At 36.7% G+C, this 144,179-nt stretch overlaps 5 protein-coding genes, 1 long non-coding RNA gene and 1 other non-coding gene across 9 annotated transcripts; 2 read left to right on the forward strand and 5 right to left on the reverse strand.

Annotated features, from left to right (window-relative positions):
* Positions 1-5,835: 5,835 nt before the first annotated feature.
* Positions 5,836-32,355, reverse strand: OR4N2 (olfactory receptor family 4 subfamily N member 2). The gene is made up of 2 exons (XM_004054795.5): positions 32,281-32,355; positions 5,836-8,648 (listed from the first exon to the last, which is right to left on the reverse strand). The coding sequence occupies exon 2, from the start codon at positions 8,637-8,639 to the stop codon at positions 7,716-7,718; it is 924 nt and encodes a 307-aa protein (XP_004054843.2). The 5' UTR covers positions 8,640-8,648; positions 32,281-32,355; the 3' UTR covers positions 5,836-7,715.
* Positions 32,356-38,851: 6,496 nt separating this feature from the next.
* On the reverse strand, positions 38,852-42,623 carry LOC109023100 (olfactory receptor 4N4-like). The gene is given in 2 exon segments (XM_055362253.2): positions 38,852-39,811; positions 42,555-42,623. Coding segments are annotated over 2 exon segments (1,029 nt in total).
* A 12,787-nt stretch (positions 42,624-55,410) lies between these two features.
* OR4M1 (olfactory receptor family 4 subfamily M member 1) lies at positions 55,411-116,916 on the reverse strand. 3 transcript variants are annotated; one of them, XM_031001852.2, is made up of 4 exons: positions 116,803-116,867; positions 109,564-109,586; positions 108,907-109,001; positions 55,411-56,381 (listed from the first exon to the last, which is right to left on the reverse strand). In XM_031001852.2, exon 4 carries the CDS (start codon positions 56,350-56,352, stop codon positions 55,411-55,413), a length of 942 nt encoding a protein of 313 aa, XP_030857712.1. In that variant the 5' UTR covers positions 56,353-56,381; positions 108,907-109,001; positions 109,564-109,586; positions 116,803-116,867. The 3 variants fall into 3 exon arrangements, with proteins under 3 accessions (XP_030857712.1, XP_030857711.1, XP_055217493.1); XM_031001851.2 differs by lacking the exon at positions 109,564-109,586 and having other exon boundaries at positions 116,803-116,916; XM_055361518.1 differs by lacking the exons at positions 108,907-109,001; positions 109,564-109,586; positions 116,803-116,867 and adding an exon at positions 63,138-63,227.
* On the forward strand, positions 78,945-79,045 carry LOC115930730 (small nucleolar RNA U13). The gene has a single exon (XR_004067341.1). It is a non-coding gene; the product is annotated as a small nucleolar RNA U13 (small nucleolar RNA).
* LOC134757179 (uncharacterized) lies at positions 80,342-83,062 on the reverse strand. Its single transcript, XR_010130876.1, has 3 exons — positions 82,987-83,062; positions 80,925-81,020; positions 80,342-80,424 (listed from the first exon to the last, which is right to left on the reverse strand). It is a non-coding gene; the product is annotated as an uncharacterized lncRNA (long non-coding RNA).
* Positions 93,502-99,410, reverse strand: OR4Q3 (olfactory receptor family 4 subfamily Q member 3). Its single transcript, XM_019009339.3, has 2 exons — positions 99,310-99,410; positions 93,502-95,567 (listed from the first exon to the last, which is right to left on the reverse strand). Coding segments are annotated over exons 1-2 (966 nt in total). The 5' UTR covers positions 99,312-99,410; the 3' UTR covers positions 93,502-94,603.
* A 4,707-nt stretch (positions 116,917-121,623) lies between the features above and the next one.
* LOC101142728 (olfactory receptor 11H12) lies at positions 121,624-122,604 on the forward strand. Its single transcript, XM_019010535.4, has one exon. The coding sequence runs from the start codon at positions 121,624-121,626 to the stop codon at positions 122,602-122,604; it is 981 nt and encodes a 326-aa protein (XP_018866080.4).
* The last annotated feature ends 21,575 nt before the right edge of the window (positions 122,605-144,179 follow it).

Genomic DNA, 144,179 nt, shown 5'->3' on the forward strand with positions numbered 1-144,179 from the left:
ATTCTGCTGTTAATAGTTATGATTGCATTATGAAATTTTTGCAGTGTGTTTTTCAGTTCTATCAGGTCAGTTATGTTCTTTTCTATACTGTCTATTTTGTCTGTCAGCTCCTGCATTGTTTTATTGTGATTCTTAGCTTCCTTGGATTGGGTTTCAACATACTCCTGTACCTTGATGCTCTTCATTTCTATCCATACTCTAAATTCTATTTGTGTCGCTTCAGCCATCCCAGTTCAGTTAAAAACTTTTAGTGGAGAGCTGGTGGAGGCATTTGGAGGAGAGAAGGCATGCTGGCTTTTTGACTTGTCAGAGTTCTTGCACTGGTTTTTTCTCATTTTTGTGGGCTAGTGTTTTTTCAATCTTTGACATTCCTGTCCTTTGGATGTTTTTTTTTTTTTAATCCTGTTAGATGACTTTGAGAGTTTGATTGTGTTATAAAGTGGGTTCAGTCAACTGGCTTCATTTCTGGAAGATTTTGGGGAGCAAAGTTCAGCTGTCATCTCCCCAACTACATGTTTTAATTCTGGGGGACTTGTATCCTACCCTACTTTGTTCTCTGACTTCTCAAGATTATGAACAGACTGTAATGGGGGTGCTAAGATACTCCTGGACTGCTGGTCACTACATGTTGATGGAATGGTGCTAGTCAAAGGGTTTTGTAGTGTGGTGGCAGTGGGATCTGTCCTCGTTCACAGGTGCCCTCAGCAGCACCAGCACCAGCAGTATTAAATCAGGATGCCTGCTTATCAGCTGCAGCAGACTGCTAGCAGGTGCTGAGATGCCTGCCTCCATGAAGGCATTGACAGCAGGGGTAGAGTCAGCATAACTCGGGGGGGTCAGCAGGCCCCCATTGGTGACTGTGTGCATTGTTGCACTGATGGTGGTGTTAGTATGGGGGCAGGGCACTGGTGGGTGCAGGTGTGTGTGCACACTCTGTGGCTACTCAGGGCAGGGGAGGGTTCATTGTTTTCAGTGCCTAGTTTCATTCTGGTGGCAGTGTTGGCACAGGGGCAGGTCACTGACAGAGGCAGGATTGGTGGGCTCTGTGCCCACTACAGCTCTGACTGCAATGGCAGTATGGCAGAGGAAGGGGAGCAGAGTGCACTCCTGCTGGCAGCAGAGGCAGGGCAGGGTGCACGTGCTCACACAATCTGGTGGGGAAGGGAAGGGAAAATCCACCTGCACACATACAAGCCAGCCAAATGATGTCAGGGGGCAGGGGCGGTTGGCCATGGGCTTGGAAGAAGCTGCAGCAGAGGGAGGGAGCAGGCAGGTTGGTGCATGGCCCTAGGGGCCACCCCACTGGAGCTCTCCACCAATCAGATATGGTCTGCCATTGCAGAAGCTAAGATGCGGGTCCCCAGGGAACCTGAGTCTGCACTGCAAGCAGGAAAAAACCAGGCTGGAGCACTGGGAGAGGTCAGCAGACCAGGGGGTACTAAGGTTGTATCTGCCCTATCTGATGGGAAGACTGCCCTGCCGAATTCATGTCTGACAGTTCCCCTAGGGCTAAAGTCTCCTATGAAAGCAAGTCAAGTCTGGAAGGATGGGCATCCCTGGCCATGCTCTGCTATAGATGTTCCTGCAACAAACCATCTGGGCTCCATATTGGCTAGCGTGCTGCTCCTACCACTCCTCTAAGCACCTCCCCTGCCAACTCTGTGTCTGTAGTGGTTGAAGGGTCTCCTCCCGGTGGGATTCTAGAGGCTTGTGGCAAGAGTAGGTTGCTTCTTGCCAGTTCAACTCACCCATTTCCCTAAAGTTCTTGGGGGTGAGGAACGAGTCCCATTGCATGGTAGCCCTACCCAGCTTCTGCCCAGCTTTTGTGTCTTGAGGACCTGTTAGGACTGTGCCAGTCATCCCAGTCCCACAGTGACAGCTGTTCTACCTGACTGCAACTAGTCAGACATCTTGACCAAATTGGAAGTTTCTTACAAAGCTGAGCATAGCCTTACCATATGATCATACTCCCAGGCACTTACCCAACTGATTTGAAACATGTGTACACAAAAACCCAGTCATGAATGTTTACAGCAACTTCATTCCCTAACAGCCAAAAATTGGAGACAATCACAATGTTCTTCAACGAGTGTATGAATAAACAAACTGTGCTATATTTACAATAGAATGTTATTCAGCAATAAAAAGGGCATTAACTACCAAGCCATAAAAGCATGAATGAATCTTAGATGCATAATGCTAGCTGAAAGAAGCCAGTTTTGAAAGGTTATGTACTGTATGACTCCAATTATATGACATTCTAGAAAAATTAGAACTATAGAGACAGTAAAAGACTGGTGGTTACCAAGAGTACAAGGAGAAGAAAGAAGAGTCGAATAATTTAAGTTGAAGAACAATGTAGGGTGAAGAAATTATTCTCTCTAATATTGTAGAAATGAATACATGACATTATAAATATGTCAAAAACTATAGAAAAAAACTTAATTTGTGTAAGTTTTAACAACTATACTACAACAAATTGAATAACCTTGAAGAAATAGATAAATTTCTGGACACAATTTGTCAAAATTAAATTAAGAAGAAATAAAAAATCTTAAGCGATCAGTAAGGAATAAAATTGAATCAATAGTTTCAAAAATCTCCCAGCAAAGAAAAGCCCAGGACCTAATGGATTCTCTTTTAAATTTTAACAAACATTTGAAAAAGAACTAATACAAATTTATTCCAAACTTTTCCAAATATTGAAGAGGCAGGAACACTTCCATACTCATTTTAGAAGGCCTGCATTACTCTGATACCTAAGCCACAGATGGATACTAAAAGAAAAGTTCAATCCAGTATCTCTGATGAACATAAATGCCAAAATACTAACACATTAAATCTAGCAGCACATTAAAAGGATAATTCACTGTTATCAAGCACAGTGATATTTGAACACATGCAAATCAGTAAATGTGATATACCACATTGGCAGAATGAAAGGCAAAAACCATATGATCACCTCAATAGATGCAGAAAAGGCATTGACAAAATTCAACATCCTTCATGATAAAAAATTCCAACAAATTATGCTTAGAAGGAACCTACCACAGTGATAAATGCCACATATGACAAGCGTACAGCTAACATCATATTCAATGGTGAAAAATTGAAAGCTTTCCTTCTAAGATCAGAAAGAAAATAAGGATGCCCACTCTCACCGAGTCTACTCAATATATTACTGAAAGTACTAGCTAGAGTAAGTAGGTAAGAAATAAAAGGCAACCAAATTGGAAAAGAAGAAGTAAAATTATCTGTTTGCAGATGACGTGATCTTATATCGAGAAAATCCTAAAGATGTCCTCAAAAAAACCTTTTAGAATAAATGAGTTCATAAAGCTGCAGATTAAAAAATGATCTGTTTATCAATCATGTTATTTTAAAGAGATAAAATGTACATTAATTATTCTGTTTGTTATAAACAGTCAGAACTGGGCAACTACTGATGTATTCCCAGCATTCCCTCACAAAGGAAAAGAAAATCACAGATTGCAAAAAATGATGAGATAAATGGCAGAAGTTTGTATTTCATCATTTTTTTTAAAAAATCAGTTATTCTTAAAACAATAAATATAAGCCAAATTAACAGTAAAAAAAAAATGAACATACAAAAACTAGTGGTATCTCTAAACACTAACAATGAATTATCTGAAAAGGAAGTCAAGAAAACAATCCCATTTATAACTATAAAAAATTAAAACAAAATACTTAGGAATAAATTCAACCAAGGAGGTGAAAGCTCTGTACACTGAAAACTATAATACATTGATGAAATAAATGGAAAAAAGAGAATTAAAAGTAAATATATCTAAGTACATTAATTTAAAAAATTAATATTGTTAAAATATCTAAAATAATTAAATTACCTACAGATTCAATCCAGTCCCTATTAAAATTCCAATGGCATTCATCATAGAAATGGAAAAAACAAAACCAAATTTGTATGTACTTGTAAAAGACTCCAAATAGCCAAAGTAATTTTGAGAAAAAGGAACAAAGCTGAAAGCATCACACTCACTGCTTCAAACTCTACTACAAAGCCATATTAATTAGAACAGTATGGTACTATAAAAATACGACACATAACAATGGAACACAGTAGGGAGCCCAAAAATAAATTCACACATATATGGCCAACTAAGATTTGACAAGGGTGCCAATAATACACAATGGGAAAATAAAAGTCTATTTAATAAATGCTGTTGGAAAAGATAAATAGCCACATGCAAAAGAAAGAAACTGAAGTCTTGTCTTATGACATATACTAAAACTAACTGGAAATGAATTAAAGATTTAAATGTAAAACCTGAAACTGTAAAACTACCAGAAGAAAACATAAGGAAACAACACCTTGACAACAGTCTTGGCAATCATTTTTTGGATATGGGCCACAAAAGCACAGGCAACAAAAAATAAACAAGTGGGACTATATCAACTAAAAATTCTACTGCACCACAAAAGAAACAATCGACCATATTAAAAGGCAACCTATCAAATGGGAGAAAATATTAGTAAACCATATGTATGATAAGGGGTTAATATTCATAATATATTAGGAAGTACACAAGTCAACAGTGAAACAACAAACAACCTGATTTTTTACAATTGGCAAAGATTTTAACAGACATATTCCCAAAACAGACATAGAAATAGCCAACATGTATATGAAAAGGTGCTCAACACCATCAACCATTGGGAAAATGCAAATTAAAACCACAGTGAGACATCACCTCATACCTACTGGAATGGCTATTATGAGAAGACACATGATAACAAGTGTTGGTCAGGATGTGGAGAAAAGGGAACCCTTTTACACTATTGATGGGAATGTAAATTGGCACAGGCATTATGGAAAACAATATAGATGTTCTTCAAAAAATAAAAAATAAAACTTCCATATGTTCCAGCAATCTCACTTCTAGATACATACCAAAAGGAAACGAAATCAGTATCTCTAAAAGATAACTATACTGCTACGTTCACTGCAGCATTATTCACTATAGCCAAAATATGGAAACAACCCAAGTGTACCTCAATTGATGAATGAGTATAAAAATTGTGGTACATATATGTGATAGACTGTCATTCAGCCACAGAAAGAAGGAAGTTTTGCCATTTGCAGCAAAATAGATAAACCTAATAGACATTACTGTAGGTGAAATAAGCCAGACACAGAAAGACAGATACTATATGATCTCACTTACATGTAGAATCTGAAAAAAAAAAAAAAAAGCTCATCGAAGGAGAGAGTAGAACAGTCGTTGTCAGAGGGTTTTGAAGTCAGAGAAAAGGGGAATATGTTGGTCAAATGGTACAAACTTTCAGCCGTAAGACAAACACATTCTTGGTAACTAATGTACAACATGGATGGTGATTAATGTGTTAATTTGATTGTGGTAATCATTATACAGTGTATATGCATATCAAATTATCATTTCATATACCTTGAATATATTTGTCAATTAAATATTTATAAATTTAAAAATCTACAAAAGAAATCATTTCAATTCTATACAATAAAAAATAACTATCTGAAAGGGAAATTAAGAAATTAATCTCATTTCCATTAGAACCAAAAAATAAAATATTTAGGAGTAAACTTAACCAAGGAGGTGAAAGACTTCTACACTTAAACTATAAAACATTGATGAAAGAAATTAAAGCAGATGCAAATAAATGGAAAAACTTTCTGTTAATGGAATAGAACAATTAATATTGTTAAAACATCCACACTACCTGAAGCAATCTATAGATTCAATGCAATCTCTGTGAAAATCCCAACATCATTTTTTAAAGAAATTTTTAAAAATCCTAAAATTCATGTGGAGACACAAAGACTCATGAAGTGACATGGAGAAGGGAAAAGGTGGCAAGAAGGTTTTATTTAGGAGGGAAGAAATGTGGTTACATGCTAAAGGTTACACCCAGTAGGGAGGACAAAGTTCATGTTATAGATGAGAGAAAGGAGAGTTACCAGAGTAATTGCCTTTAGTAGAGAGGAGGGGATGGAATCTGGTGCACAGGTGGAAGGGTTTACTTCTGTAGGAGCAGGATCAGGTCACTCAGTCTCAGGAGAAGTTAAAGGAAACGTAATCACAGATGCAGGTTGTATAGTGGTAGTGATGGGAGATTAAGGAATTCTCACCTGCTACCTTTCTCAGTAAAACAGGAAGCAACACAATAAACAGAGTGAGAATAGAGGATTATTTGAAGATTCAGACCACTTTTTCTATAGTCTGAATATTTTTACCAGGTACAAAATTTATATTCCTAAGTATAAACTTTGGTTATTATCAAAAATAAAATATTTTAAAACTCAATTTTTGATCCCCTTGCATTTGGGGTTCCAGATGTTTTGGATGCTGCCCATTTAATGTACTCATCTGAGATTTGAATATGTAGTAAGCTAGTTAAAGGGAGGCAGTAGGAGAGGTTTCTGTTATACTAGCGGGCGATTTGTTAGGTCCAAAGTGATTCCGGATCATCAACTTGATCCCAGGCACATGGCTAAAATTGTAGTGTTTTTCAGACAACAGATGGCTAAGATTGTAGCAAGAACAACTTCCCTGACAACATAGGTCACCTGTGTTAGTCTGTAAGGCATCTCTGGATGTCCAGCCTATAGTCTGCTCTTTTAGACTTCCCAGTGATTTTGTGAACACCTAACTCTAGATATTAAATGATGTTTTGTTTAAAATAGCTAGAATGGTTTCTTCTCTCTGACACAAAATCCTGATTGGTCTACCAAAAGAGTGTCATTATTAAACTTAGAGTGAAATCAATTGGCAATAAGGTCAAACATACAGCTAAAAGTCATAAAAATTTTCTAGGATTAATAATGAAGCTCTAGAAAAAAAAGTAAAATGTTTTTGTGATCTTTTTCAGTAAAAGTAACCAGCTTTCTTTTGCCACTCTCTGCTTGTTTATGTAAGAAAAATTGGTAGTTTAATATCTTTCAAAGTGCACTTACAAATATAATATTTTCCTCTTAATGATATTTTTCAAGTCTTTGATATCTGCATAGAATCTTGAGTTTACAGCGCTAAGTCATTTATGACCCTTCAGTAGAGGACTCACTCTTTTGCTTAAAGCCACAGAATGGCTTCTTATTGTAATTGTAATAAAATGAAAACTCATATTTACTATGTAGGCCATATGTTTTTGACACTACCAGTATCTCCAACTTTAAGTTTAATCATTTTCACATTAAATTACTATATTCCGGGTAACATGGACTTTACTGTATTCTTCAAATATACCAAGTTCATCATCATCTTTGAGTTTTTGCACTACCTGTGCCCTCCGTCTAGATTACTATAACCACAAATGTTCGCATGTTTGTCTTCTTCAGTTTATCCAGATATCATCCAAAACGTCAGCTCTTCAAGGCCTTTTTTGATTATTAAACACAAATTGGTTACTCCAAATCCAGAGTCACAATTTATCATTTCACTTTTCTTTTTAGTTTTTACAGAGCAGTATCTCTTCCTGAAACTATGCTGTTTATTTTCTACCTTAATGGCGGTCTATTTTTACTAGGTTGTATCTCTTGGAGAGCAGATAGACCTTATCTGCCTCAGTAATTTCTTTCTTCAGTTCCTAGAATAGTCCTGACAAATGGGAGGTATTCAATGATTGCAGTACTTGGAAATAAATCAATTTCAGATAAAATTCTACAGTCTATTTTTCTTTTTTTTTTTTTTTTTTGCCCTTTTTCAGGCTATGTGTTTATTAAGCACCCTTTTCATGGAAGCTTTCACTTCCTGGTTGCGAAGGGTATAAATGACAGGATTCAACAAAGGAAAAATCACTGTGTGGAAGAGAGAAACCACCTTGTCAGCTGGGAAAGCCCTGAAGGGGCGCGTGTAGATGAAGATGCCAGGTCCAAACATGAAGAGTATAACAATGATATGGGTGGTGCACGTGGACATGGCCTTGTTTTTTGCCTCAGAAGAAGACCCTCGTATGTGACAAAGAATGACTGCATAGGAGGCCAGAAGCCCCAGAAAGCACAGGAGTGTCATCAGGCCACTATTGAAGACCATCAGAAGCTCCACCACAAATGTGTCGATGCAGGCCAGCTTGATGACCTGTGGGACATCACAGAAGAAGTTGTCCAGCTGGTTTGGGCCACAGAAAGGCAAGCGGAGGATGAGGACCACCCGGATAATGGAGTGGACAAAACCCCCAAGCCATAGAGCCAACATCATTGCACAGCAGGTTCTAGGGTTCATGACAGTAGAATAGTGCAGAGGCCGGCAGATGGCGATGTAGCGGTCAAAGGCCATCACGACAAGGAGTAATCCCTCCCCTCCTCCAAGGAAGTGCAAGAAAAAGAGCTGAGTGATGCAGCCTCTGTAGGAGATTATCTTCTTCGCAGAGAGGAAGTCCACCAACATCCGGGAAGCCACAATGAAGGAGTAGGATGCATCCAGGAAGGCCAAGTTGCCCAGAAAGAAATAGAGGGGTGCTGTGAGGCCAGGATCTGACGTTATGGTGAAAATAATGAGAAAATTTCCAGGGAGGATGATGAAGTAGAATATTAAAACTAGCACAAAGACCAGGAGCTGAATATCTTGAGACTGGGTCAGACCAAGGAGGATGAATTCTCTTATCATTGTTCTGTTCTCGCTTTCCATTTCCCTGGCCTGCAGTACATTAAGAAGCAGAATTAATTGTTATTACTATGTCTTCCAACTAGATACTAGTTATACAGCTAAAAAATATTTGGCACATACAGTACTTCAGCTAAAAACAACACTTCCCATCCCTCTCCTATTCTGGGGAAACTCCATTACCTTAATTTCTCCAAATTTAAAATGAAAAATGAAAACACAATATGGTTCTCAAAGCTACAGTTTTATTCCCATTCAACCATGTGCTTCTACAGAATCATTTTCCATGTTAGGAGTCTGGTATCCTCCACGCTGGGATTCCTACATTCTTAAATCATGGAAGTTTCCTAATGGAGACACAACCTAACTTCGAATCTGAAGGTCTTTGAGTTTTTGTGGATATACTATGCTTGAGGGTTAGCTCTTTTCTTGGGATTAGACCCTTTTTCTCCTTGTCCACACCACCCCAAAATTTTCCTAGACATTTTCTTCCCTCAATTCCTGTGTAATTCCCAGTTCCTAGCTGGTAACTCTCTTCCTTGCCCTCTGTCTTATCATCTAATTTACTTCTTATTATACTCCTTTTGGTCTGATATCCTTGTATGCTCTTTTCCCAGACTGTTCGCGAGAATCCCAAGCTATAGCTCCACTTTTGACCTAATACAGACACAGTGCTCCAGCTGTAACTCTGTTTGAGCACCACTCCTGTGGCCACTCCACACCTGCATGCAGCTTATTTAGCACTTTTTGAGTTTCAAGTATTAATAAACTCACAACACATTTCTTTCTCTGTTCCCAGTGTGACACCCAAGATACAGCCTTTTAACAAACAATATGCTACAATATAAAATTTGCAAGTATAAAACTTTAAAATATCATTATCTCAACTCATAAAATCATAGCATAGTTACACTGTAAGTAGCCATAAAGATACTGTAGTGTTATTCTTCCATTTCAAAGATGAGAAATAACCTGTAGTTATATTACTTAAGTTTAGAGTGAGTTTTATTTTTTGCTCTGCTTGATAAGTAGTAGGATAATGCAAGTGTATACTCTTCAGTTTAAATAGATAAAGAATTTTTTAATCACAGCTTCAATGAATGAATGTTCTTTTTGTGCATTTGGATAACTAAAAACAATATTGTTAGTCTAAAATCACTCCCATATTGCTTTGATTTGTAAGTTCAACCTTGTTTAAATAAAAAGAAAAACAATGTGCATTGTGAAGAAAATTCATATTTAAAATTCAGATTGTTTTCATGGGGTATACTCATTCCAGAAGGTGCACATGATAATCCACTGAAGTATAGAAAGAACATAGTAATTTATCTATATTTAGTCGGTGTATAACATTTTATATGTATCACTACATTTCGTTGTTTTCTAAATTCACTTTTTAATATTTATAATGGATAACATAGTACAATGGTTTATATATACTTTATAAATAAATATGCATACATTTAAGGTTATATATTCAAAAAATGTCTTAGGGGAAAAAATTTTTTAAGTTTGAAAATTACTGGCCTACAACAAAATACAAACTGTAATATAAAAGGATATTCTTAATATGATTTAACTAAACAGTGTATTTGTTTTAGATAAGCGCTCTAGCAGCCGGGCACAGTGACTCATGCCTGTAATCCTAGCACTTTGGGAGGTGTAGGTGGGTGGATCACGAGGTCAGGAGATCGAGACCATCTTGGCTAACACGGTGAAACCCTGTCTCTACTAAAAAAATACAAAAAAATTAGCTGGACGTGGTGGTGGTTGCCTGTAGTCCTAGCTACTCAGGAGGCTGAGGCAGGAGAATGGTGTGAACCCGGGAGGCAGAGCTTTCAGTGAGCCGAGATCGTGCCACTGCACTCCAGCCTGGGCGACAGAGCGAGATTCTGTCTCAAAATAAATAAATAAATAAATAAATAAATAAATAAATAAATAAATAAATAAATAAGTGCTCTAGCACATGGGGTGCGGAAGGAAGGGAAAATCTTTGACAGAAAATGCTACTGCAACAGTACCTAGAAAAGAAAGACAAGAAGATAGAGGATGAGGGAAGAAAGAAGAGAGAAATAGAAAATCAAAACAAACAAGCAAACAAACACCAAGACAGACAGCACATCCATATAGTGTCATCTTGGGGGTACGTATTTTAAGAAGCATTAAAACTATCTGCTTTATGTATCCCTAGAATGGAATAGAGTGGTTAATACAGAAATTTCTGGGTGTTACTGGCAGCCACATGTGGAATTTATGAAAGTCATACTTTGACACATCATCATATATACATATGCAAATACCACATGAACACACACGTATGCACACAAATACATACAAACACACACAAAACTGTAATAGGAAAAAATATTTTGTAGTTCCTTCAAATGAGCTTTTCTGCTCATGTCTTAACCTTTCCCCCTTTGCCAGCCATTTGTCTCAACATTTATTCTACTATCTACCTATATAAATATTTCCTTAAATCAAGAGCCCCTTCTCCAGTCGACGCTTGAACAATGCAGGAGTTAAGGGGGCAGACCCCCTGTGCAATAAAAAATTAGCACATACCTTGACTCCCTAAAAACTTAGCTTCTAATGGTTACTGTTGATAAGAAGTTTTGCTGGTAACAGAGACAGTTGAATAACAAATATTTTTATGTTTTATGTATTATATACTATATTCCTACAATAAACTAAGCTACAGAAAATAAAATATAACAAAATCATAAGGAAAGGAAGATATAAATACTCTTCATTAAGTGGAAATGCATCATCATAAAGTTCGTATCGTTGTTGTCTTCCCACTGAGTAGGCTGAGGAAGAGAAGGAAAAGGAAGGGTTCGTTTTTCTGTGTCAGGGGTGGCAGAGGTGGAAGAAAATCCACATATAAGTGGACCTGGTGGTTCAAATGCATGTTTTTCTGGGGTCAACTGTACTTACTTATGTGTTTTATGTATCCCACATGCTAACATACAGTGAGGTATTTCTTGATGTGTTAGCATTTAACAATATCCCTAAGACATTTAAGGATTTCTGAAGGACTTTGAAATTGAAGGTTATAAGTTCTTCCATTCTGCCTGTGTCCCAGCCTCACTGTTATTTTTCTACTGTTTCTTAACAGATGGGATTCTGTACTACTTGACATCTTGATCAACTTTCTTCCCTGTCCCATTTCCATCTTTCAATTATCTCTACCTTCTCTAAATGGTGGTTGGAATAGACGCAGAGACTAATTAGATGAGCCTTCCTCTAAGCAAAATAAAATAAGTTTCCACCAAAAAAAAATCCATAAATGATGGCATCATCAGAGTAAAGTGTTCTATTTTAGGCAAATTAGTAGAGAAAGTTCTGTCGAAAGTCTGTACCATACCCTCCTCACTGTATCTCTAATCCTTCTTGCCATTTCAGCTAATTCGTGGATTGATCAGTTTCTGGCCATGATGACACACTACAGAAATAGGGAAGATGAAGGAGAAGGGTTCACCACATTTGCAGGGTGGAGACACAGAAACATCTCCAGGCAACTCTGTGTGTGCGTGCCTGGAGTCTGAGTGTGGTCAGATGGGCTCCTGGAGCCAAGTGTTTAGAGATCCTATGTGCTTACTCCACTTCCTTCCTTATTTTTCTTTTTCTCTCTTTCTTTATTCATCAATAAGCAGTTTATTTTCTTTTTTTTTTTCTGGTTGTGATTTCTTTTCCCTGTTAATTTGTTGCCTGTTCTTTTCCCCTTCTCTGTTTCTTTCTGGCTCTATTTATTTTGTTCTCCTTAAATATTGTTCTTTATTATTTTTTCTTTCTTCTCTCTTACATTTATCTATGTTTTTTCACTCTGATATGTTTTCACTCTCTCCACTTTTCGTCTATGTTCATGGCTACTCCATTCTACCCCACACCTGTCTTGCTAATACATCTAAAAACAAAACAAAACAAAAAACAGAAAATCTCATTGTCATTTTCTTTCCCAACAAGAGTGAGAAATGTGTGTGCTTCCCACCATCTTCCATTTTAAATATTAAGTCTACAAAATGAAAATATATAATTCACTCTTCAGTAATAACCATTTACTTTTACGTGGTATTCTTGCAGTTGGCCAACGCTGAGTCACTTATCAACTACTTCATACTTGTAAGTGAACCTGATAAAAATGAGATGATTCACCTTTTTTTAAAAAAAAAGAAGTTAATTTCATTAGTAGCATCCTAATGAAATAAATATATTGAATACAAATTTCAAAAATAGGGATGTAATATTAGTAGTAATAACTTACTAACGACGCAAGGTTAGTAAATTATTTGAGTATGAAATAATAAGTTTTATATTTTCTAAAAAGTGTGAATCAGGCTGAGAACATAATAGAAAATTTAATTTATGCTGATGCTGATGATGAGTATATAAAGCACTAAACAAATGTATAGATTCTTAGCCAGAAAATTTATTCATCAATCAAATGAGATGGCCAGATTAAACGCCCTCTAAATTCCATTTGAATGCCAGTTTTTAGGCAATGTAATAACATAAAAGGATCCCGGGTTTGGGAATCATTTATCTGACTCTCATGCCTTGACTGAGCAATTAACTTACTGTGTGATTCTGGGAAAGTCACTTAGCTTTCAGAAGCCTGAGTTTTCATCCACCAAATAGTTTAATGTATTGACTCTTTGGGTCTGATGGGGGTAACATGAAGATCAAATGAGGTGATGATGGTATTAATATGTAATTCATTCAAGTAGGCTTCAACCAAAGCTAATCCTGAAAATATTTAGATGTTAAAAGTAGTTATATTGAATGGACAGAATGCTGCTAGATCTTTTGTCAGTGTCTTTGAGTAACCCCTGGGATAATGGTAGTTGCATAAATCTGAATAGTTAATAGAGAGAAGTTGTGGAGGGTCAGTAATGCCTTCATGTAAAATTGCCAGTACAGCTAGTGGTTTGTAGATCAAGCTTTTTTTCAGTTCTACAACTTTCTGTCAAAATTCTATGAGTGAATGATAGAACCATATGCAACAGAAGAAACTTTCATACCTGCTGAATGTGAAAATGAAGAGGTCAAGGACTTATCTTCTGCAAAATCATAAAATCTGTTAAGTTTTTCTCTGGAGCTTTTAGCCTACCATTTCAGCATCCTCCTCCCTTTTCTTCCATATTTAATAAGGAAAATAATACATACCAGTCATTTGTATGATTTTTGGTTTTTAACACCAGATGTCACTTCTCTTGAGTCTGTGGAAAATTATAATGGAATTAAAGGTTTTGTTCACCAGTAAAGTAATCCCAAGCATTAAATGCAGATGGAGATCTATTAGGAGAGAGAGTACATAGTGCCCCACTGCTGAATTTAGACCTTAGCCTGTGGCTATTCCTGCTAATACTCTGACCTGTCTATTCAACTGCAATCTAAGATATCAGGTGAACAAGTAAAATAGTTGCAATATTTTTTCTATTGTCCCTTTCTTCTTGTTTCTTGTATATATATGAAGAGCCCCAGAAATTTAAGCCTTCAGGGATCTTATGTTACTCTCACAAAGTAGGCATCCTCCCTCTCCTAGTAAGACTAACCAGTTTTGCCATGTTCATAAATGTTCGTTGCCACGTGAGGAACCTTAGATTTTAAAATCTCTCTATTGTAATGGAGAAAGTTCTTTTGAGATTTGAGACTACCATGACCCACTGAATGCTTCCAAAGGGAGTTATTAGGCAAGCTATATTAGTTATCAACTAAATAAGGCAAAGAAAAATACCAGAGCTTTGCAAGAACTAAATGTTTTTAAATGTGCTACATAATGCCAAGCTGACTTACTTTCTAGTTCTAAAACAAAAATTCTATTGTGAAAAAGACAGAACCCTATTCAGAAGCATATTTTTTAGTCCAGAAATAAACAGAAGTTTGAGAGAAGTAAATTTACATGTTATAATAAAATTCAAAAGGAGAAAAATATTAAATAAATGATGAGAGATTATTGCTTTGTACCACAAAAGCAAGCAGGGGTAGGATGAGGCAAAAAATACAGATATACATATATATATATATGACTAGACTCAAATTTTTCAATTAAAGCCTTCACCAGACTTTAGAGAGTGGCTGGCAAGATGGCCAAATAAGAGCAACTCCGGTCTGCAGCTCCCAGCAAGACCAACGGAGAAGTTTGGTCGCAGAAGATTTCTGCATTTCCAACTGAGGTACCCAGCTCATCTCATTGGGACTGGTTAGACAGTGGGTGCAGCCCACGGAGGGTGAGCCAAAGCAGGGTGGAGCATCACATCACCCGGGAAGTGGAAGGGTTCAGGGAACTCCCTCCCCAGCCAAGGCAAGCCGTGAGAGACTGTGCCGAGAGGAATGGGGCATTCTGATCCAGATACTAGGCTTTTCCCATGGTTTTTGCAACCTGCAGACCAGGAGATTCCCTCGGGTGCCTACACCACCAGGGCCTTGGGTTTCAAGCACAAAACTAGGCAGCCATTTGGGCAGACACTGAGGTAGATGCAGGAGTTTTTTTTCATACCCCAGTGGCACCTGGAATGCCAGCAAGATAGAACTATTCTCTCCCCTGGAAATGGGGCTGAAGCCAGGGAGTCAAGTGGTCTATCTCAGTGGATCCCACCCCCATGGAGCCCAGCAAGCTAAGATCCACTGGCTTGAAATTCTTGCTGCCAGCACAGCACTCTGAAGTTGACCTGGGACACTCGAGCTTAGTTGGGGTAGGGGCATCTGCCATTACTGAGGCTTGAGTAGGCACTTTTCCCTTCACAAGTGTAAATAAAGCCACCAGGAAGTTTGAACTGGGCAGAGCCCCCTGCAACCCAGCAAAGCAGCTATAGCCAGACTGCTTCTCTAGATTTCTCCTCTCTGGGCAGGGTATCTCTGAAAGAAAGGCAGCGTCCCCAGTCAGAGGCTTATAGATAAAAATCCCATCTCCCTGGGACAGAGCACCCGGGGGGAAGGGCGGCTGTGGGCACAGCTTCAGCAGACTTAAATGTTCCTGCCTGCCATCTCTGAAGAGAGCAGCAGATCTCCCACACAGCTAATGCAGTGTTTAGAGGAAAATTTATAGCACTAAATGCCAACAGCTTAAAGCAGGAAAGATCTAAAATCGACCCTCTAACATTACAATTAAAAGAACTAGAGAAGTAAGAGCAGACAAATTCAAAAGCTAGCAGAAGACAAGAAATAACTAAGATCAGAGCAGAACTGAAGGAGATAGAGACACAAAAAACTCTTCAAAAAGTCAATGAATCCAGGAGATCCAGCAGATCTCCCAGCAAAGCGCTTGAACTCTGCTAAGGGACAGACTGCCTCCTCAAGTGGCTCCCTGATGCCTGTGCCTCCTGACTGGGAGACACCTCCTAGCAGGGGTCAACAGACAACTCATACAGGAGATCTCCAGCTGGCATCTGGCTGGTGCCCCTCCGGGACAAAGCTTCCAGAAGAAGGAACAGGCAGTAATCTTTGCTGTTCTGCAGCATTTGCTGATGACACCCAGGAAAACAGGGTCTGGAGTGGACCTCCAGCAAACTCCAGCAGACCTGCAGCAGAGGGGCCTGACTGTTAGAAGGAAAACTAACAAACAGAAAGAAATAGCATCAGCATCAACAAAAAGGATGTCCACCCAAAAACCCCAACTGAAGGTCACCAACATCAAAGGACAAAGTTAGATAGGTCCATGAAGATGAGGAAAAACCAGAGCAAAACGGCTGAAAATTCCAAAAACCAGAACAACTCTTCTCCTCCAAAGGATCACAACTCCTTGCCAGCAAGGGAACAAAACTGGATGGAGAATGAGTTTGACAAGTTGACAGAAGTAGGCTTCCAAAGAAGGGTAGTAACAAACTCCTCTGAGCTAAAGGAGCATGTTCTAACCCAACGCAAGGAAGCTAAGAACTTGAAAAAGGTTAGAGGAATTGATAACTAGAATAACCACTTTAGAAAAGAACATAAATAACCTGATGGAGCTGAAAAACACAGCACAAGAACTTCATGAAGCATACACAAGTATCAATAGCCAAATCAATTGAGCGGAAGAAAGGATACCAGTGATTGAAGATCAACTTAATGAAATAAAGCGTGACGACAAGATTGGAGAAAAAAGATTGAAAAGGAATGAACAAATCCTCCAAGAAATATGGGACTATGTGAAAAGACCAAACCTACATTTGATTGGTGTACCTGAAAGTGACGGGGAGAATGGAACCAAGTTGGAAAACACTCTTCAGGATATTATCCAGGAGAACTTCCCCAACCTAGCAAGACAGGCCAACATTAAAATTCAGGAAATACAGAGAACGCCACAAAGATACTCCTTGAGAAGAGCAACCCCAAGAAACATAATTGTCAGATTCACCAAGGTTGAAATGAAGGAAAAAATGTTAAGGTCAGCTAGAAAGAAAGGTCAAGTAGTTACCCACAAAGGGAAGCCCATCAGACTAACAGTGGATCTCTCTGCAGAAACCCTACAAGCCAGAAAGAAGTGGGGGCCAATATTCAACATTCTTAAAAGAATTTTCAAACCAGAATTTAATATCCAGCCAAACTAAGCTTCATAAGCGAAGGAGAAATAAAATCCTTTACAGATAAGAAAATACTAACAGATTTTTGTCACCACCAGGCCTGCCTTACAAGAGCTCCAAAAGGAAGCACTAAATATGGAAAGAAAAACTGGTACCAGCCACTGCAAAAACATACCAAATTGTAAAGACCATTGAAGCTATGAAGAAACTGCATCAACCAACAGGCAAAATAACCAGATAACATCATAATGACTGGATCAAATTCACACATAACAATGTTAACCTTAAATGTAAATGGGTTAAGTCCCCAATTAGAATACACAGACTGGTAAATTGGATAGAGACTCAAGACCCATTGGTGTGCTGTATTCAGGAGACCCATCTCACGTGCAAAGACACACATAGGCTCAAAATGAAGGGTTGGAGGAAAATTTACCAAGCATATTGAAAGCCAGAAAAAAGCAGGGGTTGCAATCCTAGTCTCTGATAAAACAGACTTTAAACCAACAAAGATCAAAAAAGACAAAGAAGGGCATTACATAATGGTAAAGGGATCAATGCAACAAGAAAAGCTAACTATCCCAAATATGTATGCACCTAATACAGGAGCACTCATATTTATAAAGCAAGTCCTTAGAGACATACAAAGAGACTTACATTCCCACACAATAATAGTGGGAGACTTTAACACCCCACTGTCAATATTAGACAGATCAATGAAAATTAACAAGGATATTCAGGACTTGAACTCAACTCTGGACCAAGCAGACCTAATAGACATCTACAAAACTCTCCACCCCAAATCAACAGAATATATATTCTTTTCAGCACCACATCACACTTATTATAAAATTGACCACATAATTGGAAGGAAAACACTCCTCAGCAAATGCAAAAGAACAGAAATCATAACAAATAGTCTCTCAGACCACAGTGCAATCAAATTAGAACTCAGGATTAAGAAACTCACTCAAAATCGCACAACTACATGGAAACTGAACAACCTGCTCCTGAATGACTACTGGGTAAATAATGAAATTTAGGCAGAAATAAATAAGTTCTTTGAAACCAATGAGAACAAAGACACAATGTACCTGAATCTCTGGGACACAGCTAATGCAGTGTTTAGAGGAAAATTTATAGCACTAAATGCCAACAGCTTAAAGCAGGAAAGATCTAAAATTGACACCCTAACATTACAATTCAAAGAACTAGAGAAGTAAGAGCAGACAAATTCAAAAGCTAGCAGAAGACAAGAAATAACTAAGATCAGAGCAGAATTGAAGGAGATAGAGACACAAAAAACTCTTCAAAAAATCAATGAATCCAGGAACTGGTTTTTTGAAAACATTAACAAAATAAATAGACCACTAACCAGACTAATGAAGAAAAGAAAGAAGAATCAAATAGACACAATAGAAAATGATAAAGGGGTATCACCACTGATCCCACAGAATTACAAATTACCATCAGAGAATACTACAAACACCTCTACACAAATAAACCAGAAAATCTACAAGAAATGGATAAATTCCCGGGCACATACACCCTCCCAAGACTGAACCAGGAAGAAGTCAAATCCCTGAATAGACAAATAACAAGTTCTGAAATCGAGGCAGTAATTAATAGCCTACCAACCAAAAAAAGTCCAGGACCAGACAGATTCACAGCCAAATTCTACCAGAGGTACAAGGAGGAGCTGGTACCATTCCTTCAGAAAATATTACAAACAATAGAAAAAGAGGGACTCCTCCCTAACTCATTTTATGAGGCCAGCATCATCCTGATACCAAAACCTGGCAGAGACACACACAAAAAAGAAAATTTCAGGCCAATATCCCTGATGAACATCGATGCAAAAATCCTCAATAAAATACTGGCAAACCGAATCCAGCAGCACATCAAAAAGCTTACCCACCATGATCAAGTCAGCTTCATCCCTGGGATGCAAGGTTGGTTCAACATACCCAATCAGTAAACATAATCCATCACACAAACAGAACCAGTGAAAAACACCACATGATTATCTCAATAGATGCAGAAAAGGCCTTCGATAAAATTCACCCCTTCAAGCTAACAACTCTAAATAAACTAGGTATTGATGGAACATATCTGAAAATAATAAGAGCTATTTATGACACACCCACAGCCAATATCATACCAAATGGGCAAAAGCTGGAAGCATTCTCTTTGAAAACCAGCACAAGACAAGCATGCCCTTTCTCACCGTTCTTATTCAACACAGTATTGGAAGTTCTGGCCAGGGCAATCAGGGAAGAGAAAGAAATAAAGCATATTCAAATAGGAAGAGAGGGAGGTAAATTGTCAAAGTTTGCAGATGACATGATTGTATATTTAGAAAACCCCATCATCTTAGCCCGAAATCTCCTTAAGCTGACAAGCAACTTCAGCAAAGTCTCGGGATACAAAATCAATGTGCAAAAATTACAAACATTCCTATACACCATTAATAGATAAACAGCCAAATCATGAGCGAACTCCCATTCACAATTGCTACAAAGAGAATAAAATACCTAGGAATACAACTAAAAAGGGATATGAAGGACCTCTTCAAGGAGAATTACAAACCACTGCTCAAGGAAAAAGAGAGGACACAAATGAATGGAAAAACATTCTGTGCTCATGGATAGGAAGAATCAATATCATGAAAATGGCCATATTGCCCAAAGTAATTTACAGATTCAATGCTATCCCCATCAAGCTACCACTGACTTTCTTCACAGAATTAGAAAAAACGACTTTAAATTTCATACAGAACCAAAAAAGAGCCTGTATAGCCAAGACAATCCTAAGCAAAAAGAACAAATCTGGAGGCATCACACTACCTGACTTCACACTATACTACAAGGCCACAGTAACCAAAACAGCATGGTACTGGTACCAAAATAGATCTATAGACCAATGGAACAGGAAAGAGGCCTTAGAAATAATGCCACACATCTACAACCATCTGATCTTTAACAAGCCTGACAAAAGCAAGCAATGGGAAAAGGATTCCCTATTTAATAAATGGTGTTATGAAAACTGGCTAGACATATGTAGAAAACTGAAACTGAAACCCTTCCTTACACCTTATATGAAATTAACTCAAGATGGATTAAAGCCTTAAATGGAAAACCTAAAACCATAAAAACCCTAAAAGAAAACCTAGCCAATACCATTCAGGGCATAGGCATGGGCAAAGACTTCATGACTAAAACACCAAAAGCAATGGCAACAAAATCCAAAATTGACAAATGAGATCTAATTAAACTGAAGAGCTTCTGCACAGAAAAAAACAAAAAAAAACGAAAAAAAACTCTTATCAGAGTGGACAGTCAACCTACAGAATGGGAGGACATTTTTGCAATCTGTCCATCTGACAAAGGGCTAATATCCAGCATCTACAGGAAACTTAAACAAATTTACAAGAAAAAAACAAACAATCCCATCAAAAAGTGAGCAAAGGATATGAACAGACACTTCTCAAAAGAAGACATTTATGCAGCCAACAAACATATGAAAAAAAAGCTCATCATCACTGGTCATTAGAGAAATGCAAATCAAAACCACAATGAGATACCATCTCATGCCAGTTAGAATGGTGATCATTAAAAGGTCAGAAAACAACAGATGCTGGAGAGGATGTGGAGAAATAGGAATGCTTTTACACTGTTGGTGGGAGGGTAAATTAGTTCAACCATTGTGGAAGACAGTGTAGCGATTCCTCAAGGATGTAGAACCAGAAATACCATTTGACCCAGCAATCCCATTACTGGGTATATACCCAAAGAATTATAAATCATTCTACTATAAAGACACATGCACATGTATGTTTACTGCAGCACTGTTCACAATAGCAAAGACTTGGAACCAACCCAAATGCCCATCAGTCATAGACTGGATAAAGAAAATGGGTCACATATACATTATGGAATACTATGCAGCCATAAAACAGGATGAGTTCATGTCATTTGCAGGGACATGGATGAAGCTGGAAACCATCATTCTCAGCAAACTAACACAGGAACAGAAAACCAAACACCACATGTTCTCACTCTTAAGTGGGAGTTGAACAATGAGAACACAGGGAAACAGCGAGGGGAATATCCCACGTGGGGGCCTGTCACAGGGTGGGGGGCTAGGGGAAGGATAGCATTAGGAGAAATACCTAATGTAGGTGACAGGTTGATGGGTGCAGCAAGCCACCATGTCACATATTTACCTATGTAACAAACCTGCATATTCTACACATGTATCCCAGAACTTAAAGTATAATTTTTAAAAAAGACTTCACCAATATTATTTATTTTTCCTGTTGCCTCAGGTTCCAACGTGGCTCAACATGGCAGTTGCTGATCCTGCCTTTGCTTAAAATTTGGTACTTTGTTTATCACAAATTTTAAAATTAATTTTGATTTCTCAAAATATTGATTAAAATGTTTGTCTCTACTATTGAGTTTTTGGGCACACCTTTAAATTTTGCATGCGAGATAAGCACCTTACTCAGTTGCAGGATGTTGACGGTGATAAGGACATTAGCAAAGGAAATATTAAAAAGCTCATGAATACTGTTGCATAATTATTCTTAGAGAAAATAGTTTCTTGGTATAGGATAGAACAATTGCTAAAGGGAAGGTGACCTCCTACATAGCATGAAAAGATGCATCATGATCTTGGTATTTGTAATTTGTTCCCTTTCACTCTGCTCAACTAAAACAAGGATGAAAAACATTTTTCCATTAAAGATTATTAATTTTAAAAATTAATTGAGTCAGAAAAAATAAATACAAATTAATTTTATTAATTATATTTTAAAATTATTTTAATCTTTTCTTTTGCTTTAGAGAAAACACTGAGTTTATGGGTCACTTTACAAGTGAAATAAGAACACAGATTTGGGGGTAATAAACATAATTTGTCGCCAAATATATTTGTTCTAATTTATTTTACATTTCAAAAACAAAGTGTAAGAGTAGAAAAAGGAAAGAAAGAAGAAAGGAGAGAGAGAGAAGCACAGAAAAATTTACAATAATCAAAATAAAGATCAAGAGAAAAGGGAAAAGAAGACTAGCAGAGACATAAATGGAAAGATAGTCGTATGACTTAAAAAAAAAAAGGTGAAGAGACAGAGAGATACTAGTCCATGAGGAGAGCAAGACCATCCAGAGGCGAAACTCCTTATCCAAGGAATTCAGAAGTAATTAGACATCCCTATTATATAAAGCTGGCATCTGGTATGAGATTTCTTTTCCAAAAATTTGTGAGTAACTAGAATTTCTATACATCTCTGGAATGCATGTATTCTAAACTCATTGTGCAACTCTTGCTGACATCAAGGCACCAAAATGTCTATAAATGTAATTGTTTACCATGACCTATGTGGCTAACATGGTAAAAATTACCCTTAAGCTCCCACTTTAAGGTCCATAAATACCCTAAGGAAAAATCTACCGCAGTGGCGTACTCATTCCTCTCTTGCTGAGGAGCCCTGCTGCACTCCTCTGCAGCGTTCTTTCCATCTAATACAACTTTCCTTTTCAAATCTATACAGTTGTTGGTAAATTCTTCTTACTACCCACAAGCCAACCACACTCCACTGCCTGGGCTGTGACAGCTCGCATGGCAGTCCATATAAATGCACAGTCTACAAATCCATATAACCACAAAAAGAAAACAATGATAAAGAGAGCTGCACAAAGGAAAATAGAGAAAGGAAGCAAAATACATGAGGTTAGGTACGTTCTTAAGTGGAATAACAACCCCATCTTGGAGTAGGTTAGTCTTGCCACCAAAACTTTTAAAAATATGATTTTTTTCATAATTGTGCATATAATCCAGGATCTTACTCACCTCTTAATGTTCACTCTAATTCATAAGATAAAAGTAATCTGAAGATCTAAAATAGTCCTCAAAATGGAGACTTTTTAACCCTTCTAGGAAAGTTTTATCACCTTGGATAGATTTTTTCCTCTAGATAATCTTGAATTAATTTTACAATGAAAAGTATTACTGGTATTTTATTAAATTATATTCAATTTATGCATTGACATGTATATATTCAATAATATTGTTTTTATCCAACAAGAGTTTGTCTCTGAATTTATTCATTTTTTTCTTCAAAAAATATTACCACTTTTTATATGAACAGATACTTCCCAAAAGAAGACATGTATACGGCCAATAAGCACGTGAAAAAAAATCCTCAGCTTGACTATTCATTAGAGAAATGAAAATCAAAACCACAGCGAGATACCATCTCACACCAGTCAGAAGGACTATTATTAAAAAGTCAAAAAATGGCTGGGCACGGTGGCTCACGCCTGTCACCCCAGCACTTTGGGAGGCTGAGGTGGGCGGATCACGAAGTCAGGAGATCGAGACCATTCTGCCTAACACGGTGAAACCCCGTCTCTACTAAAAAATACACACACACAAAAGAAAAATACAAAAAAAATTAGCTCGGCGTGGTGGCGGGTGCCTGTAGTCCCAGCTACTCGGGAGGCTGAGGCAGGAGAATGGCGTGAATTCGGGAGGTGGAGTTTGCAGTGAGCCGAGATCGCGCCACTGTCGAGATCCAGCCTGGGCGACAGAGCGAGACTCTGTCTCAAAAAAAAAAAAAAAAGAAAAGAAAAGAAAAGAAAAAAAAAAAAAGAAAAGTCAAAAAATAACCGAAAATTCAAAGAGAATTTTCTTTTCTTTTTTTACTTTTATGGCATGACTTCTAATATTTTTTATATCCTTAACACTTTATATAAAAAAACAGTGGAAGAAGAATAATAACATTTAAGTTTACTTTGTTTCGTTTTTCAGAGTTAATAGTTGTTTCACATTCTCACCAAGATTTGGTTTTTAAATGCTGATCTTGTATCCTGCAACCCTTGATAAATTTCCTTGTAAATTCTAGTTCTTTAAAGATACCATAGTATGCTCTACACATATATTTCTTCTATAAATAAATAGATTTTTATTTTTTTCTTCCTAATATTAATACCTTTAAAAAAAAACAACTTTCTTTCAATGGTCAGCACATGTTGAATAGAAGTGGTGAGAGCATGTATACTTGCATTCTTCCTAATCTTAAGGGGGCATGCATTCAAGATTTCACCATATGTTATAATGGTTGCTATAGGTTTTTCATAATTGTCCTTTATTGGGCTGGAGAGGTTCCCTTTCATTTCCAATCTACTTAGAATTTTTTACAGACATGAATGGATGTTAAAACAGATGATTTTCTGCCTCTATTGGCAAGATCATATCATTTTTCCATCTTCATTCAGTGAATATAGCAATTAACTTGATTGATTTTCAAATGTTAAGCCAACTATCGTTTTCGGGATAAATCCCATATGGTCACAACTTTTTATATATTGTCATGTTCGGATTGCGAATACTTTGTTTTAAAATTTTATGTGTAGCCACGCAGGGTGGCTCACGCCTGTAGTCCCAGCACTTTGGGGGGCCTAGGAGGGCTGATCACGAGGTAAGGAGATTGAGACCATTCTGGCTAACACGGTGAAACCCCATCTCTACTAAAAATACAAAAAATTAGCCAGGCGTGGTGGTGGGCGCCTGTAGTATCAGCTATTTGGGAGGCTGAGGCAGGAGAATGGCATGAACCCAGGATGCAGAGCTTGCAGTGAGCTGAGATCGCACCACTGCACTCCAGCCTGGGTGACAGAGTGAGACTCCGTCTCAAAAAAATAAAAATAAAATAAAATCGTATGTGTATGTTTTTGAGAAATCATCTTTCCTTGTAATGCAAAATCCTTGCAATGCAAAATCCTGTGTCAGATTTTGGTATCAGGGTAATACTGACCTCATAAAGAAAGTTGGGAAATGGTATCCTTTGTTCTATTTTATGAATGAGTTTAGATACAATTGGCATTACCCGTTTCTTACATATTTTAGAAAACTCCCTGGTTGAGCCATATGAGCCTGGAATTTTCTTAGTATAAAGTTTTCAGCTCTACATTCATTTCCTTTTAAAATATATTCCTATTTAGATTTTGTATATCTCGATGTGCCAGTTTTGGCGAATGTGTTTTGTCATATTGTCATTCTTTATATTCCCTTATTATCCCTTCAGTTTCTTTAGGACTAATAGTGCTTCTCTTGTTATTCTTAATATTGGTAGTTTGTGTGTTTCTCTTTTAAAATTCATCATTCTACTATGGGTTTATCCATTTTGGTAATCATTTCAAAATACCAATTTCTGACTTTTAAAAGTTTTTCTAATGTTTGTCTACTTTATATTTCATTAATTTTGACTCTTTTCTTTTTATCTCTTTCTTGCAAAGGACATGATCTCATTGTTTTTATGGCTACATAGTATTCCATTGTGTCTATGTACCACATTTTCTTTATACAGTTTACCATTGATGGCAACTTTGCTATTGAGAATAGTACTGTGTTGAACATATGTGTGCATATGTCTTTATGGTAAAATGATTTATATTCCTTTGGATATGTACCCAATAATGAGATTGCTAGGTTAAATGATAATTCCCTTTTAAGTTCTTTGAGAAATTGCCACGCTGCTTTCCACAATGGCTGAACTAATTTACATTCCCACCAGCAGTGTATAAGTGTTCCCTCTTCTCTGAAACCTCACTAGCATGTTATTTTTTGACTTTTTAATAATAATCATTCTGACTGCTGTGAGTTGGTATCTCGTGGTTTTGATGTGCATTTATCTAATGATTAGCGATGTCGAGCATTTTTTCATATGCTTCTTGGCTGCATGTAGGTCTTTGAAAAGCATTTGTTCATGTCCTTTGCCCAATTTTTAAAGAGATTGTTTTTTGCTCGATAATTTAAGTTCCTTGTAGATTCTGGATATCAGACCTTTGTTGGGCGCATAGTTTGCAAATATTTTATCCCATTTTGTAGCTTGTCTGTTGACTCTGTTGACGGTTCATTCTGCTCTACAGAAGCTCTTTAGTTTACTTAGGTCTCATTTGTCAATTTCTGGTTTTTGTGGTCAATGTTTTTGGTGTCTTCACCATGAAATCTTAGCCAGGGCCTATTTGAGAATGGAATTTCCTAGGTTATCTTCTGGGGTTTTTATAGTTTGGGGTTTTACATTTAATTCTCCAATCCATGTTGAACTGATTTTTGTATATGGTGTAAGAAGGGGTTACATTTCAGTCTTTTGCATGTGGCTTGCCCATTATCCCAGCACCATTTATTGAATGGAAAGTCCTTTCCCTACTGCTTGTTTTTATCCTCTTTGTGAAAGTTCAGATGGTTATAGGTGTGCAGCACTATTTCTGGCCTCTCATTATGTTCCATTGGTTTATGTGTCTGTTTTTGTACCAGTACCATTCTGTTTTGGTTACTGTAGCCTTGTAGTATAGTTTGAGGCTGGGTAATGTGATGCTTCCAGCTTTGTTCTTTTTTGCTTAGGATTGCCTTATTTGCCCATTTTTAAGTGGATTTTTTTTTTTTTTTTTTTGCTTGTTGCTTTGTTTAAGTTCCTTATCGTTTCTGCATATTAGACCTTTGTTTGGAATCATAGCTTGTGAATATTTTCTCCCATTCCATAGGTTACTCTATTGATAGTTTATTTTGCTGTGCAGAAGCTCTTTTGTTTAATTAGGCCCCACTTGTCAACTCTGGTTTTTGTTGCAATTACCTTTGAGGACTCAGCCAAAAATTCTCTGCCAAGATTGTGGCTGAGAAGAGTATTTCCTAGGTTTTCTTCTAGGATTTTTATAGGCTGAGGTCTTAAATTTAAATCTTTAATCGATTTTGAGTTGATTTTTGTATATGGTGAAAAATAAGGGTCAAGTTTCATTTTCTTTGGTATCTTGGCTAGCCAGTTATCCCAGCACCGTTTATTGAATAGAGAGACCTGAGAGTTAGCTTGGTTGAATGTTCTTAGGCTACAGACTCAAGCCCACAACTTTCCTCAGTAGGGGCTTCTAAACAGAGAGTCATTTCTCCATTGCTTATTTTTGTCAGCCTTGTTGAAGAGCAGATGGTTGTAAGTGCATGGATTTATTTCTGGGTTTTCTCTTCTGTTCTATGGGTCAATGTGTCCGTTTCTGTACCAGTAGCATGCTGTTTTGGTTACAATGGCCTTATAGTTTGAATAGTGTGATGCCTCTAGTTTCATTCTTTTTACATTTTTTTTCAATTTTTCTGGGTACAGAGTAGGTGCATATGTTCATGTGGTACATTTTGCATGGGATTGTTTTGACTATTCAGGCTTTTTTGGCTCTGTATGAATTTTAGATCTTTTTTCTAATTCTGAGAAGAATGGTGTTGGTAGTGAGATAGAAATACCATTAAACTGTAGATTGCTTTGGGCAGTGTGGCCATTTTAACAATATTGATTCTTGTAATCTATTAGTATGGAATGTTTTTCCATTCATTTCTGTCATCTCTGATTTCTGTCAGCAGTGTTTTGCCATTAATTTTGTAGAGTTTTCTGGTTAACTGTATTCCAAAGGATTTAATTTTCTTTGTTCCTATTATAAACGGGATTGTGTCCTTGATTTCACTCTCAGCCTGGACATTATTGATGTATGGAAATGCTACTGATTTTTGTACAGTGATTTCATGTCCTGAAACCTTCCTAAAACTGTATATCAGTTCTAGTTGCTTTTTTGTGAAAGTTAGGGTTTTCTAAGTATGTAATTATATCATCAGTGAATAGAAATAGTTTGACTTCTTATTTTTCTATTTGGATGTCTTTTATTTCTTTCTTTTGCATAATTGCTATGGCTAGGACTTCAAGTACTATGTTGAAGAAGAGTTGCTATGGCTAGGACTTCAAGTACTATGTTGAAGAAGAGAATGTACATCTTTGTCCTTTTCCAGTTCTTAAGGGGAATACTTCCAGCTTTTGCCATTCAGTATCATGTTGGCTGTGGGTCTGTCATAGATGGCTGTTATTATTTTGAGGTGTATTCCTTCAAAATCTAGTCTGTTAAGGGTTTTTATCATGAAGGGATGTTGGATGTTATTGAAAGCTTTTTCTGCATCTATTGAGATGATCATGTGGTTTTTGTCTCTTATTATGTTTATGTGATGAATCACATTTATTGATTTGCATACATTGAATCAGCCTTACATCTCAGGAATAGTACCTACTTGATCACAGTGCGTTAACTTTTTGATGTGCTGATGGATTCAATTAGCTAATATTTTGTTGATGATATTTGCATCTGTATTCATCAGGGATATTGGCCTGATGATTTGTTTTTTGTTCTGTCCCTGCCAGGTTTTGGTATCAGGATGATACTGGCTTCATAGAATGAGTTAGGGAGGAACTCCTCCTCCTCAATTTTTTGGAATAGTTTCAGTAAAATTGGTAGAGTTCTTTTTTAAAATCTGGTATAATTCAGCTGTGAATCTATCTGCCCCAGGACTTACTTTGGTTCATAGGCTTTTTTATTATTGATCCTATTTCACAGCTTGATGTTGGTCTAATCAGGGTTTCAATCTCTTCCAGGGGTTCAATCTTGGGAGATTGTGTGTTTCCATGAATTTATCCATTTCTTCTAGATTTTCTAATTTGTATGCATAGAGTTGCTTATAGTATTCTTTGAGTATCTTTTGTATTTCTGTGGGATCAGTTGCAACATCATTTTTGTTATTTCTGATTGTACTCATTTGGGTCTTCTGCTTTTTTTCTATGTTAATCTAGCTAGCAATCTACCAGTTTTGTTTATTTTTATTTTGAAGGACCAATTATTGGTTTCACTGACCTTTTGTACGTATTTTTGCATCTCAATTTCATTAAGTTTCTCTCTATTTGTAGTTATATCTGTTATTCTGCTAGCTTTGAGCTTTGTTTTTTTTTCTGATTCCTTTACGTACAAAGTTGGATTATTAAATTCAGATTTTTCTAACTTCTTGATGAAGGTATTTAATGCTATAATCTTTCCTCTTATTATCTTATTTACTTATTTATATAAAAAATATTTATTTCCTGCTTTAGCTTCATTTCAGAGATTTTGGTTAGTTGTGTCCCTGTTTTAATTTCAAAGAATTTTTTTGATTTTTGCCTAATTTCAGTGTGCACCCATGAGTTATTCAGGAGCAAGTTGTTTACTTTCCATGAATTTGTGTACTTTTGAGAGATCTTCTTGATGTTTATTTCTAATTTTATTGCACTATGGTTCAAGAATGTGCCTGGGATGATTTCAGTGTTTTTGAATGTATTGAGACTTGCTTTCTGACCAAGCATGTGGTTGATCTTACAATACGTTCCATGTGCAGATGAGAATGAATATTCTATGGTTGTTGGGTGGAGTGTTCTGTAGATGTTTATTAGGTCCAATTAGTCAAGTGTCAAATTTAAGTCCAGAATTTCTTTGTTAGTGTTCTGCCTTAATGATCTATCTAATACCATCAGTGGAGCATTGAAGTCTCCCATTATTATTGTAGGATTGTCTAAGTCTTTTGGTAGGTCAAGAAAAACTTGTTTTATGAGTCTGCGTGCTCCAATGTTCAGTGTATATACATTTAGGATAAAGTCTTCTTGTTGAATTGAACCCTTTATCATTATGTAATGCCTTTCTTTGTCCTTGGTAATTGTTGTTGGCTTGGTTCATATGCTATAAGAATAGTGATCCCTACTATTTTTTTTTGTTTGTTTTTTGTTTACATGACAAATCTTTCTGCATCCCTTTACTTTGACCCTGTGGGTTTCATTACATATGAGATTGGTCTCTTCAAGACAGCAGACAGTGGTGTCTTGCCTTCTTATCCAACTTACCACTCTATGCCTTTTAAGTAGGGCATTTAGATAACTTACATTTAAGATTAATATTGATGTGTCAGATTTTGATCCTGTCATCATGTTGTTAGCTGGATGTTTTATAGACTTGACTGTGTAGTGCTTTATAGTGTCTATGGGCTATGTGCTTAAGTGTGTTTTTGTGGTGGCAGATGTTGTTCTTTTGTTCACGTATTTAGCACTCCCTTAAGGACCGGTAGTAAGGCTAGCTAAGTTGAAATGTATTACCTTAGCATTTTATTTTCTGAGAAGGATTTTATTTTTCCTTCGCTTATGAAGCTAAGTTTGGGTGGGACATGAAATTCTTGGTTGGAATTTATTTTCTTTAAGAATACTAAAAATAGGCCCCCAATTTTTTCTGGCTTATAAAGTTTCTGCTGAAAGGTCTGCTGCTAGCCTGATGGGGTTCCCTTCATACATAACCTGACCTTTCTTTCTAGATCCCTTTTCTTTTGCATTAACTGTGGTGAATCTGAAGATTGTGTGCCTTGTACATCTTGTACAATATCTAGCCCGGGTTCTCTGTATTTCTTGGATTTGCATATCATCCTCTCTAGCAAGATTAGGAAGATTTTCATGGACTATATATTCGAATTTATTTTCCAAGTTGTTTACTCTCTGTCCTTCTCTCTCAGTAATGGTAATGCATTGTAGATTTGGTCTCTTTATGTAATCTTTCTCAGAAGTTTTGTTCACTTTTAAAATTGTTTTTTCTTTATTTTTGTCTCACAGTGTTAATTCAAAGAACCAGTCTTTGAGCTCAGAGATATTTTCCTTAGCTTGGTCTATTTTGCTGTTAATACTTCCAACTGTATTATGAAGTTCTTCTAGTGAATTTTTAACTCTAGAGTTTCACTTTGGTTCTTTCTTAAAGTGGTTATTTTGTCTTTCAGCTCTTCTGTCATTTTGCTGGATTCCATGGATTGGATTTCAAATTTGTCCTGAATCTCAATGAGCTTCCATGACATCCAGATCCTGAATTCTATGTCTGCCATTTCAGTAATTTCTTATGGGTTAGGAATCATTGCTGGGAAACACATAATCTAACCTTGAATGACCTTGAATGTAAATGAGTTAAATGCTTCAATTAAAAGGCATAGAGTGGCAAGTCGGGTAAAGAAGCAAGACCCAACTGTATTCTCTCTACAAGAGACCCATCTCACATGCAATGACATCCAGGGGCTCAAAATAAAGGGATGGAGAAAAAATAGACCAAGCAAAAAGAAAACAGAAAAAAGCAAATGGTCTGATTCTAATTTCAGAGAAAATAGACTATAAACCAATAATAATCGAAAAAGACAAAGAAGGGTATTACATGAAGGTAAAGGGTTAAACTCAACAAGAAGACCTAACAATCCTAAGAATATATACATCCAACACAGAAGTACCCAGACTTATAAAGGAAGCTCTTAGAGACCTTTGAAGAGACTTTAATAACCACACAATACTACTGGGAGACTTCAACACCCCACTGACAGTATTAGAGCATTGAGACAGAAAATGAACAAAGACATTCGGGACTGAGCTCGACATTTGACAAAATGGTCCTAACAGATATCTACAGTACTCTCCACCCAAAAACATTAGAATATACATTCTTCTTATCTGCACATGGCGCATACTCTAAAATCAGCCACACAATCGATCATAAAACAATTTTCAGCAAATTCAAAAAATCCAAAATCATACAAACCACACTTTCTCAGATTACAATGCAATAAACATTGAAATCAATACAATAAAATACATCAAAAGCATATGTGAAAATTAACCAACCTTCTCCTGAATGACTTTTGGGTAAACAACGAAATTCAGGCAGAAGTCAAGAAATTCTTTGAAACTAATGAGAACAAAGATACTACATATCAAAATCCCTGGGGCACATATAAAGCAGTATTAAGAGGTAAGTTTATATCACTAAAGAAAAAACTACATCAAAAGATTGGAAAGATTTCAAATTAACATCCTAACATCACACCGAGAGAAACTAGAGAAACAAAAGCAAATCAGTCCCAAAGCTAGCAAGAGAAAGGAAACAGCTGAAATCAGAGGTGAACTGAAAGAAATTGAGATGCAAAAAACCATAGAAAAGATTAACAAATCCAGGTTTTGTTTCTTCAGAATAACACATCAGATTGATAGAGCATTGGCTAGATTAATAAAGCAAAAAAGAGAAGAGATAAAAATAAACACAGTCAGAAATGACAAAGGGAACATTACCACCAACCCCAAAGAAATATTTTTTTAAAACCCTCAGAGACTACTATGAACAACTCTATGCACACAAACTAGAAGAAATTAATAAATTATTGGAAACATACAACCTCCTAAGATTGAACTAGGAAGAAATTGAAACCCTGAACACACTAATAACAAGCTCCAAGATTGTGTTAGTAATAAAAAGCCTACCAACCAGAAAAAGCCCAGGATCACAGGAATTCACAGCTGAGTTCTACCAGATGCATAAAGAAGAGCTAGTACCTTTCCTCTGAAACTATTCTGAAAATTTGAAGAGGAAGGACTCCTCCCTAATTTATTCTATGAGGCCAACATCATTCTGATACCAAAACCTGGCAGAGATACAACAAAAAAGGAAAACTAGCAAAAAAAGGAAAATACTAGCAAACTGAATCCAGCAGCACATTAATCCACCACAATCAAGTAGGCTTTATCCCTGGAACACAAGGTTGGTTCAACATATGCAAATTAGTAAATGGGATTCACCACATAAGCAGAACTAAAAACAAAAACCGTCTAATCTTCAACAAGGCTGACAAAAACAAGCAATGGGAAAATCACTCCCTATTCAATAAATGGTGCTGAGATAACTAGACAGCCATATGCAAAAAATGGAAACTGAAACCCTCCCTTATACCATACATGAAAATCAACCCAACATGGATTAAAGACTTAAATGTGAAACCCAAAACCATAAAAACCCTGGAAGATAACCTAGGAAATTTCATTCTCAGCATAGCCCCTGACAAAGATTTCATGACAAAGATGACAAAAGCAAAAATTAATAAATGTGACCGAATTAACCTAAACAGCTTCTGCACAGCAAAATAAACTATCAACAGAGTAAACAGACAACCTATAGAATAGAATAAAATGTTTGCAAATGCACGCCTGTAGTCCCAGCTACTCGGGACGCTGAGGCAGGAGAATTGCTTGAACCCAGGAGGCAAAAGTTGCAGTGAGCTGAGGCTGCACCACTGCCCTCCAGCTTGGTGACAGAGCGAGACTCCATCCAAAAAAAAAAAAAAAGTAGTCAAGGCTGGGCGCAGTAGCTCACGCCTGTAATCCCAGCACTTTGGGAAGCCAAGGCGGGTGGATCACCTGAGGTCAGGAGTTCGAGACCAGCTTGGCCAACATGGCGAAACCCCGTCTTTACTAAGAATACAAAAATTAGCCAGGCATGGCGGCAGGTGCCTGTAATCCCAGCTACTGGGGAGGCTGAGGCAGGAGAATCTCTTGAACCTTGGAGGTGGAGATTGCAGTAAGCCGAGATCACACCACTGCACTCCAGCCTGAGTGACAAGAGTGAAACTCCATCTCAAAAATAAAATAAAATTAAAATAAAATAAAATAAAATAAAAAAGACATACACTTGGCCAAGAAGCGTATGAAAAATATGCTGAACATCACTAATCATTAGAGAAATGCACATCAAAACCGCAATGAGATACCATCTCACACCAGTCAGATGGGCTATTGTTAAAAAGTCAAAAAATAATAGATCATGCTGGTGAGGTTGCAGAGAAAAGGGAATGCTTATGCATTGCTGGTGGGAATATAAATTGTTTCAGCCATTATGGAAGGCAGTGGGGCAATTTCACAAAGTACTTAAAACCAAAGTAGCATTCAACCCAGCTATCCCATTATTGGGTATATACCCAAAGAAATATAAATCATTCTACCATAAAGACACATGCACAAGTGTGTTCATCATAGCAATATTCACAATAGCAATGTCATGGAATCAACCTAGATGCCCATCAGTGGTGAACTTGATAAAGAAAATGTGGTACAAATATACTATGGAATACTATGCAGTCATAAAAAAGAATGAGATAATATATTTTGCAGCAACATGCATGGAGCTGGAGGCTATTTTCCTGAGTGAACTAACGTAGGAACAAAAAACTAAATACTACATGTTCTTACTTATAAATTGGAGATAAACCTTGAATACACATGAACACAAAGAAGGGAAAAACAAATACTTGGGCATAGTTGAGATTGGATGGTGGCACAAGGGTGAGGATCAGAAAACTGCCTATCAGGTACTATGCTTATTATCTGGGTGATAAATCTGTTCACCAAACCCCAATGACAAGCAATTTACCTATATAACAAATCTGCACATGTATAACTGAACCTAAACGTTAAAAAATTAAAATTAAAAAAGTAAAAGTTATCCCAAAACAAGCAAACAAATAAGGAAAGCAAATAAAAAAATATTATCATTGCTTGGGGTCTGGTGGACTCATTTGGAGGTATGGGGAAACTGGCTTTCAGAATTGTCAGAGTTCTTGCACTGGTTCTTTCTCATCTGGAAGCATTGGCGTTCCTTTACCTGTGGTGTAATTTGAGTATAGTCACTTGGCTTTGTTTCTGAATGTTTTCAGATAGCCAAGGCTTTGTGCAGGGTCTTTATTTGTGGCTGGATTCTTGCCTTTGATTTCACTGGGGGATATTAGCAAAATATTTTTGGTGTTGTAGCAGTTTTGGCTGCAATCCAGTAGATGTCGCTTAAGAGTAATGGATAGTAGATAGGCTCTTGCTCAGGCCTGTGGTTCCCTTGTACTTCCTCACATCTACAGCCTGGTCTCCGGTGCAGGGAGGAAAGTGACCCCCTCACCAGGTCCGCTCCTGAGCCTTGGGGGAAGCCCCTCCGATCACCAGCACTGCACCATCATTTCTTTTGCTAGGTGTTCCAGGCTGCGGGGCTCCCTCAGGCAGAGGCCGCCTCAGGGAGATTAGACCACACGTTTTCCAGGCTCGTCCTGCAGAGGGAGGTGTACCCCGTTCCCACAGCAGCCGAGGAACCCACGCGTTACCCCTCTCAGTGCTCTGAGAGTGTGGGTTTCTCTTCCCGCTCTAGTGTGGGACCTGGGGCGAGCTCGGGCTTTTTATTCCCTCCCCAGCTTGGGGGAGCAGGGGACGGGACCTTGGCTGTGTCAATGGCAAAGGGCTTGTCAGTTGTCTCTGGGAACTCCACCCCAGAGAAATTCAGAGCCGCTGCCAGTCAGAATGAGCAGCCCGGGATGGGACGTTTGTGCTGTGGGCCCAAGCCCAGGTCCCTCCCTGGTGAAGAGCAGAGGGATCGGGGGCTTGTTGCGGGGACTGTCTGGCCTCCTCTCCATAGAGCAGCTGTGGCATGCTGGATGTGCAAGCACAGCAAGCAGGCTCTTTGTTCCCTCCCTAGCCTGGGGGGTGGCAGCAGTGGCAGACGGCCTGTCAGCTGCCTCTGACAACTCCACCCAGAGCTACTGCTACTGCCAAGGGGAAGGATCCAGGGGTGGGGAGGCTGTGCTGTGGGCCCAAGCCGGGCCATGTCTGGTGAAGAGTAGCGGGGGTCAGGGTCTCGCAAGGAAGACAATCTGGCCTTCTCTCCCTAGGACAGCTGCAGTCAGGCTCTTTGTTCTCTACCTAGCCTGCGGGGAGCAAGGAAGGGCCTTACACTCAGCTGGTGATGGCACAGAGCCTGCCGGTTGTCTCTGGGAGCTCTATCCCAGAGAAACTCAGGGCCACTGCGAAATGAAAGATCAGGTGGGGGTGGGGCAGTTGTGCTGGGACCCCAGGCCTGGAGGCCCTGTCCAGTGAGGAGTAGCTGGGACAGGGACCCACGTGGAAAATAATCTGGCCGCTTTTCTGTATGACAGCTCTTCTTATGACAGCTGCTTTGCTGAAGGTCTAGGACAGTTCCTGTGCTCTTCGATCCCTCCCCAGCCTGAGGGCAGCATGTGGGAGACCACAGTACCAGAAATCTCAGGCCTATTGGTTACCTCTGGGAGTTCCTTCCCAAAGAAATGGAGAGCCCTGACTGGTCTGAGTGTTCAGGTGGGAGTGGGGTGGCTGCGTGGGCGACCCAGGCCAGTGGGCTTTGCTTGGCTTGATGAAGCAAGCGGGGCCTGCAGTCAGTCTGCTCCTCAGCACCGTGGATGCAGCCCCTATTATAGGGGCATGCGAGAGAACTGGCCTCCCTTGTTGGTGGGGCTATGGCAGCCAGCACCAAGGTGCTCAGGGCCCCAAGGCTCATGGGGCTCCAGGTGAGCCTAGCTGCAGCTCTGCCCGGACTCCAGTAATCTCTCTGTGTTGGTCTGGAGGCCCCCCGGGGTCACGGGAGATCTCCTGTGCCAGGATTGCAAAGGCCCATGGCAGAAGTGTGGGTCCCAGGAGGTTCTTATTCACCCTTTCCCTATGGTAGGGAGCCTCACCTGGCTCTATGCCAATCCTGGGTGGACTGCTTTCCTGCCTGGCCCCTTTCTGCTGTCCATCGATTGCAGTTGCTTCCTTGATGAATCCTAACATGGCCTCATGGATGAGCCACTTGAAGAGCTAGTGTTTACTCACCACCCTGTCTCCCTCTCCATGAGTGGCACATGATAGCTGCTTCTGGCACCTCTCCCTATTCTGTACTTTTTTATTGATAATACATGAGCAACGTTATCCTACATGCTAATCAAAATCAGTGGTTTTCATTTCTATGGTTGATTTTTAAGGGTAAGCTTACTTTCATGCTTATAAGCCTTTTCATTTTTTCCTTTGTTCATTGCCCACATTTCCTTCTATGTAACTATTTCATATTCATTTAAGCAAATTCTTTATGTATTAGATAAATTTTTATTATTTATGTCAATTTTTAGTAATTTTTATTTTAATTTTTATGCATGGTTTCCCTCTTATACAGTCTTGGAGTAGGGAGAAAATATTCAATTTACATGCAAACCTTATAATCGTGCAGAAAATAATCTCCACATCTATATGCCATAGAAATATTTTCAGCATTTTTCTGCCTTTTGCCCATATAAACTTTTTCATTTTTACATATCAAAATATGTAGAAGACATCAAGATTTAATATATCTTTTTATTTTCATTTTCTTTGTCAAACTTCAATGGCCTTTCTCACCTCCAAGATTGCAAACTTTTTATCCTATATTTTACCACCATTTTTGTTTGTTTTCTGAAGAAGTTGTCAACATATAGACAGGTTTGTCAAAGACTTTTGCCACTAGCATTACAGATTCTATCAAATATACTCATACAAAATTTAATTTAGAAAAAATAATTAGAGAGACAATAACATGAGAGGTGCTCTCTACAATTCAGTTCATGCCAGACCATGGCTGATTGATGTGTTCCTTGAGCCAAGAGCTGGTAAAGTGGCTTCTTGTCCTCTCGGCCTCCTGGTTATTGCAGGGATAGGTCACCTAGCAGGTTAGTTCTACGGTGTTTTTCTGGCAACAATTTCTGTAATAGATGCCCAGCATAAATAATGGTCTTCTATACTTGAAAAATTTTATAAGTACCTAATTTCTCACATTAGACCCCACTATTAATACAGGAGTTATTAAGAAATTATTTTTAGGCAGCTAGAAAGGGTAAAAGAGTCCTCGGAAAGGTTTTTCCTTTTAATAAAAAAGCAGCCCCCAAACTACTTCTTTTCTAACAGAAAGCAGCCTGAAAAGCCATGCTGGAAGCCTAGGTATGTAAATTACAGGCTTGCAGAAGTACATGCAGGTGGCTAAGAGCCAGGTCCACTCAATATGACTGTTCCCACTCACTTTACTTTGTTGCCACATGTGCTGGTGTCATGGCACCAGCCAAGTAAAGCCACATGTGCAGGCATCATGGCGACAGCCAGGTAGAAGCCGCATTTGCAGAATAAAAGATTAGGGTGGGAGGTCCAGTCTTTTCATGGGTTGTGTGAATGACACACCTGGTCAAACGAATCCCCTGGGCCCTATGCAAATCAGACACTACCTCCTTGAGCCTCCCAATGTAACTGACTGCTTTTCCCGCAAGTGGGGTTATTCCATTCAGAGCCCGCCTCCCTCTGTATGGGGGAGCTCTTCTCTTCCTTCTTGCCCAATAAACTTTCCACTCCTTAAACCGCTCCATGTGTGAGTCCCTGTCATTAATCTGCACAGCATGAGACAATGAACTGCAGGTATTTCCCCAGACAATGAAGCTGCTTCACTATGTTGAAAATAACTGGAGTGATTTATGTAATCTATAATATAATCTGTAGTACTAAATATCTAATAATGTCTAATAATCATCGTGAAGCTCTGAAGAAAAAATAAGTGAAAAAATTCCATGACATTTTACCATCAAACAAATTGGCTTCCTTTCTTATCTCTCTACCAAATTTGAGGGGGAAATATATATTTTTTATATATTGATTACATATATAAAGAATATATATTTATAAATATATAAAAAATCTATTACTTATTTTATATGTATATGTAAATATACATATTTATAAAATATATATAAACATTAAAATATATATAATTTTTAATATATTTATATATAAAAGACTATAGTCTTTTTCACAACATACTTGCAACATACATTTGGTTTTTGATATTTTACAGCTTATTAATCTCTGCCTAAAATCTTGCTGATGTTGCTCTAACCAATAGAGGAAAGCATTGTAGATGAGCTGCTCCTTTGCTTAAAACTTTAAAATGGATTCTTACCACAATTAAGATATGAAAAAATTCTTACCTCAGACTAAAAGACCCTTGCAGTCACATAAAACTTAACTCCTAAATTTCTCACACTTACTCATTATACTTCAACCACTCTGGGGTTTCCTTTATATTCTTTAAATAAATTTAGTTTATTCTCTCATTATGCATAACTCTCCCCCATTGCCTACAGTGGTACCTGGCAAATAGGAGGTACTCAGTGAAAAACAGGACTTGTTAAATGAATGATATGAATTCCAGCCAGAATTCCTCCTTTTCAGTTTCTTATTATAAGGTCCACTTGACAGACTACATGTCGACTCAGTAACCTCTTCATGGAAGTTTTCACTTCCTGGTTTCGAAGGGTATAAATCATAGGATTCATCAATGGAAAGATCACTGTGTGAAAGAAAGAAACCACCTTGTCAGATGGTAAGGCCCTGAAGGGGTGCATGTAGATGAAGATAGCAGGTCCAAACATAAGAAGTATAATAATGACATGAGTGGTGCACGTGGACATGGCCTTGTTCTTCAATTCAGAAGCTGCCCTACGAACATGGCACAGGATGACTGCATAGGAAGCCAGAAGCCCCAGAAAGCACAGGAGTGTCATCAGGCCACTGTTGAAGACCATCAGAAGCTCCACCACAAACGTGTCGGTGCAAGCCAGCTTGATGACCTATGAGACATCACAGAAGAAGTTGTCCAGCTGGTTTGGGCCACAAAAAGGCAAGCTGAGGATGAGGACCACCTGGATAATGGAGTGGACAAAACCCCCAAGCCATAGAGCCAACATCATTGCATAGCAGGTTCTAGGGTTCATGACAGTAGAATAGTGCAGAAGCCGGCAGATGGCGATGTAGCAGTCAAAGGCCATCACGACAAGGAGTAATCCCTCCCCTCCTCCAAGGAAGTGCAAGAAAAAGAGCTGAGTGATGCAGCCTCTATAGGAGATTACCTTCTTCACAGAGAGGAAGTCCACCAACATCCGGGGAGCCACAATGAAGGAGTAGGATGCATCCAGGAAGGCCAAGTTGCCCAGAAAGAAATAGAGGGATGCTGTGAGGCCAGGATCTGACTTTATGGTGAAAATGATGAGGAAATTTCCAGGGAGGATGATAAGGTAGAAAATTAAGACTAGCACAAAGACCAAGAGCTGAATATCTTGAGACTGAGTCAGACCAAGGAGGATAAATTCTGTCACTACTGTGTTGTTTGCTATCTTTATTTCTTCTGCCTGTAGAATATCAATAAAAGAGTTTATTTTCAGGTGTTACATCTAGATTATAGTTCTTGAACTAAACACAAGGTATGCCACATTTATATTATTCTATCTATCTCAACAACCTGAGAAATCACTATTGTTTATGCTTCCTCATTTCATGATGGCCAACACCTGGGTCCTGAAGCCACACTCTTCCTTCTGTTTCAGTCCTGTGCTTCTGTTTAAGTGTTCACTCATGCAAGACTTGGGTGCTACTGCTCTGAATTTGTTCCTGATTTGTATGAGGCATACGAAAATTTTTCTGACTGAGAAAAAACTTAACCCCAGTTATTGAGGTCTTCATGTTTTGCTTTGAATGGAAGATGAGCTGGGATTGACAGCAAAGAAGAATGACAGAGCTTTTCAAGGGGACAGAAATGTTTCATTTTTAATTATAATGGTTATATGTATCTATTCTTGTCAAAACTTATTGAGTATTGAACCATACAGCAATTAGTACAATTTGTTTTATATAAATGCTACCTTAGGAATGTTTATCTAAAAACTTTTATAAAGGCAACTGTACTTACCAGAAGTAATTCCCTTTTCTCTATAGAACATCAACCGAATGAACTGGTCTAAATAAAAAGACTCTTGGTCACTCCGGAGAAAACAAGATCTGAGGCTTCTCTGTACAGTGGCCTCCAAATTGAGACTGTGCTCATGTTTGGGGATGTGCATAATAATTTATTGGTATGAAAGCAATAACAGGAGAATTTCCACACTTACATTATTGTATCCTATTCTTTGAAGTTTTATTTTTGAACGTCTTACAGTTTATATAGAATCGTGGTATAATTAAATATGAAATGCATAAAGAAGATATGTATGTTTTTGGTGCATGCTCAAAAAATGGTTTGTGGTTGAAATAAAAAAATTAAAAGCTAAAGATCTTGAGCTAGAACAAAACACTACAATGTGATACAGAAAAATATTTCATATGCTTCTGTTAAATGGCACAATTGTTTCAAAATAATGTGGAATATGAAGTGTAGAGTAGAGGGAAAGAGGTTCATTAACTAACTGAATGAGGAGACAGCGTAAGAGGAGAGGGAAAGAAATAAAAACAATAAAGTCCCAAATTAAGAAATCAAAGAAAATATTTATAATGACACATCTATTTGAAACATCAAAAGATATGCTTTTTAAAATATATCTAACCCTAATATATTAATTAATAGCAGAGGTTTTCAGGTATGGTCAAAATTGGGAATCATGAAAGAAGTATCTAGGCCAGGCACTGTGGCTCACACCTGTAATCCCACCCTTTTGGGAGACCAAGGCAGTTGGGTCACTTGAGGCCAAGAGTTCGAGACCAGCCTGGCGAAACCCTGTCTCTACTAAAAATATAAAAATTAGCTAGGCGTGGTGGCAGGAGCCTGTAGTCCCAGATACTTCACAGGCTGAAGCATGAGAGTTGCTTGAGCCTGGGAGATGGCAGTTGCAGTGAGCCCATATTGCACCACTGCACTCCAGCCTGGGTGACAGAGCAAGACTCTGTCTCAAAAAAAGTAGTATCTTACATCACATGTATGTACATCACACAGACACACATAAATACACACAAACACACGTATTGTATCCTAACCAAAACAGAAGCATAAAATTTTACATATGATACCCTTCTTCTTTTCTTATTTTTTTTTTTTGGCACTTGGCAATTTATTGACCTTCATATTTATCAGTCTTTCTGTGCATATAAAACCTGCTCATAGAAAAGTCAGGAATCGCTCTCTGCTTAGTCTTAAGTTGTGTGCATCTTGCACGTTATTATGCAGTTTATTTCACACTTTCAAAATTTGAGGATGTATTTGGGTCATAGGAGCAACTTTTAAGTCTCTCTGAGATTGGGGATTATAGGTTCTTGCCTGAACCTTGCATTTTATTCCCTATCTTCCACTTCTGCTCTCCCATTGACTCTGTAATATCTGGAGCCTGCTACCATCAAATATCTTTGATTCACTGTGTTCCCTTTGTGTACTTCCCTCTAAGCTGTTTTGTTATACCGGCAGTGCTCACATCATGCTCATTATGGATCCAGAGACCAAATATAAGTATTCATAAGATGGACATTCATAAGATGGACATTTTTGGCACTTGGCCACTTATTGACCTTAATATTTATCATTCCTTCTGCGCATATAAAACCTGCTAATAGAAAAGTCGGGACTCCGTCTCTGCTTACTCTTAAGTTGTGTGCATCTTGCATGTTATTATGCAGTTGGTTATTTCACACTCTTTCAAAAACTGAGGGTGTATTTGGGTCATAGGAGAAATTTTCAAGTATCTCTGAGATTGGGAGTTTTAGGTTCTTGCACTGTACCTTGCATTTTATTCCCTATCATCCACTTCTGTTCTCCTACTGACTCTGTAACATCTGGAACCCACTACCATCAAATATCTTTGATTCACTGTGTTCCCTTTGTGTACTTCCCGCTAAGCTCTTTTGTTATACCGGCAGTGCTCACATCATGCTCATTATGGATCCAGAGACCAAATATATATATTCATAAGGTGGACATTCCTCTAGGTAAAATGAATTAAGTCCCAGCAAAATAAAAGCACAGAAATTCCTGCAAAGACAAGCTTGGTCTTGTCTAACTATATTAGAAGAACATAACTATATTAGAAGGATCACTGTCAGTGGAAGCTGAAATAGAAATCTGAATGACTGCCATTCCCTCTATCCTATATTTCAATTTCAACAGAAACAAACTTTCATCTGCTCCTGACAATGCTGGAGCAGCACAGAAGAGGAAAGAGTAATGGGTGGCGGCACACGCATTCCAGCTAAAGGATGCCCTATGCACTGTTCATGTTTAGAGTCCAGGCTCTTGTTAGAATATTCATGGAGCAGGTGTTTGGAGACTTGATTCCCATCCACAGGCACTAATTCACTGATTTTTCTTTATATTTCCTCATACCTCCTTTTAAAATATTTATTTTATGGCCTTCCACTCACATCTCACTAAATATTTCTACACTTCATTTTTTAAGTTACACTTTTATTTAAGTTGATTTCTTTTTCTCTAATTTTATCTTCTCCCTTTTTCTCTCTCATATTTGTCCTCTAATGATTCCCCTTGCTTTTCTCTTGTTTCTCTTCTATTTTTTCTCCTTTGTTACTTTTATTTCTCAATGTCCTTGCAGTTTCCAATATTTTTCCACTCTCTCTTCTTGTCTTCTCTATTCATTTCTCCTTTATTAGATCTCATATTTGCCTTCCTATTAATTCTGAGAAGCATCACTATTGTTTTCTTTTGAAACAATAGTAAAGACAGCACATGAAGTTTCTTCACTCCAATTTTTCTGAGAGTTAAAAATAACTAACCCACCTTTCTGTACTAAATTACTTTCCTTGAATAGTATCCTCCTTAAAATATACTCTGTAAATACTTTTAAATTAATACCCATTACCTCAAATATTTTGTCTGTTTATAACGGATCTTAATAAAAGTGGCACTATTCACCTTTATGCTTGAAAGAAATTTCTCATTAATCGACCCTACCAGCAAAAACACATTTTATAAATGTCCCCAAAATAAGAATAAGAATGTGATGTCTATTAATATGTGCTATCTAGTTTGTAACCCATAACCTAAATAATCACTAATTTTTTGTGTGTTCTGAAAAATGTGGATAAAGTTAAAGAGTATTATCAAATCATTAACTGATACCAATGTTTATAATGCCATGATTTCTAGGCAAAGTAATGGATGCCATTTAAAAAGCCCTCATTTGGGCATCTGTCTATCTGGGTTTAAATTCTTCATCCTGCAATTTTTTTAACCCTGAGATCTTGGGAAGGTCATCTCCCTAGCCTGAGTTATTTTATCTCACTGTGTTGATTTATGAATATAATAAGATGAGAATGATAGCAATAATTAGCATATTGAAGTCCAACTAAACCAAAAATAAACAAGGAAAAAATGTAGATATTAAGAGGGCCTTTAGTTTCTAAGAAGTAAATATATAATATAGATCCTCTGTCCCTGCCTTTGAAATGAGTCACTAGGGTAATGGTAGCTACATAAATTTAAGAGATTACAAGAAAAGAATTTATGGAGGCTTCACTTCAGCCAGCTCTCAAAGTCCCAGATTGGTATATGGTAAAACTATTTGTAAAATAACCTCTCATCCCTGCAGGTGTGGGAACTAGACAGAGCTAGTCTCCTGCAAAATCGTGAAGTTGGTGAAGATTTTCTCTGCACTCTGGCATTTCTGCATTGGATATGATTTCTGTTCCCTCATGCCTTTCAGTTAATAGATATAGGTTTAGGACCAAGTATAAACATTCCCAAGGCAATGTTAATAAAGGCTTTATATATTCCTAATAAATTAATTCTAAATATTAGGAGAAACTGGAGCTATATTATTAAGAACAGGTAAAAGGTGCTGTGTTACCGAATTCAGATTCAACATATTAATCTATGTCTGTTATAATTTTGGTCTTTGCATTTCAAGGCAGCAGATGTCCCACCTGAGGTGTTACAATATCTGTTTCCATTTCTTCCTTCTTTATGTTCCTTATAAATACGGAGAATGGCAAAAACATTTACATCTCTAGTAATCTAAAGCTCTTCTCATATGGCAGATATAACCTCCTTCTAATAGAAGGAACAATAGCTGATTTTTCCTGACTTCATTCTTAAATATCTCTTCTCAAAGAGGAATATCTTACACTTTGAAATCTGCAATCAATTTGTGATGCAATGGAGAATAATACACTTTGGGAATTTGAAGGCTAAAAAAGCTGCAAAACACTTTCAATGGGAATTGTGGAAATGCCATCAAAATATAGTCAAAGAATGAGACTAGAAACATGTTATATATAAACAGTGAAGTATATATGATTTAAAAGTCACTATGTCACTTCTAAGTTTAAAAATCAACATTCTATCAGTGGCAGAGATTACAGAATAGCCAGCATGTTTATTAGGTCCATGTGGGCAGAAAGCCGAAAGAGGTTATTTTATTTCTTACATTACTATTTTTTTAAAAAAGTATATAATAGGAAATCATTGATATATCAAGAAAGGAAGTAATGTGGTCAGGTAGGTGGTATGTTAAATTCAGTATCTTTCTGGTGACAAAGAAACAGGCAAAGAAAAATAAGCGATGTTCACAAAGACTCTGGCATAATCCTTCTTGGAGAGGAGAACTGCATGTTGAAGGACTAATTCCTCACAAAGAGATGTATTCTTAAATACACTTTATTGTGTTCTTGGCATTTGTTGTTTTCATTTTAGGAATAAGTATCTCCTATGTTCCACTAAAGCAATGACAACTATGTTTTTAAGCTAAATATTACTAAACAGAAGAAAAGTAATTAAGAATCATATAGTAGAACACAATATAATTAAATTTCAGTAGATTTATTTTTATTTAAAAAAATTTTTTATTTTAAAAATTAAAATACTAAACAATTTTTCAACAAATATAATGCATAATCAAAAATATTTTGTTCTAATTTATGTCCAATTCAGAAAAAAATGTGGGAAAAATGGAAAATGAGGAAAAGAGAAAAAGGGAGAAAGAGACACACAAAATCATAAAGGTAAAAAAAGAGGGGGGAGAAATACAAGAACAGGAACAAATGCAAAGACAGTAATGGAATAATAGGAAATGAAAAGACAGAGAGGCATGAAAATGCATATTTTGCAAAACTATATGTACCAAATAAACTAAAAAACACAGTGTTTACTTTCTTAAAAGAAACAGAAAACAAGTGATATAAGTAAAGAAACATGTGGAAAAACATTCCCATCTTAGAGTATATTACAGTCTTTCTTGCTACCAAAGACTTTTTAAAATATGATTTTTTCATAATTGTAGACATAATTAGGGACTTTGCTTCCTAATGTTTTCCACAATACTTAAAGTGAAGATAGTCTAATGATCTAAATTAATCCTTAGAATGGAGGCTTGTTATTCCTGCTAGGAAAGATTTGTCTCCCTAGACTATCTTAGAAGCTAAAACCATGAACCAGGCTGTATTGTAGTGTCTACAATGCAGCACCGAACAAGACAGAAAAATGTCCCTGTTCCTGGGGATTTTACATCCTAATGCATGGAAACAGACAACAGACAAACACACCAGAGAGAAAACAACTGATTGTAATGAGTGCTATGATAAAAGTGTAAGAGATAGGGGAAGAGACTACTATTCCAAGTGAGCTGGTCAGGGAGGGCCTTTCTGACAAGGTGGCAACATTTCAGCTAAGATCTGAATGACAAAACTACACGATCTCTGTGAAGATCTGAAGATAGACTTGTTGAAAGCTCATGAAGGAAGAGACTAGTGCATTGAGAAGCAGAAAGGAGGCTAGTGTGGCAAGACAGTAGTGAGCAAATGGAAAAAAAGTATAAGGGAAATTAGAGAGGTAGAGCCGATATAGGCCAAATGGCAATCGGTCAACATACTATGTGTGAGATGTAACAGGCAGGAGTGTTCCTATCTGATTTACATGTTTAGAATGTTGTGCTGGCTACTGAGTGAAAAACGGGCTATAGAATGCAAGAAGTGGAGGCAAGGGGAACAGTAGGGAGCATTTGAAGTACTATTCATATAAATAAGAGATGATGGTAGGTTAGGCTAAGAGGTAAAAAAGAAGACAGAAGAAAGTATTTATACCAAAGATAACCTTTGGAGAGATAATCAATGGGACTTATTGAAGGACTGCATATGAGAGGTGTGGAAGCAAGCATAACTCAGAATTTTTAATGGTATAGCCACAAGGTTGGAAATTAGGCAGTGTGCTTTAAACATACTTGACTTTAAAAATGTATTAAATTTTTTAATAGGTAACATATTCACATTTTTAAATAAAAAATAATTCATACAGTGAGAAATTTCCTTCTTATATCTGTCCCCTATATGCCCATTTCACCCCATACCTCAAAATTGGAAGCTAATATTAATTTTTGTGTCCTTCAAGAAATTTATGTGCATTTACAAGCAAGCATGAAAATAAATTCTTGGTTGTATTTCTTAGAATATAATTTATATACATTAGAATACACATATCTAAGTGTCCAACTTGGTAACTTCTCTTAAATATATGCACTTTAGAAACTACTATTCCAAACAAGATAAAGAATATTTCCATCACTCCAGAAAGGTTTCTTGTGATCTTTGCCATCCACCCCCCATCTATCACCTTAATGAGCTTTCATATTCTAATTCCTAATAACGTAGATTATTTTACCTTTTCTTGGATTTTATAAAAACAGAAGTATATGATGTGTTATTTTGTATCTGGCTTTTAAACTCAGCATTATGATTTAGAGATTCATGTGTGTTGTTGCATTTTCTGTAGTTGTTTCTTTTTACTGCGGACTAATGTTTCATTATATACTTAACCCTAAGTTTGTTTATTATCATTTTATCCTTTTATGGACATTTGGGTTATTTCAAATCTTAGGCCACCAATAAGGTTTTCATTAGCATGCTAATTTAAATCATTTCATAGACATGTCTTGGCTAAATACGAGTAGGATTATCAGGTCATAAGGTAGCTGTTTGTTTACATCTACCTGAAATTACCTGAAGTTTCTATTAAGTTTTTCAGAGTGGTTAGCCATTGTAAATTCCCAACATCAATGTATGAGAGTTCAAGTTACTCCAACAATTAATTCACCAGCATTTGGTGTTGTGTTTTACTTATGCCATTATATTTTCTGCATTTCTAATACTTTGATATCTTATGCCTTCCTAACACTGGAAGAACGGTCCCTCCTATGGCTAGCCAATTCCTAGAGATGGTAAAAGCCTCACTTGCAACCAATCCAGAACCCATACTCCAGCCACTTCTTTTATCAGGCACCTATAGTGCTATTACACTCCAGGCCACTATTTCCCTTCCTTAATCACCCCAGGGCCAAGGACCAGACACTTAGAGACAGCCCCTGTCCTCCAGAGCCCACTGGAATTATTCAATCTAGCCAATCCTAAACCTGCTTATCCTGCCCCATCCATTTATTTCCACAGAAACTATGATAAAGGCTCTTACCCACATTTTTCCCATTTCCCCAATCACCTAACCAACCTCCTATTTCTAGGGATTTGTGAGTCTAAAAACTTCTTCCTTTCATGACAGTCATTTCCATGACAGTGTGTCTTACCATTCCTGATTAAAATAAATACCAGGTACCTTTAAAACAATTGGTGCAGCAGAAAAGGTCTACATCTTGATGGCAGCCACGTTGTTTTTGTCAGTAGTTGCCACAGGCTCCCAACATAAAATTGTGGAGCTCGGAAAGCTGAGTCCTCCCAGAGCTGCTGCATAGTCTAGAGTGTCAAGTGCCTGGGACTGAGCACCTGGAGGCACTCACTATATTTCTCCATGTTGGTAGAGCATCCGGGGTCCAGGAGAGAGCACGTGAGGGTGAGGATGTATTGGTAATTGGCTATATAAGCTTCTAGAAAGATTCCTCCAAAGGGGATGAGAACTGACTGCCTTCCTAGTGCCAAAGAGGAATCTGGTCCACTGACCAGGCAGCACTAACAAGCAATGGGGAAACTGAGTCATTTTTATGGACGTGTCTAGTCTCTAATATGTTATATGATCCTGGGGCACTAGATAAACCCTTTCTTCTTTTCCTTCTAAGCTAGTTTGTCCTGTTTCTCAGAGTAGTGGGAGCGTGCTCTGCCTGAACACTTGATTGTGTGTTATGGACCATTCCCTGCTGAGTAATGACATGCATATTTTCATGAACTTGCTAATCACTTCTTTATCTTCTTTTCTGGAATGTCTGTTCAAATTTTTTGCTGATTTTTCTTTACTTGAAGACAGAGAGAAACAGGGAGATCAAGAGAGATGAAATTTTCCTCCCAGTGTATGGTTTCCTTATTAATTTGATGATAGTGTATCTTGATGAGCAGTAATTTTTAATTTTTTGAGGTTCATTTGATCACTTTTTATGATTACAGCTGCTTTTATGCTGCTTAAGAAATCATTACTTATTCCAATTTTGTAAGCAAATATATTCTTCTATGTTTTCTTCTAGATACTTTATATTTCCAGTTACTACATTTAGGAGTATAATCCAGCTCTGAAGATGCTTTTATTTGATTATATTTTCACTGAGATGAAAACCATTTTCTCTTGTCATAATATAACTCTTCACTGGTTTACATTTTTGTTGTTAAAGAAGTGAGATCAGCCGGGTGCGGTGGCTCATGCCTGTCCCAGCACTTTGGGAGTCAGAGGCGGGTGGATCATTTGAGGCCAGGAGTTCAAGACCAGCCTGGCCAACATAACGAAACCCCTTCTCTACTAAAAATACAAAAATTACTCGAGCATGGTGGCACAGGCCTGTAATCCCAGCTACTCAGGAGGCTGAGGCAGGAGAACTGCTTGAACCTGGGAGGCAAAGGCTTTAGTGAACCAAGATTGAGCCACTGCCCTGGAGCATGAGATACAGAGTGATACTCTGCTACAAACAAAAAAAAAAAAAAAAAAGGAAAAGAAGAAGAAAGAAAAGGAAGGAAGGAAGGAAGGAAGGAAGGAAGGAAGGAAGGAAACCAGTGAGATACTATCCTGACTGCCTTTCCCTTGAAGATGATCTCTGCTTTCAACATCTGCTTAGTTGTCTTTGTTGATCTGCAGTTCTACTATGATGTGCCCAAATGTGCATCTTTTTTTTGTTTTGTTTTGTTTTGCTTTTTGTTTTTTTCTTGTCGCAGAGTCTGGTTCTGTCGCTTAGGGTGACACACAGTGCACTGTTGGGATCATAGCTCACTGCAGCCTCAAACTCCCAGGCTCCATTGATCTCTCACCTCAGCCTACAGAGTAGCTGGGACTACAATTAGGCATCACCACCCCAGCTAATTTTTTTTTGTTTTTTTCTAGAGACCGGGTTTCGCCATGTAGTTCAGTTGCTCTCAAACTCCTGGGCTCAAGCGATCTGCCCTCCTTGGCCTCCCAAAGTGTTGGGATTATAGGTATGAGTCACCACACCTGCCCCCTAAATGTGTATTTTAAAACATTGATCCTATTAATATTTCGGTGGGATTCCTGATTATGGAGTTTGGTGTCTTTTATTAGGTTTGGAAAAATGTCAGCAATATTTCTTTAATATAGCCTCCACTACATTTTATCTACCCTTTCCCTTGAAATTAATGAGATATATTTAGATTGTTTTGTTCTATTTTCAATGTCTTTTAGTCTCTTCCTACCAGTATGTCTCTTCCCTACATAATTCAGTTCCTTAGCTGTATATACTAAGTTACTGATTCTAATTTACAACTAAATACATTTGTTGAATTTTTAATCTGAATCTGAATTTCTCTTTTTCTTAAGATTTTCTGTTTATTTTTACAGCGTCTTTATCCCTCTTCATATTTTCATTCCTTTCTTTGTTTTTTTAAACATACCAAATCTACTTAATTTACATTCTATATCTCTTTTGTGGTTTTGGTCTTTCTCTGTGTTGTTCTTCTGATTCTCCCTCACAGAGCCTTGCTTTGTTGCATATTCACTCATGTCTGACTGTAAGCTCTTCTGCTTTTTTTTTTTTTTTTTTGAGACAGTCTTGCTCTGTCGCCCAGCCTGGAGTGCAGTGGTGCGATCTCTGCTCACCGCAACCTCCGCCGCCCGGGTTCACGACCTTCTCCTGCCTCAGCCTCCCGAGTAGCTGGCACTACAGGCACCCGCCACCACTCCCAGCTAATTTTTTGTAGTTTTTAGTGGAGACGGGGTTTCACCGTGTTAGCCAGGATGGTCTCTATCTCCTGACCTCGTGATCCGCCGGCCTCAGCCTCCCAAAAGTGCTGGGATTACAGGCGTGAGCCACTGTGCCCGGCCAGCTCTTAATCCTTGAAAGTCTATCTACAGAATATTTTGAGTCCTGGAATAAACATAAGAACCTCCAGAAGATATTGGTGTTTCCTTCTGTAAAGAGGCATTACAAGTCTGGAACCAGAAACTTTGAACAAAATTATTAGCATGCAGGGAACAAAATTATCAACTTGCAATGAATTTCAAACTCAAAAAATGTGTGATCCCACTTGTGTTTCATTAATTTTTCTTTTATCTCTTTTGCATTTTTGAGGTGGTGGGATTTTTTAAAAAGTTATTTTATACTACCCTAAGAATATATATCCTTTGGGATCTTAGGTAGTTTTGGAATATATCATTGGGTGAATATACCATGGTGTGAATCCTGGCCTGTGTCTGGTATCCGTCTGGAGCCCCACCACCAGGCTTGAAAATAGAATGTAAGTCTTTGCAGTAAAAGCTGTTCATTTATTTCTCTGGCTTCCGAATTTTATATTTTTAAAGTTGTTTATCCAAAACATATTTTTTTCTTCTTTTTTTTAGTGAGAGATCCACAGGATGGAAATGGAGTAGAGTTCTATTGTTTCTGCATTGTTACAGCAGATAACATTTCATACAGTTCTACCTTGCTTACCTTAGTTTTAGTCTTTATTTATTTATTTTTTTATTTTTATTTATATATATTTTTTTTTTGAGACAGAGTTTTACTCTTGTTGCCCAGGCTGGAGTGCAATGACACGATCTCGGCTCACCACAACCTCCACCTCCCAGGTTCAAGCAATTCTCCTGCCTCAGCCTCCCAAGTAGCTGGAATTACAGGCATGCACCATCACACCCGGCTAATTTTGTATTTTTAGTAGAGACGGGGTTTCTCCATGTTGAGGCTGGTCTTGAACTCCTGACCTCAGATGATCCTCCCGCCTCGGCCTCCCAAAGTGCTGGGATTACAGGCGTGAGCCACTGCACCCAGCCAATTAGTCTTAGGTTTATAGTTTAATAAGCCTAATATTAGATTAAATACAGTAGCCCCTCTTATCCACAATGTCTGCTTTCTGTAGTTTCTGCTGTCCATGGTCAACTTCAGTCCAAAAAATGTTAAATGGAATATTCCAGCAGCAAACAATTCATAAGTTTTAAATTATGCTGCATTCTAAGTAGCATGATGAAATCTCAAGCTCTCCTTCTCCATCCTTCCAGGGACATGAGCCATCCCTTTGTCCAGTGTATCCATGTTATACATGCCACCTGCACGTTAGTCACTTAGTAGCCACCTTGGTTATCAGTTACACACAGCATCACAGTGCTTGTGTTCAAGTAATCCTTATTCTATTTAATAATGGCCCCAAAGTGCAAGAGTAGTAATGTTGGCATATTGTTATAATTGTTCTATTTTATTATTAGTTCTTATAAATCTGTTACTGTGCCCAATTTATAAATTAAATTTTATCATAGGCATGTGTGTATAAGAAAAACACAGTATATATAGGGTTTGGTACTATCCATGGTTTCAGGCATCCACAAGTGTCTTGGAACATATCTCCTATGGATAAAAGAGGACTACTGTGTATATATATATATGTGTGTGTGTGTGTGTACCCAGCCTTTTGTCCTAGTCATATGTTTGACTGTAACTTGTTCTCTGATAATTTCATCAAAAGAGGACTACTGTGTATATATATATATATGTGTGTGTGTGTGTGTACCCAGCCTTTTGTCCTAGTCATATGTTTGACTGTAACTTGTTCTCTGATAATTTCATCAAAAGAGGTCTTAAAAACAACATTCTCAGATTTTGTTGCATATTTAAAACTTTGTGGCCTTTTTATTTAAATGCCAGTTTTGTGGGATATAAAATCTGAAGGTTACACTTATTTATGTAATGCATGTTGTAGCTTGTCTTCACCTGGACCTCTGTTTAATGGTAGTTATATTTTGGAACAATGCATGATAGGCCAACTGGCCTGCTTCCAATGGAGCTGGAGGGGTAAGACTTTACAAACCTTGTTAAAGAAAATCCCTGAGAAAAGAGATTGCCAGTGATACTTGTTTTGTTCTTTATATATTCATATGTTTTTAACTTTTAATGAATATATATTATTTTAGTAATTAAAAAAACAAAAAAACTTTAATTTTGTTTGAGCAATAAAGCTCTTTTTTAACCAGATGTAATAGTAAAGTTCTGGTTAATATTGAGATTAGCAAAAAGTCAGAAGATGAATGGGACTTGGGTTCTAAAGTCTCACACAAGTCAGTGTATAATTGAAAGTATAATCACAATACTGAGCTAAAGATAATTTACTCAATCGAGATACTGCTGATTTTAAACATAGTAGCCCAGCAGCAGTTTTGAAAGAAGGAGGAGTAGGAGAGACTGAAAGAAAAAAAAGAGATTAAAAGACATTTAAAAGTAACTGAAAGAAAATGTAGGAGTTATGTAGGGAAAAGGAGTCCTGAGGCATATTTTGTATTTGACTGCTGAGGATACTGAGCTATTTGGAAACAATATTCAATGACACAACATTGCCTATGAGGTTAACACCTATTTCTTCTACACTAAGCTGCCTTATCCCTGCTCATTATTTAAGTCAGAGTTTCTCAACCTGATGGAGTTCTTTATTCTCAGCACTATTGACATTTTGGGCCAGATAATTCATGTGGGAGTCAGGGGCTGGGGCCTGTCCTGTGCATTGTAAGATGTCTAAATAGTACAAGATGCCAATATATGTCCTCAGTTGTGACCACCACAAATGTCTCTGGGCACTTCCAAATGTCCTCCAAGGGGTGAAATTGCTCTCAGTCCTTATTCCAATTACATCCTCCACGAATCAGGCTCAGTTATTACTTACTAGAGTTTGCCAAAAGTTCCCCTTTTTCTTCATTGATATTAGTTTCTAATTTCAGATAATATTCCCAAGTAAGCAATTAGTTATCACACTACTATTTTTATGCCTTTTTCCTTTGTATTACTAGCTTCAGTATTTTCAGTAAATATCCTCCTGTAGTACAGAGTGCTGGTGTTTGAAGAGCATATCAAATCAGTGGTCCCTTTCCAAAGAACATCAGCCCTAGTTTGATGAAAGATAAGTGACAAAATGAATAGAAGTCTGGCTAGATCAAATACAGAGAAATGACAGTAAGATGATAAAAGATTTAGAAACATAACTCATCATTTTATCATATTTTATATATATATATCTTTTGTACTTTATATTTTTTCATGCTGTGTTACAAAATGTTAGAGAAGTCTACTGCTTTATTCACTTCCAGGTGATCAGAAGTCAACTCAAAAATCAGGACTCATAACATCAATCCGTGCCTTTGGGTTCCTAGAAGAGAAGTAACGTAGCATTGAAGATCGAAGAAGGTCACCATAAGGAAAAATTCTCAAAGCAAAAAACAAGCTTTGTGTACCACCATACCATCCTGTGCATCCGAAGTACACTGGGTCTGGCATAAATTACCTCCTCAATTAATAAATAAAATCTCTGTAAATAAATAGTAACTCTAGGAATAGTTATATGATTTATTTTTATATATTCATTCCCAATCTTGACAAGGATCTAATTCACTTAAAATTTAGTCCATATTACATTATCAAATTTAAAAAAGAAGGCTAAAGCTTAATACACCCAATGCATTCTTGCCCTTCAATGAAAAGATTTCCTAGTTTTGAAATTAAAAACTAATAAATTTAAGTAAAAAACATAACCTATAAAATCAAATGTTCTAATCTACCTCTTACATTCGGAAGCTTATAGAGTGAGGTTTTAGTGCTTGAGAATAGGAAATCAGTCCCTAATAATTCTCTAAGGGATCATGGGAACCAATACATCCAGGTTTCTCAATGGGAAAGAACTCTGAATTAAGCGCTAACAAAAACAGCACCCTACCAATTTAAGTTTAACATGAGAGGCAGAATTAGCAATTACGGAAAACATACAAAAGTGGCAAAGGAGATGATAGTTTAGAAAAAAACTACATGGCTAGATGTCTACCAATTCCAGTCAACCTAGAAGCTTTCTCCCCAAGCCTGCTTTCACTCTGAAGGATGTAAGTAGGGACTGGCTATAAAAATTGCTAGTTGCCTGGAGGCTTCATCTGGAATGACATGAATCTCATGTATCAGCCAAATTATACTCTGCTTTGAATTCATAAAAATTGTTTTCATAATGTGATAACATTTTGAGTTCTGTCTCCAACTGTTGAATGGACACCACCTGAAATATAAACTGAAATACCTTCTATAAATGAATCTTCATTTTCCATCAACTCTGGAAATAAGAGGAGATAAAGGACAAATAATCTGTTTTTCCAGACCCAGCAAGATGTTTACCAGATACCATTCCACTGAGCCAACACTGAAACATGACAACAATATTTATTTGCTAACTTGAAGCTAGCTGCATCCATATGCTTGCCGTTTACTTCATCTTTGTAATGGACACGTCTCCATGTCTTATTTATTTTTATCAACATGTTCCCCTCAGAGCCAGAGCCTCTGCAGTGTAGTTACTCAATAAACAATTAGTTAAAATGTACTTTAGCAGATTATTATTATATCTCAAATTCTAATAATGATCTGTCTGGAATTTCAGGGTAGGTGTGAGTAAATTTATTTTCATCTTAATGCCTCTATTTTTTCAATATAAAGAGGAATTAATAGAGAAAAATTATAGTAAAATTTTAAGAACACAAATGAACGGAGGAAGTGAATGCAGCATTATTACTGCAAATACTTCCTGCTTTAGGACAATGATCCTCAGGAGGACTATAAAATGTATAATTTATCTTTCACTTCTCTTTACACAAAATATATTTGGTGACCAACTTCCTCATGGCTGCCTTTACTTCCTTGTTTCTCAATGTGTAAATAATGGGATTAAGTAAAGGGAATATTACAGTATGAAACACAGACACCACTTTATCTAGGGAAAATGAGTCAAATGGGCGAGCATAAATGTAGATGGATGGCCCAAACATTAGCACCACAATGGTAATGTGGGAATAGCAGGTGGACATGGCCCTGTTTGTATTCTCACCTGAGCCTGAATGTTTCTTGAGCAAGGCCAGAAGGAAGGCATAGGACATTAACAGAGCAATGAAACACACCACAGAGATCAGACCACTACTACAGATCATCACTAACTCCTCTGGGAAGGTGTTGGCACAGGCAATCCGGACAACCTGTGTGATGTCACAGAAGTAACTGTCTAACTCATTGGGCCCACAGAAAGGAAGTCGAACAATGAGAGCCACCTGTATTATGGAATGAATGAAGCCCCCCATCCAGGAGAGAGCCACCAGGATACAGCAGAGACGTTGATTCATGATGGTAGCATAGTGGAGGGGTCGGCAGATAGCAGCATAGCGGTCATAGGCCATCACTGTGAGCAAGAACATCTCTGAAGCCCCAACAAAGTGTAAGAAGAAGAGCTGTGCAATGCATCCACCAAAGGAAATTATCTTCCTCTCCACAAAGAAGTCTATGAGCATTTTAGGGGCTGTAATGGAAGAGTACCAAATATCAAGGAAGGCCAGATTAGCCAACAGGAAATACATAGGAGAAGTCAGATGAGGGTCTAGCCTGATGGTGCAAATGATAAAGATATTTCCTGGTAGGATTAACAAATAGAAGGATAGAAATATAACAAATAGGACTAGTTGGACCTCCCGAGTCTGGGATAGGCCAGTGAGAACAAATTCTGTCACCTTGGTGTAATTTGCAGTTTCCATTTCTTCAATTTACTCTTTTCATAATATAGCTATGAAAATTAAAGAAACTATAATTAGTCCACATAGCATTTATCTAGAGTTATATCACTGCTTTCAAAATTGTCATACGTTCCCTGTCACTAACAGATTACATGAGGATACATTTGGTTGCCCATTTTATATTTGATAAACCAAGAGGGAGAAAGTATGTGATGAACTTATAAATTGGGAACATTAAAACTATATGAAGTGTGGCATAAATTTGAAACTCAAATCTCAGCTTGTTAATGTTAAAAATCTTACTTTTTCTGAAATTCGGCAATGCACTACTTCTTCCCCCAAACATCTACATTAGTAAGCAATATGTGAAGATACTTCTGAGTGTAGCCAAATTTTAGACTGGCAATCAGAGATGTGGCCTCTTTTTTCTAGATCTTTTTTTTGTTGCAAAATCATGCTAACCTGGAAACTTAGGCTTGCATTCTAATAGCACACATACAGATCTAGCAGTATTTTAGTTGTGATACAGAAAAGAGATCCCAAGGCTTCATAAGTACTGAATGGACATATTTTTCCATAAGCGTAACCAAAACCTGTACAGCTTAATCCTTGGTAACAGGTAACCAGCCACAATATACAGCTATGCAAGGCCCTATATAAAAAATTCTTCTAGCTGTGACCAGATTCATCAATACCTGATACTACATTGAGTATAAAATTTGCTCACCATTGCAGGAACTTAAGTAGGTGTAGTGATCTGGGAAATGAGTATGCTTGCTACCCAATTTGATTCTGAGCTGATCTGCTCTGCTGTTTCAAGGTGACAATGGGAATCATATCATTTTTAAAATTTTGTTTACTGCCCTGTATTGAACCTGATACCACTAAGTAGAACAAAACTTGTCAAATAAAAATGAAATAACAGTTCACGTTACCAAATATGCTTTTCTTTAAGTAAGGTTAAAAACTGCCGCACCAAAGTAAGTTTTGTTGTAACCAACAGCAAATACAAGAGAGTTGTTTCTTTTCTGTTGATGTGATATTTTATGATATTGCTTCTCCTATTGCTTAAAAAAATTAAATATGAAAAGGAATTTTTAAAAAGTTAAGGTTCTGTAAAACCAAATAGATGTGGCTGTGTCCAAACACTTATGGGCATTATGTATACTACTGAGAAAAGAAATTAAATGCACCATTTTTGGAACCTACTGACTCAATTTGTACATAATTTTAACAAACATAGATAAATAGCTTTTAGTATATTATAGAAGCATTGTATTTTGAAGAAGGGATGGCTTACTACAAGCAGACACACACACACACAAAAACAGTGTTTTCCAGGAATCTGGTAGCAAGTGGAAGAAAGGTAAAAATACTCAGAAATTGAGTAATGTGGGACTATTTAGAAAAGGGATCAATTTCCCCATGTCCATAAATTGACCAGTATGGACTTCAGTGAGTTAATTAAGCATATTTAATAGGATTGAAAAATTTAAAATTTGATTTAGGAAGATTTTAATCAAAAGAAAGATAATAAGGGTATCCAGAATGACATATTTCCTAAGATTCCAAAAAACAATGATCTTACTGTACTTACCTGAAGGAAGCAGCTCATAGCCCCCATAACTAATAACGCAACAGGTATAGCTTATAATTATATACTTGTGTTATTAGTTATGAGGGCTTGAGCTAGTTATATACTAACTCATTTACATTCACTGATAAGTCAACTATGAGGTTCCAACAATCAAATAAATTTCTACCAAAAGCATCGAAATATTATGATTTACTCAGCTCATTTACATATTTTGCTATTATGCTATGTAGTTTTTGACCAGATGGAAGTGATTATTTTTTCCTAAGTAAATAATTGTCCCTTTATTATTGAAAGGAGGTGAATATTTTAAAGTGGTAAATACCATTACAAGACAATATGCCTTTTTTATTATTATGGGGACATGATGCAATGATTCTGAGTGTCGTCACACAAATCACCCCTTCCTCCTCTGCTCTACTCCATACCCATTCCACCAAAACAGAAGTAGAAAATGGCACTAATCTAGAAAGAATTTAGGTGAATGAGTGTTGATGTCTTGAAAAGACAAACATACATCAGGTATTATGGAATAGAAAGGGTGATTTTACCAGAAAAAAGTGTCAAAGAGATTTTCTTTTGTACCTCAGTGTTCAAGATATGACACAAAATTAGAAACTAATGATGTATATACTTTGCATTAAGAACCAAAACCAATCACATTTATTCCTTAGGACAAAAATACAAAGGATTCATCCCTCCACACTCCTTGATGAGTGTCTCTGTCCTCCACTCTTCACAAGTGTCAAGTGGAAAAGAAATATTTTGCTGGAGCATCTCAATCCAATAGTCAGGCAGCCAATCAAACTCGCTACTCCCAAAGCTAGTAATGCTCAGCCACTACTCATAACACACACACACACACACACACACACACACACACACACACATACTACTACACCATGTCACTTCCTCAAGGAAGAACAAACACCTAGTTTCCCTACATTAACATAACCATTACCTAAAATACCATAAATGTTGCAACAATTCTTATTCTGTCCAGCACTTGTCATTTAATGCATGTCAAAACAAAGCTATCTACCAGTGATATTAAAAAGTCTATTCCTAAATATATAGCTTCTGTGTCACTTCTATAAACTATTCATTTGTTTATCCCACAAACATTTAGAGAGTATCTACTATATGCTACCTGCTGAGACACAACAATGAACAAGGAAGAATCAATATCTGCCTCATCAAACTTCCATTCTGAAAATATAGACAATAAATAAGTAAACAAGCAAATAAAAATAAAATAAAGTATAAATAAGTAAAGTAAAATAATTGCTACTGGTTCTAAAAGACAAGCAGGAAATAAAAAGAAGGCAATGGTAGAGTAAATGATGATGGGTGTGGTATGTGTGTGATGGAGTATTTTAGAAAAGGTTCTGAGTTGGTGACATTTTTCTAACTTTGAAAGTTTGAAGAAAAGCATTTTAAGAATACAGAATAGTAAATGAAAAGGCCTTGTGTCATGAAAGACTTTCTAAGAACTGTAGAAGACCCACAACTAGTAGAAGCATAAGAACAAAATAAAGAGTTAGTCAAAGACCAAGTAATGTAGCCCACAATAATAAAATTGGATTTCCAATTTTCTTTCAATATGTTTTAAAATAAAACTCGAGAGAATAGCCTAATACAATTTGCAATTTAGAAATATCACCCTGGCTGCTATGTGAATAAACTGGAGTAAGACAACGTTACAGGAAAAACAAACAAACTATATATAGATAGATAGATAGATAGATAGATAGATAGATAGATAGATAGATAGATAGATAGATATGGCTTAAACAATACAGCAATAACTATTTGGAGAGAAGAATAATTTGTTTAGAAAATATTTAGGAGATGCAACTGGCAGGATTTATCAACGGATCATATGTTGTTATTGTCATACTACCAAAGGCAGCTGGAATTTGAACTCCACAATGGCAATTTAAAAATATTTTTTTCCTATCTTCTGTGTCTAAAATGAGGTTCATCCAGCACATACCACGTCCTTAATAAAATTGGGCTAACTAAACTATACATACTTGGGTATGCACTGTAATACTCCAAGAAAGGCTGGGAATTGTGCCAAGAAAACCCAAAGCAATTATGTTTATGGGAAATTCTTGGGGGAGATAAGCCACTCATGAAGATTGATTTAGGGCATTGTTTTCTAAGGTTGCCATTGAGGAGGAGATGTCTATTCCAAATCAGTGCTTACTCTTAGAGCAGTGGTTGGATAAGTTGCTTAAGAAGATTTACTTTGTCTTACATCCACCCACCTACTTCTCCTAAGCTTCTGCTCCTCTTTTAACAACATCTAGGAAATTCCCATTCTTAATCTACAGGGATGTAATACCTAGAGGGTGACTATGGAAATACCCAGGAGTACAGATGCATTCTCTGTAGGTGAGTCAACTGTGAAATCTCCTCAAGAGAAGCAATGCTTTGGGGGAAAACAAGAATCTGCATGATGTTGAGGTCATGAAATCTTCCTCTATGACAGTTTCTTCATATCAAAAGGAGGGATTTTAACTAGAATTTTAAGAAATGTTCTACCTCGAAAATCCTATGAAGAGTAAAATTCTCAGAAAGGTAAATTAAGAATGATTTGTGTAGCAATAGGGAGAAACAGTGATGTAATCACCATTGTGGATATATACAACACTTCTTAGAAATAATGCGAATTAATTTTCCTATTTTTAGGATATCGAACTCACTTATTCTGTGCGATGGTGAGGAAGGAGTATACAGAAGCATCTTCACCATATAGATGGGTATAGGAAACCCAGGGACCTCGAGTGTCATAAATAAACAAGTAGCAGAAAATATCAAGATGTAGTTATTACATTGATTTTCTGTATGCATTGTTGCCCACAGTAAACTAGGCAAGAAGAAACCATTAGGATCACAGAAGGGCTGATCTCAATATTATACTATCTTGAAGATCATTTGCTGCTTATTTCTCTTTTAATATACTTTATTATTATTATATTATATTTAATAATATACTTTAATATGTTATTAAAGTATATTAAAATTAATATATAGCAATATACATTAATATATTATTAAAGTATATTAAAATATTTTATATACAACTAATATATATTTAATATATTCTTTTAATTTACTTGAATATATTAAAGTATATTAAAAATATATTTTATATATAATATAAATTATATATAAATACTTATAGATTATAATTGTATATTTACATATATTACATATTTATATATTATAATATATTATATTATATATATTTGCTGCTTATTTCTCTTTTAATATACTTAGATATGGGGTGTTAGTGCTGTCAACTGAAGAATGATGAGGTTCATAAATTTGGAAAGGAGGACCTTTATTTCTCATAGAGTTGCAGCCTGCAGGGCGGCTATTATGACAGGCTGGGAAATATAGCCTCTGGCCAGGAGCCAGAAACAAATATTTTGAGACAGTGTCAAAAGGAATATGTACTGAGTGAGGTGGCCAAATACGTATGCTCAATATGCTATAGGAGGAGTCATGAATATTTATGAAAGGACAACCATGCACATGCACAATTGTGCTTCATGCCCCTTCATGAGTAGCATATAGTTGGTCTCTTATCAGGAAGCAATGCTGGTTAATTGCCGTGTTAAAACCACAAAAAAAGAGGGACAGCTTCAGTGGTTGGTTGATATCAGCAGTGGAGTCTTTCAAAAGAGCTGGTTTCTATGTAGCACTTAGGTAGGAAAGTCTAATGGCAGTTAAGCGAGGGCAGGGATGTAAGAAGGCACCTCTGACCACCCATCTTGTCATGGATGAAAACTCAGCTTTTAAGGTTACTCTGGGGTGCCCTTGGCCAAGAGAGGGTCCATTCCGTAGGTTGGGGAGCTAAGGGTTTCATTTTTATTTTATTTCTCAGTGCCTTCATTCTAACCACAGCTGAACACTTACTAGCTATGTAATCCTGGGCAACTCACTTACCTCTGCCTCAGTGTGCCTCATCAGTGCAATGGAAATAATAACAGTACCTACTTCATAGGTATTGTAGTGATTAATGCATATAATGCTTCCCACATTTTTCCCAGACCCAAAGTCCTGTTACATTGTTGATGTATCCCTATTTTTAAATCCTTCAGCTATTCTCAGAAGCTTGTTTTCTAAAATGCCTGAAATTTTGTATGAATTTTGTATATATAAGTTCCATAAAAATGTCATATTTCTATGGCTCCCATAATAGTACTCTGTTTGCACCTACAATAGTACTCTGTTTACACCTACAATGTAATTTTAACTCATTACATTGTAATTTTTCAGTTTGTATTTTGCAAAATATAACAGAAACTCTGAGCTCTTTGAGGTCATGGAGTATGTCTCATTTATATATCTACTGCCTAAAGTAGCTCCTAGCATGCTATGGTCTTCAATATGTGTTTGTTAAATGGATGGATGGATGGATGGGATGATTACATGGATTTTTTATTAAATAAATAAATCAATAGACTTTGACAAAAATTAAACACCACAACATCTAATTGTTTTTATTAATTCATTTAGTCTTTCCCTACTCTGCTACGTAATTCCTAATTTTGCTTTTTGGAATCCTTTTTGTTAAAATACATATTTCACCCACATTTATTTCAAGTAAGAGTCTCTTTGCTTTTAAGTTTCTTTTTTGCTTTTCTATTTATTTTCAAAGTTTTTGCTACTACTAACACTAATCCCTTTGAAATGAAATATTTCAAGCCGCACCTTTCCCTTCCTCTTCACAGAGATCATCCTGAAGAACTATCAGAAGTAACTAAAGATCTTGGGGTTTTCCTGACTTTCTTCCAGGAGTAAAGGGATTCAAAATTTTGGAAGTTTATTTTAATAATCTGTCACGCTCTGAAGACCCACAAATCAAAACAGCCTTCTCTGAGCTTGTTTACAAATGGTTCATCCTATGAGTATAAAATGACCAAGCTGTCTCTTCAATGCCCTGTTCAACCCTGACTTTAAAATGCTTTAATTATTGAGATCAAGGCCGAGAAGAAACAATTTGCCCACCCACTCCACAGCTAAGACCTGCTCTACACTATCATCACGGTTCCCTAAGACATTTCCTTACATGCTGCTTTCTGTTTCTTACCACTGATCTCTGAGCATTTTACATAGTTATTCCCATCATTATATCTATCCTACTGTCTCAAAAATAGGACGGTTTATGTAAACGTTATAACAACATTCCACCTACCAATTACTGTGACAGTCTTGGTGCCTTCAGGAACTATGGGGAGGAGGCAGAAGAAGCCTCTTCCACCACCCGCAGTGGAGGACTTTATCCTCTACATGTTGGTATATATCAGTTTCTGCCCTGATGTAACAGTAAACTAACCAGCAACATGGGCTGTAACTACAAAAATCAATCCTCTGGAGGCCAGGGGAAGCCAGGTAGGAACATAAGCCTTGAGGGGATAATTTAAAAGTTGATTTGCACTTCATCCAAAGAGCATAGAAACACAACTTTTGAGTTTCACAGAAGAAGTAGGAAAAATGGCGAATTTCCCAGGATTAGGGGTGGAAAATGCTACGATGTACAACATGTGTTCTCTAGAGTATGACTTGCATTTTCAATTCTATTGTCCCAGAGGACACAATAAGTTGTGCTGGAACAACTGGTTAACCAGATTTTTAAAAAGAATTATATTTTATAACTTATACTTAACATAAATTGCAAAGGAGTATTTTTTTAATTACTAGAAATATAGAGACACTATTTAAATTATTTCAGAATAAATAAAAACTTTTAAGTATATCCTGCCCCTATGAAGGAAAAACAATAAGAAAAGAGTTATAGCATATTTGATAATGAAATTTAAAACTTATCAATGGCAAACACAAATATGGGGAAAATGTTAGAAATTAAAACAATTTAAAATTACTAAAAAATAAAGACAAATTTAACAGGCAAATAATAAACAGAAAAAAATAAATTTAAATAATTCCATTATATAAGAAGCACTTAAAAATCAGTCATACTATGGCAAAATAATAATGATAATAATGCAATTTCAAAGTGGGTGAAAAACTTGAAGACATTTCTCTAAAGAAAATATACAAATGGCCAACAGGTATATGCAAATATGTTCAGCATCACTAGTTGTCAAGGAAATGCATATCCAAACACCAATGAGATATTGCCTCATGCCTATTAGCATGGCTATTATCAAAAAACAAAAGAAGTGTTGGCTAGAATTTAGGGAATTGAAACTGCTATACACTGTTGATGGAAATAGAAAATGGTGCAGTCACTATGAAAAATAATGTGTCAGTTCCTCAAAACATGAAAAACAAAATTATTATACAATTCAGCAATCCCACTTTTAGGAATATGTCCAAAATAATTGAAATCAGAACCTCAAAGACATATCTTCACACCCATGTTTACTACAGCATTATTCACAAAAGCCAAGATATGGAAACAGCCTAAAAGTCCATAGACAGATGAACAAAGAAAATGTGTTAGACATCAGCTAGAATGGCAGAGTAGGTGATCTCAGTCTTTATTCCTCCTACAAAGAACAACAATTGGGCAAATATCCACAAATGAAAATAACTAGGAGGGAGCCAAGATGGCTGAATAGGAATTGCTCCGGTCTACAGCTCCCAGTGTGAGCAACGCAGAAGACAGGTGATTTCTGCATTTCCGTCTGAGGTACCGGGTTCATCTTAATAGGGAGTGCCAGACAGTGGGTGCAGGACAGTGGGTGCAGTGCACCATGCCCGAGCCGAAGCAGGGGGAGGCACTGCCTCACTCAGGAAGTGCAAGGGGTCAGGGAGTTCCTTTTCCTAGTCCAAGAAAGGGGTGACAGATGGCACCTGGAAAATCAGGTCACTCCAACCCTAATACTGCACTTTTCCATTGGGCTTAAAAAACGGCACACCAGGAGATTACGTCCTGCACCTGGCTCGGAGGGTCCTATGCCCACGGAGTCTCACTGATTGCTAGCAGAGCAGTCTGAGATCACACTGCAAGGCAGCTGCGAGGCTGTGGGAGGGGCACCTGCAATTTCCCAGGGTTGATAAGGTAAACAAAGTAGCCAGGAAGCTCGAACTGGGTGGAGCCCACCACAGCTCAAGGAGGCCTGCCTGCCTTTATAGGCTCCACCTCTGGGGGCAGGGCACAGACAAACAAAAAGACAGTAGTAACCTCTGCAGACTTAAATGACCCATCTGACAGCTTTGAAGAGGGTAGTGGTTCTCCTAGCACTCAGCTAGAGATCTGAGGAAAGGTAGACTGCCTCAGGTGTGTCCCTGACTCCTGACCCCAGAGCAGCCTAACTGGGAGGCACCCCCCAGTAGGGGCAGACTGACACCTCACACGGCCGGGTACTCCTCTGAGACAAAACTTCCAGAGGAAGGATCAGACAGCAGCATTTGCGGGTCACCAAAATCTGCTGTTCTACAGCCACCACTGTTCTGTAGCCACTGCTGCTGACACCCAGGCAAACAGGGTCTGGAGTGGACCTCTAGCAAACACCAGCAGACCTGCAGCTGAGGGTCCTGTCTGTTAGAAGGAAAACTAAGAAACAGAAAGGAAATCCACACCAAAAGCCCATCTGTACATCGCCATCATCAAAGACTAAAAGCAGATAAAACCACAAAGATGGGGAAAAAAAAAGAGCAGAAAAACTGGAAACTCTAAAAAGCAGAGCACTTCTCCTCCTCCAAAGGAACGCAGCTCCTCACCAGAAATGGAACAAAGCTGGATGGAGAATGACTTTGATGAGCTGAGAGAAGAAGGCTTCAGATGATCAAACTACGAGCTACAGGAGGAAATTCAAACCAAAGGAAAGAAGTTAAAAACTTTGAAAAAAATTTAGACGAATGTATAACTAGAATAGCCAATACAGAGAGGTGCTTAAAGGAGCTGATGGAGCTGAAAGCCAAGGCTCAAGAACTATGTGAAGAATGCAGAAGCCTCAGGAGCCGATGCGATCAACTGGAAGAAAGGATATCAGTGATGGAAGATGAAATGAATGAAATGAAGCGAGAAGGGAAGTTTAGAGAAAAAAGAATAAAAAGAAATGAACAAAGCCTCCAAGAAATATGGGACTATGTGAAAAGACCAAATCTACGTCTGATTGGTGTGCCTGAAAGTGACGGGGAGAATGGAACCAAGTTGGAAAACACTGCAGGATATTATGCAGGAGAACTTCCCCAATCTGGCAAGGCAGGCCAACATTCAGATTCAGGAAATTCAGAGAACACCACAAAGATACTCCTTGAGAAGAGCAACTCCAAGACACATAATTGTCAGATTCGCCAAAGTTGAAATGAAGGAAAAAATGTTAAGGGCAGCCAGAGAGAAAGGTCGGGTTACCCATAAAGGGAAGCCCATCAGACTAACAGCAGATCTCTTGGCAGAAACTCTACAAGCCAGAACAGAGTGGGGGCCAACATTCAACATTCTTGAAGAAAAGAATTTTCAACCCAGAATTTCATATCCAGCCAAACTAAGCTTCATAAGTGAAGGAGAAATAAAATACTTTACAGACAAGCAAATGCTGAGAGATTTTGTCACCACCAGGCCTGCCCTAAAAGAGCTCCTGAAGGAAGCACTAAACATGGAAAGGAACAACCGGTACCAGCCACTGCAAAAACATGCCAAAATGTAGAGACCATCAAGGCTAGGAAGAAACTGCATCAACTAACGAGCAAAATAACCAGCTAACATCATAATGACAGGACCAAATTCACACATAACAATATTAACTTTAAATGTAAATGGGCTAAATGCTCCAACTAAAAGACACAGACTGGCAAATTGGATAAAGAGTCAAGACCCATCAGTGTGCTGTATTCAGGAAACACATCTGATGTGCAGAGACACACATAGGCTCAAAATAAAGGGATGAAGGAAGATCTACCAAGCAAATGGAAAACAAAAAAAGGCAGGGGTTGCAATCCTAGTCTCTGATAAAACAGACTTTAAACCAACAAAGATCAAAAGAGACAAAGAAGGCCATTACATAATGGGAAAGGGATCAATTCAACAAGAAGAGCTAACTATCCTAAATATATATGCACCCAATACAGGAGTACCCAGATTCATAAAGCAAGTCCTGAGTGACCTACAAAGAGACTTAGACTCCTACACAATAATAATGGGAGACTTTAACACCCCACTGTCAACATTAGACAGATCAACGGACAGAAAGTTAACAAGGATACCCAGGAATTGAACTCAGTTCTGCACCAAGCAGACCTAATAGACATCTACAGAACTCTCTACTGCAAATCAACAGAATATACATTTTTTTCAGCACCACACAACACCTATTCCAAAACTGACCACATAGTTGGAAGTAAAGCACTCCTCAGCAAATACAAAAGAACAGAAATTATAACAAACTCTCTCTCAGACCACAGTGCAATCAAAGTAGAACTCAGGATTAAAAAACTCACTCAAAATGGCTCAACTACATGGAAACTGAACAACCTGCTCCTGAATGACTACTGGGTACATAACAAAATGAAGGCAGAAATAAAGATGTTCTTTGAAACCAATGAGAACAAAGACACAACATACCAGAATCTCTGGGACACATTCAAAGCAGTGTGTAGAGGGAAATTTATAGCACTAAGTGCCCACAAGAGAAAGCAGGAAAGATCTAAAATTGACACCCTAACATCACAATTAAAAGAACTAGAAAAGCAAGAGCAAACACATTCAAAAGCTAGCAGAAGGCAAGAAATAACTAAAATCGGAGCAGAACTGAAGGAAATAGAGACACAAAATACCCTTCAAAAAATTAATGAATCCAAGAGCTGGTTTTTTGAAAAGATCAACAAAATGGATAGACGACTAGCAAGACTAATAAAGAAGAAAAGAGAGAGGAATCAAATAGACACAATAAAAAATGATAAAGGGGATATCACCACTGATCCCACAGAAATACAAACTACCATCAGAGAATACTACAAACACCTCTATGCAAATAAACTAGAAAATCTAGAAGAAATGGATAAATTCCTCGACAAATACACGCTCCCAATACTAAACCAGGAAGAAGTTGAATCTCTGAATAGACCAATAACAGGCTATGAAATTGAGGCAATAATTAATAGCCTACCAACCAAAAAGAGTCCAGGACCAGATGTATTCACAGCTGAATTCTACCAGAGGTACAAGGAGGAGCTGGTACCATTCCTTCTGAAACTATTCCAATCAATAGAATAAGAGGGAATCCTCCCTAACTAATTTTATGAGGCCGGCATCATCCTGATACCAAAGCCGGGCAGAGACACAACCAAAAAAGAGAGTTTTAGACCAATATCCTTGATGAACATTGATGCAAAAATACTGGCAAACCAAATCCATTAGCACATCAAAAAGCTTATTCACCATGATCAGGTTGGCTTCATCCCTGGGATGCAAGGCTGGTACAACTTACGCAAATCAATAAATGTAATCCAGCATATAAACAGAGCCAAAGACAAAAACCACATGATTATCTCAATAGATGCAGAAGAGGCCTTTGACAAAATTCAGCAACCGTTCAGGCTAAAAACTCTCAGTAAATTAGGTATTGATGGACATATCTGAAAATAATAAGAGCTATCTATGACAAACCCACAGCCAATATCATACTGAATGGGCAAAAACTGGAAGCATTCCCTTTGAAAACTGGCACAAGACAGGAATGCCCTCTCTTACCACTCCTATTCAACATAGTGGTGGAAGTTCTGGCCAGGGCAATCAGGCAGGAGAAGGAAATAAAGGGTATTCAATTAGGAAAAGAGGAAGTCAAATTGTCCCTGTTTGCAGATGACATGATTTTATATCTAGAAAATCCCATTTTCGCAGCCCAAAATCTCCTTAAGCTGATAAACAACTTCAGCAAAGTCTCAAGATACATAATCAATGTAAAAAATCACAAGCATTCTTATACTCCAATAACAGACAAACAGAGAGCCAAATCATGAGTGAACTCCCATTCACAATTGCTTCAAAGATTCCTAAAATACCTAGGAATCCAACTTACAAGGGACGTGAAGGACCTCTTCAAGGAGAATTACAAACCACTACTCAATGAAATAAAAGAGGATACAAACAAATGGAAGAACATTCCATGTTCATGGGTAGGAAGAATCAATATCGTGAAAATGGCCATACTGCCCAAGGTAATTTATAGATTCAATGTCATCCCCATCAAGCTACCAATGACTTTCTTCACAGAATTGGAAAAAACTACTTTAAAGTTCACATGGAACCAAAAAAGAGCCTGCATTGTGAAGTCAATCCTAAGTCAAAAGAACAAAGTCGGAGGCATCACACTACCTGACTTCAAACTATACTACAAGGCGACAGTAACCAAAACAGCATGGTACTGGTACCAAAACAGAGACATAGATCAATGGAACAGAACAGAGCCCTCCGAAATAATGCCGCATATCTACAACCATCTGATCTTTGGCAAATCTGAGAAAAACAAGCAATGGGGAAAGGATTCCCTATTTAATAAATGGTGCTGAGAAAACTGGCTAGCCATATGTAGAAAGCTGAAACTGGATCCCTTCCTTACACCTTATACAAAAATTAATTCAAGATGGATTAAAGACTTACATGTTAGACCTAAAACCATAAAAGCCCGAGAAGAAAACCTAGGCGATACCATTCAGGAGATAGGCATGGACAAGGACTTCATGTCTAAAACACAAAAAGCAATGGCAACAAAAGTCAAAATTGACAAATGGGATCTCATTAAACTAAAGAGCTTCTGCACAGCAAAAGAAACTACCATCAGAGTGAACAGGCAACTTAGAAAATGGGAGAAAATTTTTGCAAGCTACTCATCTGACAAAGGTCTAATATCCAGAATCTACAATGAACTCAAACAAATTGACAAGAAAAAAACAAACAACCCCATCAAAAAGTGGGTGAAGGATATGAACAGACACTTCTCAAAAGAAGACATTTATGCAGCCAAAAAACACATGAAAAAATGTTCATCATCACTGGCTATCAGAGAATGCAAATCAAAACCACAGTGAGATACCATCTCACACCAGTCAGAATGGCGATCATTAAAAAGTCAGGAAACAACAGGTGCTGGAGAGGATGTGGAGAAATGGGAACACTTTTACACTGTTGGTGGGACTGTAAACTAGTTCAAGCATTGTGGAAGTCAGTGTGGCGATTCCTCAGGGATCTAGAACTAGAAATACCATTTGACCCAGCCATCCCATTACTGGGTATATACCCAAAGAACTATAAATCATGCTGCTATAAAGACACACGCACACGTATGTTTATTGCGGCATTATTCACAATAGTGAAGACTTGGAACCACCCAAATGTCCAACAATGATAGACTGGATTAAGAAAATGTGGCACATATACAACATGGAACACTATGCAGCCATAAAAATGATGAGTTCATGTGCTTGGTAGGGACATGGATGAAACTGAAAACCATCATTCTTAGCAAACTATTGCAAGGACAAAAAACCAAACACTGCATGTTCTCACTCATAGGTGGGAATTGAACAATGAGAACACATGGACACAGGAAGGGGAACATCACACTCCGGGGACTGTTGTGGGTGGAGGGAGGGGGGAGGGAAAGCATTAGGAGATATACCTAATGCTAAATGATGAGTTAATGGGTGCAGCACACCAATATGGCACATGTATACATATGTAACAAACCTGCATGTTGTGCACGTGTACCCTAAAACTTAAAGTATAATAATAATAAAATAAGAAAAAAAAGAAAATAATTAGCAGAGATCAGGAATCTAGTTCAGAAGTTAAAACAATAGAGCAGACAGAAAAACTTCAAGAATAACCACAAAAAATGGTAGAAAAAAGTTTCATTTTGCCTGCATTGTCTCCTTCAGGCTGGCAGTGCTCAGTATGGAGAGGTCACTGCTCAGCTTGCAAGTTCCCCTTGCAGAGAAAAGGAGAGTGGAATTAACCATCTTACCCAGCCTACTGGAGCATTGCCCAAACAACCAGCTTAAGTTTCACCCATCCCAGATTGCTAGGGAGACCAACATAGCAGAGAAATCTGTAAACTGCTGGTAACAAAGAGAAATGATGAGGTCTATCAATATCAGTCATGTGGTAGGAATCAATGCAGTCCCCAGTAGCCTGATCTGAGCAGAATTCCGGTAGCCTTCTATACCGAGGACCTCAGCAGCCCTCATGGATGTGACACAGGATTCTTTGAGGGCCACTTTGCCAAATGGAAATCTCAATAGCCAGCAGAGCCTCTGCTGAGGCTTCACTCAGGCCCTCTGAACTCATTCTGCTCATTTGGCCTGGCAGGCTGTGCTCCACTCATGCTCACTCATCCAGATCCCATGACACCCACTGTAGCTCAGTGCTCAGCCCACAGTTGCTTTGGGCATGCTATGACTGACTTCTGCCTTGAGCACTGGCATCTGGATAAGGGGGATGATGCAATGCCCAAAACTCAGAGATTCCAGCAACTGTGGAGCCCAAAAAGGTGTTACAGCTTTTGCTCTGGGAGTCAAGGTCTGAGCCCCCAGGAAGTGTTACAGTTCTTGTTTGTTCTCACTGCCGGCAGCTTCAGCAAATAGGGATGTGTCACAGCTCATTCAGTCATGCTGCCCACAGCTCAGCAACTGGGGAGGTGTGGCACCCAGCATTTTTTTTTTCATTTCTGTAGCTTGGTGAACAGGAGCGTGTCTTACAGCTCTTTTTGCATGCACTGTTCAGTGGATTCCGGATTCTTTTCCCGCAACCAACAGGAATGAAGCATGCAGACACCGCAGAGTGAGCAAGGCTGATGAGATTTTTATTGAGCGGCAGAAAAGCTCTTGACAACCAGAGAGTAGCCAAAGTGGGTAGCCCTCTGTGTAAGAGTGGGGCTGAAAGCAGAGAGCCATCTGTGAGGCTGAGTCTGGGGTTTTTATGGGCTCAGATGGAGGAATGTGTGCTGATTGGTTCATGGGAAGGCCTGGAAAAAGCACCATTTAATTGACTAAATGGCACTGAGGAAGTTCTCAGTCAGGTCATGGACTCCCACCTGGAACTGGCGGCTTGGTTTTCAGGCTTCAGGTTGTCTTTGGCTTGAAGGTTGGGATTCACCAGGGACTTATCCCTGTCTGCCTAGGAATCTGTCTGTCTCCTGCCATTATCAGCTGCACATACCACACTGCTTTCACTACCAAGGAACCTACAATGATCATTGCACAAACTATAGTACTTAACTCCACAGAGGACTCCAGCAGGTTCAGTCACTGACAAAATCAACACCCAAAGATCACAAAGAAGCAGGAAAACATGACACCACCAAAGGAACAAAATTAATCTCTAGTAACCAACCCCAAAGAATTGGAGATCTATAAATTGCCCAGAAAAAATCAAAATAATTACCTAAGGAATCTTGGGGAACTACAAGAGAACATGAATAAATAGTTTAATGAAATCAGGAAGACAATCCAAGAACAAAATGAGAAGCTCAATAAAGAGACAGAAAATATTTTAAAAAGAACCAAACAGAAATGTTGGAGCTGAAAAACACAACAGCTAAACTAAAAAAATGTAATAGAGGCTTGAATATCAGACTAAATGAAGCAGAATAAAAAAATAAGTGAACTCAAAGACCGAGCATTTTAAATCATCCAGTAAGTGGAGATAAAAGAAAAAAAACTAATAAAACCTACAGAAGCCATGGAATACTATCAAGAGAGCTAACATTAGAATTATAGTAGGTTCAGAAGAAAAATAGAGGGAGCATTAGATAGAAAGCTTATTTAAGGAAATAATCATGGGAAACTTAGCAAATATCCAGAAAGAAATGAGCATCCACATGCATGAAGCCTAAAGTTCTCCAGTCAATTCAACCAAAAAAAGAATCCACAAACATACGTTAACATCAACCTGGCAAAAATCAAAAACAAAGAGAGAAGCTTGTAAGCAGAAAGAGAAAAGAATCATGTCATGTAAAAAAGGACCCAAATAAAGCTATCAGTGGATTTCTCAGCAGGAACCTTGAGGATCAGGAGAGAATGAAATAATATATTCAAAGCAATGGAAGAAAAATAAAACTGCCAACCAGCAATATTTTGCCAGCAAAGCTGTCCTTCAGAAATGAAGAAGATAAAGACTTTTTTAGAAAAACAAAAAAAGTTGAGTGAGTCTTCACTATTGCTTGCCTTACAAGAAATGCTAAAGGGGGATTTTTAAGATTAAATAAAAGGCAGCTAATTAGTAACATTAAAACATATAAAAATATAAAACCAACTGGTAAAGTATATATATGGTTAAATTTAGAATATTCAAACACTATAATGGTGGTGGTGTGAATCACACCATCATTACAAAGTTATAAGATGAATGTATGCAAAATGACTATAGCTATAATAAATTCTTAAGACATATAAAAAATGTAAACTGTAACATCAAAAGCACAATGTAAGAGAAGGGAAGTAAAAGTACAGAGCTTCTTTAGTAATCAAAGTTAAGATGTTATCGTCTTTAAATGAATTGGTTAAACAATAAGAATATTTATGTAAGCCTCATGGCAACCACAAATTAAAAACCTATAGTAAATACACAAAAGATAAACAGAAAAGAATCAAAGCATACCACCGAATAAAATGATCAAATCACAAAGGAAAACAACAAAGGAGTAATAAAGGGATAAAGGATCTACAAAGCAACCAGAAAACAATTAATAAATTGACAATAATAAATCTTTACTTACCAACTATAAATAAGCAAATTTTGTTAATCAAAAGACAAAGAGTGGCTGAATTGATTTATAAAAATAAAATCCAACTTAATGCTGCCTACAAGAAACTCACTTCACCTTTAATAACACACACAGACTAAAAGTAAAGAGGTAAAAAACAAAAATATTCCATGAAAATGAAAATCAAAAAACAGCAGTAGCAGTTACATGTGTATCAGACAAAATAGACTTTAAATACTGTCACAAGGGACAAAGAGGGTCATTAGATATTGATAAGAAAGTCAATTCATTGAGATAATAGAACAGTTATAAATATGAATACACCCAACATCAGAGCACCTAAATATATAAAGCAAATATTAACAAATCTAAAGCAAGAGATAGACTGCAATGCAATATTAATAGAGAACTTTAATATCCAATTTTCAACAATGGATAAATCATCCAGAAAGAATATTATTAAGAAAACATTGTCTTGAACTACTTCCGACTAAATGAATCTAATAGACATACACAGAATATTCGATCCAACAGCAGAACACACATTCTTCTCAAGCTTACACAGAATATTCTTCTGGACAGATTGTATGTTAAGCCACAAACAAGTCTTAACAAATTTCAGAAGACTGAAATCATATCAAATATATTTTCTGACCATAGTGGTGTAAAACTAAAATCAATAATAACAGGAAAACTGGAAAATTCATGTACATATGGAAATTAAACAACAACCAATGGGCCAAAAAAAGAAATCAAAAGGTAAATGTAAAAATATCTTGAGACAAATGAAAATGGACATGACATACAAAAAGGTATGGGATGCAGCAAAAGTAGTTTTAAGGGAGAAATGTATACTAATAAATGTTTACAAAAAAAGAGGAAAGGTCTCAAATTAACAACCTAACATTACAGCTCAATGAACTAAAAAAAGAACAAACTAAGCCCAAAGTTAGAAAAAAAGGAAATAACAAAGATTAGAAAAGAAATCAATGAAAGTGAGACTAGAGAAACAGTAGAAAAGATCATGAAACTAAGATTGATTTTTGGAAATATAAATAAAATCGACAATACTTGATCTACACTAAGAAAAAATAGAAGACTTAAATAAATAAAACCCAAAATGAAAAAGGAGACATTACAACTGATGCTACAAAAAATATAAAGAATCATAAGATAATACTATGAACCATTACAAGTCAAAAGATTGGATAACCTAGAAGAAATGGATAAATTCCTAGACACATACAGCCTACAAGACTGAATCATGAAGAGACAGAAAATCTTAACAGTAATGAGTAAGGAGATTGAATCAATAATAAAATCTCCTATCAAAGAAAATCCTAGGACCTGATGGCTTCATAGTTGAATTCTACCAAATATTTTGAAAAGAACTAACACCTGTCCTTCTAAAATCCTTCCAAAAAGTTGAAGAGGAGGGGATATTTTAAAACTCATTTTACATTGCCAACATTGCCTTCATACCAAACCCAGATAAGGACACCAACAAGAAAAATAGATTATAGGCCAATATCCCTTGTGAACAAAGGTCCAAAAATCCTCAACAAACTACTGGCAAACCAAATATACCAGGACATTAAAAAGATTTTGCATCATGACAAAGTAGGATTTATTCCTGGGATGTAAGAATTATCCAACATACACAATCAACAAATGTGCTACACCACACTAACAGAATAAGAAATAAAAACCATGAGATAATCTAAACAAATGCAGAAAAATCATTTGACAAAATTCAACATTCTTTCACAATACAAAATTTTCAACAAATTAATTATAGGAATGTACCTCAGCACAATAAAGCCTGTATATCACAAGCCTATGACAAACATTGTACTCAGTGATGAGAAATTGAAATGTTTCCCTCTAAGATCAAGAACAAGACCACTCTCCCCACTTCCATTCAACATAGTACTGGACGTCATAACCAAAGTAATTAGGAAAAAGAAATAAAGTGCATCCAAATAAAAAAGTTAGTGTCTCTGTTAGAAAATGGCATGATCCTATGTAGAAAGAATCCTGAAGACTCCACTAAAGAACTGTTAGAACTAATAAGCAAATTCAGTAATTTTGCAGACTACAAAATCAACAGAAAAATTCAGTTGCATTTCTTTACACCAATAATGATCTATAGAAGGAAAAAGTCAAGAAAAATTATCATTATGAGCACATCAAAAAGAATAAAATACTTACAAATAAATTTAACTAAAGAGGTAGAATATCTGTACACTGAAAAGTATAAAAGATTAATGAAATAAATTGTGGAAGACACAAATAAGTGAAACATATCCCATATTCATGAACTGGAAGAATTAATATTGTTAAAAAGTCCATACTACTGAAAATGATCTGTAGATTCAATGCAATCCCTATCAAAATGGCAATGAACATTTTTCACAGCAATGGAAAAAATAATTCTGAAATTCATATGCAACTACAAAAGAGCATGAAAAGCTTAAGCAATCTTGAGTATAAGTACAAAGCTAGAGGCATTAAACTTCCTGATTTCAACTCCATTACAAAACTGTAAAAATCAAAACAGATGTTGCTGGCATAAAAACATATAGACCAATAAAACAGAATAGAAAGCTCAGAACTAAACTCACATACAGTCAGCTAATTTTTTCAACTAAGGTACGAAGAATATACAATGTAAAGGAAAGTCACTTCTATAAATGATGTTGGGAAATTGGATATCCACATGCAAAGAATCCATGCTTCTCTTATTCCAATCACAAAAGTTAATTCAAGGTGGATTATAGACTTAACATAAGACCTGGCCCCATAAACTCCTAGGAGGAAACATGGGAAAAACATGAGACATTGGTCTCATCTTTATTTGTTTGATGAAAGGGAAATCTACAGAAAGGGAGAAAATATTTGTATACCATACATCCAATAAGGAGTTAATATCCAAAATATATACAGAACTTATACTACCAAATAGCAAACAAACAAGCTTCTAAATGGGCAAAAGATATTTTAAAAATGATTTCATAAAATGGGCAAAGGATCTGAATAGATATTTTTCCAAAGAAGACACACAAATGGCCAACAGGTATATGAAAAAAATGCTCAAAATCAGAAATCATAAAGGCAAATCAAAACCTCACTGAGATATCACCAACCACCTGTCAGATTGCCTTTTATCAAAAAGTCCAGTGATAACATGTGTTGGCAAGGATGTAAAGGAAACCTGATATGGTTTGGCTGTGTCCCCACCCAAATCCCATCTTGAATTATAGTTCCCGTAGTCCTCACATGTCATGGGAGAGACCCAGTGAAAGGTAATTGAATCATGGGGGCAGTTTTCTCGTTCTATTCTTGTGATAGTAAGTTCTCACAAGATCTGATGACTTTACATGGGGCTTTATCCTTTACTCAGTTCTCAGTCTTCTCTCTCTTGCCATCATGTGAAGAAAGACATGTTCGCTTCCTCTTCCACCATGACTGTGACTGTAAGTTTCCTGAGGCCTTCCCAACCATGCTGAAATGTGGGTCAATTAAACCTCTTTCCTTTATAAATTACCCAGTCTCAGATATGTCTTTATTAGCAGTGTGAGAATGGACTAATACAAAATCCTTGTAAACCTTTGGTAGAGATATAAATTAGTGCAACCATTATTGAAGGCAGTATGTAGGCTCCTCAAAAAAATTAATAAATAAACCTCTCATATAATACAGCAATCCCACTTCTAGGTATGTATACAAAAGGAATAAACCCACTATCTTAAAGAGATATCTGCACTCTCAAATTCACTGCAGCATTGTAACACTAGTCAAGATATAGAAACAACTTAAGTGTTCGTCTACAGCTGCATAGATTTTTTAAATATGGTACAAACACACACAATGGATTATTCGGCCTTAAAAAGAAGGAAATACTGCCATTTGCCACAACATGGATAAACCTGGAGGACATTATGCTAAGTGCAATAAGCCAGACACATAACAACAAATACTACACGATATCCCATACAGGTGGAATATTTAAAAAAATCAAACTCATAGCAATGGACAGTAGAGTGGTGGTTAGCAGAGGCTGACAAATGCCAGGAAAAAGAAGATGTTGGTCAAAGGGTACAAACCTTCAGCTACAAGATGAGTAAGTACTGGAGACCAAATGTACAGTAGCTTCAAATTTGCTAAGAAAGTAGATCTCAAGTGTTAACACACACATACACACATTATACACAAATGGTAATGATGTAACATGATGAATATGTTAATTAGCTTGGTTGTGGTAATCATTTCATAAGTATGCATATACCCTAAATATATGCAAATTTTATTTGTAAATCATACCTCAATAAAGCCTGAAAAAAATTGTAGTATATATATGCAATGGAGTATTATTCAGCCTTTAAAAAGCATGATACAGAAGGACAAATACTGCATGATCTCACTTATATGTGGAATCTAAAATACTCAAACTGAAGGTAGAACGGTGGCTGCCAGGAATGGAAAGGAAAGGAAGAAATGAGGAGATATAGACTAAAGGTTACAAAGTTTCAGTTATGCAAAAATGAATGAGTTCTGGAGAGTTAATGCACAACATGGTGTCTGTATTACAATGCAATACTGTATTGGACAACTGAAATGTACTAAGGGAGTAGATCTTAAGGGTTCACACCACACACACAAAAACATAACCCTGTGAGGTAATGGATATGTTAATTATCTTAAATGTGATGACCATTTCACAGTGTATACATATTTCAAAACATCAAGTTGCACACTTAAATATGTATGATTCTTATTTGTCAATTATACTTCAATAAAACTGGAAAAGGGGAATGAAGGAGAATAAGCTAGACCATGTGGCCACATGCTGGTTGACCTCCCACTGAAGGTCATTCCTCCTTTCAAATGGCTATCATAAATATCTTTTTGGGGTTTCTGTATTTCCTCCCTCTCTCAGTCCCTTCAGGCACAATGGTGTAAACAGCTCCACCGCATCTTACCCGATTATAGCACTGGCCTCTGTGGTACTCTATACCTATAAACTCATAGACAGCATCTCTTTAAATAAATCTTTATCAAATTATCTTATAATAAGCGTGTCATTAACTTCCTGTTGGAACTCTAAATGATATAATTTTCTATAAATGTATCCTTCCTTGAGTGCATCAACTTGTTTCATCCTATTGGCTGTACCTTTACAACTAAGATGCTTCAATATATTAGACAATATAAATTTTCACCCTTTCCTTTCTGTTTTATGAACCTGGAGGGCTTCCATCTTCTGCTTTCATCCATTTCTGTTGTCTCCTATGCCTACTGTACATCTGTCATCTTAAAAGTGCCTTTTGATCCCTTTGTGGTTCATAAGCGTGATGACTGAGTTTTTGCACTCCTGTGTGAGATGTACCTCCCTCAAACCTTATGACATATACACATTACCTGACTCACATGAAGAAAGAAAAAAGAGATTGAGATTTTTTTTAAGTGGCTTTAGCCACCCTGCATTGCATATATTAATTTATTGATCTCATTTCTTCCTCTTGTTTTGCTGGGATACATTATCCCACACTTTCAAAAAAAAAAGAGTACTTATGAAGTAAACTTTATAAATGTTTGCAAGATTAAACATGCTTTATTCTATCTTCCTGATAGATTTGTTCGGTATAGAATTCTAGGCTGAAAATCAGCGTGAGAAACTTTTCCACTGTGTTCTAAGGATGAGTTTGCTACAGAGCATACTCATGCCATTTGAATTTCTGTTCATTTGTGAGCTATGTGGTTTTTTCTTAATAATTTTACAATATTTTCAATCGTTAAGGTGATAAAATTTCATAATAACGTGCCTTGTGATTTTTTTTAAATCTTGTGCTGGGCATTCAGTAAATCTTTGATATCAAGAAAATTAAGCTTTTCTGTTCTAAGAAATTTATTTTCATTGTTTCTTTTAAATCCATCCTTCTGTTTAATTTGTCCTCCTGGAATATGTGTGAGTTGAATGGTTTGCCCCTAACTTGATTCCTTGTGTTTCTTGTTTTTATCTTTCATAGAGACTGTAGTTTTATGCCTTCTTTGACTACTTGTTTTATTTCTTTTAATGCTGTGCAGATTTGTTTTAATTTTGTTTATTGTTCTTTTTGATTTTATTTACCTTCCAAAAATAATTTTTCTATATTTTTTCAATGCATCATATTCTTAAAGATTACAAATATTTTCTTTCATTGATGAGAAGACACAGTTTTTTACAGTTTTTTTTTTTTCCCCCTGAATTACCTCTAATTCCACCAGTTTCCTTTTGGTTTTTTTAAAGCCTTACTTTTCTCTTTCTTTCAAAAGCCTTATGTAAATTTTAGATTGATCTCTTAAGCCAGCTTACTAATTGGCAGGCTTCTGGTCAGGGTTCCAGTAGAAAGGTAACCATTTCATTTGTAATCTCCGAAGGCAGCTGTGACATTAACATTCAGTTCCTTAAACAAAGGTGCCAATATTCTGTCTGTGACTCATATGCTACCGTTAGCATCTGGGAGCAGAAAGAGAGGATAGAAGATTGAACTGTTCCTTTCTCTTAATCTTCATTAGCAGCCCTGAACCTCACCTCCCCCTGACCTGGCATCCTGCATCCCAATCATCGCAGGGATTCCAGGAAGCGAATCTCTCCCCTTTTCCTCACTATTCCTCTTGTTGGTAATTTAGACTTAGGCTTCCAGACCCTGCCAAATCAGTTACTACTTTTTCGTCTTACCTTTTCCAAACTTTTGTTGAAATCTCTTCTCTGCATCTAACTCCTGTCTTGTTTCTTTATTCCTGTGGGTCTCAGCCATTTTTTTCTTACTGCAAGTGTTATTGTTATTGTTAATACTTTGCTCTTAGGAGGGAAAAGGAAACCTAATGTAGTCTATCATTTTTAATATAATTTGTGTGTTTGTTGTTTATCTTAAAAAATCAGGAGTTAAGAAAAGGATAGAATGACCCTTTTGCAAAGGGCAAGTAATATGAAAATAACTGTAAGGACATGCAATAACTATAAGGAAATTTTAATCATCAAAATGTTAATGGTTATCATGTATGAGAGGGCTGGAGTAGACATACCATTTTAAAGACTTTTCAATAGTCCCACCAACCAACTACTATTAACATCAGATTGTCCACTGGGCTTCAAAAGGAATATCTTTTTCTTATAAGGTCATCCTAAATTATTGAATTGAAGTTTAAAAGAGCCTGAGGCAAGTCAATGCAATATTTTAGTTGGGCCACCATAAATAATGTCAGGTCCCCATTACTAAGGAAAAAAATAGAAATTGGAGTTACAATCAACAGATTTTGACAAGTACCTACTGTGCAAGCCCCTCTATTCCATATATGAAGAGTAGAAGAGAATATACATCACTTATATTTTTCATAACTTGTAGATTTCAGATAAAAATCCACTAAAAAAGAGAAAAAGGTAAGTGATATTTTATAAATTGCATACAGGATTGCTTAAGGCATATAGAAAATAAATGTTGAATAAAAATAATCAGGGCAGAATTCTTGAACAATATGAGTCATGAGACAAGATCTAAGAAAATTTCTCAGAAGAAAAATGCCTTTTCCAGAATACCGAGAATACTTACCTATTTTTCAACTTTACTAAGAATACCACAAAAAGAAAATGTGCTTATTCCATTTTGTTGTTTTAAGGAACTGAAGACAAGTTCAACTAAAAATTTATAATAGAATTACATCTCCTTAGTCATTTCAGTGGTACAAATATCAACTCATTTTAGTTGCTTTAATCTAGTCTGTGTTTTTATTGTCAAAAAAGTAAGATTTCTTTCAGTAAAGATATTATTACAGTAATGAGTAGAAGAGTATTCAAATTCTCCAAGAGGGTCTTTAAAGAAATTGCTGTCCACTTCAAAATATGTAAAGTTCTATTTTTTTTTTCCTGCACAGAAACCATCCTTTCAGCAATTTGTTGACTTATACTAACCCCCTTCATTGTAGGAAGTATATATTTCTATGTCTGCATTTGTTGTATTGTATTATAATTGTCTCCCTGCAAATCTGTTTCCCTGACTAGATTTTGCAATATTTATAGGAAAAGACTAGAGAAGGAAAAAAAAGAAAACAAAAGAAGGAAGGAAAGAAGGAGGGAACAAGGTGCAGCTTCTGGTAAATTAGGCTTCTTTTTTGAAGAGACATGATATGGTAAGAAGATATGATCAGGGATATCTTTCTCTTATAACCCAACTCTAAATTATTGAATGGTAGCTTAAGAGAGTTTGATGTGAATAGAAGGGATCTAATGAGGTTAAATGAGATATTGAGTAGGACTGTTAACTCTTTTACTCTAGAAGTAAGAGAGAATAAACCTTGCCAAGTATGGAAAGGTTTAAGTTTAGCCTGTCTAAAATAGCCTCAAATTATTTCCTGTTAGACAAAATATAAAAGCTGCATTTTTAGGAACTATTTTTAAAATTATTAATAAATTAGGGATCATTGAAGGTATCCACTAATTCTCTGATTTTGCAATTCTGACAAACTATCCCCTCTGTTTTTCCTTCAAGGAGATCTTGCTACTCCATAGCCACCTCATGGCATTCTTTACATCCTCATTCCTCAGAGTATAGATGAGTGGGTTCAACATTGGGGTGATGGTGGTATAGAACACAGACACAGCTTTATCCAAGGGAAAGTAGTGGATGGACAGAGATAAATAAAGATACACAGAACAAAGAAGAAAGTTACTACAGTCAGATGAGATCCACAGGTAGAGAGAGCTTTGCGTCGGCTCTCTGCAGACTGTTTTTGAAGACTAAGCAGAATGACTGTGTAGGAGGCCAAAAGAATGAGGAAACAACCCAGGGAGATGAGACCACTGTTGGCAACTTCCAATATATTTCCAGAGTTGTATCAGCACAGGCAAGTTTTAGGACTGGGTGGACATCACAAAAGTAATGGTCTATAACCTGAGCATTACAGAAGGGCAGCTGGAAGGTCAGGAGGGTCTGAACAAAGGAATGACCCAGGGCCCCCAACCAGGACAGTGATGCCAGCACAGTACAAGCATTAGCACTCATGATGACAGTGTAACGGAGGGGTTGGCAGATAGCAGCGTAGCGATCAAAAGCCATGACAGTCAAAACAAAAATCTCAGCACAACCAAAAAGTGGAAGGTAAACATCTGAGTTATACAGCCCCAGTAGGAAATAGTCTTTTTCTCAGAAACAAAGTCTGCAATCGTCTTGGGTGCTGTGGCCGAGGAATAGGCAATGTCCACAAAAGACAGGTTACTGAGGAAGAAATACATGGGTGTGTGTAGTCGGGGGTCAGAAAAGACCATAAGAAAAATGAGCAAATTTCCCACCATGATCATGACGTAGAAGAGGAGAAATAAGACAAAGAACATACATTGCATTCCAGAATCTTGGGAAAGTCCCAGGAATATAAACTCAGTGACACTGTTGGCCACTTTCATGGGTCCCCAGGCAGGACTGGTGGAGTGACTCTGGTCCTCTGCAAAAATAAACACGTGTTATAAACCATTATAAGCATGATAAAGCCTATCAGTAAGAGTCTTGTGAAAATACCTACATGATGTTAAATATGGTAGAGAAAGTTCTTCATATTTCTTGAACATAGTTCATGAATATTTTTCTTGTCATTAGCTTGATTTCCACATTATTGACTCACATTTGAATTTATTTCATGATTAGTCTTATAGTTCCTTTTTTCCATACAAGAATCTAGAGAATCTGAGTCTTTTTTATTGATTTTAACGTTTTTCCCTGATCAGTGCTCTCTCTCCCCCCACCTCCAACTTCTCTTGTCAGAAATTTACTTTGGAGTGAAAACTTTGTTTATTTAATTACTTAACTTTTTGAGGCTGTAAATAAAAGCATGAAGTCAGAGTATAAGATCTGATGTATAAAATTTCAGAATCCTTCAAATATAATATATACTACTCACTTATAGAAAAGTAACATTTTATTTAATCAAGAGAGGAAGACTCAGTTTCCAATTTCTCAATTAGATTAAAAGTCTCAATTCAATTAAAAATCAAGTCATTTTTAGTGCTTATAAATCAACATTGAGGAAATTTGAATCATAAGCCTGGACCTGCTGGTTGAAAATTCCATTTTGCTTGCCAATAAGGAATACATGAGAAGTGATCAACTTATACAGAGAAATACTTTTTTCTATGTTGCTCTGAAGAGTTGAAACATTTAAAAGTTATTGAGTTCCCTGTCATCCTCAATCCCTTTGCAGGTCCCTGTCATCCTCAATCCCTTTGCAGGTCCCTGTCATCCTCAATCCTTTTGCCTTGAAAAAGACCCAGATAACTCTCTGTCCTTGTGATCACAGGAAAAATTAGGAATGAAATTTATCATACAGATAATTTTATAAATGATAGTTTAAAAATAAGTGTCTGAAGCCATTTTATAAACTGTAATAGGAATGCTTGCATCATACAGAGAAAAATAATGGATAAAAATAATCAGGAAAAAATTATTAAAGGAGATGAATATTAGACAAGATCTGAAGTTTCTTGAAATAAAAATGGCTTTTCTGAAATATGAAAATTACTAGCTATTTTCCGTCATTACTCAGAATACCTCTTTTCTGCATGGATAGCAGAAAGAACACTGACCAGAAGCTGAGTGGTGTAAGTTTGAGTGCCCTCATCAGCTTTATAACTTTGGGTAAATCTGTTTATCTTCCCTGGATCTCAGTTTTCTCACCTATAGAAGATGAATGATAAAATTTTTTACCTCACAAAGCTGTTTCAGAATTCAAATGAGATCTATAGAACATGTTTTGAATTTATGAGGTGTTTCCTTTTAATCTGAATCTATCAAGTGGAATCTCTCTAGTAAGCACAATTTGAAATTTGGTGCATTTAATTATTATATAAAAGCTATATAATGTAACTACTAGAAAATATTAAAAATATGTACAATTTTATTTCTGAGATAATAGCTATAATATGTGCCAATATCCATTAAAGAAATATCATTAATAGTAGTTAACATTTACTGAGTATTTTACCATGTGCAGAATCGTGTGCTAAACTCTGCATATGTTACTTAATTCCATCCTCACAACAATATCATAATTTTTATTATCTCCATTTTACTGAGCAGAGCACTAAAGATTAAAGAGGCAAATTGCCCAATATAATTTTCACTGAAAGGACTGGTATAATTGTGGTATTCTTTTTCCAGAACACACATAACTTACATATCCTTAAATAAATCATAAGTAGATAGAAAGATCAGGTAGATAGATAGATAGATAATTTCCCATAAAAAGAACTGAATTTATTATTTATTTTATTTTTTTATTAATATTATTTTTTGGAGAGGAAGTCTCACTCTGTCGCCCAGGTTGGAGTGCAACGGTGCGATCTCGGCCCACTGCAATCTTCGCCCCCTGGGTTCAAGTGATTCTCCTGCCTCAGCCTCCCAAGTAGCTGGGATTACAGGCACCTGCCACCACAAAAAGAACTGAATTTAAACAATTGCTTTCTTATCGTGCAAAGTCCTTCAATTGGAGAATATGTTTCACATTCCTAAAATCTTTTAATAGTCTGTGCCCTATACCAGCAAAGCCAAATTGTGCTCAGTCATCACCAGTTGACAAAATCATAAGGGCTGAAAAAATGTTTAGGTAAGCAGAAAACACTTATATTGTACTTACTATACACCAAGTTTGATTCTAGATGTTTTACATATAGCTCATTTAACTCCCATAATGATCTTATAAAGTAGTCTATCACTACTATTACCACTTCAGAAATGAGGAAACTGAAGCACAGAAAGAGTAAGTAACTTGCCCAAGGTTATAGATCTAGTGATTGGCGGAGTTGGTGTTTGAACCTACACAATGGGTCTTCAGGATCTATTTTCCTAACTACTATGCATATCCTGGGTCTGATGGCATCAAAGCCACCAAATATCTTTCTCATTTGAAAGCCTTAAACCTTCTACAATAATCAAAAGACTCCTTTTCTTCTAATCATGAAAAGTTTTTTTTTAATTATATACACTATTTAGAGACAAAGACTATAGCTGCAACTGGCAAGATCATCACAGCATAGAGTTTGTGCCGACTTTTCTCCAATTAAATTTACAGTGGGGATGTAATAACAAGTGATGTGATACTGATCATTAATTCAGTCATTATTTGATTTGGCAAGTATTGTCAATCAAGTGGAGGAGGTCCACATGTAAACTGTGACAGTTCTCTGTGAAAGGGCTCAGGAAGGAGGCCCAGGAGAGACAGGACTGCCTTTTCAAACGTTGTCACTGAGTGGAATTCTGATAGATGAGTTAGAGTTAACCTGATGATGATTAGGATTGCAGGGTGTGGGCACAAAAGAATAGACAGGGCAGGAAGAAGTTTCCAGGCCTGGCAAATAGAATATGTGAAGGTAAAAATCATTACACCATCCACTTTGGGGAGTGCCAGCAAGTTGAATATGATTCAGCACAGAACCCACATAGGAAAGTGTCAGGAGATGAGGCTGAAAAGAAGCAAGTCTAGATTACAGAGTCTTGTGTGTTAAGCTTAAAAGTTAGCAATTGAATTAATTGGGGTGCCATAAAGAAAGATCCAGTCACAGGAGGAGAGTAGCTGCGATGGAAGGTGGGGGAGAGAAGTTGTGAAAAAGAAGATGCCTGGAACCCCAACTTGTCTACGTTCAAATTTCGGCTTCACCATTTGCTAACTTTATGACTTTAGGCAAGTTACTTCACTTCCCTTTGCCTCAGTTTTCTCAAGTGTAAAATGTGGATAAGAATAGTACATTTATATAGAGTGTTATACATATTAAATATGTATTACATATAAAGCACTTATGTGCATAACATACTTTAAGTGAATATATAATTGTCATTATCCATCTTAGCTATCAGAGAAAATGTTGATTGGAAGGAGAGACAGAAGCCTGGATAGGAGTCATCTTAGAACACTAACCTCCTTACTGTGTTAATCTCCTGATTCTCACCTATATGCATGCTCATGCTTGTCCAAATCTTAGACTGTATCTACTGCTCACACCTACCCTCTCAAATATACTCCTTTGACTGGAGCAGCAACAGAATACATTCTATGTCCTTGCATAGACGTATTAAAGAGTTCAAGCATGGATGCCCAAAGATGTTTGGGTAGCTGCTCTATTCACCCTGAGTGGTGACAACTCAACTTTATCTAGACTCCTCCTGAGGAGTTCATCAAATTAATCAAAGTCTAGGACCCAGGATCTTTTTGCTATCTTTGCTGGGAGAAACAGCACAGGATTTAAAGATAGAACAACTCACAGCTCTGCCTCTTCAGGCTGTGTAACATTAAAATAATTTTTCTAACATCTATTAACCTCCCCTGTGAGATAATGCTACCCATGGTAAGACTCAAATTAGATAATGGACAAAAAGGCAATAAACAATCTGCCAAACTAACTCTTGATCATTTTTGTGGTAGAATTTCAGGAACACCAGTATCAGACATCTGAACTCTATGAACCAGAGCCTCTGTGGGGTGGATTGTTTCTACTGGTCTACCCAGGTTCTTAGGTTAAACTTGATCTCTCTAAGACAATGCTAAAGAATACATATTAGTTGATATAGGATTTGTGTAGTTAAAGAAAAATGTTTCCTCCTTTGTTTAACTCCATGAGCCTACATAAATTATTTCCAATAGAACAATTTCAAAGAATGCAACTCTTGGAATCTTCTGGGAAAGAGATTGTCTTAGTTCCTCTCGTGAGGGATTTACAAAGGGCAGCCATATACTATTCTGGATCTCCTTCCTCACAGCAAGTTCTATCTCATGGAAAACTTTTCATGCAATAGTGTTCTTGACTTCAATATCCTTCATAAAGACATTGTCACACATGTTCATGTTTTTATGTCTCTTGTTACCTGACATTATTTTATTACTGATTAATCCTATCCTGTTCCTCTAATTGGCTCCAATTGAGAAAACAATTACTAGTCTTGTGGAGCTGAAAGATAAGGAAAAAATATTGAAAAAAATCTGCAAATGAGTTAGCATAGCACAATGTATAGATTGCTTAAGGTATCATCTATTTGATTTATATTTCATAAGTACCAATATTAATTTATCCTTTCACTTAATATTTACTAAACATATTATCTGTGTCTGGTACTGCACTGTGAATATAAAAAGAGGAGTGTGACCCAATACCTGACATAAAACCATTTATTTTAGAGCAGCAGTTTTAAATGACCTCCCTAAATCATCTTAGACTGAAGCATAATTTATGTTAAGTCCTATACTTATCTATGTGTAAAGGATTTTAAAGACTGTTTGATTTTTTCACACTCATCTAACCATTGGGAAACAAATAAGGTACAGAGAGGGAATTAAATTATATAAGTTTACTGATGGTGGTAAACCTAGTAAGCCTAGGAGTAAATTCCAATTGAAATTATATTGATACACTCTTTAAATTGTAATATACTATTTCTTAAATTAATTACTAGAACAGATGTTGTAAAGCAGGTGAAGAATTTACAGAAGTAAATAATTTACTTTTGAATATAATTTGAATCAATGAAAATTGACCTTGCCTCTTTCACTGGTGGTTAAGGTATCATTCTAGACGGAAAGCTTACCCCGGACTTTTTCTGGAGTGTGGTCCCACAGCATGGATTTGAACAATCCAAGATCTTGGATCAGAAAAGCCTTTGAAATAAAAATGTGATTGATACCAAGATACGCACACTAAAAGACTGAGATTTATATAATGATACTTCTTTTATATACATGCCACATTTCCTCTTGTACAACCTAAAAAGCGGTCGTGAGTTTGTTTTCTGTCTCTTCTTTCTCTCTCTCTCTCTCCCTCTCTCCCTCAGAAAGATAGTATTTTATGAGATTACAACCATGCCATAGCTTCTAACCTTGGTATGCAAAAGATTTCTACATTCCTGGCTGCCAAAGGGAAGAAACTCTCAGCAATCTTTATGCATCATCAAAACCTTGAGGGAAATGCTGGACAAGTGATTGGGTAAGCAGCTGGAGAATATGATTAGGCAGAGAAAGTGCAAGTGTAGTCTCTACTAAATAACTTCTTGTAAAACCATGCTGAAAGCTGGCTGAAAATAAGACTTTTAATTAGAGTATTGAAAGTGAAAAGTTGGTCAGTAATTCCAGCAGAAGTAGCAGCATGTTCAGAGACATAGAAATATGAGGAAGCTGCACATGGTTCAGAGGTTCAAACAGTGGAACAGGACTGGGCAGAAATTGGAATTAGTATTGATAATTGATCTTAGAACAAGTTTTTCTACTAGAACAAGGCCTAAGGTGTAGAGTGGTGTTGTAGTATGAGAAATCTTAGTCATTATCCTAGATTTTCTTATCACCATGCAGACCCTACACCCCTACAGAATCTCATATGTGTACCAGAATCTGAGGTAGGATAGAACATGCAAACAAGAAAGTACAGGTTTGATGAAATAAGAGGGAGAGACTGGTAGGGTTAGGATGTATATGCTAATCAACTCAACTGAGCCATTTTACTATGTAGACATTTATTTCAAAACATCATGTTGTACATGACAAATATATAAAAGTTTTACATGTCAGATAAATAAATAAGAAACCATGCACAGATGTGAACAGAGTGGGGGGAGTCAATGTTCACTTAAAGAGATAAAAACTAGAACTGCACTTTATTTATGTTATAGATTTCACCATTTCCTCTAAGTAATGGAAGCTCATCAGGTATTTTCAAGTATTTATTTACAGAGTAATTACAAAGAGCTTTTTGGGAACATAAAGAACATAATGGCAATAAATTAAATAGCTGCCATGAAAAAAATAGACAACTTGAGTAAGCCATTTCATTAAGGAAGAACTAATGAAATCTGAATTAAAGTTGCAATGTAGTTAGTAATAATGCATCAATATTAGTTTGTTTGACAAATGTACCATAGTAATATAACAATAAGGAAAATAGCATAAGGTATAATTATATTCTGTGATATTCAACATTTCTGTAAATCTATAACCATTCCAAATTTTAAAAATTATTGAATTTAAAAATGATTTTATAAAATCTTTGAAAGCATGTTATAAGCCAGAAATTTTGGGAGGGCCTATAAACATCAGCTTTATTCGTTCCCTTTCATTCTTTTTTTAATTTCAACTTTTATTTTAGATACGGAGGGTACATGTGCAGGTTTGCTACATCGGTTTATTGCACCAAGGTAGTAAGTATAGTACCCAACAGGTAGTTTCCCAACCCATCCCCCCCACCCTTCCTCACACCTCTTGTAGTCCGCAGTGTCTATTGTTCCCATGTACATGTCCATGTGTGCTTAATGTTTAGCTCCCACTGGTAAGTGAGAACATGTAGTATTTTGGTTTCTGTTCTTGCATTAATTTGCTTAGGATTATTGCCTGAAGCTTCGTTCATGTTGCTGCAAAAGACATGATTTCATTCTTTTTTTTGGTTGCATAGTATCTGATAGTATAAACCATATTTTCTTTATCTAGTCTACCATTTATGGGCACCTAGGTTGATTCTGTCTTTGCTGAATAGTGCTGAGAAGAACATACAAGTGTATGTGTCTTTTTGGTCTTTTTGGCATAATCTATTTGGCATAATCTATTGTATATACATAAAATATATATATACACATATATATACACACACATATATATACACATATATATACACACATATATATATATACACACATATATATATACACACACATATATATATACACAGTGAGAGAGAGAGAGAAATAGGATTGCTGGATCAAGTAGTAGCTTTGTTCTAAGTGATTTGAGAAGTCTCCAAAGTTCTGCCCACAGGGGCTGAACTAATTTACATTCCCAACAACTCTGTACAAGCACTCCCTTTTTTTCTACAGGCTAACCAGCATCTGTTGTTTTTGGACTTTTTCATAGTAGCCACTATGATTGGCATGAGATGGTATCTCATTGTGGTTTTGGTATGAATTTCTCTGATGATTAGTGATGATAAGCATTTTTTCATATGTTTGTTGGCTGCTTGTATGTCTTTTTATTCAGAAGGATCTATTCATGTCCTTTTCCCATTATTAACAGGGCTATTTGTTTTTTGTCTGTTGTATTATTTAAGTTCTATTTACATTTGGGATATTAGACCTTTGTCAGATGCATAGTTTGCAAATATTTTCTCCCATTCGGTAAGTTGTCTGTTTTCCCTCTTGATCGTTTCTTTTTCTGTACAGAAGCACTTTCGTTTACCTAGGTCCCACTTGTCAATTTTTGGTTTTGTTGCAATTTCTTTGGGGGACTTAGCTAATTTTTTTTTTCCCAAGGCCAATGTCAAGAAAAATATCTCCTAGATTTTGGTCTAGGATTTTCATAGGTTTTGGTCTTATATTTAAATCTTTAATCTATCCTGTTAATTTTCTTATATGCTGAAAAGCAAGGGTCTAGCTTCATCTTCCTGCACTTTGCACCTCAGGGAATTAGAAAACAAAGGACAAACCAACTCCAGAGCTAGCAGAAGAAAAGAAATAACAAAAATTAGAGAACAACTTAATGAAATTGAGGTGCAAAAATCTTTACAAAAGGTCAATGAAACCAAGAGTTAGTCTTTTGAAAAAATAAGATGGTTAGACTGCTAGTTAGATTAAAAAATAATAAAAAAAAATCCAAATGAGTACAGTCAAAAAGGACAAAAATGACATTACAACTGATCCCACAGAAATACGAAAGATCCTCAGAGAATACTATGAACAACTCTATGCACACAAATTAGAAAATCTGGAAGAAACTGATAAATTCCTGGAACAACACAATCTCCTAAGATTGAATTAGGAAGAGATTGTAATCCTTAATAAGTCAATATCAAGCTCTGAAATTGAATCAGTAATTAAAAAAAAAAAACTCTACTAACCAAAAAAAGCCCAGGACCAGAGGGATTCACAGTTGAATTCTACCAGACATATAAAGAAGAAATGGTACCAATCCTACTGAAACTATTCCCAAAAAAATAAAAAAGGAAGGACTCCTCCCTAACTCATTCTATGAAGGTAGCATCAGCCTAATACCAAAATCTGGCAGAGACAAAACAAAGAAAGAAAACATCAGGCCAATATCCTGATGAACACAGATGCAAAAATCCTCAACACAATACCAGCAAATCAAATTCAGCGGCACATCAATAAGTTAATTCACCACGATCAAGTAGGCTTCATTCCTGGAAACAAACAGAAACTTGAAAATGCAAAAGGGAATACAAAAAGCTCTTGCTTTTCTTAAAATAACGCTACCAATTCCAGCTATCAACTGGACATTTAAAGTGATTTGCCAAGATTATACATTTTGCTATGAAAGAGAACATCAGAAAAAAGGGATGTTGCAGCCGGCTTATACCAAGAGAAAGCCTGGAGCTCTATGTTCTTGAAACATGCCTGGTAATCCCTAGCACCACTCAAATCTTTCTGTAACTCACGCAGTACTCTTGGGCAGTTTCCTACACTTCAGGATATTCAAAATATTATCTTTGGGATATCATACTGCTATTCAGGATACTCATCGCATGCAAAAAACCCTGAAAATGTTGAGTAGAGTGAAGCTAAAGAGAAGAACATGATGTTCCAGTTATGCCATTCTCACCCTCACCCACACTATTTAGAAATCTCCCAAATGGCAGCCTAGTTCCTAGTCTGTGAGGAGTCCTTCTGTAGCAATATATACATATACACATACATATATATGGCTTCTTAAATATAAAGTCATTAACTCCCAACACAAAAATAAAAATACATTTTTTGTCCCTATATCAAGAAAGCTCTTACATGACCAGGGTTTTTGCAATTTTCCAGTATATCTTAGTATTAGATGGAGTTTCAGACATTTTTTTCACAGGTATATTTTTCAGCTAAGTAATCATAAAAGCCTCTCTATGGCAATTCATTAGGAGATAAAGTGACAAAATATAAAAAACATTGTAAAAGTTTGTCATTATCTTATTATATAGTAAATAGAATGAAGACATTTTCATAGCCATAAAATATTGCAAGGATCCTATGTCAGAGATGGATAATCTTAAATATAAATGCTTAAGTTAACCTTTTTAGGGATCTTCCAGCTCTGAAGCTCCTATATAGGTATTATAGAAATTAAGTAATCTGGCCGGGTGTCGTGGCTCATGCCTGTAATCCCAGCACTTTGAGAGGCTGAGGCAGGCAGATCACCTGAGGTCAGGAGTTCAAGACCAGTCTGGCCAACATGGAGAAACCCCGTCTTTACTAAAAATACAAAAATTAGCCAGGCATGGTGGCCAGCACCTGAAATCCCAGCTACTTGGGAGGCTGAGGAAAGAGGATGACTTGAACCTAGGAGGCGGAGGTTGCAGTGAGCCAAGATTGTGCCACTGCACTCCAGCCTGGGAGACAAGAGTGAGACTCTGTCTCAAAAAAAAAAAAAGAAGAAAGAAAGAGTGAAAGAGAGAGAAAGAAAAAGAGAAAAAAGAAAGAAGAAAGAAAGAGAGAGAGAAAGAAAGAAAGAAAGAAAGAAAGATGCAATCTGTATAATTAGGATAAAATACTCTAAGAAAGAAAGAGAAAGAGAGAGAAAGAAAGAAAGAGAAAGAAAAAGAGAAAAAGAGAGAAAAAAGAAAGAGAGAGAAAGAAAGAAAGAAAAAGAAAGAAAGAAGCAATCTGTATAACTGGGATAAATACTCTTTCTGAGGAGAAATAAAATATTAACTTAATTATATAATTATTAGCTTTCTTTTTTTTTTTTTTTTTTTTTTTTTTTGCTTTGAGACCGAGTTTTGCTCTTGTTGCCCAGGCTGGAGTGCAGTGGTGCGATCTCAGCTCACTGCAACCTCTGCCTCCTGGGTTCAAGTGATTCTCCTGCCTCAGCCTTCCTGAGTAGCTGGGATTACAGGCATGCACCACCACACCTGGCTAATTTTGTATTTTTAGTAGAGATGGGGTTTCTCCATATTGGTCAAGCTGGTCTCAAACTCCTGACTTCAGATGATCTGCCTGCCCTGGCCTCCCAAAGTGCTGGGATTACAAAGAGCTTTCTTGATTGATTGCATTTTTTCTAAGTGGTCATGGGCAAGTCACTTAACTCTCAGTTCATTCTCAAAAAGGAAGTTAAGTACATTTATTCCTCAAAGCATGTTTGAGACTCAGAGGTAATAACTGTGAACATCTCAAAAATGAGTGCTTTCAACCACAGTTCATTTCTTCCTCTGTTCCTTTAGAGGTTAAAACTCTTAAACATTATGGTCAGTTGAAGAGCCAGCTTATCTATTCACCCCCACTGTAATTCCAATCAAAGAAAAACTCAGTGTGAAACTGGGTACCTCTTCTTGAGAAGCCTCTACAACAGAATACTAACAGCTTCCATCACCCCTGCACTCCTGGACTTCCTTTCTCTCACGCATAAACTTTGTTAAGAGCATATGTTCATTAGAGTGATGCCTGACTACATTTCTAAAACTTGGGACACTGTGGAACACAGTTCTGAGGTAAATACTACTACATAGGTGGTTGTTACTGTTCTCAGGCTTTGTTATAACAGAACAAAGAAATTCACACTACTTCAGAAAAGTATCTGATGAGACATCAGAAGGAACTGCCTAACACTAGGAATCATTAAATGCTGGAGGAACTGAACACAAAAAGAGATATATCTTCTTTCATTTGAATAGATTAAAAAGTGGAAAAAAAATTGAATAAATGAACAGCACTTAGAGACATAAAGATAGAAAGTTGATCTTTCAATTAATGCTTGTTATTGTTTGTGGCCAGTAAATTCTACTGAGTTTCTGAGTTCTCTTGATTACGGTCAAAAGGCATAGGTGGCTTTCTAGAGTGCCACCTATGCTTTTAAATTGTAATCAAGAGTGATCCATTATAATCTTTATGCTATCTCCTCTTTTATACCAAAGTCATCAAAATGGTTTTTACCCATGTACAAGATGAGTTAAGAGTCTTCCAAGAAAGAGTGTGTTTTTCAAATCACCTCTTCTGCTCATTCCTTAACAAGGCAATGGAATGCCACATGGTTTTATCCTCAGCTTCTTCATAGCTGTCTTCATATCAGTATTTCTGAGTGTGTAGATGAGGGGGTTCAACATAGGTGTAATCACTGTGTAAAACAAGGAGAATATCTTATCCACAGAGAAGCTGCAGAAAGGCCTCAAATAGATGAATACGCATGGCACGAAGATCAGGCTGACCACTGTCAGGTGAGAAGCACAGGTAGAGAGGACCTTGTTCTGGCCCTGGCAGAAGTGTGTTCTCAGGGTGATCAGGATGATAGCATAAGAGAATAGTAAGACCAAGAAGCAGACAAGAGACAGCAGACCACTGTTGGCTATCACCAGCACCTCTACCACATAGGTGTCCATGCAGGCCAGCTTGATGACTTGTGGGACATCACAGTAGAAGTTGTCCAGTTCATTGGGCCCACAGAAAGGCAGCTGGATGACTAGTATGACCTGCATGATAGAGTGGATAAAACCCCCACACCAGCAGGCAAGAACCAACCAAAGGCATAGCTGGGGGTTCATGACTGTAAGGTAGCGCAAAGGGTTACAGATGGCAACATATCTGTCATAGGCCATGACTGTCAGCAGAAACATCTCACTGGCTCCTAGAAAGTGGAGGAAGTAGATCTGGGCCAGGCATCCTGAAAAAGAGATGCTCTTGCCCTGCTGTAGGAAATCCCCTAACATCTTTGGCACAGTAACACAGCTCAGGCATAGGTCAATGAAAGAGAGATGACCTAAAAAATAATACATAGGAGATTGGAGCAGGTGAGCATGGGCTTGCACTGTTACCACTATCAAGAGGTTTCCCAGGACAATAGCAATGTAAAAAAACAAAAATAGTAAGAAGAGAAATAGCTGCAGCTCCCAAGAAGATGATAGGCCCAGAAGAACAAATTCTGTCACATTAGAATCTTGTTCTTTTTTCATCAAGCCAAGAATATCAAGTGACCTAGAGAAAGAAGAATTAAATCAGAACAAGGGAGATTTAAGGTAGATATATATATGTACACTATATATATATAGTATATAATATATAAATTACATAAAAATTTTTTAGCAAGTTTTATCAGGTAGTATAGGCAGTACACTCATATTGATAGAATGAGGAATTTTGTTCATTTCTTCCAACTCTTTATTCCTGTAGTGCTTTTAAATTGCATTCACAATAAACAAGAAAGAAACACAATGACGTGGACATTAGGTGATAAGTGCTAATCTTTCCATTTCTTTTAATAGACAGAATAATGTCCTCTAAGGACAAAAGTTCTGGAATGGAGTATCTAGATTGAATGCCTAGCTCCACCATTATCAATGGAGTACTCTCAGGCAAGAAAATAAATCTCTCTGAATTGTATTCCTTTGTTATTCAATTTAATGCACAGTTAATAATATCTCCCAAGATTGTTTTGAGATTCAAATGTAATGCCTATGTGCACCATAAAAAAAAAACTAGATCTCTCAAGATGAGGAAATATCTTACTCATCTTTGTATCCACAACACAATACTTACCGCATAGCAGAAGCTCAATAATTTATCAAATCGAAGGAAGAATGTTTTGTAAACAACAAATTGCTATGTTGTACAAAGGTTAGTAGTTACTATGAATAAATATATTAGGAAACAAAACATTTAGGAAGGATTGAAACAGAGCTCATATTTTTTGTCTTTACTATCCCAGGTCACAGAAATTGGGAAGTTTGTAAAAATGAGGTAAGAAGCAATAGTCTCAATCTTTAAGATTTAGGGAAGCATCAGACTCGGGATGAGTAGGACAATGATTAAAAGACACTAATCACCAAGAGAAGAGACCAAGAGCCATGACCCATATCACGGAGGCATGCACAAAAGCCCACCATGACCCTTTACAGGACAGAGTAATAAGAGAAACCAGAGTTGTGTTGCTTCTGGACTTTTCAACAACCATAGATACATAAGAAAATAAAGAAGATTTGCTAAGATACTGTTAGATCCATTTTCCCCTGCTCTACACTCATATTCATCCCCAACATTTGATGACAGTACCTTGGATTACAAACAGAAAATCAGAGAACATTGATACATTTCTTCCATTGAAGTAGTTAAAAATTAGTAGATGCCTGTCTAGAATTTTTTTTATCTAGAACCAGCAATAGACAAAATATGAAATAAGACAAAATTTTATTTTGTGTCCCAAGCTTTGTAATCCATGTTGCACTTGGTTCTATCAAGTCATTCAGAGAATGTTATCCAATAAAATCCTTCATACTAGATATCAGGTATTTACATAGACAATGCAGAAAAGTACTTAAATTCTAAAAATGAAAACCCCTAATGACAAGAAAACTTTCTCTAGGATGTTATTCCAAGATAAGCCAGTGAGAGAGAGATTTGGGACTCAAGCCACCTTTGGATGCCTCTGTCACACCATGATTGTGACCATCCTCTTCATCTGCCTACACAGCCGAGTGCACAGGTGTATCTAAATCTATAATCTCATAACTGATAGAAGGAATCACCTCACTTTCTAGAGTCAATTGGAAAATAAAACAAAGAAAGAAATACAAGTTAGGGAACGATTTGCTGCTATATGTACAGCCTTACTTGAGCTCTGCTATATTGAAAATTCTCTAATCTTTTTTGGATGCACCAAGGATTGTAAATTTCCATAAGAAAATATCATTTTGATGTTCTTTTCAGTTATCTAAAATGTATAATTAACAGGGGTCAAGTCTCATTAAAATTATGGATCTAATTTTTAAAATAATCTTGGGAAAACTGGAAAAGTCTGAGAAAGAGAAACCAAAGTTATTTTTTTAATTAAAAAAGGTTTCTAGAAGCCAGAAAACAATGGGAACACATAATCCTACACACTGTTATAATTTAGTCTCAGAATACGGCTGAGAAACAAAGTGATTATTTCCTAATGTGAAGGCATAGGATACCAAGGGTGTATGATACACTTGTTTTTTCCACCGAACATATGTTGAGAAAGAAAAGATTATACTAAAACAGACAATATTAAAATTAAATAAATCAGAAGGATCGATTAAATAAGGGAAGAATATGTAAAATATGTTATAACCGAAATCACTACAAACTGTTTATAAGCCTTAGTTTATTGCCTACTTGTTTAAAGTAAGATTTAATATTAGGAAATTTCAGTACTATAAATATTCTGGACAGTTCCTAGGTGATTACTCTGATAAGATTTTGATTAATAATGATATAAAAATCTTCACAATCACATAAGATAAAAATAGGCAGCCCTGTATGTCAGTTATTTGAGTTTTAATCAAGGTGAGGGCTGGATTCTGGTTATTCTTGGATTTTTTTTTAATGACAATGAATTTGCAGTCTTCAGACAATATGAAACATAATACTAAACAATATAGAAAGCTCCCTTTTAGGTTTGGTGACATTTCCACATTTGGTAGAGTCATCTCCCAGCTTCTGTGTTTCTGAAGTCTGATCACAATAAGAAATTAAGCCTGTGACTGTTCTGTGAAGAATGAAAAGAACAATACACCCATCAACATGAAGGAATGTCTACACCCCAAAACTAACCCCAGTCGCAACATAATTTCCCTTGCCAAAGCCCTGCAGAGCTTGGAAAGCCACATTCAAAAACACCAGCTTCATTATCCCATTAGCAGTAAGATGAGACCTTATCAAGCATTTCATGTTTCATATCCTAAAAATAACCTAAGAATGTGAAAAAGTCAATAAAAATATTTTTAAGTACACAAAATGAGCCAAAAAAATTGAGAATGCTTAATGCGAAATGAAAGTCTTTATGGAAGGGTCCTCCTGCTTGGAGAGAAGAGGACAAACTAAAACACCTTAAATAATCAAAGGCTACTTGTGTACAGCTAAGCAGCTGGTCTCTCTTCTTTCTAAACAGGGAACCAGAGATGTTTATGAGGAAAATATGAAGAAAAGGAGTAAAATTTTTCTCCTGGTACTTGTGCATGTGTGTGTTTTAAGCATAACAGTATACCATATTTTGCTATTATGTTTGTCTTGTATTTATTTTGGTCTGTGTGGAGCTAAATGCATTATTAGAGGAGGAAATTTGACTACCTCAACAATAGAAAATGATTGGCTAGCTGGAGTTTCAATTGCATATGAATTCCTTTTAGACGCATTTGATGCATTTTAAAATTTCTCCTGAAAACCAAGAAGTGGACATACCATTAGTTGAAAATGGTACCTACAGTGGTATTCTCTATTAAGAAAGAAACAATCTTTCTGCTCTAAACTTCTTGGGCCTTGTTTGAAACATCGCATTCTATATTGTACCTGTGGAACATAAAGAGGATTTTAGTAAAAAGAAACTTTAATAATTAAAGAAATGGAAAACAGAATCTAGAAGGGACTATAGCAGAATTAGGTAGTCTTAAGACAATATTGCCATGAAACCCATGCCTTCCATTATGTGAATTTGGGCCTATCTTATCCAAATATTGCAACTGTCTTCTAAGATGCCACTAGCCCTAGAATTCCTTGATGCTATAGGAATTTCACTGTTCTGTGAATGTTTCTAAGAGTAAATTTAAAACAAAAAACTCAAATGATCTCTTAAATTTAAAAATTATCAATGCCAGAGTATATAGAGAAAAAGAGTGAGGACAACAGTAAACATAAAAATAGCATCAAACAGAGGAGCAGGAAGTGGAGGGGAGTTTTGAATAAACATATCTGAGAAACCTACATCTTTGCTTGTCAGAAGCTATGTGGTTTCAAGGAAGGAAGGTTTTATCCTGCCATTCATCCTACCAACCCTCTCTTCAGCCTCAGGCCAGCAAAATGGGCAATCCTCAGATGACCATCGCAGCTGCCCAGCACATGTCTTAACTGCTTCCTTATAAGCCAAGCCCTAGTTGAGGGCTGACTGTATGAACTGGAAATATCTCCTATCCCTAGGACTCTAGCTGTATCTGAGGTTTCTGTGGTTCTTACAACACTATTTAGCTTAATGAGCCCTGGGATTCCCTAGGCTGCTGCTGTTTGAGTTGTGTTAAATTTAGTTCTTGCTAGGAAGTTGACCTTTGGACCTGCAGGCTCTGAAGCAATTAGACCTGTTGCATAACAGAACCCACTTATTTTACTTACTTCGGATTGATTAATTTGTAATTTGTCATTGATTTGTTTGTATATGCCATCCATTTTCCATGCCTCAGTCTGTATCTGAAGAAGATTCTCACTGGTTTTATCTCAATCATGCTCCTTGAAGTAGCAGAAGCTGAAGGATAAATACCAAGCTAAGGTATTTATCTCTGGGATAATTCCAGGGGTAGCTTGGTACTTATCCTTTAAGGTAAAATAGAGTCTTGATACAACACCTGATTTCTTGAAACCTCAAGCAGCTTACCTACTGGCATTTATTCATGGATCGTATCCAGAAAACACAGCTGTTGTCATTAGTAATTTAATTTTCTATAGACTGTCAAAGTCTATTTTTTAAATATCATAAAACATAATTCTCAAACAAATACATAATGAACACATCAAAAACCGTATTTAACTAATTAATGAGGGATAGAAAGATAACAAAGTCCATTCCAAAAAGAATATGAAAAGTGTGATTTTACATAATCAGAGCAAAAAATGAACACTAAAATAAAATTGTTAAATTTGATGTAATCCAGTTAATGTCTCATGACACAGATTTACCTATATAACAAACCTGCATGTGTACCTCTGAACTTAAAAGTTAAAAAATATCAACATCACAAAAATATTAATATTCTTTCATACAGCTCTAAAAAGGGGCAATACGACCTTAATCTTTGGGATTATATTTTCTACCATGCTAAAAAGATACAATTTAGCAGTTTTCTATAACATCTAGCTATATGTAATTATATAATGTCTGAGATTCCATAATTCATATATAGTAAGTTAAACAAAATCACATTTGCTAGAGAGTCAGATGACCCTTAGCTGGGCTTCCTGAACAATGTTTTTTGTTTTGTTTTGTTATTTTTTATTTCTGTGGGTATATAGTGGGTGTATATATTTATAAAGTATGAAATATTTGGGTACAGGCATATAATACATAATAATCACATCATGGTAAATGGGGTATTCGTCCCCTCAAGCATTTATCTTTTGTGTTACAAACAATCCAATTATATTCTTTTGGTTATTTTTAAATGACAATTAAATCATTATTGACTATATTCACCCTGTTGTGCTATCAAATACTAAATATTATTTATTCTTTTTTTTTGTACCCATAACTATCCCCATTTTTCCCCATCCCACACCTCCACCATCCTTCTCAGTTTTTGGTAACCATCATTCTACTCTTTATCTGCATGATCCGATCATTTTAATTTTCAGTTCCCACAAGTAAGTGAGAATATGGGAAGTTTGTCTATCTGTGCCTGGCTTATTTCACTTAACACAATAATCCCCATTTCCGTCCATGTTGTTGCAAATGATCTCATTCTTTTTATGGCTGAATAGTACTCTATTGTATATGTATGTGCCACATTTTCATTATTCATTCATCTATTGATGGAAACTTAGGTTGTTTCCAAATCTTGGCTACTGTGAACAAAGCTAAAACAAACATGAGAATGCAGATAACTCTTTGTTATACTGCTATTTTTTCTTTTGGGTCTACATCTGGCAATGAGGTTGCAGGATCATAAAGTAGCTCTACATTTAGTTTTTGGGGGAATCTCCAAACTGTTTTCCATAGTGGTTGTACTAATTCACATTCCCACCAACAAAGTATGAGAGTTCCCTTTTCTCCTCTTCCTCACCAGCATTTGTTATTGCCTGAGTTTGGATAAAAGCCATTTTAAATGGGGTGAGATGATATCTCATTGTAGCTGTGAGGTACATTTCTCTGATGATCAATGTGTTGAGCACCTTTTTATATATCTGTTTGCTATTTGTATTGTCTTTTGAGAAATCGCTATTCTGATCCTTTGCCCATTTTTAAATTAGATTATTAGGTTGTTTTCCTATAGAGTTGTTTCCTGGTTATTAATCCCTCATCAGATGGGCAGTTTGCAAATATTTTCTCCCATTCTGTGGGTTGAATCTTCACATTGTTGATTGTTTTTCCTTGGATGTGCAGAAGCTTTTTGACTGGATGTGATCCCACTTGTCCATTTTTGTTTGGTGGCCTGTGTTCGTGGAGTATTGCTCAAGAAATCTTTGCCCAGACCAATGTCTAAGAGAGTTTCCCCCAATGTTTCCTTTTAGTAGTTTAATTTTTTGAGGTCTTAGATTTAAGGCTTTAATCCATTTTAATTTGATTTTGGTATATGCCAAGAGATAGGGGTCTTGTTTCATTCTTCTGCATATGGATATCCAGTTTTCCCAGCACCATTTATTGAAGAGACTGTTCTTTCCCCAATGTATGTTCTTGGCACTTTTGTAGAAAATGAGTTCACTATTGATATACGGATTTGCTTCTGGGTTCTCTATTCTGTTCCATTGACCTATGGGTCTGTTTTTTATGCCAGTACCATGTTCTTTTGGTTACCATAGCTTTATAGTGTAGTTTAAAGTCAGGTAATGTGATTCATCCAGTTTTGGTTTATTTGTTCAGGATAGCTCTGGGTATTCTGGGTCATCTGGTTATATCAATTTTAGGATTGTTTTTTCTATTTCTGTGAAGAATGGCATTGGTATTTTGATAGAGATGGAATCTGTAGATTGCTTTTGGTAGTATAACATTTTAACAATGACTGTTTCAATTCATGAACATGGAATATCTTTCCATTTCTTTGTGTCTTCCTTAGTTTCTTTCATCAATGTTTTATAGTTTTCGTTGTAGTGATTTTCACTTTTTTGGTTAATTCCTAGGTATTTAATTTTACTTGTAGCTATTGTAAATGGGATTATTTTCTTGATTTGTTTTTCAGACAGTTCACTGTAGACATATGGAGATGCTACTGACTTTTATATGTTGATTTTGTATCCTGCAACTTTACTAAATTTGTTTATCAGTTCTAATAGTGTTTTGGTGGAGTTTTTAGGTCTTTCCTGATATAAGATCACATCATCTGCAAACAAGGATAATTTGACTTCTTCCTTTCCAATTTGGATGCCTTTCATTTCTTTCTCTTGTCTGACTGCTTTAGCTAGGACTTCTAGTACTATAGTCAATAAAGTGGTAAAAGTTGGCATTCTTGTTGTGCTCCAGATATTAAAGGTTTTCAGTTTCTCTCCATTCAGCAAAATTCTATCTGTGGGTCTGTCATATATGGCTTTTATTATGTTGCAGTTTGTTCCTTCTATACCCAGTTTTTTAGAATTTTTATGATGAATGGATGTTGAACTTTATCAAATTTTTCAGCATCAGTTGAAATGATCATATGGTTATTCTGCTTCATACTGTTGATTGTTTATCATATTGATTGATTTGCATATACTGAACCATTCTTGCCTCCCTGGGATAAATCCTACTTTGTATGTTGTCATTTATTTGTGGGAGCTAAAAATTAAAACAATTGAACTCATGGAGATATAGAGTAGAAGGAAAGTTACCAGAAACTGAGAAAGACAGTGGTTAGGGGGATGGGAGGGCAGGTAGGGATGGTTAATGGGCACAAAAAGTAGTTAGAAAGAATGAATAAAATCTAGTATTTAATAGCACAAGAGGATGACTATTGTCAATCATAATTTAATTGTACATTTTAAAGTAACTAAAAGAGTGTAATTGAATTGCTTGTAACCCAAAGGATAAAAATGCTTGAGGGGAATGGATACCCCATTTACCATTATGTGATTATTATGCATGGCATGCCTGTATCTAAGTATCTCATGTACTCAATAAATATATGCACCTACCACATACATACCAAAGTTTAAAATAAATTAAAAAAAAAGAAAAGGCCAGGCACGGTGGCTCACACCTGTGATGTCAGCACTTTGGGAGGCCGAGGCAGCTGGATCAACTGAGGTCAGGAGTTCAAGACTAGCCTGGTCAACATGATGAAACCCTGTCTCTACTAAAAATACAAAAAAAAAATAGCTGGGCATGGTGGTGAACACCTGTAATCTCAGCTACTTGGGAGGCTGAGGCAGAAGAATCACTTGAACTCAGGAGGCGGAGGTTGCAATGAGCTGAGATGGCACCATTGCACTCCAGCTTGAGCAACAAGAGCGAAACTCTGTCAGAAAAAAGAAAGAAAGAAAGAAAGAAAGAAAGAAAGAAAGAAAGAAAGAAAGAAAGAAAGAAGGAAGGAAGGAAGGAAAGAAGGAAGGAAAGAAAAGAAGGGAAGGGAAGGGAAAGAGAGAGAGAAAGAAAGAAAGAAAAAAGAAAAGAAAGAAAGAAAAAAGAAATGAAAGAAAGGAAGAAAGAAAGAAAGAAAGGAAGGAAGGAAGGAAGGAAGGAAGGAAGGAAGGAAGGAAAGAAAGACAAATTACAAGGCAATAACATGATCATAGATGCAAAAATTCTCAACAAAATACTAGCAAACTGAATCCAACAACACATTAAAAAGACAGTTTGCCACACCCAAATGGGTTTTATTCCAGGAATTCAAGGGTTATTCAGTATAAATGAATCAAAAAGTTTGATACATTACACTAATAGAATAAAAGACAAAAAGTATATGATCATTTCAATAGATGCAAAAAAAGCATCTGATAAAATTTATCGTTGCTTCGTGATAAAAATTAAACACATTTAGGCATAGAAGGAGCATACCTCAACATAATAAAGGCCATATATCAGAAACTCACAGTGAAAATCATACTGACATAGGAAAAACAGAAAATCCTTCTTCTAAGAACTGAAAAAAGACAAGGATTCTCACTTTCACAACACCTATTTAATATAGTACTGGAAGTTTTGGCCAGAGAATCAGCAAGAGAAAGAAATAAAAGGCATTTGAATTGGGAAAGAAGAAGTCAAATTGTTTCTCATTGCAGATGACATGATCTTATATAGAGAAAAACATAAAAACATTATCAAGACAACTCTTAGAAGTGATAAGTGAATTCAGTAAGGTTGCAGAATACAAAATCAGCATACAAAAATCAGCAGCACTTTTATGTGGTAATAATCAACTGTCTGAAAAGAATTCAAGATAACAATCTTATTTACAATAGCTCCAAAACAAAAAAATATAATTCTTAAGAATTAATTTAACCAAGGATGTGAAAGAGATCTACAATGAAGCCATAAAACATTTATGAAAAAATTTGAAGACAGAAATAAATGGAAAGATAATCCTGCATTCATGGATTCAAATAATTAATATTGTTAAAATGTTCACACTACCCAAAACAAGCTATGATTTATCAAAATAACAATGACATCCTTCAGAGAAATAGAAAAAACAATCCTAAAATATGTATGGAATCTACAAAAGACCTGGAATAGCCAAAGCAGTCTTGACCCAAAAGAACAAAGTTGGAGGCATCATACTACCTGACCTCAAAGTATACTGTAAAGTTATAGTAACCAAAACAGCATGATACTGGCATAAAACAGATGCATAAACCAATGGAATAGAATACAGAGCCCAGAAATAAATCCGCAGGTGATACACAGTCACCTAATATTTTGACGAAGCCGCCAAGAACACACAATGGGGAAAGAACAGTCTTTTCAATAAATGGTATTGGGAAAACTGGGTATCTATATGCAGAAGAATGAACTTATACCCTTACTTCATACCATAGACAAAAAGTCAACTAAAAATAGTTTAAACACTGAAACATAAGCCCTAAAGCTGTAAAACTACTAGAAGGGAAAACATAAGGGAAAAACTACACAACATTGATGTAGGCAAAAGCTAAGGCAAGAAAAACAAAAATAGACAAATGAGGTTACATCAAAATAAAAAGCTTCTGCTCAAAAGAAACAACAGAACCAAAAATGACCTACAGAATAGGAGAAAAGTTTTGCAAATTATACATCTGATAAGGGGTTAATATTCAAAATATATAAGGAACTCAAGCAACTCAATAGCAAAAAACAACACGACCACCAAATAATTCAATTTAAAAGTGGGCAAAAAACCTGACTAGATATTTTTTAAAATATGATGTGCAAATGACCAAAAAGCATATGAAAAAATCCTCAGCATCACTGATCATCAGGTAAATGCAAATCAAACCACAATGAGATAGCACCTCAGCCCAATCGGAATGTTCATGATCAAACAGACAAAAGATGGCAATAGTTAGTGAGAATGCAGAGAAAAGGGAACGTTTATACACTGTTGGTGGTAATGTAAATTTGTACAGTCATTATGAAAAACAATATGGAGGTTCCTCAAAAAATTAAAAATATATATAGTATATGTTTAAGTATACAGTAGGCATTCAGTAAATATTTGTGGAATAACTAAATGCCAATTACATTTCTTGTGCTCTACATAAAATTCAACTCAAATATCTCTAATAACTCTGCAGGTACAAATATTTGATGACCAGAGAATGATTTCTTTTTCTTCAAAATAGATCTAGAGAGTATTACGGTAAAGCTTACCACTGTAGCTTAAATGACAATCCCTTTTACTACTTAATTATTCCTCAGGAAGCTTTGACAATACATGAACACGAAAGAAAAAAGAAAAGATAAGATCTGCTTCTACATTTTCACTATTCTTTAAGGGATAGTAAGAACTGGCTTTTGATTGTGAAAATTCAAATTGTTATCTTCTTTTAAACAAACACTATCAAAATATCCCAAGAGAGACAGAGCTCCAAGTCCCAAAAGGGTATGATGCAAGTAAATAGATATATATATAATACACTCACTTGAGCATGCATTTTGACCATTAATATATGCTTTGAAGGTGAGGAAAATCTTTTAGGGTTTACTTTTTGCAACCCATGAGAGATAACAAACAGGATCATGCAATTTCTTGGAAGTTCTTCACATGTCTTTGGCTCTGTGGAATAATATTTTGTCTCCTGTCCCTGACCTTCTCAGCACTCACTCAAAGAGTGAGTGGGAAGTATATAACATGTAAGTCACCCAGTTTTTTTGCAAAAATCATAGAAAATGTTTTTTTCTTGTCTCTGAGAAAACTAAAAATATATCTCAGAATGAAATGCTGGCAAAGAATGAAGCTGAAAAATATAAGTTTTTCTTCTTGTTTCCCTGAATTCTGGAAAATATTTTTCAATTATGCTTCATATCCCTTTAAAATATGAATCGCCATATATACAAAAAGAATAGTATTTCAAGTGAAGATGTACATTAACTGATGAATTGCTGGAGAAGGGTATATTTTGGTAATTTTTGTTATTTGGTGAGCAGAAGAAATATGGCGTATTTCTCTCTCCAGCAATATTTTCTTTCTCAAGCCCAAATACTGATTTTCAGTTCCATTATATTAATAAGACTTGGTATTATACAAATTAGTTATTATTTAAGAAACAAAAATCTTCAGCTCATATGACTTTTTTTTTGTTTTTGTTGTTATTTGGGCTAGAAGTTAACCAGAGAGTAATCAGTGGGAAAGTTTCATGTTTCACATTTGCCTAGACAGGAAAGTCCTCAGAGAACAACCACAGTGAGATGCAAAATAACACCAAAGGTCAAAGGAAGAAAAGGAACTTGTGGAAGAAAGCGGTGAAAAAAAAACATGGAAACTTCTGTAATATAAACTTTATCTGCCTTTCTTATTTTCCTGCAGCTGACTTGACCATGGTTAACAAATAACAAGCACACTGAACTTGGCCACAGTCATGCAAACCAGCTGTTCTCCCTAAGGTCAATGTCATAATGGGCATATGAAGTTCATACATTCACCCGGAAGCATATAAAAATATTTAGTCAGAGCAATTTAAGAGCCAAAGTATGGCACACTTCCTCACAGCATATAGTGTATGCAGCTGCCTAAAAATAAAAGAATGTATTTTTTATGCTAAACATTGGTACAGATACATGAAACAGCATAAAAGACCATATATCCTCTAATGACAGAGTTCTTTCTTATTACCACTTTAAAACACTACAAGTAACCTGGAGTAGCTGAAATTGAAAGTAAATATGAATTTGTGCCCTGGCATGGCACTATATTGAGAAAGAGTATTTTTAAATATCTTGGTTTTGTATTTTATTTTTATATCACTAATAAATAATAATGACTCAGGTATTCATAGTACTGTTGAAAGAACTACATACCCAGATAAATATAGTATCAATAATGCAGGTAAACAGAAGAAAGAATAGACTCATTGTGTATAGGTAATTTACTGGAATCACAAAAGTTTGCATTCTTGGTTTCAAGTCTAGTGTTCTTAGCAAGAAAAAAAACTCTCCACAACTTATATTTTCCCTCCTTTCTATTGTTGTGATTTATTAAAATAAATATATGTAGGAATTGAGTCATGAAAGTCACAGTTTTGTTGTTTAAGCAGAAGTCTAATTGTTTACTACTTTATAATATACATGATAAAGAATTTTGGTTGTTTCCAAGAAGAAACAGCATGCTCCATTTCATGTTTCAATTACCTCTGCCATCTCCATGTCTTCCAGACTAATGAATATGTCCAGCATGGAAACTATCAATTTTGTTAGCTACTTTATCCTCATGGGCTTTCCTTCAAGCCCAGAAATGCGGCTCCTCTACTTCGGTCTCTTCTCAGTAGCCTATACTCTCACCATGATGGGAAATGCAGCCATTGTCTGTGCTGTGTGGTGGGACCAGCACCTTCACACTCCCATGTACACCCTCTTGGGAAATTTCTCTCTCCTGGAAATATGTTATGTTATTACAACTGTTCCTAAACTGCTGGCCAACTTCCTCTCCACAAGCAAGTCCATCTCATTCATGAGTTGTTTTACATAGTTCTACTTCTTCTTATCTTTGGGGTATGATGAGGGCTTCTTCCTTTGCATCATGGCCTTTGACAGGTATCTTGCCATCTGCTGCCCTCTACGTTATCCATGCATCATGACTAAGCAAGTATGCACTGGCCTTATCATCTTTGCGTGGTCATGTGTCTTTGTAATCTTCCTAATTCTGGTGATTCTCATTTCACAGCTATCCTACTGTGGCCCAAATATTATCAACCATTTTGTTTGTGATCCCGTCCCATTGGTGATGCTGTCCTGTTCTGAAGACATCATCATCACCCAGCTCATTTACTCCACATTCAATTCTATCTTCATGATTGGCATCTTTCTCTTTGTTCTTTGTTCCTATGCTCTGGTGATTCTGGCTGTAATACAGATGCCTTCAGAGGCTGGCAAATGAAAGGCTTTCTCCACTTGTGCCTCTCATTTGGCAGTTGTCACCTTGTTTTATGGCTCTATCATGGTGATGTATGTTAGTCCTGGATCAGCACACCCAGTAAAAATGCAAAAAATCATTACCTTGTTCTATTCTGTGATAACACCACTCTGTAATCCTCTAATATATAGTCTCAGGAACAAAGAGATGAAAGATTCTCTGAGGAAAATCTTCAGGACTGGAAAAGATGTTAATAAAATATAAATAAGAGACAATTTTCATTTATCAAATATAACTTTATTATACATGAATATTTGTCTACAAATTTATTGTTTTATTTAACAACTGCTATAATAATGAGCCATTAACATCTTAAACACCACTCGCTACAATCTGCATTACTGTGGTCTTATTTAAGAATGTTTCAACAGTGAATTAGATTTTCTGTTGAAGTGAATAATAAGTATGTAAAATTCTGCGTCTATGCTAATCAGAACCTGTATATGTAATTCAACTTTTCAAAAAGAATACAGACATCCTTTTTGTATTACTGAGCTAAAGCAATTGATAACACATGTGACAGATATCATAGACTGCTCTCACAATTAACACTATAATCCAATCATTATCCACTAGGAGATACTGGCTGAAAAAGAGCCAAGTTTTAAGAAGTCCAGCTTGTCAAAATGTAGCAAGTGGTCTTTACATTGTGTAAATAGACTAATAGCCTTAGTCTGATATTCAGTGTTTTTTCAGAGAGTACACAACCAAGAATTAGGAATTTAAAGCAGATTTGTTACCTGGAATATAGTGCAGCAAAGACCTAAACAAAAAGGTGAGCATTACTCAGGATATAGCTTGCTTTGTTGTAAACCCAGTTTAAACACAGGATTTGATATCATAACTAATTTAGTATTAATACTGTGTGACTTATTTGAGTACTGCTGGACAGTACTAAAACAAAACTCTTAAAATCCATTTTATAAAATATTTGACTAATATCTTGCTTTAATTTTGACTTTTGTTTTGTTCTATGCCATTTTTTCAAATACAACTCTCAAAAACTTAATAAAAAGGAATCACAATATGAAATGTAGTTTACAGAATTTTAATCTGTAAGACTTCATAGCTAATTGCTCCACAAAATGAGGTGCAACTGCAATTAGTTTTTGTGTCACAAGGAAGCTGAGTTGAGAATATTTTCTGGGTTTGAAAGGAAGGATTTATGTGAGTTCTGGGGAAAAGAGTGGTTGTTTTATTATACTTCACATGTGAAATGTAAATTAAGTAGCTAAATACTTGCCTGAAAAACTCTTTTATATAGGAAGAAAGTACAAACAATTTAGAACTTCGTTCAAACTGACTTCAACGGTGGGCTCTCTTTAAAGTGCTGATAAATTTAACACTGAGTTTCACCTGTCCATGCCAGTTTTGTTTATATTTCTTAATTATATGAGAAAAAATGATAGAAATTCTTAATAAAATATAAACTCAACTGTTGTAAATGTGCACAGTGCCCATATTTGTAATTATCTTCGAGTTGATCATTAACCAATCTTATCTTACCAATATTAAATTCTATCTCATATTGAGCTTGCTGGCATTTGATAGAAAGAATTGAAAACTATTTGATACAGTAAAAAGCATTTCCGTAAGATACAAGCATGCCTTCATTGTGACAATATCTCTTCCTCAGTTCATACCTATGGCTTCATGGTATTTCACACAACCAGCTAATAAAGGAAGAAAGAGCCTCAGGCTTGGCTCACAAATGGATTGTCTGAATCTACACTTAGACAAGATAAAAACTGACTAATGCTGCAGCTTAACGCCTCTCCAGGGTAGCCATAGAATGTAGTGGTGGAGGAAATCGTCATAAAGCAATGATTTGGTAGCAATATACTTAGCTGTACACTTTGAATGTTGGGAGAAATAGCTTGCTATGCAAGATAAGGATATGTGTAGAATAACGATTGTTGTAAAAAAGTTTCACTAAGCAAACCCCCCCCAAATACACAAAAATCAGATTTAATGAAATTTGAGGTGGAGGCCTATGTATGGGCCTATGAGAATAAGCACAAAGTATGCAGATCTTTGTTTCTCAACTCTGTGCCCATTAGAGAGTATCCTCCAGAGTGGAGGCACTCAATAGCTAGGTGAAAAGAATAAGTCATCTAAAAATGTCAGTCAGCTCTGATTTCATTCACCTCAGAGCTTATAAAAGGGAATACAAAGAAAGTTGTATAAATGGAAAATATCCACGAGCCAAAAAATACGGGCATTATCTTACCAAGGTTGGTGACAAATCACTGAGCCACTGAAGATGCAGCCTCGATGAGAAACCAATGCTAAACCCTCAATATGGCACCAATCTTTGAGAAAACCAACCAGCAATGGGTGGCAAATTGATTACATCAAATTCCTTTTACTTTGGAGGGTGCAAAGTGACATGAAAGAGTATAGTCAACCTCTACTTCTTAATTTCATATTCACTCCCCAACCGCCTGTGATCTTGCTTTCTATCTCCTTTGCTCCACTAAAACTTCTTTTCATGTTTCTGTAGAGGATTAACAATAATCATCATATGGGTATTTTATCTTAGGTACAAGAAAGTATAGTAACTGAAATAGATTTTCCAATCTACCATTATTTTCATTAGTCAACATTATCTTAGCCAGAGAAGATATGAACTCTAAATTTTGTAATTCTACGTTGTTTGAGTTTGAAAACCTTTGCTATAACCTGGGAATAAGTTGTTTTTGGAACAGTTGCAGCCTCTTATGGACAAGAGTAAAGACAAAAAAGTTGAAAAATGTGTATTACCCTATAATTGCAACTCAAAATCTAGCTTATTTTTCATATTTCATGTGAAATAGATGTTTAACCTAGTAGTTCTCAACTTTAATGTCCATATCAATCACCATCACATATGGATCTTTTCAAAATGCAGACTCTCTGTGACATCAGGAGGACTGAAGAATAGGAGGTCCCAGTTTTCCCTACTCTTCAAAGAATGTTCAATTAACAACTGTACACAGACAAAAACTCCTATATGAACACTTCAAAATTCAGGATTAAGCCTGAGAAACCTGTGTAAACTAAAGAACCAAACAAAATGCCACATGAAAAGGGTAAAAAGAATAGTCTCACTCTGACCACATCACCTCTCCCTTTCTCTCAAGTCAGCACAACACCACTTAGAATTTTTCTAGGCCCACAGTTTCTACAGTAGGAAAAGAGAACTAGAGGTGGACATTCACATTCCCTGCATTCCAAGATACTTCCCAGGAAGCCTACTCTGGTCTCACCTTGCAAGGAGCATAGGGGTAATATCGTGGCTAGACTACCTGTGATCAGGTAGAAACAGAGGAGGAAGGCAGAGCTCATAGTGACAAACATGCAGATCTTGGTGGTAGCTCTATGTAAGTGCCAGCAGTGGTATGTGATTAGGGGTATTAGCCAAAAGTATAACAAACCAACAAAGTCAAGCTGGTTGCCCCTGGAAATAGGAAGTTCTACCTGGCTTGAATCCCTAGACAATCAGCCTCCATGCCAGCCCCAGATCCCACCACAAAGCCCTGCCCAGAGGGGGAGATGACCACAGCACATTTTGGTAAAATACAAGGGCTAGACCTGCCCCACTCAGAAGCCCAAACAGTGTTTTGGCTTAGTCTCAAAACCCACAACAGGGACCCAGCCAGGCAGGGAAATGCATACCACAGCCCATTTTTAGCACAGTGTAGGGTCTAGAACTGCCTTACCTGGGGACTTGAACAGTGGCTCAGCTCAGCCTCGAAATCATCCCCAAAGCCCACTCGGAGAGGGAGATACCTGCCGCGGTGCATTTTGGCAAAGTGAAAGGGCTATATATACCCCAACAAGGAATCCAAACAGTGATTTGGCTCAATCTCAAAGCCCACCCCAAGGTCCCACCCAGGCAGGAAGGCAAACATCAAATGTGCATTCCCACCAAGTATATTAGCTGTTCTCTCCATCCTGAGTGGTGTCCCCACCTAACTTTGTGAGTAAGCCTGCAACCCCATATAACTGCAGAACTCAAATAGTGGTACCATCTAGCCAGGAAATACATCCTGTGGCCTGGCCCAGTCAGAGGCAATCACCATCTAAGCAAGCAATTTTGTCTGAGTGCAGAGCTTATTTAGTGGTTTTACCAAAAATCAGAACCCAGCCAGTAGTCCCAACTGAACTCAGAGCAAAGACAAAAGCTGAGCCATCTGGAGAACCTGAAAGCAGAAAGAAAGCTCTACTTTCCTAGGGTTGGTATCAGCTGGCCAATCTAGAATCAAAGGCTAGACTAAATAATGAAAGTCTATCCCTGCCAACTAATACCTATAAAAAGAGGTAGCTGCCTCCTCAAATGAACAGACACCAGTGCAAGAACACAAGGATTGTGAAGAATTGGGGAATGATGACACCTCCAAAATAAACTAATGAAACTCTAACAATGGACTCTAAAGAAATGGAGATTTACAAAATGACTGACAAAGAATTCTGAAAAGTCCTCTTTAAAAATTTAGTGAACTACAAGAATATAAGGATAGATAATTAAATAAAATTTGGAAAATAATACACAAACAATATAAGATGTTTGACAAAGAAATAGAAATAATAAAAATATAGTAATCTAAAAGAATAAAATGACGGAAAGGAAAATGCAATAGAAAGCTCTAACAACAGGCTCAATCAAGCAGAAGGGAAACAATCAGTAAGCTAGAGACAAAACATTTAAAATAATTCAGTCAAAAGAGAAAAAATAAAAAGAATGAAAAAGAATAAAGACAGACTCTGGATACAAAGGGAAACTATTAAGACCTAATATTCATCTAATAGGAGTTTTCGGAAAGAAAGTAAATAGAAAAGAGACCAGAAAGCATATCTGAAGAAGAAATTCTAAAAAATTACCAAATCTGGAGAAAGTTGCTAACATCTAAACACAGCAAATGCAGAGTTATCCAAACAAGTTTAAGCCAAATAGGAGTTATCCAAGATGTATAGTAATCAAAATACCAAAAATTAAAGAAAAAGAAAACATTTTGAAAACAGCAAGTAATGAGAAGCATACCACATTGAAGGGAATACCAAAATAGCTGTCACTGGATTTCTCAGCAAAAACTCAGGAGACCAGGAGAGAGTAGGATAATGTGTTTAAAGTGCTGAAGGGAAAAAACAAGGCCAAAAAGTCTACTTAACCCAGCAAAGTTGTCCTTGGCAAATGAGAGAAAAACAAAAACTTTTCCAGACAAACAAAAGCTATGGGAGTTCATCACCACTAAATATGTCTTAAGAGAATTACTAAAGGAAGTTATTTGAGCTGAACTAAAAGGCTGCTAATTAAAAACATAAAACATATGAGAACACAAATGCAATGGTATAAGAAATACAAATGCATATCCAGAATATTCTAAGACTGTAATGATGACGTGTAAAGCAATTTTTTCCTATAGTACAATGGTTAAAAGACAAATCTATTAAAACACATAGAGCAAAAATAGTCAATGGATACACATTAGAAAATGATGTAAATTTTGACATCAAAAACATAAAAGGTGGGAGAGGAGAAATAAAGTTGTATAGTTGTTGTTGGCAAATAAAGTGTACAGTCGTTGTTGTCAGCTTAGAATAGTATATCATATAAAAATAAAGACATCACCCAACATAAAAACATCACCCAACACTACACAAGTACGTGGAAATTAAGTGATTTGCTACTGAATGACTTCTGGGTGAACAATGATATTAAGGCGGAAATCAAAAAAGTCTTTGAAATAACTGAAAACAGAGACACAATATGCTAAGATCTCTGGGATGCAGCAAAAGCAGTGTTAAGAGATAAGTTTACAGCACTAAACAATTACCTCAAAAAGTTAGATATATCTCAAATTAATGATCTAGCATCCAACAGAATAGCTGGAAAAACTAAAACAAACCTAGCAGAAAAAAAATAACTAAAAGCAGAGCAGACCTGAATGAAACAGACCAGAAAATTAATACCAAGAATCAATGAAATCAAAAGTTGATTCCTTAAAAGGATAAACAAGATTGAGGGGTTGCCAGCTACAGTAACAGAGAGAGAACAAGAGCGAGAGCGAAAGAAAGAGAGAAGATTCAAACAATCACATTAAGAAATGACAAAGGTGACATTACAAATGATCTGAGAAATACAGAATATCCTCCAAGGGATATGGCATGTATACGGGCCACAAGGCAGGAGCATGCCTGCCATACTTGAGAGACCGTAAGGAATCTTCATCTTTGCCTCATGTCTTTCTCACCTCCAATATATTTAAATATGGCTTCCCCCCACCACACCCTTAAAATGTCCATTGCATAAATCACCAATAACATTTGTTTTAGTCCATTTTACATCGCTATAAAGGAATACCTGAGACTGAGTAATTTATAAAGAAAAGAGGTTTATTTATATATTGTTATAATGTATTATTTTTTATTTATTTTTATTGTATTTTTTGTGGGTTTTTTGTCCTAATACTTTCTATCCAGTTGGTTGAATGCCTGAATGTGGAACTCATGGAAACATAGGGCCAAAAGTATACTTGAAATTTTTAGAAGAGATTTTAAATGTTCTCATACAATAAAATGAAAATATGTGGAAGTGATAAATATGTTAGTTTGAATTAATCGTTTCACCATGTATACATATCAAAAAATCATCTTGTGTGCCACAAATACATACAGTTTTTTAAATATAAAATAAAAAATATTCAATCACCTATTATAAAGCAAGCACATATTGAACAAGTGCCAAGTTAATCTCATATACTGGATAATGATTCCATGGAAAGTAGCCTTGCTTAATTGGGAAAAGGCCCAAGTGACAGAGTAGCTCCCTATGGAAAATTGTAACTGGTTTAAGTGACAGCTTAAACTCCAGAATGTCTCACCAAACAGTCAAATATATCTCTGCTCATAAGTATATTTCTCAATGAATTGTTATCAACTGATAATCCTGTGTAAAGGTACCTAGTTCAAGAAACTGAATATTATCAGCATCCCAAAATCCCAACCTTTTCATTGAGGCTTTCCCTAACTACCTATTGAAAATTGTGCCCAGAGGAAATGGGGAGACATTTGTCAAAGGGTACAATGTTTCAGCTAAAAGGGATGAATAAGTTCTGGATATCTACTGTACACCATTAACCTTAAGAGAGATCTCAAAAAGGAAAAGAACTCACAAAAAAAAATTGCTGTAAATGTTACACATGAAAGGCACAGAAGGGAGGTGGAGGGAATGCAGAGAGCTGTGGGCTGAGTCTGAGCCTCAAGGCTTTTTCAGCATAAAACACCGCAAAGACTGTTGATAAGCAAGCCCGTCCCCCATTTACTAAGCTTAGGCAGTTAACTTTATATGTCAAAATTTTATCACTACCCAACACTGATTTAAGGACTCAACACTCTGAGTTGAGAAAACCTAAAATACAAAAAGTTACCTCAAAGGTAGGTGAGACTCTCTAACAGCTCCAATATATGTCTTCAATGTGTTCTAACTGCAAATTACTTACAATTTGGCACAACATATTGGGAGAGAGGAGTAGTGGAATGGTAAAAATCAAACCTAACTTCAAAATATTGTAAATTATGGTTCTAAGATCATTCTTAATGACCCAATATGTGCAATGAGGCTCTTCTCTTCCTCCTCCATGTTACAGATGGGAACACGAAAGACTAAGCCATTCACATTACCCCAGGGAAGGCAGAGGGAAAGGGCAGTCCAGGTGTCCTGAACTGCACTGCTCACAGGGGAGGCCTGGCCCACCGCTAAGTCTGGATACTTCCAAACCTATCCTTACATGACAACAATATCTGGGGACCATTTCATTCTAATTGGTTTCGGGTCCTAGTTTCTGCCCAGTGGGTCAAATCCAGAAACCCAGTCAGGACCTAGTTTCAATGAGTGGCTCTGAGCTTAGCTAATTAATGGCTTCCTGGCCCAAGAAAGGCTTCCTGTTTTTGTTTGTTTAATTAATTGTTTGCTATTGCGCTAAAATACTTTGTCTTACCTGACAATGAGTGAGCTCAGGATTATCTTGGCACATTTGGTTATGTGGTTTGAGCCCTCCCAGAGTGTTACTGTCTACCAGCTACCCATTAAAGTTTAATACGGCAGAAGACAATGAGCTTACTACAGATGTCACAGAGCCTTTGTTGCCATGGCAATAATTGTTGGACCAGATCACAGAGAAGGAAGTAAGAGACAAGAAAGAGAAAGGTGCAGGAAAAGCTGAAGCATAATAGTTTTTTAAAATAGTCTCTAAACTTATAATGGAGTAATGTGTTTAAATTTGTGGGGGAAACCACTTTATGAGAAAGGCTGATTTTCCAGCATCCTCTTAAAGAGATATGGTTTTGGTTTTATGGAAGAATGGTTTCTAAGCTACATTTCATCTTCTTTTTTTTTTAGACGGAGTCTCACACTGTCACCCAGGCTGGAGTGCAGTGGTGCGACTTCGGCTCACTGCAACTTCCGCCTCCCAGGTTGAAATGATTCTCCTTGCCTCAGCATCCCAAGTAGCTGGGATTACAGGCACCCGCCACCATGCCTGGCTAGTTTGTTTTGTATTTTTAGTAGAGACCAGGTTTCCCTATGTTGGCCAGGCTGGTCTTGAACTCCTGACCTCATGATCCGCCCGCCACGGCCTCCCAAAGTGCTGGGATTGCAGGTGTGAGCCACCATGCTCGGCCTACATTTCATCTTAAAATAAAAGTAAACGAATTGGGATTAATTTGGAAGCACACTGACTACTATAATACCAAGAAGTTCATACGAAGGCAGATAGATAGCCATTAAAATGGCAGAAATTCAACAAAATTTTTAATAGATGATTGTGTCAGTGAGAAATAGTTTTGATGTGCAGTATGAAACCTCAAATATTCCAGGGGCTCCTGCAAAGTGTAAACTTGTAGTATCCTTGACTTAGAACTGAAAGAACAGCAGGATTGGAGGTGGGTGAAAGAAAGAACCTAGTGATCTAGGTAATGTCACTTTGGATAACATTTGCTCTAAACTGCTCCCAGCATCAGTGAGTAGAGCTTGGGAGGAGTGAGTGTATATTTCAAAGCCCAGGGCTTCAGTCAGTGTGAATGAGACAATGAGGATTATCCTGCCCTCTTCTGCTTCTGAGCCAACATGCCAGGGCTTAAAGAGGAGAGGAAGGAAATGAAGAAGTCACAGAGTGCCTGATTGAAGAAGCAAAGTGCAGAAACACATCCTCCTCCCCCTTCCCCGTAGAAGTCAACCTCCCCCTAGACTGCCCATCGCTATCAGCATGGGATGGTGGTATATTTACTTAATTAGCTAAACATGAATAGAGCTTAAAGCTTAGCCCTTAGGTGGGATTTTGCCGACATAGACTTCCTAGGACTTTTGTCCTATCGGAGTGGCCTGTTGCACTGTGAGCTTCTTGTGTCAAAGGTTAATTAATCTTGTCTCTCTAGAGTCTAATGTTCAAATGCATGTTCATTTAACTAGGCTGTTTATTAAGTATAGTGGTTTAGTGACAACATTATTTAAGAAAAAAAGCCCCAAAGGTAACTTATATTGTTGACCAGAGTAAATTAAAGGCGTAAACATTTAATAACACCTAGAAGCCATATTCAGAATAGGTATAATTTTTACTAGTTATTCTAATCTTTTGAAAGAAACATCACAGTTAGAAATGAAAAAGACCATATTACCACTGACCCCACAGAAATAAAAAATAACCATCAGAAACTACTACAAACAGCTCTATGCACACAAACTTGAAAACCTGTAAGAGATGGGTAACTTCCTGGACACACCAATAACGTGCTCCAAAATTGCATCTGTAATAAATAGCCTACCAACCAAAAAATACATATATTTTAAAAAGCTCAAGACTAGATGGATTCACAGCCAAATTCTACCAGATATGCAAAGAAGAGCCAGTACCATTTTTGCTGAAATGATTCAAAAAAAAATTGAAGAGGAGGGACCCCTGTCCAACTCATTCTATGAGGCCAGCATCATCCTGATACCAAAACCTGGTAGAGACAGAACAACAACAAAAAAAACTTCAAGCCAATATCATGGATGAATACTGATATAAGGCAGCTTGTGATTAGCATCATGACAAAGACACAAAGATGGTAAAATAAAAATAAAAGGATGGGGCTGGGCGCGGTGGCTCAAGCCTGTAATCCCAGCACTTCGGGAGGCCAAGGCAGGCGGATGACAAGGTCAAGAGATAGAGACCATCCTGGTCAACACGGTGAAACCCCGTTTGTACTAAAAATACAAAAATTAGCTGGGTGTGGTGGCACACGCCTGTATTACCAGGTACTCAGGAGGCTGAAGCAGAAGAATTGTTTGAACCTGGGAGGCAGAGGTTGCAGTGAGCTGAGATCATGACACTGCATTCAGCCTGGGGACAGAGCGAGACTCTGTCTCAAAAGAAAAAAAAAGCAACGATGGAAAAGGTGCTTTGGTTAGGGGAAGAGAGGAAAACATTTTGGGAAAAAAAAATGTCTTTTGAACTGGACCTTGAAGGAGGGTTTGTACAGATGTAGATGGAGATAAATAGAATTCCAAATACAGAAAATGATCACAAAGAAGAGAACATAGGAAACTGAAGCTATTCAGAGAATGAAATGCTGTCTACTGTCTAATTTATCTGTAAAAGAGAGTAGGGAAAAATAACACCAGGAAAGTCATTTGAAGTCAATTTGTGGAGAACTTGGGAACTTGAAATCATTGACGGCTTTTGAGCAGACAAGAATATCAAAGGCATGTTTTAGAAGTTTCTAAGTATTGTGACTAAGTGATAATAAAGGTCTGAATAAATGTTTTCCTCTGTAGTCTCTCAAAGTGGAAGTTTGCTTTTAGACAGATGTCTCTGGTCCTAGGGCATACATCCCTGATGTCCTCAACTACTTCACAGCACTTGGTATGGGCATTCACTCACACATGAGTGTTTAGTTACACTATGTTGGCCCCTAAATGCCATAAAGTAAAAATAGAAGGGACACTAATAAATACAAATAAATACTTCTCTCTATTAATTGGGAAGTCACATGTTCCTCTGAAGTATTTCTGCTAATTAACTTAAATGTTGCTACTTCTTATACTTTCTTCTCATATCTAAAGGATTCTGGCAAGAAAGTGCCATCCTTCTAAAAGTTATTTCTAAATTCTTTAAGTTTTTGTTCAATGTGTGACAATGTTGGAACCTCAGTATTTTCCTCACTGGGCTGTATATCCTCCAACATATGCACAGTAACACTTGAAATGTTCCTAAACATTATATCAAAACTTTTGGTAACATTTTGTATCTTATTTCTCCTCAGACTGTGTCTTCCAGAGGATTTTCTGGAATCCGTCTGGTGGGCAAGCTCTTTGTAAATAATGATGCCTTAGAATAGTTGTCATTACTCTTTACTGATTCTTCAGAGAATATGTAATCATTAACTTTCTAAAGATTCATCTTGGAAGATAACTTTCCTAATGCTATAGAGGCTACATCCCAGGAGAATGTGAGTTTCATAAAGTGCATTTTTAATTTTGGGGCCACAATAAAACTCTGTCTAGCTGGAGACATAACATGATTTATAAAATAAATCATTTAGAGATTTGGTTCATGTCAAAACGATGATGGCTTCACCTTTTGAGCACTGCTGAGAATCATGACACTCCTGTGTCAATCCCTTTTCATTCCATAATTTCTTAATGTTGGTTTATTAATGATTCTGGTTGGAAACCTATTAAAGAGACATATATTACTAAAAGAAGCACAAACATAACTTCTAACTAGTTATACCAAAAGACTTCCCAGAGCACTGGTGTAGAGAGCAAGTTGGAAGAAAAACTTTTGAAAATTTGTGTTTCTGCTCAAAATGTCCTCTTGACATCTAGGACTCACATCCCTCCATATTTCTGAGGAAAAGAAAAGTTTTTTCCAGGTAACTCAAATCCCTAATATATTTGTATAAGAATGTAGGAAGAAGGAAGTTTACCTATAACAAAATAAGTGTTTAATTTCTGTCATTTGGTAAAAATGTTCAATTTTACAAAAAGCATATAAGGAAAATCAATCACAAAATTTTATGAAATACATTCAAAAGTAAAGTTTAATGTCTAGATCTTTGCAAACTTTTGTACATAATGACTAAATCAATATTATATTGATTTTACCAATATAATAATTACTATATCAGTTTATGAAATTAAGGTAAAAGATTAATCAGAAGCTTAAAGCCTTCGCTTTCTACAGAAAACATTGCAGCTTTACAATATTAATATTAAAAATCAATATTGGTGAGTAACATTAGATAATCACTTAAGCTAGCAACAGCAGCAATAGAAATTCAGAGATAATGGCTTTAACGTGATTGCTACCAATTTATTTTAAAATATGTGCATTTCTTTTGCATATGTAAATAATGTTAAGTAATATGTTTAGCTGAAATGTAAATGGTCAAAACTTTCTTAACTGAGTCTATTGCACCATAAGTTGGGTTTGCAGTAAGAAACTAACACATTTGTGCCTTCTCAAAGTACTAACTTTGAGTTGTATGCTATCCAGAAACTATATTAAATCATTTCTGTCTCAAAATAATGACCTTACAAAAGGAATTTAACTTTACCTAGTTATCACGATTGCATATTAAGGAGAGATTTAGAAGATGGCAGAAGTTTGTTTTTGTTCAATCAGCTACCTACGAAGCCCAAAACTCATACTGTATAGCCGAGAAAAAGTAAACTACATTCTCTTCCTAATTATTCTTTTGAAAAATGACTTCGTGTTCATTATCTTCTCTTCATTCTTAAAAAAGGAACACATTTTGTAAAAGAGTCCCGACTGATAATGTGTCCCTTGACCTTGCAGGTCACTGGCCTAATGAGTGTCTCTGAGCCAAATTCCAGCTTTGCTTTTGTAAATGAATTTATACTCCAAGGTTTCTCTTGTGAGTGGACAATTCAGATCTTCCTCTTCTCACTCTTTACTACAACATATGCACTGACTATAACAGGGAATGGAGGCATTGCTTGTGCCCTGTGGTGTGACCAGCGACTTCACACTCCCATGTACATGTTCCTGGGAAATTTCTCCTTTTTAGAGATATGGTATGTCTCTTCTACAGTTCCCAAGATGTTGGTCAACTTCCTTTCAGAGAAAAAAAACATCTCCTTTGCTGGATGTTTTCTCCAGTTTTATTTCTTCTTCTGTTTGGGTACATCTGAATGCTTGCTTTTGACTGTGATAGCCTTTGATCGGTACCTTGCTATCTGCCGTCCCTTGCACTATCCTAATATCATGACTGGCCATCTCTGTGCCAAACTGGTCATACTGTGCTGGGTTTGTGGATTTCTGTGGTTCCTGATCCCCATTGTTCTCATCTCTCAGATGCCCTTCTGTGGCCCAAACATTATTGACCATGTAGTGTGTGACCCAGGGCCACTATTTGCATTGGCTTGTGTTTCTGCCCCAAGAATCCAACTGTTTTGCTACACTCTAAGCTCATTAGCTATTTTTGGTAACTTCCTCTTTATTATTGGATCCTATACTCTTGTCCTGGAAGCTGTGTTGGGTATGCCTTCAAGCACTGGGAGACATAAGGACTTCTCTACCTGTAGGTCTCATTTGGCTGTGGTATCACTGTGCTATGGCTCTCTTATGGTCATGTATGTGAGCCCAGGACTCGGACATTCTACGGGGATGCAGAAAATCGAAACTTTGTTCTATGCTATGGTGACCCCACTCTTCAATCCCCTTATCTATAGCCTCCAGAATAAGGAGATAAAGACAGCCCTGAGGAAAGTTCTGGGGAGTTCCAACATAATCTAAGGCATATTAGATTATTCCTCCATGATCAGATCAGTACAGTCTAACAAAGAGAAATCAGAATTATATAGTTATTTAAATCTAAAAAATACGGACCTAGTGATATTGACTATATCAGCCTATGAAATTAAACACCTGTTGGACCACTTACAAATTAAAGTTGCCAAATTATATAGATAAATGGAAGTGTGTGGTTTCCCTTTGGCACCTAGACTGAGTATTAACTGAGGAATACACATATTTGGGTGTTTTCTGGATAGTTTCCATCTGATTCATCTGTGATAAAAATTCTTTGTTCTATTTTACTTAAATTTATTGTTCTGAGATTGACAAAATTATAGCTATGTTATTTTGTTTGGTTGCTTGTAAATAAGAGAAGAAAAAATATATTTTCTGATTGTGATTCTTATCATATTTGGGTTTATTATTTTGGTGACATGGTCATTACTAATACATAAGCCCTTATAAGCAATTTATCAACATTTTTGTAGGACAATAAAGTATTCTAGCCTAATGATATCCAAACATTACCTCCTTCTGAGCCCCTAAAGGGCAGATTCTAAATCCATCTATAATAATATCAGTCAAAATATTCAGAAATGCATTGTTCTAAATACCTAATATTTTTACCTAAATAAGATATCACCAAAAACATGATAGGTCAATTTACCGAGTTTTAGATAATAGAATATCTCCCCTAAAGATTGGACAGGGCAATGGTGTACTTGTGGATACACTACTTAAGTTCAAAAAATAAAATAAAATCAATGGCAGTTCATTGTCATTTGTTGCTAAAAGAATGTGAAAATAACGTGAAGGAAAATTTTTGAAGGAAAAAAGTATTTATAATTCAATTGCTCTGATGTATCTATTTTTGTTAATATGTCTGTTTCATGTGATTTAATGTTAAACTCGCTCCCATTTATAGCAAGTTTTTATAATTATCATTCATAGAAAGCATAATATTTTATTGAACTAATGTGCCATGAATTGTGAATTTTTATGTGGTGAGATGAACATTGTCCTAGACGAAGGGCCTTCCTTCCAAGAAGCTAAGAGCTGACTAGTAAAAGGGAATTTTCAGAAGGGATATTAGGAGAAAAATGAATGCCTCTACTACACAAGAATGACTTCTCACAGAATTTGTACTGCAGCATTCTGGGGTAAGGTTACTGAACACTCCAACATCTTCCTTCCTTCTACCACCAATCTTTTTGTTGAACATTACAGTTATCCCATTTTTTGTTATAAAATAATATCTCAATAAAATCTCCATAAAGATTTGCCTTGATAATATTTTGCAAACCTAAATTAGGACTCATCATCTAATCTGAAACAGACTGTCCCAGAAAATACAGAATATAAGAATATGATGTGTGTGCAACAATTTTCCTTTCAGATTTTTTGTCTTAGAATAGTTTATTGGGAAAGAGATCATTATTCAGTTCAAAAGGTAAGAATGCATTTGTGAATTGGGGCCTGGACATTCCAGGTAGAACAATTATTTGCTCCTTTCATGTAAGACAGTATCAAGCTTTTACTCAATCTTATTAGAACTCTGCCTCTGAGGATCTTTCCTGTTTCTTTACTCCTTTCCAGGGTATATGACTTTTAAGTTACCTGAGTTCTGATCAGCAAACGGACTCAAGAAGAACAGGTAGTCAAGGCAGGCAATATTTCCACCACAGTTTCAGAACTCTCTACTTTGTATTACTAAGTTAATACATTTGTGCAGCCACTACCCTTGCAAAGGTTTCTTCTTACAACCTCAAATACTATGACTGGTTCACGACCTTTTCCATAGTGCTAAATTATTTGACCAAACACTGCATATATACCATATTTATTCAAAGCCAAACTGTATCCCAAAGAGAGAGAAGGAGAGAGAAAAATAGCAATAAAAATACAGTGTTATTTCAGGTTGATATTTAAAAATAATTGTGCTGGTTAATGGTTTCCTTGGGGGAAATGACAATTGAAAGTCGGTATTTTCTACTTTCAAATACAAGTCATGGTGTTTATTAGCTCCCTTTAAATGCTCGTTAAGCTGAACAAACTTTGACTCTACCCTCAATTACAACTAATTCCCTCACAAAGGAAAATTTATTTGTACAACCAAACATTATGTACATTCAAGATTACTAGAAAACTTAGGACATAAGGTGCACGTGCGACAATATTATGAGAAAAGAAAGACTGTGTGTTAGTTTAACAGGTTTACATACGCAAATTCACCACCACAGGGTTTGTTCTCTTGGCAACATTGAAAATAACAATAATTAACATTTCAAGGCAACTATTTTGTGTCAGGCAATATTCCAAGTCTTTTCTATGTATTATTTTATTTCCTACTTATGAAACCCAAAGAAATCAGGTCGGTATTATTGTATCTCTAATTTTTGAAGAGTGAAACAGGCAGAAAAGGTAACTTGCCTAGTTGGAGATGGCATCTGATCTCAGGCAGGCTAACAATGGAGCCCACAGTTTTTACTACTATCGGGGGAAAGGACCAACACTATAGAATGAAATAGATTGGATCAAATCTAAGTCACTGATTGTGTGAGCTTATGCAAATTATTTGACCTTTCTGCCTAGATTTGTTTAGACTATAAAATATAACTAATGATAATACTTCTGTCAGACAGTGGATTTGATGAATAAATGAGGTAAATCAAGGTAGGATCTTACACATAGTATTTATGGAATCTATTTCAGTTAATATTATTAATGTCTTTCATTTGTAGAGCTCTTCAGCATTTCCCACTTTTATATAGTTGTTCAGTTCATCCTCACAAATTCTGTCATCACACAGTTAAGGTAGACATTCCGATACTCATTTCACTGATGACATTCAAAGAAATCAAGTATACTGTCCAAGGTCACCCATAGTAAGTGAAGGAGCAAGTTCTTCTGACTTCAAGTTCAATAAGAATTCTGCTGTACCATACATCCTATTCTGGGAAACGTGGCTAAGTCCTGCATAGCTAACTTCAGAACTATATGGCCATGCAAGCCAAAGAGCTGGATTTACCCCAGAAATTAATGCTGTAGAGAAGAAATGAGTGCAGTAGAAGAACTAAGGGATTTCTTTCCAGTAGTCTTAAGGTAATACCTACTCAAATTATACAAATATTTATGTAAAATGTATTTCACGTGCAAAATATGTCACTGAGTGAAAATGGCAGATCATGAAAGAGTATTATTATATAATCTCACACAAACTTGAAGTCATGGGATTATGGGTAATTAAGATTCGTTGTTTCCTCTTTTATGCTAATATCTTTATTTCCTAATTTTTCCATGACAAATATGCATTTTTTGTCCAATTTACAAACGACATGTAGTTAAGAAAAAATTAGTGTTTATAAATGGATGTATAATTTAAAGCAATGCTTTTAGACACACCACTTATCCACGCTTTCCCTCCATTTTGTGCGTAAAGAAAGGATAATGCTACTGTCTTTGGTAAGCTTTTACCATGTCTTTACAGAGCTTCTCAAGTACTTTTCCACATGGGGTCACTTTGTGGAGAGGAGTTAATTTGGCACCCTTGTCCTTCTATTTTACTCAGAACCAGCTCCTTCTGCAAAGGAGAGAATGGTCCTTGGTAGCAAACCCTGGCCTTGTGGTTTTCATTCTAGATGCTTAGAACAACAACAACAACAACAACAACAACAACAACAACAACAGACAGAGACAGAGAGAGAGAGAATGAAGGAGCATGTCATACAAACAAATGAATCTTCCCAAACAAGAGCTTTACCCGGGGACTTCCATCTACACTTGTACACATCTCTCCAGCCAAGCTCCCTGCTTACTACTAATACAAGAACCAAGTTTAATTAAAAGAGAGTTTGAATTGTTATGTTTTTGATACCTACCTTTTTTTATTATACTTTGTTTTAGGGTATGTGTGCACAAAATGCAGGTGTGTTACATATGTATACATGTGCCATGTTGGTGTGCTGCACCCATTAACTTGTCATTTAGCATTAGGTATATCTCCTAATGCTATCCCTCCCCCCTCCCCCCACCGCACAACAGGCCCTGGTGTGTGATGTTCCCCTTCCTGTGTCCATGTGTTCTCATTGTTCAATTCCCACTTATGAGTGAGAACATGCAGTGTTTGGTTTTTTGTCCTTGCAATAGTTTGCTAAGAATGATGGTTTCCAGCTTCATCCATGTCCCTACAAAGGACATGAACTCATTTTTTATGGCTGCATAGTATTCCATGGTGTATATGTGCCACATGAACTCAAACAAATTTGCAAGAAAAAAACAAACAACCCCATCAAAAAGTGGGCAAAGGACATGAACAGACACTTCTCAAAAGAAGACATTTATGCAGCCAAAAGACACATGAAAAAATGCTCATCATCACTGGCCATCAGAGAAATGCAAATCAAAACCACAATGAAATACCATCTCACACCAGTTAGAATGGCAATCATTAAAAAGTCAGGAAACAACAGGTGCTGGAGAGGATGTGGAGAAATAGGAACACTTTTACACTGTTGGTGGGACTGTAAACTAGTTCAACCACTGTGGAAGTCAGTGTGGCAATTCCTCAGGGATCTAGAACTAGAAATACCATTTGACCCAGCCATCCCATTACTGGGTATATACTCAAAGGATTATAAATCGTGCTGCTGTAAAGACACATGCACATGTATGTTTATTGCAGCACTATTCACAATAACAAAGACTTGCAACCAACCCAAATGTCCAACAATGATAGACTGGATTAAGAAAATGTGTCTATTTGATTCTTCTCTCTTTTCTTCTTTATTAGTCTTGCTAGCGGTCTATCAATTTTGTTGATCCTTTCTAAAAACCACCTCCTGGATTCATTGATTTTTTGAAGGGTTTTTTGTGTCTCTATTTCCTTCAGTTCTGCTCTGATTTTAGTTATTTCTTACCTTCTGCTAGCTTTTGAATATTTGCTCTTGCTTTTCTAGTTCTTTTAATTGTGATGTTAGGGTGTCAATTTTGGATCTTTCCTGCTTTCTCTTGTGGGCATTTAGTGCTATAAATTTCCCTCTACACACTGCTTTGAAGGCGTCCCAGAGATTCTGGTATGTTGTGTCTTTGTTCTCGTTGGTTTCAAAGAACATCTTTATTTCTGCCTTCATTTCGTTATGTACCCTGTAGTCATTCAGGATCAGGTTGTTCAGTTTCCATGTAGTTGAGCAGTTTTGAGTGAGTTTCTTAATCCTGAGGTCTAGTTTGATTGCACTGTGGTCTGAGAGATAGTTTGTTATAATGTCTGTTCTTTTACATTTGCTGAGGAGAGCTTTACTTCCAACTATGTGGTCAATTTTGGAATAGATGTGGTGTGGTGCTGAAAAAAATGTATATTCTGTTGATTTGGGGTGGAGAGTTCTGTAGATGTCTATTAGGTCCCCTTGGTGCAGAGCTGAGTTCAATTCCTGGGTATCCTTGTTAACTTTCTGTCTCGTTGATCTGTCTAATGTTGACAGTGGGGTGTTAAAGTCTTCCATTATTATTGTGTGTGAGTCTAAGTCTCTTTGTAGGTCATTCAGGACTTGCTTTATGAATCTGGATGCTCCTGTATTGGGTGCATATATATTTAGGATAGTTAGCTCTTCTTGTTGAATTGATCCCTTTACCATTATGTAATGGCCTTCTTTGTCTCTTTTGATCTTTGTTGGTTTAAAGTCTGTTTTATCAGAGACTAGGATTGCAACCCCTGCCTTTTTTTGTTTTTCATTTGCTTGGTAGATCTTCCTCCATCCTTTTATTTTGAGCCTATGTGTGACTCTGCACGTGAGATGGGTTTCCTGAATACAGCACACTGATGGGTCTTGACGCTTTATCCAATTTGCCAGTCTGTGTCTTTTAATTGGAGCATTTAGCCCATTTACATTTAAAGTTAATATTGTTATGTGTGAATTTGGTCCTGTCATTATGATGTTAGCTGGTTATTTTGCTCATTAGTTGATGCAGTTTCTTCCTAGCCTTGATGGTCTTTACAATTTGGCATGGTTTTGCAGTGGCTGGTACCGGTTTTTCCTTTCCATGTTTAGTGCTTCCTTCTGGAGCTCTTTTAGGGCAGGCCTGCTGGTGACAAAATCTCTCAGCATTTGCTTGTCTGTAAAGTATTTTATTTCGCCTTCACTTATGAAGCTTAGTTTGGCTGGATATGAAATTCTGGGTTGAAAATTCTTTTCTTTAAGAATGTTCAATATTGGCCCCCACTCTCTTCTGGCTTGTAGGGTTTCTGCCGAGAGATCCGCTGTTAGTCTGATGGGCTTCCCTTTGTGGGTAACCCGACCTTTCTCTCTGGCTGCCCTTAACATTTTTTCCTTCATTTCAACTTTGGTGAATCTGACAATTATGTGTCTTGGAGTTGCTCTTCTCGGGGAGTATCTTTGTGGTGTTCTCTGTATTTCCTGAATCTGAATGTTGGTCTGCCTTGCTAGATTGGGGAAGTTCTCCTGGATAATATCCTGCAGAGTGTTTTCCAACTTGGTTCCATTCTCCCCGTCACTTTCAGGCACACCAATCAGACGTAGATTTGGTTTTTTCACATAGTCCCATATTTCTTGGAGGCTTTGTTCACTTCTTTTTATTCTTTTTTCTCTAAACTTCCCCTCTCACTTCATTTCATTCATTTCATCTTCCATCACTGATACCCTTTCTTCCAGTCGATCACATTGGCTCCTGAGGCTTCTGCATTCTTCACGTAGTTCTTGAGCCTTGGCTTTCAGCTCCATCAGCTCCTTTAAGCATTTCTCTGTATTGGTTATTCTAGTTATACATTCATCTAAATTTTTTTCAAAGTTTTCAACTTCTTTGCCTTTGGTTTGAATTTCCTCCTGTAGCTCGGAGTAGTTTGATCGTCTGAAGCCTTCTTCTCTCAACTCGTCAAAGTCTTTCTCCATCCAGCTTTGTTCCATTGCTGGTGAGGAGCTGCGTTCCTTTGGAGGAGGAGAGTCGCTCACTTTTTAGAGTTTCCAGTTTTTCTGCTCTTTTTTTTCCCCATCTTTGTGGTTTTATCTGCTTTTGGTCTTTGATGATGGTGATGTACAGATGGGTTTTTGGTGTGGATGTCCTTTCTGTTTGTTTGTTTTCCTTCTAACAGGGAAGACCCTCAGCTGCAGGTCTGTTGGAGTTTGCTAGAGGTCCACTCCAGACCTGTTTGCCTGGGTGCCAGCAGCAGTGGCTGCAGAACAGCGTACTTTTGTGAACCACAAAAGCTGCTGTCTGATTGTTCCTCTGGAAGTTTTGTCTCAGAGGAGTACCCGGCCAGGGGATATCACCACCAATCCCACAGAAATACAAACTACCATCAGAGAATACTACAAACACCTCTACACAAATAAACTAGAAAATCTAGAAGAAATGGATAAATTCCTCGACACATACACCCTCCCAAGACTAAATCAGGAAGAAGTTGAATCTCTGATAGACCAATAACAGGCTCTGAAATTGAGGCAATAATAGCTTACCAACCAAAAAAGTCCAGGACCAGATGGATTCACAGCCGAATTCTACCAGAGGTACAAGGAGGAACTGGTACCATTCCTTCTGAAACTATTCCAATCAATAGAAAAAGAGGGAATTCTCCGTAACTAGTTTTATGAGGCCAGCATCATCCTGATACCAAAGCCAGGCAGAGACACAACAAAAAAAGAGAATTTTAGACCAATATCCTTGATGAACATTGATGCAAAAATCCTCAATAAAATATTGGCAAACCAAATCCAGCAGCACATCAAAAAGCTTATCCACCATGATCAAGTGGGCTTCATCCCTGGGATGCAAGGCTGGTTCAATATACACAAATCAATAAATGTAATCCAGCATAGAAACAGAACCAAAGACAAAAACCACATGATTATCTCAATAGATCCAGAAAAGTCCTCTGAGAAAATTCAACAACCCTTCATGCTAAAAACTCTCAATAAATTAGGTATTGATGGGATGTATCTCAAAATAATAAGAGCTATCTATGACAAACCCACAGCCAATATCATACTGAATGGGCAAAAACCGGAAGCATTCCCTTTGAAAACTGGCACAAGACAGGGATGCCCTCTCTCACCACTCCTATTCAACATAGTGTTGGAAGTTCTGGCCAGGGCAATCAGGCAGGAGAAGGAGAAATAAAGGGTATTCAATTAGGAAAAGAGGAAGTCAAATTGTCCCTGTTTGCAGATGACATGACTGTATGTCTAGAAAACCCCATTGTCTCAGCCCAAAGTCTCCTTAAGCTGATAAGCAACTTCAGAAAGTCTCAGGATACAAAATCAATGTACAAAAATCACAAGCATTCTTATACACCAATAACAGACAAACAGAGAGCCAAATCATGAGTGAACTCCCATTCACAATTGCTTCAAAGAGAATAAAATACCTAGGAATCCAACTTAGAAGGGACGTGAAGGACCTCTTCAAGGAGAACTACAAACCACTGCTCAAGGAAATAAAAGAGGATACAAACAAATGGAAGAACATTCCATGCTTATGGATAGGAAGAATCAATATCGTGAAAATGGCCATACTGCCCAACGTAATTTACAGATTCAATGCCATCCCCATCAAGCTACCAATGACTTTCTTCACAGAATTGGAAAACAAAGCTGGAGGCATCACACTACCTGACTTCAAACTATACTACAAGGCTACAGTAAGCGAAAAGCACATTTAAATTATCTGGATTCATAATTTTTTGTGAGAAGACTTTCTATTGCTTCAGTGTCTTTAATAGTTAAAGAATTTTGCAGGCTCCATTTTCTGCTGGAATCAGTTTTAGTAAATTATATTTGTCTCTTTTTCTAAGATTTTGTCTGTTTTAAAATGTATTTACTTCTTTGGCCTTTATTTACTTTTTTCTTTGTTCTTTCTTTTTTTTTTTTTTTTTTTGAGATGGAGTCTCGCTCTCGTTGCCCAGGCTGGAGTACAGTGGCATTTTCTTGGCTCACCACAACCTCTGCCTCCCGGGTTGAAGCAGTTCTCCTGCCTCAGCCTCCTGAGTAGAGTAGCTGGGATTACAGACATGTGCCTCCACACCTGGCTAATTTTGTATTTTCAGTAGAGATGGGGTTTCTCCATGTTGGTCAGGCTGGTCTTGAACTCCTGACCTCAGGTGATCCACCCACCTTGGACTCCAAAAGTGCTGGGATTACAGGCATGAGCCACCACGCCCAGCCTATTGACTCTTTATTATGCTGCTTTGTTTTCTATTGCATAGATGTATTGCCTTATCTCTTTTTTCCCCTTCCTCCTGTTTTCTCTGATTATGTTTTTCTTCTCTTTAACTTAGAAATATAGACCATGAATATTTGGCTTGTCGAATACATCATTTATGGCTGTATATTTCCCTCAAATGCCACTTTGGCTGTATCCCACACATTTTGTTGTATAATGTTTATGTTATCATTACTCTCTAATTCTTAAACATTTTTCATTCAAATTTCTTCTTTGACCTATGAGGATGTAGAGTGCAGTTTTCAATTGCCAAATTACATTTTCTACATGTGCATGAGTTTCTACTTGTCCCTCACATCAGACAGACAGTAGCTTGATGGTTAAAAGTCTTGGGCTTCGAGATCTAATAGACTTGGATTCACATCGTAGCTCATTCACTCACTCCTGTATTCATTAAATAGGCATTATTCTTGGTGCTGAGGATATATCACTAAACAGAAATCCATGCTCACATAGATGTTAACATGCTGGTATGTGTCCCACCATTTAGTAGACTCCACTACTTATTAGTTGTATCAGTTTGAAAAAGTCTCTCAGTTTCTCCCTGTAGATCAATTTTTTTTATCTGTCAATGAGAATAATAATTATTCTATTCTAGGGAACTCTTGGGAGAATGTAGTGAGATAAAGTGCTTAGTACAGTGGTTAGAACAGTGAACATTTTAGTAAATGCTTGCTATTACCATTTGGACAGCTTTCTCAGAAAGCCTTTCCTAACCCAGCCCCACCACTCCCCTTCCTGGCACCCAGACAGAGCTAGATGCTTCTTTTGTATTCCTCCAGAGTGTGTTGTACTGGCCTCTAGCAGAATACTCAGGCAAAATATTGTAATCACGAATTGTCCACATCTCCCACCAGATTGCCGGTTCTCTAAAGACAATATATCATATGTAATTTTTTTTACCTCAGCATCTACCACAGTGCCTGGCAAGTGTGAAATGCTAAATAAATATATTTGAAATGGCTAAAGGAAGGATTGAAGGATTGATATGGATTTCAGAAAAGGAAAGTAAGTGTATGTTGCTGAGATATTTATTGATTCGTTTAGTCAAAAAATGTTTATTAGGCACTGATTACCTGTCAGCCACTTTTCAAGGTACTGTATAGGTTCAAACAAAACAGACAAAATTTTGTTATGGTACTTAAATCTTAGAAAGGAGAAATATACATTAGATATGGTTGAGTGATTGCAGAAAAATAAAACAGATTAAAGAAGTAAATAGTATTGTGGGAAGGCTGCTATTTGATATGTGATGGCCAAAGAAAGTCTCTCTGATAAGGTGTCATCTTAGTAGAGACCTGAAAGAAGTGAGAGGGCAAATCAGAAAGACTTGTGGATGAAATATTCCAAGCTGAAGAAACAGTAAGTGCTGAAGTTCTTTCATCATATTCAAGGACAGTAAGGAGGCCAGTATGGCTGCATCAGAAGCACTGAGAGGGACGGCGGTAAGAGGTGAAGTCAGAGTGGTGGGCAGAGAGAGTAAGGATGCAGAGAGTGCAAGGCCTTGCAGACCGTGGCTTTGTCCCTAAATGAGAAGAGATTCCATTGAAGGGCTCTGAATGGGGAAGTTCCTGTAATATACTCTGAGTTACATTTTACAAGAATCACTCTGGCTGCTACATGGAGGTCCGACTAGTGTTACAGGGGTAGTGGCAGAGACCACTTAGGACAGTATTGCAACATTCCAGGCTACAGTTTGGATCAGAGAGATAGCAGGTGGAAATTATGATTTTGGATATTTTTCAAGCACAGAGCTGATAGATTTTATTCAATTGTGTGTAGGTTGTTAAAGAAAGAAAAGAATCAAGGATAACTCCAAAGTTTTTGGCTGAACTACTAAACAAATTGAATTAGCATTTGGTTAGAGGTAGAAGACTGGTGAAATAGCAAGTTTGTGTAGGTATTGGGAAGGGGGTGATTAGCAGTGGGTGTATCAGGAGGCCTATTTTAGAGCTGTTAAATGTGAATGTGTATAACACCTCCAGGTGGAAATGTTGAACAAGCATATGGATATATAGATCAGAACGTCAGTGTTGAGATCAGAATATCTTATGCTATCAACCTGTACATAACTTTTTTATTTACCCCCATCTTTTTAAAGTATAAATCCCTATGGACCAGATGATTCTTGAGAATCTTCTCTGAAGAGGAGTTATATTTTTCAGACAGATTTTTAGCTGGCATTTTTTAAGTAGGGCAATAATCATATTACTATAATAACTGACATCATAATTGAATAATGAGCATAGGCATATGCTTTGCAAAAACCTACATACCTTAAATATAATTGAATTCAAATGAGTATCTTTTCGAAAGAACTACTGAATTCACAAATGTATGTAAAAAGTTCTTAATTAAGCTTAATCTAAGTATTAATATAAAAAGAAAAACACTATTATGAATAAAACCCTGGATACCAGAGTGGACAATTGAGTCTGACATTTTCCCAGAGAAATACTTAAAGTAAGGTAACACAAGAAAATCTTGCCTTTAGAATTTTTTAGTTAAACTTTTAATAAAGATTCAAATAAAATGTTAAGAAACTTTCTAAATGGTTCTTACAGTAATGGTCCAGCCAGGAAAATAAAGTTTCTAGCCTCTGTCTTGGGGCTTTCAGAATAGACTAGGTAACCTTAGAATTAAATGTGGATTTATGTTTTTCTGAACAGTACCCCCTTTTATTGACTACATGTGTTTCCCCAAGAATTTGTTTTAGAGTAGATGTTTCAAATAAAGGGTCCAATTCTTAACCCATTCACATTGTTTCATTTTGCAGACAACCACTTGCCTAGCATAAAAATCTTTACCTTGTTCTCAGAAATTGATTCTTGACTCTACACAGCAAATCCTTCATCTTTATTGTTGTGACCCATTATAAATACCTTCCACTATGATGGGCATATATTCTCCTATTCTCCTCTAGCACTTACTTTCTTTTTTACCCCAGGATTCCAGGTCTTGGCAACCTTTGAAATTCCAATTCCATTTGAGAGAGCTTTGATGAGGCCATATGCTGATTTCACCACCAGCAACTTCACAACCCAGTACTGGAGTGCCATCAGCCACCAGGCCCCTGCCATCACCTGTGACTTCTATCTGTGGCTCACTGGAAGGAAACACAGGTGAGAAGCTGAGTCAATGGCTTTGAGAATGTCACTGCATATGGGAGATTGAGGCCCCAAAGTCTTTAGTGCTTCCTTCAGCCAAGGATTAAAGGAGACAACTTAATCTGACCCATATATACAGATTGAACACACCAACTCGAAAATCCAAAATCTGAAATTCTCCAAAATCCAAAATGTTTTGAGTGCTGACATGATGCCACAAGTGGAAAATTCCACACATCTTACCTCATGTGATGGGTCACAGTAAAACACATTCAAAACTTTGTTTCATGCATAAAATTATTTAAAATATTGTATAAGGTTACCTTCAGGTTATGTGTATGTGGCTAAGTGTGTATGAAACATGAGTGAATTTTGTGTTTAGACATGGGTCCCATTCCCAAGATATCTCATTACATAGAAGAAAATATTCCAAAATCTGAAAACAGTTGAAACCCAACACACTTCTGACCCAAGCATTTCAGATAAAGGATACTCAACCTGTATAAGTTTTGAACAAACAAAGCAGTCATAGTGAGAAGCCACAGAAGCCTCCTACGTTAAAAATGCTCCAGCATAATAAAGGAAGGTAAATGTTAAAGAGCTTGCTTGATGAATTCAGCAAGTGATCATTCACACAAAAAGAAAAGCAACTGAGACTCTGTCACTAGGGTTTTTCAAATAGGTAGATAATCTTAAATATCCAATAATGATGACAACCTCACTTACTGGGAGCTTACTCGTGGGGCTAAGGAGGATGCATGATGATCCCATTTTTATTGTCACAGCTACTGAAAGAAGATACCCTCATCAACCCAATTTTACAAATGGAGAAATAGAACCTAAGGGAAGAATCTGAAGTAGTCTCAAAGGCAGTGACAGGAAGGATGTGGAGAAAGCTGAGTGTCAAAGTCAGTATTCAGGACCGGATTTAGTGCTACTTAGAGATGAATGAAGAAATCAGAGGGAACGCAGTGTGCTGATGCTAAAGCAGCTGTCACCACCCAGCTGTATGACATAGGACATATTCTTTCTCTGTCTCACTTGACTAATATGATGTGTCAGAGGAGACATGATTGTAATTGCCTAAAGCAATTCTTGTGATCAAGACTCAGAAGCATGAACAGTATTGCCCTCCGTGTTAGCCACTTTATAAGGGAGGAAGTCATCTTCAGCATGTTGAATTGTTATCTTTCTTAGCAGTGCAAATGACTAAAACTTAGCCAATGTAGAGTTTATCCAAATTTGGAACTCATAACTCAGTTCTTGGGCAAAGTGAAAAGAAAACATTGTGATTACGGGGAAAATATTTGTTTGGGACTTATTAAATAAAGATAGGAAAAGAAGAAAACTCAAATACTATAGGCAGAAATGCTAAAGGTTTTAAAATATGTCAGGATTGGAAGAAGGCATGGATAAAGAACAAAGTTCAGTTAGGAAAGAGAAACACAGAAGGAAGAGACACAATAAAAGTCATTATGTATTTTGTGAGAAGTCAGATAGTAAGATTTGTGGGAAATGGGTTGGTTTGTTGTATGCTGTGTATTTTAGCAATAATCTTTATGGCAGAGAAAGATAAAATCCTTTAGCTTGTGTGAATGATCACTTGCTGAATTCCTCAAGGTAGGCATGATGAAGGAGGGTTTAGAGGAGACACAGACACAATGAACTGACCTGGATAGAAAGCCTTAGTATACTCAGCTAGGAATAGTGATTCTGAGGACACACTTTGACATGATTATGTCATTACATGTACGGTAGTGATGGGGATGATAGAAGGAAGAACTGTTGGCATATTTTCACCCCCCAAAAAATCAGTTAAATATTGGGACACTAACCATCCAGGTCTAGAAAAGTCACATGCCATAGCCATGGTATTGCACATCATTCATCTTGCATTCTTTGAGAATAGGAAGATAAGTAAATAGTTCAGAAGTGGGAAGCTTTGTCCAGGCCTGTGTGTGAACCCAATGTTGTGTTTAGAAATAGAACAAGTAAGTTCATTGCTATAGCATAACACAAAATTTGTTTAAGTGGTGGTCAGCAAATCCTTGAATGCTGCTTAATGTGACGAGGTTGGTAAAATCCTTTGTGCAACACTCTTACTCCCTGAATATTTTGCAGTGCCAGGGCCTGTGCGTGCCAGACAAGGCCAAGCTGGCTGAAAGAGCAACCAGCCACCTCTGCAACCTGCCACCTCGTGCTGGCAGGATTTGATTTGCGTCCTGTGAAGAGTCAAGGAGGCACAAGGGCATAAGTCTACTCACTTATATCTGTTTGTCTGGAACATAACCCATGTTTGTTTTTACAACAAATAAAATTGATCTTGAATAAAAACTGAGTGGTCATTGTCATTAATCTTTGAACCCAGATTAACCTTTTGGTCATGCCTAGTCTAAGAGAAAAGAGATATTCTTATCAATAAATACAGAGCCAAGCTATATCAGTGAAGATCTCAAGTGCATAGACAGTAGTATAGGGAAGAGTCAGAGACCAAAAAGACAGGGATGGCAGACATTGAACAGAGGAGAGTGTGGCGTTTGCCTTTGCATCAACTGAGATTGTGGAATAACACCTGAGGCTTGGGGAGAGCACCTACAAGATACCAATAAAGCATTGTAAGAACATCTATGAAGTGAGAAAATTTGAATTACTGTTGTTCTTGTGGTTATGATTGTATTTATGGTTGTTATTTCATTCATATTATTCACCTATGTGCCCAAGTGTAATCATGAAGTTAGATTTTTCCCAGAGTTTTTATTAGACTCAAGAATTCCCATAGACAAAGGCAATGTCACTATCCTATTTATACATTTCTTCTCTCAGTTCTGCAGAGCCAAAATGTAGAGTCTAACCTTTTAGATAGGTTATGCAATAAAGGCTGACTTGGATTATCTAACTGGTACATGAGGCCCAGTGTGGTAGTTTACTCCAGAGGAAATTGGCACCTGTATATAATTGTAGTTAAGTTGATCCCTTGATATCAGAAAAGTTTCTGCTATGCAGTCCTTTTTGATGATTTCTTAATATATATCCTCCTTTTAGACAGTACCAGTGGCCATAGATGTACTTGGCAGCAGAATATCACAGATGGTAAACCTTGAATCTGCATGTTAGTAGCAAGAGCATTTGGAGTCTTGTGCTTCCCTTGTAGACATCTTCTTAACATCTACATCCTATCTTTTGTCTACTGTTGTTACTGCTACTAGTTCCATAGACATTCTAACTTTCATTTGGATATACATTTTTGTTATTTGTAAGCTCCCCCTTCTTTTTCATTTTTTCACACCCTTTCAGACTGTTCTAAAATCAGAAAGGAAATTCTCCTCCATGAGCATGTGTATGTTTTTGGCTCTTGGAACTTGAGATGGTGCAAGTAAGTACAAGCACATTTTCCAGATAAGTCATGTGAAGTGATTTACGTTTCATAATATGATCATTTCTGATTGATCTTATCTATTAAGACCACCAATAGAGATGGCTGTAAAGAATTAAGAACATCAAACAATGTCAAGTTGTTCATTGCATGTATTTCAGAACATTACCGAGATAAAGCCAGGTGGAGTCATTAATTTCACCAGCTAGTTATTTCCTTGCTGCAGTACCAAAGATTGTCATTTTTGAATTAAAGCCTCTGGTTTTTCTAACTCATCTTTCATTGTTCATACTGGCAAGTGAATAATTAGTGAATATGTATGTTTAGGTTATGAGGAATTTAAAACACAACCTAAGAGTTGTAATGTTGATTGCTTTTAAATGTTGTAATGGTTTTGAGAGTGTCTGCTAATGATTCCTTAATTACATACTTGCTTTTCTTAGAAAGTCAACTCATTTCATTGTGATTAATTTTCTCTTAAATATTTAACTTCATATTTTAATAAATCACAATGCCTGGGATTCCATTAGATATTTGAAAAGATCAAGTTTAATTTTTTAATTTGTTACCAGGTAACATACACAATGGCTCAAGATTTGTGTTCTTTGATCTCACAATTTAAAAAAATATGCATTAAGCACCATGGAAATCCCAACAACTTCAGCAAGAAAGAGTCTTTGTTCCATAGTTTCTTTGCTTGATAAATATGTGGACTAAAATAAATGCAATATCTTAATTCAGTTTTTGCTTCATGAGACTAGTTGAGTGAACATAGGCCTAGTGCTTTGAAAATTGGCCTATTGTAGAAGATTGATAATCTAATAGCCTAAAGAGAATCCATTTCTTATAATAACATACATATTTTGGAAAATATGGTATTTCTCAGAAAACTGCTGAAATGAATTATGTATTTTTTCTATCTTTATCTTTAATTCTATTACTTTCTTTTTTTTTTTTTTTTGAGACGGAGTCTCGCTCTGTCGCCCAGGCTGGAGTGCAGTGGTGCAATCTCGGCTCACTGCAAGCTCCGCCTCCCGGGTTCACGCCATTCTCCTGCCTCAGCCTCCCGAGTAGCTGGGACTACAGGCGCCCGCCACTGCGCCCGGCTAATTTTTTGTATTTTTTAGTAGAGATGGGGTTTCACCGTGGTCTCGATCTCCTGACCTCGTGATCCGCCCACCTCGGCCTCCCAAAGTGCTGGGATTACAGGCGTGAGCCACCGCGCCCGGCCCAATTCTATTACTTTCAAAGATCTAAAACTTTCACTTGAAAATTAGTCTTTTGGAAAAAAAATCAAAACTAGTGTTAAATTATATTTCATTGAGGTAATGAATATGAAGATTCATTTGCTGTAATCTCCTTGTGATCTTTTAAAGTAGTTTCTTGTGCTTTTAAAAATAACACTATAATGGTCTATATGTGTATCAGTTTTTACAATAATTTGTCTAAACTTTAGCTTATACAGTGTGCATGAAGAACCAAGTGCAGTCTGAATTAGCACAATGCAAATAGAAAACCGATCTTTTATTTTCCTCACAAAATTATATCTAATATAAACCTTATGTAAAATAAAGAATTTTTAAGTGCTTGTAAATTAATAACAAAATCATACATAATGTCAGTGGAGGAGAAAAGTTAAGGATTTTATATCACACTAAAATGCATTTCTAAATTGACTTAGTATTGTTATAAAACATATTCTTGAATATCGTATCAGAATTTATCACCACTATTGAAGTCAAAATAAACATAGATCTCTAAAGTATACAATTTATTTGGGAATCACAGAATTGTAGTTCTGAACAAAACTGAAAACCACGGTGGTCTTCTATATGTGTGAAGGACAAAGAGAAGATTGGGGGTTTACTAGCAGCGGAAATGCTATATATTGTTTTGAAAGAAAGTGCACGGACACTAGAGAAGATTTTGGGAGCTGGTCAAACAAGCCTAATGGGAGACAAATCTTTTGAGACTTCCCAGGAGCCCAATTAGAAAATCCCTTTTTAGTCAATTTTAAGTGAAAAAGACTTAAATTTGAATTTGATTCTGTGGAAGTTTGTCATTTGTTTGGATGCAAAAAGCCTAAAAATATTTAATTAAAGTAGAATTACATATCCTTGAGAGATAATGGTCACTTATTTAACCAGAGTAATAATGGAAAGACTCAAAAACAAATTCAAAAGTTACCTGGTCAAGAGAAAAAAATGCTTAGACCTGTGTTAGAGATGACTTAGTTTTTTCAGCTGGTCAAAACCCGAATAAAGACAGCCCAAACCACAAGAAGCTATGTTAAAACATAAAATATCTGCTTGTTAGGTGGATTACTTAGAGAGAGAAAAAAAAACTTTTGTAATATGACCATTTCTCTTGGTATATGCCCTTTTGAGTAAACTGTAAATTAAACCCAATGAAAAACTACTTCAATTCAATTAGATGCTGGAAGAGTGTATGTCTAAAGTTATATGTAAACCATATTATAGAATAATAATACCCACACACACACACATACACACACAAGTAGTACCTCCACCAGGTGGAATGGATGGCTTTTTAGAAAAAGAAAGAGCATGTGAAATTTCCTGGTTACATAGAACAATCTGGATACATCAGGAAAAGCCAAGAGTACAGAATTAATCTATACCAGAAAAACATTGTTTTTCCATTTTTTTTTGAGACAAACATTCTCAGTGTCAGGTTATAATACCAGAGTGTGAAGTGGGGAAAAATGCAATAGGAACTGACAAAAAAATAAAAAATAAAAAAATGAGAGAGAGAGTCGCCACTTTAGTTAAGCAAAAAGATGTACTGTTTTAAGGAGAGAAGTAAGAAGAGCAGAAGGCATTGATGTATTAACTGCAAATTACACGTAGTGAGATGCATAAAAAGCCAAACCCTTGAGATAAAAATCTGAAAAGCTTTAAGAGGAAAACTCTACCTCCTGAAATGAAGTGATTATTTTTTTTTTATTGCTGCTTCTAAAAAGAGGATACATGTACAGAATGTGCAGGTTTGTTGCATAGGTATACGTGTGCCATAGTGGTTTGCTGCACCTATTGACCCATCCTCTAAGTTCCCTCCCCTCATCCCTATCCCCCAATAGACCGTGGTGTATGTTGTTCCCCTCTCTGTGTCCATGTGTTCTCAATGTTCAACTCCCATTGAATGAGAACATGCAGTGTCTGGTTTTCTGTTCTTGTGTTAGTTTGCCGAGGATGATGGCTTCCAGTTTCATCCATGTCCCTGCAATGGACATGCTCTCATTCATTTTTCATGGCTGCATAGTATTCCATGGTGTATATGTGACACATTTTCTTTATCCAGTCTGTCATTGATGGGCATTTGGGTTGGTTCCAGTCTTTGCTATTGTAAATTGTGCTGCAATAAGTAGAATGATTTATATTCCTTTGGGTATATACCCAGTAATGGGATTGCACGGTCAAATGGTATTTCTGGTTTTAGATACTTGGGGAAACACCATGCTGTCTTCCACAATGATTAAACTAATGTATATCCTCACCAACAGTGTAAAAGCATTCCTATTTCTCCACAGCTTCACCAGCATCTATTGCATCCTGACTCTTTTAAATAATCACCATTCTGACTGGCATGAGATGGTATCTCATTGTGGTTTTGATTTGCATTTTTCTGATGATCAGTGATGTTGAGCTTTCTTTCATATGTTTGTTGACCAACTTCTTTTGAGAAGTGTCTGTTCATATCCTTTGCCCACTTTTTAATGATATTATTGCTCATATTAACTTTGAAATGACTGAAAATTCAAAATAAAGACAAGAAAGATAAAATTATATTTTTTAAGTTATAGGTATGAAGTGTTTTTGAAAGAAACCTCTAGATTATATATATATGTATGTGTATATATTTATATGTATATGTGTGTATATATAATATATATATTGCTTTCAACAAAAAAATTATTAGAGTCAAAATAGTACCATCTCCAGATGTTTGGTATCTAAAATCATTTAGGTGACCCATTCCCATGTTTGGAAAATTTTTAAAATTTGTTGTATACATCTGTGGTATTCAGTATAGTAGCCACTAGCTACTTAACTTTTAATCAGTTATAATTAAATGAAATTTAAAATTCAGTTCTTCCATCATACTAGCTACATTTCAAGTGCTCAATAGACACACTTGGCTAGTGGCTACTTTATTGGACAGGGCAAGTATAGAATATTTCCATTATCACAGAATATTTAACCAGACAGCATTGATCTAAATGGTTAATTTTTTTTTTTTAACTGGAGTGCATTGGTACAATCTCAGCTCACTGAAACCTCTGCCTCCCAGGTTCAAGCAATTTTCTGCCTCAGCCTCCCAAGTAGCTGGGATTATAGGTGCCCACCACCACACTCGGCTAATTTTTTTATTTTTAGTACAGACAGGGTTTCACCATCTTGGCCGGGCTGGTCATGATCCACCAGCCTTGGCCTCCCAAAGTGCTGGGATTACAGGCATGAGCCATTGTGCCAGGCCAAGTATCTTGTAGGAAAGTTTATATTATGATTCAGATTTCCATGTTGCCCATCTTTTTTATTAATCTTATAGACACTTATTGGAGCGCTTATTATGTCTTAAGTGTATGAGAAGGGCAGAGAGTGTAAAGGCAAAAATGATGTAGCCAAATCAAGTGGTGGAGACAGACATTTAAAACATGATTGCAACCCAACATGAATTCTCCAGGGAGAGGAGAGCAAAGGACAATGAAGGCAGAAAGAATCAAGCTTGCAAATCCATGAACGGTGTGGTGTGTTTGGGAAACTCTGGGTAATTTATTCAGCCCTAGACAAGTAAAAATAAGGACTAGAAAGGTATGCTGAGGCCAGATCTTGAAAGATTTCAAATAACTGCAGTCAGGTTACATTCCCTTGAATGAAAACCCAGTTGAAACTGGTTTAAAACACAAAGGTGGTGCATTGATTTACAATGGAAAAAATCCAGCACTAGAGTGGTGAGCAGCTGTGATTCAACTAGAGCTCTGGCTCCCTTGGTCTTTGAGTCTCTCAACTCTGCCACTTTGTTCTGGTTTTATCCTCATGATGAATAAGATGTTTGCTGTAGCTTCAAGTTTTGCACACATAATACGGCAATCTTTGGATGAAGAGAGGCTGGCCCTCTTCAAGATTTTCTCCCAAGATTGATGAAACTTGTTTTCTAAAAACCCTCAGCAAATTTCCCTCCCATCGCATCAGCCTAGTTAAGGTTACCTGTCCATTTCTGGCCAGCCCCTGTGGCCTGAGATTACGCCATGTACTAATTTGTTGAGAAACCTCAGATGTAAGCCAATCACTGTCTAGAGTGTAAGAGTGCATGGAGATCAGTCAGCTTTTCTCTGAAGCTGGGGTGAGATTGTGTGTTTCTGAGGCAAGGTGGCTACTGGAGAAGGGCGAATACCTGCATGATAATTCAGAACTCATCAAGAGATAGAAGACCGGGTGTTAGGGGGTTAGCATTGTGAGTGGAGCATGGTTTCTGGAGTCAGACCTGAGTTGGTGTCCTTTATCCACCACTGGGTGGTGCAACTTTATGTAACTGAACCTCAGTTTCCAAATGGAGATTATAATGGTCATTGTCTTTCATACCGTTGTGAGATGTAAAGGGGTTAACATAGGGAAGGCACTTAGAATAGTGCCTGAACCACAGTAAGCGCTCAGCAAATATTAGCTTTAAATTCATACTCAAATATGGGAGTGAATTTGAGCCTTATCTTTTAGAGTCTGACACTCCCATTGAAGGTCTTTTGTATCTTGACAGCTAGAAGATTTCCTACTACTTAAATAATAATAAAAAATTAGAACTCAAGTGATGCTGATGATGGCAGGAAATGTGAATTAGTTGAGTAG

Source organism: Gorilla gorilla, chromosome 15 (genome assembly GCF_029281585.2).
Source record: "Gorilla gorilla gorilla isolate KB3781 chromosome 15, NHGRI_mGorGor1-v2.1_pri, whole genome shotgun sequence".
In the NCBI taxonomy this organism is placed as follows: domain Eukaryota; kingdom Metazoa; phylum Chordata; class Mammalia; order Primates; family Hominidae; genus Gorilla; species Gorilla gorilla.

Bases quoted from the DNA above. Each gene is read 5' to 3' on its own strand.
- OR4N2 (XM_004054795.5), bottom strand. From the start codon at position 8,639: ATGGAAAGCGAGAACAGAACAATGATAAGAGAATTCATCCTCCTTGGT.
- OR4M1 (XM_031001851.2), bottom strand. From the start codon at position 56,352: ATGGAAACTGCAAATTACACCAAGGTGACAGAATTTGTTCTCACTGGC.
- LOC101142728 (XM_019010535.4), top strand. From the start codon at position 121,624: ATGTGTCCCTTGACCTTGCAGGTCACTGGCCTAATGAGTGTCTCTGAG.